We start from the raw sequence: 144,179 nt of genomic DNA on the forward strand, positions 1-144,179 counted from the left end.
AATACTTGCAGTATAAGAAATAATTTGTCCTCTAATATATGCCTTAAAGGCATCCCATCTAATAAGACCAGAAGTCTCCTCTAATGTATTCTCTTCAAAAAAAGGTAATTTGTCTCTCCATAAACTTTAAAAAAATCTTTACCAGATAACAAAGTTAGATTAAATCGCCAAAATCTATTTGTTTGAAGAAGACCAGGAAGATTTAAAGATAGAATCACAGGTGTGTGATCCGAAACAGCAATCTCTTAATATTCACAGGATCGAACTAATGGAATTAGTTGTCTATCAATAAAAAAAAATCAATCCTGGAATATATATGATGCACATGAGAAAAAAACGAATATTCCTTATCTACTGGATGAAAAATCACCAGGCATCAACAATGCCACATTTCATTAAAAAAGATTTAATAAAATTGGTTTAAAAGATGAATGATCTAAAACTGGATCTAAGCAACAATTAAAGTCTCCACCCATCACCAATGAGTAGAGACTTAGATCTGGCAAAAATGGAAAAAAAACACTGAAAGAAATCTGGGTCATCTATATTCGGAGCATATACATTGGCAAATACCATTAATTTGTTATTTAGTTTCCCTGATACTATAACAAAACGCCCATTAGTATCAGAAATTACCTTATGTTGAATAAAGGGAACTTTATTATCTATAAGGATCGAAACACCTCTTGCTTTGGCCTGAAATGAAGAATGAAAATGAGATCCCCCTCCATCGATTTTTTAAAAAAGCATGAATTATTGCACTTACGTACATGTGTTTCTTGAAAAAAAAATGGGTACCTTAAGATTTTTTAATATAGGCAAAAATCTTATTTCTTTTCACAGGGTGATTTAGTCCTTTTACATTAAAAGTAAGTGAATTAATACTTTGATCCATTTTAAGGCTCTATATAAGAAAGATTAAAATGGCAATCAGAAAAATGTATATCAAACCCAAATAATAAACCTTGAAATATATTAACTAAGCAACAGAATTGACTAAATTCCCGAATCAGCTTCAAGAAAAAAAGACTCACCCTCCCAAAGAAAGAAACTTGGTCATAGAGCAACCGTTATCTACTTCCCCTAAACACATTGCCTTAGAAAGCCCATTGGAACTGCTCCAAGAATTCAAGGTTATTTACTTTCCAACCTAGACTAAGTAATACCCTGAGAAACAAGCTTAGACAGGTTTATCAAACAGAAATAACCATTATTCATACTAAAAAATATTAAACAGTCATTTTTCAATATGTAGTATTTCTGTTTTGCAAGATTTTTAGTCTATTCTATATATATATATATATATATATATGCAGTCATTCACTTTTTTTTAAAGTCTAAACATTCTTACGCCAGTTCCTTTGTATAAAAACCTTTTAAATGATTCGCCTTCAATTTAATCCTCAGTCGAGCCGGAAAATGAAGAGAGTGTTTAAAATTTTGACTGTATAACTCCATCATAACTTTTTGGAACTTAGCACGTTCTGCCATAACTTCTGATAAATAATCTTGAACAATAGGTATCTTTTGATCTTTATAGTCAATCATGCCTTTTCCACGGGCAGCATGAATCAGACAAACCTTTATTTGAAATTCATGGAAACATGTAATGACTGATCTTGGTTTAGATTTTGATGCCGATTGGTAGATAGGTGAGCACTATCAATCAAAGGCAGAGACTTTATAATATCAGGGAAAAATTCCATCAAAAGATTTGCAAAGAATTCTTTAGGATTATCTCCTTCCATTTGTTCTTTAAGTCCCAGGATTTGTAAGTTGTTCCTCCTATTTCTGTTTTTCAAATCAATAACCTTCTGTCTTATCATTTCGTTGGTCTTAAATTGTTTTTCATGTAGCTTTTGCATCTCACCCATTCTCCCGTCCAGTAAAGTAATAACTATTGTAATGTGAACATTATTAAAAGTAAGTTAATACTAATTAGGATAATGGGGGGTTTTACTTCCATTTTTTTTTACTTCCGGTGGGCTTTGTATGTAGTGTGCCTGCCATGCTGTACGGGTTGTGAAACCCTCTGTATATACCTATTGGCTTTGAAGTTCGAGATAAAGTTGCTTCTTGGGCATGAAGTTGTCGAGTGTGCCTTTTTCAAAGTAGAAGTTACTACTTATTTTTGGCGATAAGGTGAACTGGTTTTGTGAACATATTGGCACGATTTTTGAATGGGAGCTTCGCGTTTCAGATGGCTACGTTTGGAACTATTGGTGAATTTCTGGAAGGAAACGAGGACTGGCCGGAGTATGAGGAAAGGTTGGGACACTTTTTCTGGAATTACTGAGGAGCCTAAGAAGCGCTCTATTCTCCTGAGTGTGTGTGGGGCGAAGACTTACATGCTAATAAGGAGTTTAGCCACACCACAAAAACTGGGGGACATTCCACATAACGAACTGGTCAAGCTCGTGGGGAACCACTACAATCCGAAACCTTCTGTGATAGTCCAACGGTGTAAGTTTCACAGCCGTTTCAGGAAGCCAGGTCAGTCTGTGGCCAATTTTGTTGCCGAGCTTTGGCAGCTGTCGGAGCATTGTGATTTTGGAGCAGTGTTGGAAGACATGCTCTGTGATCGATTGGTATGCGGCATTAATAATGACGGCATACAACACCACCTGTCAGGGGAAACTCCACTGCTGACCTTCAGGGAAGCCTTAGAGATTGCCCAAGGCATGGAGATGGCTGCTAATAATGTCAAGGATATCCAGAAAGGACATGGGGGGTCGCAGTCGGCGGCAGTGCACCAAGTCAGGAGGGAGACTGGTAAATAGGCAAAGCGGGTGGAATGTTTCCGGTGTGGAGGGACGCACTATGCAAATGATTGCAAATTCAAAGACACTGTCTGCCATGCTTGTAGCAAAAAGGGACATTTAGCTAACAAGTGCAGAAGTTCAAAGGGTAAGATTAATCCTGGGCAGGGAAAAGCTCAACAGGCTCAGGCAGCCACACACCATCTAGAAGAAGCAGATGAAGAGGCAGCTTGTGCCTACAACATGTTTGCAGTGGAAACAGATGAGGAACCACCTGAACCATATTATGTCATAGTCACTGTCAGGGGAAAGGACATTAAGTTTGAGATTGATTCAGGGGCTACTGCATCAGTCATTAGTGAGGAGACCTACAGGAGAACATGGAGGCCCAACCTGTCTCCCATTAGACCGTCAAAGCTCAAACTTAGGGCTTATACGGGGCAGCCCATACCTCATTTAGGGGTGTTATATATGGACATTTCAGCTGGGGGTCAGAAGGCAGAAGCCAGGCTAGTGACAGCTTAGAGCAGGGGGCCCAGTCTTTTGGGTTGCGATTGGCTTCGCAAAATCTGGCTAAACTGGCATGAAATTAAGTATGCACACACGACGGAGAACATTCTGCAGCGGTACAGTGACGTTTTCAGGGACGAGCTGGGAACACTGAAGGGCGTGACAGTGAAACTCCATGTTGACCCTGAGGCTACACCATGTTTTTCTAAACCCAGGTCGGTGCCCTATGCCATGAAAGGCAAAGTTGAGGAGGAGCTGGAACGTTTACAGAGGCTGGGCATTATTGAGCCTGTCCAGTTTTCAAGGTGGGCGGCTCCCATTGTTCCAGTTTTGAAGGCAGACAAAATGGTGAGGATATGGCAAGTTTCTTCCTGACCTCTCAAGGGCTTTGACCCCACTGTATAAGCTGCTTCACAATGTTACTAAGTGGCAGTGGGGTGAAGAGCAGGAGAAAGCTTTCAAGGAAGTGAAAGAACTCCTCCACTCAGCGAACCTGCTTGTTCACTATGACCCAGACAAGGATGCCTCGCCCTATGGAATCAGGGCAGTTCTCTCACATGTAATGGAGGACCGTTCAGAGAAGCCTACTGAGTTATTGGCGCTGCTTACTGCACGCATGCTGAGCTCGTTAACGTTATTAACTTTGCCTCCAACTTTCACCCTGCCCTCAAGTTTACCTGGTCCATTTCCGACACCTCCCTCCCCTTTCTAGAACTTTCTGTCTCTATCTCTGGAGACAACTTGTCCACTGATGTCTACTATAAGCCTACTGACTCTCACAGCTATCTGGACTATTCCTCTTCTCAGCCTGTCTCTTGCAAAAATGCCATCCCCTTCTTGCAATTCCTCCGTCTTCACCGCATCTGCTCTCAGGATGAGGCTTTTCATTCCGGGACGAGGGAGATGTCCTCCTTTTTTAAAGAAAGGGGCTTCCCTTCCTCCACCATCAACTCTGCTCTCAAATGCATCTCCCCCATTTCACGCACATCTGCTCTCACTCCAACCTCCCGCCACCCCACTAGGAATAGGGTTCCCCTGGTCCTCACCTACCACCCCACCAGCCTCCGGGTCCAACATATTATTCTCCGTAACTTCTGCCACCTCCAACAGGATCCCACCACTAAGCACATCTTTCCTTCCCCCCCCCCACTTTCCACAGGGATCACTCCCTACGCGACTCCCTTGTCCATTCGTCCCCCCCCCATCCCACCCCACTGATCTCCCTCCTGGCACTTATCTTTGTAAGCGGAACAAGTGCTACACATGCCCTTACACTTCCTCCCTTACCACCATTCAGGGCCCTGGACAGTCCTTCCAGGTGAGGCGACACTTGACCTGTGAGTCGGCTGGGGTGATATACTGCATCCGGTGCTCCTGATGTGGCCTTCTATATATTGGCGAGACCCGACGCAGACTGGGAGACTGTTTTGCTGAATACCTACGCTCTGTCCGCCAGAGAAAGCAGGATCTCCCAGTGGCCACACATTTTAATTCCACATCCCATTTCCATTCTGACACGTCTATCCACAGCCTCCTCTACTGTAAAGATGAAGCCACACTGAGGTTGGAGGAACAACACCTTATATTCCGTCTGGGTAGCCTCCAACCTGATGGCATGAACATTGACTTCTCTAACTTCCTTTAATACCCCACCTCCCCCTCGTACCCCATCCGTTATTTATTTTTATACACATATTCTTTCTCTCACTCTCCTTTTTCTCCCTCTGTCCCTCTGACTATACCCCTTGCCCATCCTCTGGGTTCCCTCCCCCTTCCTTCTCCCTGGGCCTCCTGTCCCATGATCCTCTCATATCCCCTTTGCCACTCACCTGTCCAGCTCTTGGCTCCATCCCTCCCCCTCCTGTCTTCTCCTATCATTTTGGATCTCCCCCTCCCCCTCCCACTTTCAAATCTCTTACTAACTCTTCCTTCAGTTAGTCCTGATGAAGGGTCCCGGACTGAAACGTCGACTGTACCTCTTCCTACAGATGCTGCCTGGCCTGCTGCGTTCACCAGCAACTTTGATGTGTGTTGTCAGAGAAGCCTATTGGTTTTGCTTCACGTACCCTGACAGCTGCTGAGAAGGGATATTCACAGCTAGACAAGGAAGGTCTGGCCATTGTTTTTATGGCCAAATGCTTTCATCAGTACCTTTATGGATGCGTATTTACAATTTATATGGACCATAAACCACTGATGAGCCTGTTCAGAGAGACTAGATGCATCCCACCACTAGCCTCAACCAGGATACAGTGTTATGCTCTTACATTGTCAGCCTACCAGTATACTATAGTGTACAGAGCGGGTGGGGATAATGAGTCGACTACATTTATGAGCAACATCACAGCCCCCTCAACCATAGACAAACTCAGGCAAGTGTTTGTAGGCCACGGGTTGCCTGACCCTCTGGCCACTGATAATGGCCCGACGTTCACCAGTGAACTGTTCAGTGAGTTCATGCAGCAGAATGGCATTCATCACATTCGGACGGCCCCTTTCCACCCAGCCTCCAATGGTTTGGCTGAGCAGGCTGTTCAGACAGTGAAGCGGATGACAGGGGACTCTCTTAGCATGCGGCTTTCGCGTTTCCTGTTTAAATACCGCCTCATGTCACAAACTACAACTGCCCGCACTCCAGCAGAGATGCTGATGGGGCGTAGGCCCAAGTCAAGATTGGACCTGCTGTGCCCGGACATGAAGGTAAAAGCGGAGAGAAAGCAGGAAAAGCAAAAGGAGGGACGCTGGCAGAGGGGTCGGGGTCCCCTGAGGAGGATGGACATTCTCACGCAGACACACAGACCCCTCTCATGCCCCCAACACCAGATATAATATATCAATTTAATCCAAGATATAAATATTGGGCTAAAATTAAATTTCTCAAGCACATTAAATAAATATGGCCATTCAACTCTGTCAAAAGCTTTCTCAGCATCTAGTGAAATGACACATTCTGGAGTAGTAAGTGATGGAGTACAAATAATATTCATTAATCTCCTAATATTAAAAGATGAATCACGGTTTTTAATAAATCCAGTCTGGTCCACAGAGATAATTTGAGGTAATACCTTCTCTAACCTAGTTGCTAATATTTTAGAAAAAATCTTAGAATCTACATTCAATAGAGATATCGGACAATATGAAGCACAATCAGTAGGGTCTTTATTCTTCTTAAGAATTAAAGAAATAGAAGCTCCATAAAATGATTGTGGTAATTTACCTAATCTGATTGCTTCTTTAAAAACTCTGGACAACCAAGGTGAAAGAATAGAAGAAAAAAACTTAAAGAATTCCACTGTAAAATCATCTGGACCTGGTGCTTTACCAGAATTCATAGAGGAAATAACACCTTTTATTTCTTCATCCGTGATAGGAGTTTCTAATGTTAAAGATTCTTCTGGTAAAATTCAGTTTCCTTAAAAAGTCCTGCATAATGTTAGCATCATGAGGAAATTCAGAATGGTATAAGAGGTGTAAAATTCTTGAAAGGATTTATTTATCTCATCATGATTGACTGTTAAAGTGTCATCATGTTTACGAATCTTAATAATTTGACATTTAACCAAATCAGTTTTCAATTGATTAGCTAGTAGTTTACTCGACTTATCACTATGTATATAAAACTCACTTCTGGTTTTCATTAATTGATTTTCAATTAAGGATGTTAATAATAAGCTATGTTCCATTTGAAGTTCAACTCTTTGTTTATAGAGCTCCTTACTAAGAGTAATAGAATATTTCTTATCAATTTCTTTAATTTCCTCAACCAGCCAAAGTGTTTCATTCTTAGTATGTTTTTTCAAACCAGCAGAATATGAAATAATCTGACCACGTATATATGCCTTAAAAATGTCCCATACTGTCCCAATGGAAATTTCTTCCGTATTATTTGTTGAAAAAAGGAGATCAATCTGTTCCTTCATAAGCTTAGCAAAATCCGGGTCTTGAAGCAAATTAGAATTAAACCACAATTGTCTGATAGTAGGAGGTGTATCCATTAACTTGATAGAAAGTTTCAATGGAGCATGATCAGAAATAACAATAATGTCATAAATACAGTCAATTACAGATGGAATTAAACAAGAATCTATAAAAAAGTAATCAATTCTAGAGTATGAATGATAAACATGTGAGAAGAATGAGTACCCTTTCTCATTAGCATGTAAAAATCTCCAAATTTCTGAAATTCCAGAGTCAATCATAAAAGAGTTGATAATAGTGGCCGACTTATTCGGTAAAGTTTGACTGTTTATAGATCTATCCATCCAAGAATTTAAATAGCAATTAAAATCACCACCCATTATCAACATATATTCATTTAAATTAGGGAATAAAGTAAATAAATGCTTTAAAAATTCAGGATAGTCCATGTTCGGAGCATAAACATTAACAATAGCAACTTTTAAATTAAAGAGTAACCCAGTAATTAATAGTAATCTACAATTTGGATCTGAAATGATGTCATGATGGACAAATGTAATTGAGGAATCTATAAAAATTGAAACTCCTTCCACTTTGGCCTGAGAGCTCGAGTGATATTGTTATTCCTTCCAAAACCTGAAAAAATGTTGATTATCCTCTTTCCTCACATGAGTTTCTTGTACAAAAATAATATGAGCCTTCAGTCTTTGGAATACTTTAAAAATCTTGTTCCGTTTAATTGGATGGTTTAAGCCATTTGTATTCCAAGAGACAAAATTAATAGCCTGAGCCATATTTTAAAATTAACCCTTTGGTATATAAAGAGTTAGCCAGAATGCAAACTCATGAAATCAGAAGAGGAACAAATATTCAGAGAGGAACTGAAAGTCACGACATCTTTGTAGTTTGGAATCAGCCCAATAGAAAAAGAAAATAAAAGTAAAATTCACCCCACTCTCCACCTGTAAAGTCCCAGAATTAAGCCAAAAGGAGGCCAAAGAGAAAAGTAACGCTAAATCTACCCCCATTTCTTCAGAAGGCAACTCCAAAGATATATATTATAAAAAGAGCCACCCGAAAACCAAAAAAAAACCTTATATAGTAATAATCTTCATATTATGGTATCAAAAATAAACAAAAGAGGAAAGGCCCAAACCATATTATCAATCAATTACAGATATAAATCTAAATAATTGAAAATGGCACTTCAAAAAAAAGCAAGTTATTATAGGAAGAAGAAATATGAATAGATGGCGTAGTAAAAAAAACCGCCATCTTAATTATGCCAGACTAAAAAACAAAATATTCCTCCATACAGTAAAAATTTACTATCACATCATTAGTAATAGTGTCAAAAATCAAATAAGAATACCGACACTATTAACCAAAATTAAAGATCTTGAATGATAAAAGTCCATCTTCATGCGATAATTATTGGCTTTAAAGAAAAAGCACATAAGAACAGAGCTGATACTGCAAGAGCCAGACATTAATTAGCACGAAGTGTCTGTAGCAGTTGGATAATGTTCATCCAGAAAACTTTGAACTGCCCTTAAGGAATAGAAGATACGAGGTGAACTGTCCGGGCCAGAAATTCTTAATCGTGCGGGTACAAAAATGCTGGTCGCAGACCTTTATGGAAAGATACCGTCATCACGGCGGTATGAAAGCCTTCAGGCCTGTGGTCTTCCACTAAACGACACTGATATTGTTGAAGTTTAATCATACCTTACCGACGGGTAACTCGGATAAGATGCTGTTTATCGTGAACATAATGGAAATGGAGAATAACTGGCCTCAGTTTAAATCCGAGGCCTGGTTTTGAACGTAATGAATGGTGCGCATGATCAAGCAATGGAGGATCATCCGGAAATACAGAGTTAAACACATCCTTTAAAAGGACACTGGTCCATCAGGAGCTGGGAAACCACTCGCAACATAGGCCATTGGACTGCAGGTGATACGCCATGCTTTGATGGCCCAGAACCTTAGCCTAATGCCACCGCAGCCCAGAGGTCTGAAGTGAATTGGGAACCATGATCAGAGGAATTATCAGATGGGATGCCAAACTGAGCAAACCAGGTGCTGATGAATGATCGAGTCACATCTTCGGCCAAGACGCTGTTAGGTAGATGTCTTCTGGCCACCTGGTGGTACGGTCTACCATGGTAAGAAGGTGCATGAAACCACGGGAGAGGGGAAGAGGACTGACAAGGTCCACATTAACATGGTCAAACCATCACTCAGGGACCTCAAAAGGTGTCAATGGTTAATTTTTTCCTGCTGGTACTCTGCACAGGCTGCAGTCCAATCACGCACATCCTTTCTGAGGCCATACAATACAAACATTGGTGCAACCAGTGTCTGTGAGGCCTTCTGGCCCGGATGCGCGAGGCCATGTATTGAGTTGAAAACAGTCCGACTTCAGTTGTCTTCCTTGAACTTAATGTCAGCCAACCGTGGGCCTGTGACTGCTGTTTGATCAGCCTGGACCTCTAGGTCAGTAACTTGGTCAGCTGCCATGCCGGCAGAGTTAACCCTTGTGTGTATGGCCTCAAAGGCTGGCCATGAGAGGCAATCAGCCACGGCAATATTCTCTCCTTGATAAGGTGTATATCCGTTGTGAAGTCCAATACGTAGGCCAGGCGGTATTGCTGCCGTGCAGACCAAGAGCCTGATAATTTTGGTCATCGCCTGCACGAGGGGTTTGTGGGCAATGAACGCTGTGAAATAGTGACCCTCGAGACAAAAAAGAAAATGGCGGACAGCCAGATAGAAACCAAGAAGCTCATAGTCAAACGTGCTGTACTTCCTTTCAGGGGGACAGAGAAGCCAACTGAAGAGGGCGAATGGCTGCCGCACACTTCCGACTAGCTGTTCGTGCACAGAACCCACAGCATAGTTTGAGGCATCAGTTGTAATGGCTATGGGGGCATTGGGGAGTGGGCTAGTGAAGCACTTGATTAGGGTATTGCCTTTAAGTGCACTATATGGGGGTAGTATAAGCTCAGAGCTTGCGGAATGAAGTGGTGATAGAAATTCACTATGCCTAAAATCTCCTGTAGATTTTTTGTAGTGCGGGGCAGGGAGAAGTGCACAATAGTGGCTACCTTTGACGGGAGGGGTTTTGCACCTTCTGCAGAGATGTGATGGCCATGAAAGGCAATGGTTGACAACCTAAACTGGCATGTAGTAAGTTTAGTAATCAATCTGTATTGGCTTAAGTGCTTGAAAAGTGTGGGGAGATTAGGTACGTGTTCAGATTTGGATGCACTGACTACAAGAATGTCATCCAGGTACACAAAAAGAAAATCTAAGTCTTTTAATAGTGTCCATCAGTGATTGGAAAGTCTTTGCTGCATTTTTCAGTCTAAACGGCATGCACAGAAACCCAATAGGACCAAAAAGGGTTATTGCGGCTGTTTTGGGAATGTCCTCCGAGCACGCAGGAACCTGATGGTAGCCCCTGACTAAAATTAACTAAATGTGTCGAGAAGTCTTGAATGTGTAGGACTGGGTAATGATCGGAGGTGGAGACTTTGTTAAGGTGTCGGTAATCGCCACGTGGGTGTCAACCACCATCGGACTTAGGGACCATATGAAGGGGTGAAACCAGCATACAATTCCAAAGCTTTCCATGCTGGCAAACTCAGCCCTCAGATTTGCCAGCTTTTCTTGGTCCAAGTAGGTGTGCAGGCGCAGACTGGCAGGCCAGTTGTGGGAATGTGGTGCTTTGTGACTGTAGTGCAGAATGTGGGATTGGTGAGGTCTGGAAATTGACCAAGCAGTCGAGTAAACTCACATGCAGTGGTGCATAGGCTTGACAGAGTCGTTGTGGGGAACTTACTGGGGGAGAAGGGTAACGACCCAAAGTCCCTGACATTCACAAGCCAGCAGTTCTTAAGATCAGCTATCAGTCCTCAGGCACACAGGAAATCTGCACTGAGCAGAATGCTTGCCACTTTAGCCAAGATGAAGTCCCATGCGTAACGCCACCCACTGTGTCCTGTAAGTCTGGATCTTGTTGCTGTTGGCTCCCTCCAGCAAGGTTTCATTACTCTTTCCCTATTGATCAAAAGGCATTGCCAGCAGCACACTCACTTGAGCACCGTGTCACACAGGAAACGTTGCCCCAAAAAGGTGTCTTTGATGAACAGTAGACGATCCTGGCAGCTGAAACCCATGCTGTTCACAGACCTCCGACACCCTGATGTGCTGGTGCTGTTGAGGCTGCCAGGTGATTGGCACTTCCTAGCATTCCTATCAAAGCAAGCACGGTAAATGCACAGGCCCGGCATAGTCTGTTTCGCAGCCATGGGCATCCTTAAGCTGGCCGGGCCTGTTGAGGGCAAGGAAAGGAGGAGGAATAATGCACTGCTGTCTAGCTGAGTGTAGACTATCAGCCATTTTAGCAAGCTCCCAATAGTCCATCGTGAGTGCAGCAGCAAGGGCTGTGTGAACTGCATCCGGCGTTTGCTACGTGAAGAGTTCTTTAAAAATAATACAAGAATGGTGATTTCCCAGGAGAGGTGGCATGTGAAAAGTGGTCATTTTTCATATACTTTCTGTATCTAAATTGTAGTTATTCCCTGTATATTATTATAACTATACAATTTAAAAGTGGTATCTTCTTTCTTCAAACTCACAAGGTCCTAGAAAATGTCACTGTCCTGCAGTCCCTTATATTACCAACAGAGGGTGCAAGGTCACCAACTACAGTATCTTACTTTCTCAAATGACACAAATGGGGTGGTTCAATGATTCAAGATTCAAAATTGTTATTTCTAGTACGCAAGGGTAAAAGAGGCAAAATATTTGTTACTCTGGATCTGATGCAACACAAAAGCAATCACAGTAAGATAAAGAACACAATAATTAAAAAAAAACAAAATAAATATAAATACATAAGATAGCTTATATATATTGATTAATTGTATGTCCACAAAATGAAGCAGGATTGTCTGTACGTAAGGTGATTGACAGGAAATAATGAAGCAGTGGTTCGGGGTGTGGAGGGGTGGGTTAGTGGTGGTGGTACTGATCAGCCTTACTGCTGGGAGAATGTAACCGATTTTGAGTCTGGTGGTCCTGCCATGGATGGTGTGTAGCCTCCTCCCTGATGGGAGTGGGGCAAACAGTTCACGAGCAGCATGGGTGGGCTCCATTGTGATGTTACTGGTCCTTTTCTGGCACCTTACTGTACATACGTCCTTGAGGACAGGTAAACTGGTGCTGGTGTGGCGCTGGGCAGTTTTGACTACCACTTGTAGAGCCTCCCTGTCCACTTCACTGCAGTTTCTGTGCTACGTAGTGAAGCAGCTTGTGAGGATGCTCTCTACTGCATACCTGTAGAATGACCTGAGTACAGATGTGCACAGTCCAGCTCTCTTCAGCCTCCTCAGAAAGTAGAGGCGTTGGTGAGCTTTCCTGATTGTCTATAATGAGATCTGGGACCATGAAAGATTGTGTGAGGTATGCACTCACAGGAGTCTGAAACTGGCAGCAGTGGAAACTACGAGCGTGCTCCCAAACCTCAGCCGTTAACTTTAACCGAACTACACTTTTGGGAATGTGGTTTCAATTGTAATCCTGGAGCAACACACAAAAAGCTGTAAGAATTCAGCAGGTCAGGCAGCATCTATGGAGGGAAATGGACAGCCATCCAACATTTTGGATTGGGACACTGGGGCTGTTTGCGGAGCTCCCAAGAAGATGTGCACCATCAAATGTGGCAACACTGAAATGAGTAGGTGAAGTCTGATGTCAGACATTGCTCATGTAAATGGAGTCCCATGAGATTATTGCAAGTGACCACATCACAGCTGAATGACAGTTGAGGAGCTCTATCTCCTTTTTCAATTGTGATGTGACAGTGGGGAAATAGGATAAAACTAGAGATATACCCTAGGATGGTTTGGCTATGACAGACATTGCACATTGTAGTGCAGGAGTTGGGAATAAAATTGGAGGTATACAGTATTGTGCAAAAGCCTTGGGCACATATATATAGCTAGGGTGCCTACAACTTTTACACAGTTCTGTAACAATTTTCTACATTGCACTGTACTGCTGTTTCAAAAAAAACTAATTTCATGACACATGTGAGTGATGAAAAACCTGATTCTGATACAGATCTCTATTCTGGACTATGGGAGGGAGCAGGAAGCACCAGAGAGTTATTCAGTGATGACAAATAAACCAATTGTTTGGAATCAAATGATCCTGCCTGGTGGCTCAGGGCCGGGCCTGTCTGCACCTACACCTACACCTACACCACACCCTCCCATGCTGCTTCACCCTCACCATTCCCAACATCCTTTGCTCCTGCCAGATTTTCAAACTTGCTCTCTGCTCAGTGTTGACAAATAGTGTGCAGAAGTCTTAGGCATTGTAGATATATATGCCCAAGACCTTTACACAGTACTGTACACTAGAATAGTTCGGCTCTGTCAAACTGCACATTGATATCCTGTTGTGACTGCGATTGAAGTCACTGGAGAGACACTGAAATTGGTGATATAGAAATCTTTATTTATCATGACAAACAGGCATTTTTCTGGAGAACTCACAGTAGAGTTGCTCAAATGCAAGAGTACATCGCATTTTTATACCCTCAAGATCAAAGGGAACAGTAGACTCGATGGGCTGAATGGCCTGCTTCTGCTCCTGTACCTTATGGTCTATGGTCCAGATGATCCAATAACGTTTCAATAGTTAGAATATCAATACCTTGGGTTAGCAGTGCTTCCTTTGAATTGCACATCTACAGTAGGAGACATGTCTGAACGCTCGGATACCTTGGCTGGGACAAACTAATTGCAAGTTTCTTGACGGCCCAATCAGCGGCAGGAGTGGGCCACAGCAACAAAGCTTTTCGCAGGTCGGCAATGCTTGTTTAAAAGGAAAGCTTCATGGGTGTCAGGCTCATTCCGATGGCCCAATCACAAGCAGGAGCAGGCCATAGTGATGAGGTTTTCGAGCAGGTCGGCAATGCTTGTTTAAAAGGAAAGCTTCATGGGTGTCAGGCTCATTCCGATGGCCCAATCACAAGCAGGAGCAGGCCATAGTGATAAGGCTTTCGAGCAGGTTGGCAATGTTTGTTTGAAAGTGCAGAAGCAACAAGTGGGGAGTAGGCCAATGGTGAAAGTAGCAGTGTCAGGCTTTTCCTCAAAGGAGGCCTCAGATCAAATGAGGTGTCAGCTCTGGGCAAGCTTCTTTAAAGATTCCCTTTTTTTCCCTCTTACTATACTATTTAAATGGCTGTTGTGTGTTGTGTGAGGCCAGTTCATTGGCTATATTTAAGAGGGAGTTAGATATGGCCCTTGTGGCTAAAGGGATCAGAGGGTATGGAGGGAAGGCTGGTACAGGATTCTGAGTTGGATGATCAGCCATGATCATACTGAATGGTGGTGCAGGCTCGAAGGGCCGAATGGCCTACTCCTGCACCTATTTTCTATATTTCTATGTTCTTCATGCTGGATGTTGGAGTCCTGGGAGACTCAGAGTCTGCTAGGGAACTACATCTCCGTGAAGTGCATCCGGCTGCAACTCCTTGAAGACCATGTTAGGGATCTGGAGCAGCAGCTGGATGACCCTTGGCTTGTACGGGAGAATGAGGAGATAATCAATCAGAGTTACAGGGAAGTAGTCACCCCAAACTGGCAGGAGGTGAGAAGCTGGGTCAGGAGAAATGGAAATGTGAATAGGCAGTTAGCACAGAGCACCCCTGGAGCCATTCCCCTCAATAATAAGTATGGCATTTTGGATACTGTTGTGGGGGATAACCTCCTGGGGGAAATACCACGGAGACCGGGTTAGAGGCACTGGGCATGGGTCCATGGTGCAGAAGGGAAGAGAGAGAAGAGGGGAGCGGTAGTGATAGGGGACTCAATAGTCAGGGGAACAGACAGGAAATTCTGTCGATGTGATTGGGCCAAGTAGATGGTATGTTGCCTCCCATGGACATCTCAGATCACATTCACAATATTTTGGAGGGGGAGGCAGAGCAGCCCAATGTCTCGGTACATATTGGTACCAATAACATAGGAAGGAAAAGCAAAGGCCTCCTGAAAAGGGAATTTAGAGAGCTAGGTAGAAAGCTGAGAAGCAGGACCTCCTGGGTAGTAATTTCTGGATTGCTGCCTGTGCCACGTGTCATTGAGGGTAGAAACAGGATGATTTAGCAGATTAATGCGTGGCTGAGAAGCTGGTGCAGGGGGCAGTGCCTTAGGTGCTTGGATCACTTGGATTTCTTCTGGGGAAGGTATGGCCCATTCAAAAGTGATGGCTTGCACCTGAACCAGAGGGGAACCAATATTCTTTGAGGCTGGTTTGTTAGACCTGTTTGGGAGGGTTTAAACTAATTTGGCGGGGGGGGGTGGGGATCAGAGTGAAGGGACTCAGGATGAGACGGATGGTAAAAAAGCAAAAATAGTGTGCAGTCAGACTGTCAGGAAGGGCAGGTAGATGATAAGAGATACAGTTGAAGTTAGAAGTTTTACATGCACCTTAGCAAATACATTTAAACTCAGTTTTTCACAATTCCTGACATTTAATCCCAGAAAACATTCCGTGTCTTAGATCAGTTAGGATCACTACTTTATTTTAAGAATGTGAAATGTCAGAATAATAGTAGAGAGAATGACTTATTTCGGTTTTTATTTCTTTCATCACTTTCCCAGTGGGTCAGAAGTTTACATACACTTTGTTAGTATTTGGTAGCATTAAAATTGTTTAACTTGGGTCAAACGTTTTGAGTAGCCTTCCACAAGCTTCTCTCAATAAGTTGCTGGAATTTTGTTCCATTCCTCCAGACAGAACTAGTGTAACTGAGTCAGGTTTATAGGCCTCCTTGCTCACACATGCTTTTTCAGTTGTGCCCACAAATTTTCTATCGGATTGAGGTCAGGGCTTTGTGACGGCCACTCCAATACTTTGACTTCATTATCCTTAAGCAATTTTGCCACAACTTTGGAGGTATGCTTGGGGTCATTGTCCATTTGGAAGACCCATTTGCGACCGAGCTTTAACTTCCTGGCTGATGTCTTGAGATGTTGCTTCAATATATCCATATAATTTTCCTTCCTCATGATGCCATCTATTTTGTGAAGTGCACCAGTCCCTCCTGCAGCAAAGCACCCCCACGACATGATGCTACCACTCCCATGCTTCAGGGTTGGGATGGTGTTCTTCGGCTTGCAAGCCTCACCCTTTTTCCTCCAAACATAACGATGGTCATTATGGTCAAACAGTTCAATTTTTGTTTCATCAGACCAGAGGACATTTTTCCAAAAAGTAAGATCTTTGTCCCCATGTGCACTTGCAAACTGTAGTGTGGCTTTTTTATGACGGTTCTGGAGCAGTGGCTTCTTCCTTGCTGAACAGCCTTTCAGGTTATGTCGATATAGGACTCGTTCTACTGTGGATACAGATACTTGTCTACGTGTTTCCTCCAGCATCTTCACAAGGTCCTTTGCTGTTATTCTGGGATTGATTTGCACTTTTCGCGCCAAAGTACATTCATCTCTTGGAGACAATGCGTCTCCTTCTTGAGCGGGATGATGCCTGCGTGGTCCCATGGTGTTTATACTTGCGTACTATTGTTTGTACAGATGAACATGGTGCCTTCAGGTGTTTGGAAATTACTCCCAAGGATGAACCAGACTTGACATCATTTTCTGACCACAGTCCGATAGAAAATCATGATATCAATGATTTAGATGATCGAAAAGATAGCTTTGTTGCCAAGTTTTTAGGTGATACGAAGATTGGTGGAGTGGCAGGTAGTGTTGAGGTTGCAGAAGAACTTGGACTAGGGGATTGTGCAAGAGAGTGGCAAATGAAACACAATATTGGAAAGCAGTCATGCACCTTGGTAGAAGAAATAAATGTGCAAACTATTTTCTAAATGGGGAGAAAATCCAAAAATCTGAGATGCAAAGGGACTTGTGAGTTCTTGTGCAGAACACCCTGAAGGTTAACTTGCAGGTAGACTCTGTGGTGGGCAAGGGAAATGCAGTGTTAGCACTAATTTCAAGAGGTCCTGAAGACAAGAGCAGGGATGTGATGCTGAGGCTTTATAAGGCACTGATGGGGCCTCATCTTGAGCATTGTGAACAGTTTTGGATTCCTCATCCAAGAAAAGATGTGCTGGCATTGGAAAGGGTTCCGAGGAGGTTCACAAAGATGATTTTGGTAATGACAGGGTTATCATATGAGAAATGTTTGATAGCTTTGGGTCTGTACTAACTGGAATTTAGAAGGATGGCGGGGGGAGATTCTCAAATGATGAAAGGCCTAGACAGAGTTGATGTTAAAAGGGTGTTTCCCATTGTGGGAGAGTCTAGGACAAGAGGACACAGCCTCAGGATAGAGGAGTGTCCATTTAAAACAGAGATGCGGAGAAATTTCTTCAGTCAGAGGGTGGTAAATTTGTGGAATTTACTAGAATAGGCAGCTGTGAAGGCCAGGTTGTTGGTAGTATTTAAGGTAGAGCTTGATATGTTTTTGATTAGACACGGCCTCTAAGGTTACAGGGAGAAGGCTGGGGAGTGGGGCTGAAGAGGGGACAACAGGATCAGCTATGATTGAATGGCGGAGCAGACTCGATGGGCCAAATGGCATAATTTTGCTTCTATGTCTTATGGTCTTCTCTGAATTTATTTACAATGGTGCAAATTACTTAAACCCATAGTTTACCTGGATTGATGCAGGTCAATTAACATAAACCTATTAAATTAACATTTGGCTGATGTATATGCAAATACATCATGGTTACCATTTTGCAAACCGTATCTCTCAGTCCGTGTGCCAGCCTACGCTTTCAACTTGAATTTACTGCTGGCCATTTACAGTAAGAACTGAAGACTAGTTCTTATTTGAGTTAATATCTGCTACATTCAGAGCTCCAGAATAATCCCCAACAGTTCAGTGCACCAAGAAAAAAAGCTAAATGAAACAAAAGCTACTTGTTGAAAAGAATCAGAATGATATATAAGTAGTGCAAAAAAGTGAGGGGAAAGAGACAGCGGATGCTGGAATCTGGAGCACAAAACAAACTGCTGAATGAACTGATCAGGTCAGGTAGCATCTGTGGAAGCAAAGGTATAGATGATGTTTTAGGTTGTGACCCTATCCTGATGCTGAGTTCCTTCAGCAGAACGTTTTGTTTTGCTCCCTGATTTGTCTTTGTTTTGTATTAAAACCAATATAAGTGTCTTTTCCTTTTTATCAAACAGTGATAAAGGAGTGCTGGTAAGCAGATATGAGATGTCAGTCAGTCAAACAACAGACAAATTAGAGGAATTATAACAGGGATTATACATGCATGTAATTGCAGTTAGGGGAGTTGGTTGTACATAGATCAAGATACTGGGATAATGTTTCCCTACATTAGACATGAAGGCCTCACTTTACAACAGTGCTTTACAAGTTGAAGAACGCATTAAGCTTCTGGGAAAGAAGTGATTGTTACCATGTCTGGCCTGCATAGTAGATTAAATTTACTTCCAATCATCGTTCCTGTATTTACCTTGTCACACGAATCATTTCACAAAAATCATTATTAATTTTACATACAGAAATAATATAGAAAAGAGTTGACAGAAATGATACTTCAAGGATTGAAAGTTGAAAGGAGTTCTTTCCAAAGTTATCTCAACTGAATGCAAGTTTTCAAATAAACAGACCATATTTGAAACAAATCTAGCAGAAACTATGCACATTAGCTGCATTGTAATAAAAATTTTGCCTGCTTTTTAAGTTGAGACCAGGAAGTTGTACTTGGGAAAAAAAACTACTTAGATCATCCCATTTTATGTCCAATTATATTTTTGTTCTTGGGGCATTTATTACAAACGTTTATTTCTTCAGTACTTAAAATTCATTTGTATCCTTGTTACAACACAGAACACCTCTCGCTCCAAGTACAGCAGTGCCATCAGTTGCACTCTGCTTCCTTATTTGATCTTTAACCATGCAGCTTGGGTGCCCTCAAGTGCCCATCAACTTCCCTCGAGTCTTTTGCCACTTACCTGTACTATGGATTAATTTACAATGGCCAGCAGATTTTTGAGAGGAAGGAGGAAACTAAACCAACAGACAGAAGCCTGCACAGTGACAGGGAGAGCATACAGACTCCACAGTGGCAGTACCCGAGTTTCAGAATGAACCCGAATCACTGGAGCCATGAGGCAGAAGCAGCACCCAGGACACACCACTGTGTGCAAGTATCTTATTCACTGGCCGGATAAAATGCACAAGGGTCTTCAACCTGAAACATGAATGGTTTCTCTTTCTACCAAAGGTGTCCTAGCTGCTGTATGTTTCCAGCAAGTTGTGCTTTAAGTAACCCTCAGGTTCAGCTAGTGGCTTAATCTGGGGGAAGGCAGCCTTCGTCCTTGCCGAACTTGAGAAATCTTGTTTGGGTGGATGCTGCGTGATGTGTTCCCGTTACAAATCAGTACCACGAAATAACAAACAGTACACAATATGCAATTAAACAATTGAGCTTTATAATTCTTAATTTGATTTTAGGGTTAGTAAAGAAACAAAAAAAGAAAAAGGGCCCATTCTCGTGAAGCAGTCCAATGCGCAACGTTGGAGCTCACAGTTTTCCCGTCTGTTTGTTCTCCATCGATTTTCTCCCTGGGCGTCAACTCCCGACCCCCATTCCAAGTCCACTCCATCCTGCAGTCTACGACTTCCCTGTTCTAGCATCTTCTCTCTCCATCTTCTGTTGAACGAAAGACTACGAAACCTTTGCTCGGGCACACAAGAAAGAAAACACCTCCTCTCATTGGCCAGCGCATGTTCCAAAGCCTCCATTATCTCGAGTCATAACCCAAACACTGTGCCACAGAGAAACCATTACATTAGCAGGGAAACCTTTCCCATGTCGTTCCATTTAACTTTACAACAGTATCACAGGATGGGTGAACAGCACCAGTAAAGACAGCCAGCAATGTTTAAAGTTACAACAAAACTGGGGCAGGTGCTGACACACATTCTGTAATTGAAACTTCCTAGGTGAACACAGAATGGTATTATGGGCTGCATTATTTTTGGACAGGACAGTTAAGGAAGTGACTGGGTCCTAAGAGAGCCGCAAGGTCCTCCAGGTACAAGCACAGAAGACAACATATCGAGACAAGGTGAAATATAAAGATAAGCTAGCCAATAATATAAAAGAGGATACCAAAAGTGTTTTTTCCCCAGATATATTAAGAGTAAGAAAGAGATGAGAGAATATCAGACAGCTAGAAAATGATGCTAGAGAGGTAGTAATGGGGGCAAACTTAAAATAAGTATTTTGCATCAGTCATCACTGTGGAAGACACTAGCAGAATGCTCGAAATGCAAGAGCACCAGAGGGCAGAAATGAGTGTAGTTACTATTAATAAGGAAAAGGTGCTTGGGAAGCTGAAAGTCCTAAAGGTAGTTAAGTCAAGTGGACCATATGGACTACACCCCAAGGGAAGCTGAAGAGATTCAATAGGCTCAATAGGTACATTTAATGTCAGAGAAATGTATACAATGTACATCCTGAAATTCTTTTTCCTTGCAAACATCCATGAAAACAGGAGTGCCCCAAAGAATGAATTACAGTTAAACATTAGAACCCCCTCAGCTCCCCCCCACACACAAGCAGCAGCAAAGCAACAACCCCCCCCACCCCCACCAGCAAAAAAGCATTAGCGCCCTCCACCGAGCACTCAAGCATGCAGCAAAGCATCAATAAAGGCACAGACTTGCAGTACCCCAAAGACTACTTGTTCACCCGGTAATTCGACATACCACATCTCTCTGTCTCCCTAGTATGGGAAAAAGAGGTGTCTGTTTCACAGCGCCAACTTGCTGATTTACGACGTTAAAAGTCTGTTGCGTCACTTTTTCCAAGTTCTGCGCCCAGAAAGGCTCAGGTCTCGGCACACTCAGACAGCAGCTAGCCCACTGCTCCTGATGTTCTGTGTTCTCCCGTGACACCTCAGTCAGGGGCACCGGCCTTGGATCAGCCCATCTTTCCAGCCACGAAAATCCAGCAATGAAGGAGTTGCACTAATGGTGAAATTTGTAATATTTTTCCAGAATCATTAGATGTTGGAATGGTTCCAAAGGGCTGGAAAATTGGAAATGTCACCCTGCACTTTGTAAAGTGAGGGAGATGGAAGAAAGGAAATTATACGCCAATCAGCCTGACTTCAATGGTTGTTTTATTAAGGATGAGCTTTCATGGCACTTAATGATAAAATAGGCTGCAAGTCACACCTTAGGGGGAAATCTTACCTGACAGATTTGTTAGAGTTCTTCGAGGAAATAGCAGGCAGGATAGAAAAAGGAGAGTCAATGGATGTTGTTTATTTGTACTTTCAGAAGCCCTTTAACAAGGTGTCGTACATGAGGCTGCTTGACAAGATAAGGGTTACAGGAAAGATACAGGCATGGATGGAAGATGGCTGACTGGCAGAAGTCAAGGAGTGGGAATAAAGGGGGCCTTTTCTGGTTGCCTGCTGGTGAGTAGCACCGTTCTGCCAGGGTTGGCCTCGGGACTGCTTCTTTTCACATTATACGTCAATGATTTGGATGAAGGAATTGATGGCTTTGTGGCCAAGTATGTGGACAATACGAAGTTAGGTGGAGAGGTGGGTAGTGTTAAGGAAATAGGGTGCCTGCAGAAGGGCTGAGATAGATTGAGGGAATGGGCAAAGTGGTAGATGGAACATAGTGTAGGAGGGTGCATGGTCATGCACCTCGCTAGAAGGAATGAATGCATGGACTTTTCTAAACCGGGAGAGAATTGAAAAATCTGAGCTGCAAAGGGACTGAGCAGTGTTCATTACTGCAATTTCTGGCACCATGGGCAGAGTAGTTGTCATACTAAGTTGTGATGCATCTTGATAGGATTTTTTTTGTGGTGCACCTATAAAACTTGCTAAGAGCTAGCAAGGGCATACCAAATTCTCCAGCCTTCTGAGGAAGCAGAGGCATAGCACCTACATGGCTTGTCCAGGACAAATTATTGGTGTTAAAAATTCCAGGAACCTGAATCTCTCAACCACTGTCACCTCAGCACCACTGATACAAAGATGGTTGTGTACTCTACCCCACTTTCTGAAGTCAATGGCCAGGTTCCATTTCTCCCAGTCAGGAACGGTACTTATCATTCCTATTTTCCGCAGGACATTCTCACTCTTAATGTAAAAACTTCAGCAGACCCACATCTTGAAACTCTATACACACAGTATACAATCATGGCAGCCACATCACCTATGCATATTCAACTTACCGCCCTCTTGCTTGCAACTGAAGTCAGAGACACTTGCTAAGGAGGGATGGTTACATTGGCTATCCCCTGGGAGGAGACAATGCTGGCATTCACTAGGACAACCACTAATGGACACATCATGACTGAAGACAGTAAAACATGGCCTATACTCATAATTCATTTATTTAGACAAATCTCTCTTCACCTTCAATGCACATTCTCTTCTGCTTTAAAAGTTGTCAGTAGTATGCATCTTCTCTTCAGTGACCCCTAAACTGCTCTTTCCTGCTCCTGGCTTCATTTCTCTTGTCCAGCAACCATCCAGGCAGACCACCTAATGCCTACCTCAAAAATTAAACAGAGTCCCACTCCCTATTCCTTCAACACCTCACCCTCTGTCTTTGCACACAAAGCACTGGCAATGAGCTGAGCTGTTACCATGGGAAGGTTCCAAATACTTATTCATGATGCAAGAGGAACACATTGTATAAGCAGTGACAAATTTTGTACGTCACGCTTACAACCATGGTATCAGTGAAACAACCTGCACCATAAAAGAGGCTGCTATTGTTTATAATCACGGAGGCATTCTCATTGAAAGCAGAAAGACTAAAGCTGAAAGTACTCAACAGATACCTGAGTAAGTGAAATACTGTGGATATTTTTTTAAAAAGTGAAACATTTAAATTGAAGAAAATTTTGGGCTTTGCTTCTGTGGATTTTTGTTGTCAACATTTTTTTTTACTAATTATTCTTCAGTACTAACGGCTGGTGGATATTTACTCTAAGTATTTTCTGTATGTTTTGGAGAGAATGAGTTCATGACGAGTTCTGTGGCCAAAGAGCAGCCCTTCAGTTCTGGTTGCCCCACTATAGGAAGGATGTTGAGACTTTGGAGAGGGTGCAGAAGAGGTTTACCAGGATGCTGCCTGGTTTAGAGGGCATGTGCTATTACGAGAGGCTGGATAAACTGAGGTTGTTTTCTCTGGAGTGCAGGAGGCTGAGGGGAGATCTGATAGAGGTTTAGAAGATTATGAGAGGCATAGATAAGAGCGGACAGAGAGTATCTGCTTCCCAGGGTAGAAATTTCTAATACCAGAGGGCATGCATTGAAGGTGGGGGCGGGGGGGGGGGTTGGTTCAAGAGGGATGTGAGGAGTAATTTTGTACTCAGAAAATCAGGATGCCTGGGATGTGCTGCCTGGTATAATAGTAGAGACAAATACATTACAGACTTTTAAGAGATGTTTCGATAGGGACATGGATGTAGAGAAGATGAAGGGATATGGACATGGTATGGGTAGTAGAGATTAGTGTTTGGGTGTTTTTGATTTGCCTTTTAGCCAGCATGGCACAACATTATGGGCCAAATGGCCTGTTCTTGTACTGTACTGGTCTTTGTTCTATATTCACTCAAGCAGTTCCTTTTCACATTAAATGCTGGTCACTTGGGGAAGCTCTTTCACTGTCACACATCACACCAGAATCAGAGTGTTGCTGTGGGATGGGCGGTACTGCCTTTCAGATTTATATCACTGCACCCAATGAGTGTTAAGCTAACATGCAACTTCTGCAACATATAACAAGTCCATTCCGCCTTCAGAAGTGACGTTCTTCTCTTGTTTAACATACAATCTCTTCGTGCAAGGTGCTTGACTGAATTTGATAAAGCCAGCTTAATCTGACTAGTCACATAAAGTCAGTGCAATACACTACAGAGAATTTTGATTCTTTGTAATGGTTTATATTTAAATTAACAGGACAATTCATTTGTTGAAATGAATGCTTTTCAAAAATTAAAGATCAAATACCTTCTTCTGACAAAATATCCTGGTTGCCCTCCAATTTCTGCTGTTCCCATTGTGTCAGCTTTGCCTCTTAAAAGGACCAATCCCTCTAGCCTTGAGGATAACACCCACATCTAACAGCAATTCCTGTTTTATGACAATTACCAAATTTACTCATCTGAAAATTTCTAGAAAAGCCTCCCTACCTCTCTCTTGTATATCATCACTAATTTAGTTAGGTTTCCCTTTTCCTTAATTACATTAATGAATTTTACACAGAATCTAATTGTTTGAGAGACACGGGGTGGGACAGGGTGGTGCCAAGTACTGCTGTGGGCTCTAAATACAGAAATTGTCACCAAAGATCTAACCAGCAGACTTCCTTGTCTGATATCATATGTATCCAGTGAGAAAGTGCTACTCCAAGCAAGTCTTTTCTCCCCCCCCCCCGCCACATGGAGATGGCTTGTTTTTATGTGCCCAGCAAAACCACCATTCAAAGTTGTTCTGATGTGTCCAGGTATATCTTGAACCATAAGACACAAGGCACAGGAGCAAAATTAGGCCAGTTGGTCTGTCAAGTTTTCTCTGATAAACATTGCTATGTCCTGGTAGAAAACGCATTAGGGCTATAAATTGTCTGACACCTCCCCCACCCCCACCCACTTGCTTCACAAACCCTTATTTATTAGTTACAAGAATACACTTCCTAAACAAAAAAGTTGCTTGGTTTACAACTAAGAGTGAAACAACTGAATAATCTGAAACATCTGATCCGGGCAGATGGGGGGGGGGACAGGATTTCAAGTGCTGGAATTAGGGTTGTGCTCAATCAGGTTGGGTGACCCTTTCTTGGAGGATAAATTACCTTTAAATACAGTAAGCATTCTTGAAGCTGAACGCACATCTTTGGTTGCTGGGCAGCAAAAAGCCTTAATCTATCAAAACAGACAAGGGAACGAGTCTTGATTTAATCTGGCAGGTGTACATTAGAAAACAGCTGCTACAAACAGGGTGGCTCCTGGTATAATCATTACTTTCGGGTTGATTCACAGATCAATATAATAAAATGATTCATTGGCATCATCACACCATTGCACTAGAGTATTGCTCAATAAACCGTAAAAAAAATTAATCATTAGATTTCTGGAGGAACTCAGCAGGACAGGCAGCATCGATGGTAAAAAGTACAGTCGAAGTTTCGGGCTGAAACCCTTCGGCAGGACTGGAGGGGAAAAAAACCTGAGGAGTAGATTTAAAAGGAGAAGGGAGGGGAGAGAGAAACACAAGGTGATAGGTGAAACCGGGAGGGAGATGGATCTGGGGAAAGAGATTCGGGGCTGATGGAAGAGGAGTCCGATAGGAGAGAACAGAAGGCCATGGAAGAAAGAAAAGGGAGGAGCACCAGAGGGAGGCGATGTTCAGGCAAGGAGATAAGGTGAAAGAGGGGAAAGGGGATGAGGAATGGTGAAGAGGGGGAACCTTACCGGAAATTCGAGAAATCAATGTTCATGCCATCAGGTTGGAGGCGACACAGATGGAATACAAGGTGTTTTTCCTCCAAACTGAATGTGGCCTCATCGCGACTGTAGAGGCGGCCGTGGATTGACATATTGGAATGGGAATGGGAGGTGCAATTAAAATGGGTGGCCACTGGGAGATCCCACGGCTCTGGCGAACGGAGAGTGGGTGCTCAGTAAGATGGCCTCCCAATCTACATCATGTCTCATTGATATACAGAAGGCCACACTGAGAGCACTGGACACAGTACATGACCACAACTGACTCACAGGTGAAGTGTCGCCTCAACTGATGGGAGTGTTTGGGGCCCTGAATGGTAGTGAGGGAGGAAGTGTAGGGGGCAGGTGTAGCACTTGTTCTGCTTGCAAGGACAAGTGTCAGGAGGGAGATCGGCAGGGAGGTGACGAATGGATTGCAGAAATAAATGCCTGGCTTGCTGAGATCCTCCAGCATTTTGTGTATGTCATTTGGATTTCCAGCATCTGCAGATTTTCTCTTGTTTGTAAATTAATCACCAGATTCTCTTCTATACTGGCATGAATCGTGGGTCTCAGCAAATATGCGTGACATGTGCATGTTGTTTCCTTGATGTTCAATAGCTTCTCCCAACTGATTCATCTTTTGCATCCCTTGCTCTTCATCTGGCTGGTATCGCCAAAGCCAAAGTGTAAACGTGCATTCAAGTGGATTTAAACGTTGTTCTACATTAACTCCATACATCCCATGCGTGTCGTGACTGCCACAAATGAAGCATGGGCCACTAATTGCTTCAAGTGGCTATGCTTGATGGCCCCGGCAGCTACAGTAGCAGGTGCCTTAGCTCCACACGAGCTAAAACAAGAGGAGCAGAAAGGCAAAACCATGTTTCCAAAATAAAATGCATCATACTTTAATATTTCAATAAAATTCTTAATGTTATATAGTAGTACCCCCATGTGGGAAAAAAATAGGAAATGCAGAACTCTGAGGGCCTCCGTCAATCAGTGTTGACCATGGACGTTGTGTTCTAGCTGTCTAGGTATACAAGCCTGGGCAGTACGATATGGACACACAAGGAATTCTATAGATGCTGGAAATTCAAGCAACACAGATCAAAGTTGCTGGTGAACGCAGCAGGCCAGGCAGCATCTCTAGGAAGAGGTACAGTCGACGAGCAAGCTGTTGCCCATGGAGCAAGCTCCCCTCTCCACACAACTGATGAACCCAAAGGAACGCAGAGACTGATTTTGGTACCAGAAGCATGAGTTGCCAGTCAGCATTGAATTCAACGTAGGACTGCCTTAGGGATTCTGGATATTTCCCCCTTGGGACTTACTCCTGAAGCCTTCCCCATGAGTGGGTATAGCCACAAGGCAGCAGAGGTTTGAAATCAGGGTTTTCCTTCTCCTAGATGAGCTGCCAACCACAGCTGATGAGCCCCATCTGCCTAAAGTGACTGGTTTTAAGGCACCAGGAACCTGCCTTCACCCCTTCTTCTGTCAGTAGAAACAGTTCTGCTGGGCTTAGTAGCTAAGCCCCACGTGAAGGTCAGGAGTTGGACTTGGTTGTCAGAGGACTTTTGAGACGCACACACCATTGGGAGCGTTTAATAGGGTGGGAGCTTGTCCCCATTACCACCCCCCCCCCCCACCGGCTATAACAACCTTAAGGAACCAATGCAGAATTTGTAATAATGGATTGAGGAATAAAACTGCCGGTGCTGGAAATCTGATAAACAAGGAGCCTGAAATATTTATGAAGACAGGCAGCAAATGTAAAGAGAGCAAGAGAGTCAACGTTACACACCGCTGATCTTTCTTCGTACTTTTGTGACTCTGGTGACCCTGCTTTTGATGATAGTATGACCATCTCGAATTGGGCTCCACCAATTTGAGTGTAATTATCTGCATTTCATCAGGGTGAAAGGGTGGCATGATAGCCTGGTGGTTAGCACAATGCTTTAAATTATAGGCCACCCGGCTGGACTTCCCGCCACGTTCTGTAAGAAGTTTGTACATTCTTCGCGTGACTGCGTGGGTTTCCCCTAGGTGCTCTGGTTTTCTCCCACTATCCAAAGACATACCGCTTGGTAAGCTAAGTGGTCATTGTAATTTGCCCCGTGATTAGGATAGGATTAGATTGGGGGGATAGCTGGGTGGCACGGCTTGAAAGGCCAGAAGGCCAATAAATAAACAAACAAACAAACAAGATTTTTGTGTTTCCTTTTGACAAAAGCCTATACAGATGAAACTGGGAAATATGTAGAGAATCATAGAATGTAGAAAACTTAGAGCACAATACAGGACCTTCAGCCCACAATGCTGTGCTGAACATGTACTTACCTTAGAAATTACCTAAGGTTACCGATAGCCCTCTATTTTTCTGAGCTCCACGTACCTATCCAGGAGTCTCTTAAAAGAGCCTATCATATCTGCCTCCACCACTGTTGGTGGCAGCCCATTCCACACACTCACGCCCCCTGAGTGAAAAAAATTTGCCCCTGACATCTCCTTTGTACGTACTTCCAAGCACCTCAAAACCGTGCCCTCTCTTGTTAGCTATTTCAGCCCTGGGAAAAAGCCTCTGACTATCCACACAATCAATGCCTCTCATCATCTTGTACACCTCTATCAGGTCACCTCTCATCCTCTGCCACTCCAAGGAGAAAAGGCCAAGTTCACTCAACCTGTTCTAATAAGGCACGCTCCCTAATCCAGACAACATCCCTGTAAATCTCCTCTGCACCCCTTCTACAGTTTCCACATCCTTCCTGTAGTGAGGTGACCAGAATTGAGCACAGTACTCCAAGTGGGGTCTGACCAGGGTCCTATTTAGCTGTAGCATTACCTCTCGGCTCTTAAACTCAATCCCATGATTGATGAAGGCCAATGCACTGTATTCCTTCTTAACCACAGAGTCGACCTGCACAGCAGCTTCGAGTGCCCTATGGACTCGGACCCCAAGATCCCTCTGATCCTCCACACTGCCAAGAGTCTTACCATTAATACTATATTCTGTCATCATATTTGACCTACCAAAGTGAACCACCTCACACATATCTGGGTTGAACTCCATCTGCTACTTTTCAGCCCAGTTTTGCATCCTATCAATATCCCACTGTAACCTCTGACAGCCTTTCAGACTATCCACAACACCCTTAACCTTTGTATTATCAGCGTATTACTAACCCATCCCTCCACTTCCTAATCCAGGTAATCAAACTAAAAAAAATGTTATGAGTCATCCAGCAAGCAAGTAGCTGCTGGTATAGTCAGCATTCTGCTCACACATGAGTCATAACATTGGACTTCCTCTGAAACTGAAGGTTTATTCAAATTTCAACTGAAGGATATTCAAACAGCTATGATTTTTGCATGTGGTGGCACTTCTTTCAGTCCACAAGGATGACCCGGAGCTTCCAGTTGCCTGTTGTGTTATTTCCCCATCTCACTCACACTGTCTTTTTCTCCTACTGTCCTCTAACAAAGGAAGATAAATATTAAGCAACAACATCACATCTTGGGTCTAGGTGATGTCTAGTTTCAACCATTAAATAATTTCAGGTAACCAGCTATTTCAGTTTGCCCAGTTCTTTTACAAGGTTATTTGTCTGTACCATAATTGATCTTCTTTCCTTTCATTAATGCTGTCATGGATTTCTGTTCTTCTTTATATCAGATTTCAAGCAGCTGCTGTGTTCTGCATCTCAGTTTCAATGCTGATTCTTTTCTTTACTGCCCTCATTCATCTGCTTCTATTACACCTCTACACAATCAACTATAATTAGCACTCCTTCTCATGAATAACATGGAAGTCATTGTTGTCATATGGATAACTTTGATCTCAGTCTCTGAGAATCAATCACTGTGCAACCTCCAACATTTTCCCAGTGTTAAATATTAACTACTTTTCTCTCTCCAGATGAGCAGCCTGACCTTCCGAGTATCCTCGACATTCTCTTTTTTTTCTTAGCATTATTTGGTTGAATATGGTCATTCTGTGAATAAAGAGGAATACTCATATGTGAGCACGGCAAGGTTGAGACCTGTTGCACTGTTGACATCTTTAGGGATTTTAACACCTGGTAAGAGGTACAAGGGAAACAAAAATATTTCATTTACATCAGGAATTTAATTTCCCAAAATTTAGGAATATGAGCAACATTTCTCAACTTCTATTTAAACTGATTTTCTAATATTGTACATGACACCTTTGTTGAGAAAGAACTGTGCAAATGAATATCTGGGCCAGTCTTTGACCTTTGCACTTGCCCTTCTACACACAACCACCAACCACAAATCCCATAACCCAGCCACTGATCCAAGCTATTTGCAGTGTCAGAACTCCGGTTAGTCTCAAACTGAATTTCTAATTCCACACTCACTTCGCCACAAATACTACTTCCTTCAATCTCTGCATGAACTGAACACATCTACCATTTGAAACACTCATCTACACTCCAGGGCATCACCTTTACAATACCTTCCTACTCGGGTCCTAACATCAAATCATCATAAATTTATCTCAATACCTGCAGTTTGAGCTATTTTCCAAATCAAGAGTTAAATAGACTGCAATAAAACAAGTTGACATTATAAAATTCAAAGTTCAAAGTAAATTTATTATCAAAATACATATATGTTGCCATTTACTACCCAGAGATTATCCTGTAAACTGTGAATTCCCAAGTTTGTTGATTAATTCATCATTGCTCTGTTACTTGCTTTGTGCAATTGGCACCTCATCTTCAGTCTTACTGTTATAGTTAACAATTTGCTGAATTTGCTATTAATTGGCTATCACTTTGGTCTGAAAAGAAACACTTTATCGGTTTCATTCCTGAATTTAAATACATTTTTTGAAGTTAGGCATGGGAAATTCTTATCCTCCTGCTGTAATCAATCATCATTCTCTATCATTCTTATTTTTCTATCTCAAACTTTAATTCTCATTAGCTAAAGGGATACTTTATTGGTTCTGAAATATACTTAGTTACCCTGTGGACTACACCAAACATCACCAACTCATTTCCTCCAAGTAATGGGTTAAATATTCTGAAGACAAATTGAGAAGCTAGGTTCTTAAAAAGTTGTTTATTCAGATTAGTGAGCTTGAGGCATAGCCTCATGTTATGAGATTGACTTTTCAGGATTGGTTTATGAAATTAAATATAATTAGAGATGGCTAATGAAGAACCTGATTTTGAGTTAAGATAGAAAAGGAAATAACAAGCATAAAGTTCTGGAAATATTCAGCATGTGGGTCAACACCTGTGGAGAAAGGTTAATGTTTCAGTTACCTAAATTCATTTTGTTTAAATCATAAACAAATAGACCCAATGAGCGCTTCTCAAATTTTCTGTCATTTCATATTTTCAGTATCTTCCACATTTTCCTTTTGATGTTTAAAAACAAACTGGTAAACAACAAGGTCTTCACCCATATTCACTCCATCAATGTGAAGCAATTTCTTAGATAGTTGTAAGTATTCAGACTTGAGTATATTTGTGACTGAGATCAATTTATCTTTGGAAATCTATTCATTCAGGGGAAATAGGAATTTGGCAGAAAAGAAGTCTAGGATCAGTAATGATCTGATTAAATGGTGAACTAGGCTTGAGGAACTATATGGTTTAATCCTGCTTTTATGATATGATGCTCTGACAAAATATTTGAAGTAAAGAGTGCTCAATGAACTTGGCCGAACTGCTTGGCCTGCTACAACAAACTTCCGTTCAATAGTCATGTACTGTAGCTGAAACACTGTCAATGAGCTGTTGTCTGACAATGTGAACTATAAAATTGCATGAATATTGATAGATGACATACATGTTTCAGTGCCAAGACAGAAGAAGTTCGTTCTAACATATCCTCATGAAAATATTAGAGACAAACACAATGACAAACATTAGATTGGCTTTCAGCCAGGATAACTGGTATTTCCGTCAGTCAGCAGAATACTGATATGTCACTTTCTATGTAGCTGAAATGCTTCCTCACATCAGAAGTTGTACTTGAGAATTTATTGTCAAGACACATAGAATACAAGAACTTTTATATTTACAGGAAATCAGCAGGGTTACAAAAGGCTCCTGACAATTCATAACCTGAACTATTCTAATTTGGAAATGAACAAGAGCGTGTGGGATAGGATCACTGAAACAATGATGGGAGAGCAGGCAGGCACAGGGAGAGTGGCCAGCAGCCAGCCTTACTGTCTCAGTGAGTGATTCTGCCCTGTGCTCCCAGCCCCGCTTCTCTACACCCAGCCCCTCAAGGTGGCAGCTGCGATGAGGAGAGGGAGAGATAGAAGGCACACGGAATTGCCCTGTTCTCAGCTGGCAGAAGATGCCTGCAGCCCCCAGATGGTAGCAAATCCATCGCGATCCATCCAATCAGCCTCCCAAGTGCTCCTTTGTGTGTGCAGACTGTACACGAGTAAGATGTTTATAACCCAAGGAGGACCTGTACAAGAAGGATAGCAGAGTCAATAACGTGTTTAACTCTTTCGCTGAGTTATAGAGTACTTCCCCATAGAATATGTTCACAACTTAAGATGCAATCAATGAAGATTATGATGCGCAGCCAGAGATAGTTCCACGGATTCGATATGGCAAGAGATGTTGGCCTGGGGAAGCTATCAGTAAGCCACGGAGGTGCAGGGAGTTGCCCTGGTTCCAGCAGTCCCAAGAACTGTTTATAACCTGAGCTATTTGTAATTCTGAAATGACTACGACAGTAAGTGGGTTGAGGATCACAAAAATAGCTATGACTGGGCAAGCATGGGGAGAGCAGTGCTCACTGTCTCAGTGAGTGGGTCTTTTCAGCACTTCCAGCCCTACTCACTGCACCCCACCCCTCATTGTGGCAGCTGTGGTGAGGGGTGAAGGTGTGAAGAGAGAAGGTATGCAAAAAATACCCCATTTAAGACTTGCAGTAGATGCCTGCAGCCCCTTGGCACCTAGCATTCATCCTGCTTGTCTCCCAAATGCTCATCATTTGTAAAATGGAAAATTCCAGCAAGAGTAAATTATAGACAGAGACAGGTATAATGAAATGAGAGGAGCCCCAACCTGATTCCATCTGCACCCTTTTTCGGTTTCGACATCTCACCTACCAGCCACTGTCTTCCAACTGCACATCACCCTTTTACCCCACCCTCCACCCTCCAAGTTCCATCTGCCCTTCAGCCCTTGCTCACCTGGTTTCATAGAAATTTATAAAATCATAAGGGGTATGGCGAAGGTGGACAGTCATAATCTTTTCTCCAAGGCCGCGAGAACAAAACAAAGCGGCACAGACGCAAGAGGGGAGAGGCTTAAAAAGAGATCTTAGAGGTATCTTCTTTACACAGAGGAAAATGAGTACAGTACCTGGAATGAGCTGCCAGATTGAGTGATCAAGGTTGGTACAACTGCAGCATCTCAGGCATCTGTATAGGTATGTGGTGAGGAAGAGCTTCGACCTGAAGACATAGGAGCAAAATTAGACCATTCGGCCCATCACGTGTACTTTGCTTGAACGGTTATGGACCAAAGGTGGGCAATTGGGACTAACAGGGACGATGCTGAGATTGGCATGGACTAATTGGGCTTAATAGCCTGTTTCTTGCAGTATTACACTATCACTGTGCTTTTCCAAAGTCTACCTAGAGCTTGGTAATTTCACAGTGCACACACAGCAATGTAGCCAGCAGCAAGTTGAAAACTTCTGGGTTGTTCTGGCTCAGTGTCAAGACACTTTCATCAGAACTGTAGCATGTAAACTATTAACATGTCCTAAGCAAGTACGAAGGGAAAGTTTGGGAGGAGGCAAAAGAACGAATGGGAATGTTTGTGATTAAGTCAAAATCTTGAACTGACAAAATGGACAGTAGTACAATGAGAATGGTAAAGGAGCAGAGGTTGAACCTGTTGATGTAAAATCAGCACAAACAGCTGCAGGCCAAGAAGGTGGTACCAATGATTCTGAATAGAAATTGTTAACATCAACTCCAACGTGGATGCCCCCCCCACCAGTTTCTTTCCAAAAATCCAGAAAGAAAAGGCTGCCTTGATCATACACTCCTTCTATAAAGTAAGGAAGTTGCCCACAGAGGACTTTTTAACTAACTGAAATAAAATTGCAAGCTAATCCATCTTTGTCATTTAGATTCCCTCCAGCAGCTGTTAAGCTAGCTGTAAGAGAATAAGGGAACCTATAACAAAGAATCTATTACACCCTGAGACCACTTCTAGTGTGTTCACAGGCTAGTTCAGGATTGTCTATATTTCAAATTAAGTTTTTACAATGTGTGATTTATTATAAACAAAACTACACTTTAACATTGAGCTATCAACTGTCACAGCAGTGGTTTTTATTTTAATTTTCTGCCCTTATAAAATCTGTTAGATGATCTGCTTCCTTCAAGAAGTTCTTGGTTTAGTTATTAATTTTTTCTGGTTCCACAAGGGATGGCATTCAGATGACTTCCTTTCACATTACACATCAATGATCTGGATGCTGGAATTGATGAATCTGTGGCCAAGTTTGAAGACAATACAAAGATAGGTGGAGGGATAGGTAGCAGAGAGGCTGCAGAAAGACATAGATGTGTTGGGAAAATGAGCAAAAAAGTGGCAGGTGGAATATAGTGCAAGGAAGTGTATAGTCATGCACTTTGGTAGAAGGAATAAAGGCATAGACTATTTTCTAAATGGGGAGCAAATTCAGAAAGCAGAGGTGCAAAGAGACTTGGGAGTCCTCATACCAGATTCGCTAAAGGTTAACTTATAGTTTGTTTGCCTTCCATACCACTGACTCAATGTTAACATTCTTTTCAAGAGGACTACAATAAAAAAATAAGGATGTAATGCTGAAGTTTTAAAAGGCATTGGTCAGTGTGCATTTAGAGTATTTGAGCAGTTTGGGCCCCTTAGCTAAGAAAGGATGTGCTGGCATTGGAAATGTTCCAGAGTAAATACACATGAATGATCAGAGAAAAGAAAGGTCTAAGGTATGAGGAGCATTTCATGACTCGAGCCTGCCTCTACATGGTGGGAGTTTAGAATGGTGGGTAGGGGGGAATCTCTTTGAAACCTATCAAATATTGAAAGACTTAGATACAGTGGATGTGAAAGAATACTTCCTTCAGTAGGGGAGTCTCGGATCAGAGGGCACAGCCTCAGAATACAAGGATGTCCTTTAGAATATTAAGAGTATTAAAAGGAAGAATCTCTCTAGCCAAAAGGTGGTGAATTTGTAGAATTTATTTTTACACAAATGGCTGTGGAGGCCAAGTCATCGAGTGTATTTAAAGCAGAGGTTGAATGGTTTTTGATCAGTGATGGTGCCAAAGGTTGCAGGGAGAAGGTGGGTGGATGGGGTTGAGATCAGACATAATGGAATGGTGGAGCAGACTCAATAGGCTAAATGGACTAATTCTGCTCCTATCTCTTATGGTCTTATTCTCTGGTCTCAGCAACAACCAACCTTCCTTCCCAAAGTGTTGCTAGTCTCTGTAGAGATTCAACCCTGTTTTCCCAATGCTCAATAATTGCAATAATAGTTCACATTTCCACAAGACAGTTCTTCTCAAGATGTGGACACAGCATATTTTGATAGCCACCTGACATCCGTGCTTGTTTCGAGCATCCATATCTTTGCATTGTCCTACTTTACCTCTTCAGCATATAATATGCCAGCTCCCGATATTCATCAGAATTCATTTCAATCTCATTGTCCCCCAATAGGCTTGATATATCTGTTAGCTTAGACTGACCAGAACAGATCCTTCCATCTGAGCCCTCCTTCTATATTAGTCTTTTTTTCCCCGATTCATAAGCACAAACCCTTTTTCTTATCCCAAACACGAAGAAAAACTGCAGATGCTGGAGATCCAGAACAACACACACAAAACGCTGGAGGAACTGAGCAGGCCAGGCAGCATCTATGGAAAAGAATAAACAGCAGACTCTCACCTGAAAAGTCGACTGTTTGTTCATTGCCGCAGATATGGTCCCGCCCGCTGCGTTCCTCCAGCATTTTGTGTGTTTTGCTTTTTCGTACCTCATGGTTTTGTCCTCATTTTATAGGTTCTGCAAGAATTTTTTAATGGCTAAATTTTCACCGCTTAAAAAGGAAACAAAGACTTTCCGCTACATTTTTATAATGATTACAGCTCTCAGGTATTTGGAATTAACCCATCACCTTAATTGTTTAAGGGTTGTTTAAGGAAAAGCGACGTACTGTGCAATTCCTTGAATAACATCACTACAGATAAAGAAAATCTTAAGTAAAACATAACGCGTTGGAAATACTCGGCAGGTCTGTTCGGACTCGAAGCGCCAACCAAATCATTTTCGATTTCCAACTGTTCGAAGAGTCTCACAGACGAAACGCCGATACTGCTTCACCCTCCGCACAAACATTCAGCTGTCCGACACAATGAATATTTTCAACAATTCTTATTTTCATTTATATTTTGTTTAACCAAAGGAGAAAAGGATACTGAAGGCAATCACCAAACACGCATACTAAACACGACTATTAAAAAAAAATTGAGAGACGAGGTCAAAGCATCAAAATATAAATGCCTCTTATTTTTGACCACGCTTTTTTCCCCACAGAAAGATTTAAAACGAAGCATCAAACTATAATTTTTTAAAAAAAGTAAATCACACTTCAAAAATAGACACCCCACAGTCGGACTGAAGTCCACCCGGAATCGCTGAGACGCGAGAGAACTTTCGCCTTGCAAGGCTATGCATGGAGAGCTTGTGGATCGATGCCAGACAGCTTATTCATTGCAGGTCTGACTCACCTGGAAGGGTGGGGCGCTATATCAGGACAGGACTCATAAAGGGCTTAGCAATAGTCTCCACCCTCCGGCAGCGGCCGCGCCTCAGCCTGTACTTGGAAGGCGACAGAAAGCTCCGCGAGGCGAGCAGCTAACTTGTGGTCCTGGAGGTGCGGGGACCGGCAGTTATCGCGAACAGAATTCCCGGGGGGAGAACTTGGCTAGTCGGCGAGCGGGGACTGCGAAGAGAAACGCAATGCAAGAGGCATACTTTCTGAAGTCCGCCTTACCGACGGACGCCCCTGTTTCCACGTTGGCCGTGCCGCCAGAAAGCCAGCTGGACCAGCGGAATAAGTACCGGCATGGGATTCAGCAGAAGAGCATAAGGGTGCAGGAGCAGGTCATGACAATGCTGAAGACCAGCGGCCGGGCCGCCGGTTCGTCTTACGCGGGATCGCTCCTTGAAGGTAAGTGGGTGGGGTGGGGCAAGTGTTGACTCCCTTGAACACCCTGTCACTCCCATAATGTTCACATTTTCCCTCCTATCTCTCCCCAACTCTAATTATTTCCCCCCAAATTAATTTTCAATTGAGCTTTTCAGTGTATTTCGAGATAGCTCCCCTGTAGATTAAGAGTGAGAGGCCTGAGATATTCCTTTTTATGACTTGATCACCAAGTTTCACGACACATGCTGGTGATATCAAAAAGGACTCCTATCTTTGAGGCTAAAACGGTGAATCTGTTTGTGAACATATTGGGAACGGACGTGGTTTGTGCTGAATCGCCGGTGGGCAATTGGGCGTAGTCCTTCATACAAAGTTCAGGATTGTAGTGTTCTTTGTGTAAGTAGCTCTGCTTTCATTTGCATAGGTGTCAATTTAAAGTTGCCGGACTAGTTCTTAACCCTTTGTGGGACTGATGTAGATTGTTCCTGCCATTTATCCAGTTTAGACGCTGATTAATCAATCTCGCACACCTGACTAAAAGTGGATCTCCCGGTGCCCACCCACTTCAATTCTACTTCCCATTCTCATTCCGATATGGCTCGTTTCGCTACCGCGATGAGCCCACACTCAGATTGGAGAAGAAACACCTTCTATTCCGGCTGGGGAGCCTCCAACCTGAATGCACGAACATCGATTTTTCGAACATCCGGTAACTACCCCGGCCCCTTCACCATTCCCACTCTGGTTCTCTTTCTCCCCCCCCCCCCCCACCTCTTCTCCTTATTTGCCCATCACCTTCCCAGCCCTTTCACCTATCAGCTTCCCAGCTCTTTACTTCAATCCTCCCCCGCTCTTTACTTCAATCCTCCCCCTCTCTTTACTTCAATCCTCCCCCTCTCTTTACTTCAATCCTCCCCCTCTCTTTACTTCAATCCTCCCCCTCTCTTTACTTCAATCCTCCCCCTCTCTTTACTTCAATCCTCCCCCTCTCTTTACTTCAATCCTCCCCCTCTCTTTACTTCAATCCTCCCCCTCCCTTCAATCCTCCCCCTCTCTTTACTTCAATCCTCCCCCCCTCTCTTTACTTCAATCCTCCCCCTCCCCAATCCTCTCTCTTTACTTCAATCCTCCCCCTCTCTTTACTTCAATCCTCCCCCTCTCTTTACTTCCTCTCTTACTTCCCCCTCTCTTTACTTCAATCCTCCCCCTCTCTTTACTTCAATCCTCCCCCCTCTCTTTACTTCAATCCTCCCCCTCTCTTTACTTCAATCCTCCCCCTCTCTTTACTTCAATCCTCCCCCTCTCTCTTTTCAATCCTCCCCCTCTCTTTACTTCAATCCTCCCCCTCTCTTTACTTCAATCCTCCCCCTCTCTTTACTTCAATCCTCCCCCTCTCTTTACTTCAATCCTCCCCCTCTCTTTACTTCAATCCTCCCCCTCTCTTTACTTCAATCCTCCCCCTCTCTTTACTTCAATCCTCCCCCTCTCTTTACTTCAATCCTCCCCCTCTCTTTACTTCAATCCTCCCCCTCTCTTTACTTCAATCCTCCCCCTCTCTTTACTTCAATCCTCCCCCTCTCTTGGTTTCATCTATCACCTACCACTTTGTACTTTTCCCTCCCCCCGCCCCCACCTTCTTGCTCGGACTTCTCATCCTTTTTCCCCAGTCTTGGTGAAGGGTCTCGGCCCGAAATGTTAACTTTACTCTTTTCTATAGATGCTGTCTGGCCTGCTGAGCTCCTCCAGCATTTCGTGTGTGTTGTCCGTTCCATTAATGTTGTCTTGACCTGCTCGTACTTCCTATTTAAATTGCTGACCCGCTGAATTTCAGTTCTGATCTAGTTGCACTTCTGTTGGATTAAGGATGGCCTGCTTCTCGAATTTTGTGGGTTGTGAGATGGTTAAGGAGGCCAGTGTGACAACCACAGACCTGCACATGTGGTGTGTGATGGTCTGGGTAGGTGAATATCAGAAGTAAAAACTACTTGTGTTGAAAATCTAATGATCAGAAAATGCTTGAAGTACTCAGTACGTCAGAAAAAACAGAGTAAACACTTAAGATCTTTGGTTGGGTAACTTATTAGCTGTACACACTGTTTACGTATAACTTCTATATGCTCCTAATGGAATGTTTCAATGTTCTTAATGTCACTATGACTTGAGGCTCTCCGGCGTAGGAGGGAATGTTGCATTCTCTTTAACTTTGAACTTTGAGCATATTTACTATCACCGTCTTCATTGTGATGATGTAACATACATTGATGTTGAAAAGCAATAAATCCCTTGACCATTTCCTTTTCACAACCAACATTACAAAATTAGAAGCAGAAAATGCTGAGAAGGGTTGGCAAGTCCAAAACTATTTAGAGAGGTAAGCTGAGGTAATTGTTCATCAATAACCTTTCACTGGAGAAGTTCCGCTTCAATCACTATGGTCTGAAACATACATAAATATCACAACAATTCAGAGAACAAGAAAGATGACAGTCAGGCCAGTTTCATGTAGATAGGGAGCAAAGACTGTATCCACAGAAGGCTTACCGACACCAACATTTATAGATCACAACTGACCTAAGTGTTCAGAGGGTGGTCAAACTGTTGCTGCAATGCAATCTCTACTACTACTGAGTGAAATAACTTTCTATTCCAGTTAGGTATTACAAATATTAACCAGGTTGTTTCCTGTAACCACTTGCAACCCCTCTTTACATCAGCAGCGGTGGAAACTGCAAGCAGTTTCAAACTACTGGGAGTGCACCTTTCGCATAAATTCTCATGGTCCAGGATACATTCTACAGAATCTGGAAAGCTCACCAATGCCTGCACTTCGAGGAGGCAGAAGAGAGCTGGGCTATGCACATCTATGCTCGAGTCATTCTACAGATGCATGGTAGAGCATCCTAACATGCTGCATCACTGCACGATATGGAAACCATGCAACAGACAGAAAGGCTCCACAATGGGTTATTTACTTATTGAGATACAGTGCAGAGTAGACCCTTCAAGTCCGAGCTGCACAGCCCAGCAGTCCCCGTTGATTCAACCCTAATGTAATCATGGGACAATTTACAGTGGCAATTAACCTACTAACCTGTGTGAGGAGACTGAGCACCCAGAGCAAACCTTGTCATGGGGAGTACGTACAAACTCCTAACAGACAGTGGCAGAAGTTGAATCCAGTTTGCTGGTACTGTAAAGCGCTGTGCTAACCACCATGCTACCATTGGGTATGTCACTGCACTAGCCTGCCTGCCAGCAAGGACATGTATGCAGAAGGGTGCTGTGAAAGGGCCAGTAACATCATGAAGATTCCCACCCACGCTGCTCGTGGACTGTTTGTCCACTCACATCCATGCCAGAAGCACTAAATTCAAAAATGGCTACTTTTCCCAAGCACTAAGGCTGAGCAACACCTTCGCCCACTAATCCATTCATCCACAACCCAACCTACCACGACTGTATCATTTCCTGTCCGTCGCCTCATGTTCAGAAACTTTTGTGCCTAGTGGCACTTTTTGGACATACAGTCAATGTATATACACTATCTCATGTATTTATACTTATAGTGGTTTTATTATTATATATTTCTATTTTATTGGCTTTTTTTTTGCTGTATTGAATCTGGAGCAATAATTATTTTGCTTCCCTTTACACTCGTGTTCTGGGCATGACATCAACCAGTCTTAAATCTTGAAGGACCTCAAATAAACAAGCCATTGTAGACTTGTTGAAAGTTATATCTGTGGGTTCAGGATGCATCTTAAAGTTAGCCTGACTTCAGTGGTTGGGAAGATGTTGAAGGCCATTATTAAGGATGAGTTTTTGGGTTACTTAAACGTGCATGATAAATTAGTATGGTCTTAAGAGGAAATTTTTCCTGACGGATTGTTGGAATTCATTTGAGAATATAACTAACAGGATAGATAGACAAAAGAGTGTCAGTGGATGTTGTTTACTTGGATGTTCAGAATGTCTTTGACAAGGTGCTGCATATGATGCTGCTTAACAAGTTAAGAGCCCATGTTATTGCAAGAAAGATACTAGCATGGATAGAAGATTGGCTGACTGACGAGGCAGAGAGTGGGAATGAAGGAGGCCTTTTCTCATTGGCTGCTGGTGACTAGTGATGTTCCGCGCAGGTTAGTACTGGGACTGCTTCTTTGCATATCAACAATTTAGATAACAGAATTGATGGCCAAGTTGCAGATGATACAAAGATAGGTGAAGGGACAGGTAGCATTGAAGAAGCAGGGAGGCTGCAGAAGAACCTATGCATTTTGGGAGAATGGGCAAAGAAGTGGCAGATGGAATATAGTGCAGGGAAATGTATGGTCATGCACTTTGGTAGAAGGAATAAAGGCATAGACTATTTTCTAAATGGGGAGAAAATTCAATATTGTAAAACAATAGAACATGAAAACTTCCAAGGGGTGAATAATTTTTATAGGTGCTATATGCTTATCTCAACTCTATTAATATAACAGATTAACTTGGAAGTGAGGTCAATTGTTGCATGCGTTTTTCCTTCCCAAGTTTTAAAATGAAAATATACTTTATAAATTGATTAAAGTTCATTTGTAGCTTTGAAACTGCATATTCATTTTATGTAGCTGATACTGGAATGTGAGAATTACAGTTCCTTACGCGATCTTCGTGAATTTAAATTCCAATTTGATTATTAACCACTTGAGGACTGAATATAATTTTAACTCAGAAAATATACCAACCATAGAATTTTACTTGGAGTGTGGTGTCAAGTTGAAATGTTATTATTTCATTTACTTGGGAATTTTTCACTTCTTCATAAAATGTAATTGCAAGCTTAATAATTTTTCAAAGTTTGATAACGTTTATTTCTTTTAAGAGAATTAGACTGTGCTGTATGTGCTTGTTGCTCTGGAATGTAAAATTTGTCTCCTTAGCACCTCCAAATAAGCTTTATTCATATTATAATGTATATAGAAAAGGAATATATAATATATGTGCGTATTGATTGTGTCTCTCTCTGTCTCTCAAACCCACCGGTTAAAGCCGTCTCCTGTGTGTGTGCTTTTATTTGATTGATATGTAGTTGTACAATCACAACATTTTTGATTCCCTCCTATGTTGAGGTGCAAAAATAAGACAGTATAAATTTAAAGTGAGGAGAAGGAGAAGCTTTTGAAAAAGATCTGAGGGGCAATTGTTTTTTTTAATATAGAAGTGTTGATAAAGGGAACGTGCTGTCTGTAGTTTGTGGAATTGGATATAATTACTGTGTTTAGGAGGCATTTAGACAGACACTTAAATAGACTCAGTATAGAAGGCAAATGGAATTGATTTTTTTTAAACAAGAAAGATAGTAGGTCCTACCCTACCTTCCCTGAACACCACAACCCTCTCCTCCTCTGCCTTCCCCACTCTTTCTGCCCCCCCCACCCCACTGATCCTATCTCTAATCCCTGCCATGTCTTCACCATTCCCTTTGACCTTCTCTCTGAGGCAGAATATTCTGTCCTCAACAAGAACCTTGCCATTTTCCCTCCTCACCTGTACCTCAGTGTTTTCCACGCTCACCACGTTGCTGAGCTCTCCTTCCATCGCCCCTGTTTTCGATCCAACTTCTTTAGCAAGGATTCCCCACCCACACTGATGACCCATTCTCCTGTCTCCTCCCCTCCTCCTCTTGGACACTCTGCTCTGGAATTTCTGCTTGCTCTGGATCTTCTCATCTGTAATTGCCAACAAGACATCAACTATCTCTACTTCAGCACTTCTCTCTCCACTTTGAACCTTACCCCCTCTTAACATACTGCCCTCTACTCTCTCCTCACAAATCCCAACCTCACCATTAAACGTGCAGAAAAAGGTGTGCTAATGTAGTCTGGCAGACTGACTTCTACTTTGCTGAGACCAGATGGCAGCTCTCAGCCACCACCTCTTACTTGCCCCTTGTTTAAAAAAAATCCCACAACTGGGAATTTACGGCTCTTTGTTCTAAATCAGTTACTAAATGAATAACCAGCTCAAATCACTCAGAGCAGATACAGACCCCACTACTCTCGAACCTGCATGTTATTTCATAGCAAAAAAGACCTCACAAATAACTTACTTGGAAATAATCCAGCAGATTACCTGTCTCGACTTTTAAACCACTGATTCAGCCCAGCAAAACTAGTTCACAAAATGGAGGATACAGAGCATCTGCACAAAATGGCAGCCTCCAATCCTTTGACCTCATGGCAGGAACAATGACAATTGGTCTGTCGACATCCACTGTCTTTGATTCATTCAAATTCACTGATCTGTAGACTGTAATGATTTCTGGCCAACACCTCTCATACTCTTAGGCCAGAAATTCTTATACATTGAAGTTCAAAATAACCTCCACCAAATAAAATTTAGCCTTCTGACCTACATGCTTAGTTCAACAAAACTCGTGTAATAATTCTGTCATTTTGTTTTACACTTTCACACTTTAACTTGTCCTGTTACAAATCCTTTTGGGCATTAGCTGTTGCCTTCCTTTGCATTCCACCCTTTCACATTCATATTCATTTGCTTCTTTGTCATCCAAACAAAATAAACTATTTAACTAAGTTAATTTTTTTTCTACTTCTGGCAAGTGATTGTTAATCTGAAGCGTTAAATATTTTTCTCTTTCTCTAACCGGCTGAGTGTTTAACACCAGTAGTTTCCATTGTTACATTTCTATCATCTGGAATATTTTGCACTTTTTAAAAACCCAACTTAGACCCGACCTTGCCTAGTAACTACAGACCTTCTTCTAAATTTCCATTCCTGTCAAAGGTTCTCGAAAAGGTTATTCTCAGTCAATTGCTGCCCTCCTTACACCAAAACAACATCTTGGAAAGATTTCAGTCAGGTTTTAAGGCTTCTCATAGCACAGAGTCTGCCCTGCTGAGAGTGTATAATGACCTGCTCCCCTCTATCGACTCGGATGACTCTGCCATTCTAATTCTTCTTGACCTCAGTGCAGCGTTCAGTACTGTGGATCATTCCATTTTAATAGACTGTCTCCAATACGAGGTTGGTGTTGATGGCACTGCCTTGAATTGGTTTATATCCTACCTCGAAAATAGAAGCTTCCCTGTCAACATAGGCTAATTTTCTTCTCCCCCAGCTAGTCTCTCCTGCGGGGTCCCACAACGTTTCATCCTAGGTCCCATTGAGGACATAAAGTGTTGGATGGCACAAAACTTCCTACAGCTGAATGAAGGCAAGTCTGAAGTTGTCCTATTTGGCCCCCCAACTCCATCAAAGTGATTACCAATAGTCTTGGTAACCTGTCCACCCTTGTCAAACACCATGTTAAATCCCTTGGTGTGATATTTGATTCCACCTTTAAGTTTGACAAGCAGGTTAATACAGTAGTAAAAGCCAGTTTTTTCCAGCTTCATACTATTGCCAAAATCAAGCAGTTTCTCTCTTCCAAAGATTTTGAGAAAGTCATCCACGCCCTTATATCCTCCCACTTGGACTACTCCAACTCCCTGTATACTGGGATTAGTCAGTCGTCCCTGTCCTGTCTGCAACTGGTCCAGAACGCCGCAGCCAGGCTCCTGACAGGTGCCCAGAAGAGGGACCACATTGCTCCTAACCTGGCTTCCCTCCATGGGCTGCCAGTACGGTTCAGAATTGAATTTAAGATTCTCCTGTTTGTTTATAAAGCCCTAAATGGGCTGGCTCCCCCTTATATCACAGACCTTCTAACCCCTTATTCTACTTCCAGATCCCTCAGGTCGGCTGACTTAAGGATCCTGGCTGTCCCGCGATATAAACTGAAGCTCGGGTGACCGCGCTTTTGCTACTGTAGCCCCTAGACTGTGGAACAGCATTCCCCTCCCTATCAGATCTGCCTCCTCCATCAACTCTTTTAAATCCAGGCTCAAATCTTACTTTTATTCACTAGCGTTTGAATCCTCCTGATGTGGCTGAGTTTTGGCTTGTGCCTCGGCCCTTGTGTTTATTTTGTGCCTTAAGCTGTTTGCCTTGTTGGTTATGTTGGTGTTTCTTGTATTTATAATTTTAGATGTTCTGCTCTGATCTGTACAGCACTTTGGTCAACGTGGGTTGTTTTTAAATGTGCTATATAAATAAACTTGATTTGACTTGTATTTTGAAATACTAATGTTGCATGGCATTTAAAGATTTGGGGTGGTGAGAAAATTTATGGGATAGGAAAATTCTTGGTGGTACTGGTCCAGGTTTAGTGGAAGCAATTGTTGCTGGAATAATACGGTTCTGCCCATGTAACACAGACTAAGATGCCTGTTTATCCATCAGTGGCTGCTGTAGTACCTACTCCTCCCAATCTCCAGTCTGATCCCATAATTTCTAACCCCACCCCTTCGTTCAGCCCCAGAAACCTTTAAGCTGGAAGGCTCTTAATGCCAGCTGCCCCTTCCTGGAGCAGCTTTTACCTCTTAAGAACAGCAGAAACTTAACTGCTTCAACTACTTCTACTTCCATCAGATTCTGCCCTCCGGTAGCTGGTGATGGCAGTTTTTTATGCTCTTTAAATTGGGTCATGCCACATTGCAAAAGAAGCTTTTGATGGAAGTCCAGTGACTGAAATAGAACCATAGAACATTACCACTGGTATCCACCCAACTCAACCATTAAAATTTGGCACAATTTACATATTTGCTAATGAAGTCTTGAAAGCTTATGATTTAAGGGTAAGCTACTTCATTAGCATTATGTGGTTGAGCAATGAATGCTATAAATCCGAGGTTGTTTGTAAATGATGACCGTCTTTGAACTTTGAACTGATTGCTTAAAAATTAATTTTGCCAGAACAAAATATTGAAGAGTACTGTTCTCGAATGCTGAGCTGTTACTCCTGCTGGGAAGCCATCTGCTGTGGAAGGAGGTTGCTATCAGATCGGATACTACTCTGATGATCGTCACTATATAATGACTAGATAACATTTGCGTGTAGAATTTCAGTGGGATATTAATGCTAAAATCCTGGACCTTTGCCAAATGAAAATCCTCAGATGATTAGATCAAAAAGCTAACAGCTGTAAGCACCATTTCTTAAATTAATATTTTACTTTTTCTCTTTTCAACATCATTGTAGGCTCTGGAGGAATGACGAAGTATCAGACAGCAACTTTGCCAGACTTCAGCTCAAAATCACAAGCTTACTTAACAGAGAGAAAATATTCTGTGAGGATGGATTTGATTTTATCTCGAGAATGGCACTGTATAATTAAGATTTTAAAAATTTCATATGCTGAAATAGTTTATAAAGAGATTGGCAGTTTAATCTTGACCAGGGAGAGGAAAAACGCAAAAGAAAAATTTTCTGCTTCTTGTTAGTTAGGCAGTAGTTGGATTAATAAACTAATTCCCTGATCAAATTAAATATTTAATTATGGGGAAGGGTGTGAACTAAAGGCAGGAAATTTTGGTCAGACTAAACAAGGTTCTAATTCTATTCCACTGTGGCTTGTCTCGTATGTAGAGTGAACTAGCAGAGCGAAATCGTGTGCCTGAATTGCCCAAGTCTTGTGTAAGCTTTCTAGAAATGCTATTCCACAGCAGGAACTTCTGTGTTGGGAGTAAGTCTGATGTGCCACTTGCAGGAAAGATGAAAAAGATGCAGCACAGATTCAAGCTTCCATCAGAAATGAGAGATTGCATTTATGGGAAGAAATTTGAATAATAGATTTTTTTGGTGGGAATATTGTAGGGTGGCCTAGTAACTGTCTTCATGTAAGTGGTTGATGCCGAGTGTAGGATGCAGGTGAGGTTTAAGGTGATTGCTTGCAAAAAAAAAAGAAAAAAAGAGAGTGGGGTTTCATTAAGTTTTCTGGAGAGCAGCTCAGCACAGACATGATGGTGTTGGATCAGGGTATCTGGTTCTGTACTGTAAAGTACAATGCCGATTACTGCGAATTTGATGGACTTGGGAGAATAGGACTGTGTGGACAAAAATAACCTGCCAACACTCACTAGTATTGCTGAGCTACGATGAGTGAATTCTGTGCAAGGTGTCAGAGGGTTATTTACAAATGTAAAATGGAATCCAGGTATGAGTCAATTCTTTGAAGAGGGGAAGTAGACTAATTATCCAGTGGTACTAGGTTTCTGAATTTTTTTTTTCTCTGCTTGTTATTGTAACTTTGTAAATGATTGCATGGTTATTTTTTTCCCCAGACTGTCAAACCATCTGTGTACCAACAAGGAGGCAATCGGAACTGGTCATCTTGCTCGGCTGTAGGAGATTTTGCCTTTAAAGGGCCAAGCAGAGCAAGTCAGTATAGCAGACAGGGGGAGAAACTAACCTCTCAGACCAGATCCATTTCCACTCATCAATCCAAACCCAGACCAATGTCCTTTCACCGCTCTTCGCATTATGCATACGGCACGATATCACAGATGGGGCAGCAGGACATTGATAACATGTCTCTGCGCTCATTGCAGTTGCCAGGCAAATATGCTCAGAAAAATTCTTGGTCCGGATCTCAGGGGAATGTTATGCATCAGAGACCAGATGATGAAGAAATTAGCATGATTTCAGATCAGGTTGATAACGGCTATATGTCTGGTGGTAATGAATACCTCAACAGTGTAAGCTACACAACGTCTTGTCCTGTGAGCCATCAAATGAGTGGAGCAGGGTCTGTGAAAAGCTCAGCAAGGCTATCAATTGGGTCAATGGGTACGGCTGGTTATACAGCAGAAGAGAGAGGGGAGGCATCCATCCGTCGGCAGATTAGGCCCCCAGCTCAGCGCACACTGCAGAGGGTCCAACAAAACTGCAAATCCGTTCGTGGAAGAACAAGTATAAGTTCACAACATTCAATGCAAATACCACGCACTCCATCCCTGCATAGCTTGACTGGCCGAGAACTGGGAGATCAGCAGTTACAAAGCGATATGAGCAGATTTCAAATGTCACAGTAAGTTCCACATTCGTATTGTTATTGTCGGTTCAGCAGCAAACCAGCTTTGTCGCCGAGTGAAAGAAATAACCTTTCACCCGATTAGATCACAGTTTTAAAATAAAATTAGCAGATGCTGGGAATAAGCAAGTCAAACAGCATCTTGAAGAGAAATGGCATTGCTACTTTCAGGTGAAAGCATTGTAACCTAATTCTACTTGACTCAGGATTCAGCGATTTGAAAATTTTAGGGTGGGGAAACTCTGGTTTGAAATCGTCCTTAATTACACTTTTAATCTATAATAAGATTCCTTGCATATTTAATATGGTTAAACCATCTCTCCTTTCTACAACATTGTTTATATTTTAATTTTATAAATCTTGTATAACTAATTTTTAAAAAAAATGTTAAAACTTGTTTTTCCAAAAGCACTCGTGTCCCTCTTCCATTCTATAAAGCTAGCTAATGACATGAGTAGGAAAACAAAGCAGTTTTCTTTTCTGTAGTTAACAAAGAAATCTGAAACAAATGCCTATTTTCTACACAGCTAAATTAGTGACTGAACAATTGACAAAAGGATTGGTGGGCTGCGGATATTCAATGTAACACCTAGTATTTAATTTAATGGATTACTCAGACCAAAAAACCATAAAATATAGGAGCAGACTTAGGCCATTCAGCCTATTGAGTCTGCTTTGCCATTCCATCATGTCTGATTTATTATTCTTCTCGACCCCATTCTCCTGCCTTCTTCCTGTAACCTATCATGCCCTGACGAATCAAGAAACTCTCAACCTCTGCTTTAAATATGCACAATGACTTGTACTCAATAGTTGTCTATGGCAATGAATTCCAGATTCGCTACCCTCTGGCTAAAAAAAATTCCTCCTCATCTCCGTACTAAATGGTTGTTCCTCTGTTCTGGGGCTGTGCTCTCTGGTCGTAGACATTCTCACTATAGGAAATACCCTTACCAAATCCACTCTATATAGACCTTTCAATGTTCAATAGGTTTCAATGAGATCCCCACCATTCTTCTAAACTTCAGTGAGTATGGGCCCAGAGCCATCAAATGCTTCTCATTTATTAACCCTTTCATTCCCAGGACCATTCTTATAAGCCTTCTCTGAGCCCTCTCTAATGCCAGCACATCCTTGCGCTTATATTTTAGTCCTCTTGAAATGAGTGCTAACATTACATTTGTCTTCATTACCACTGACATAACTTATAAGTTAACCTTCAGGAAATCCTGCACAGAAGCTCCCAAGTTCCTTTGCACCTTTGAATTTTGTAATGTTCACCCCATTTAGAAGATAGTCTACACCTTTATTCCTTTTACCAAAGTGCATGTCCATGCACTTCCCTGCACTATATTCCATCTGGCACTTCTTTGCCCATTCTTACAATCTGTCTAAATCCTTCTGCAGACTCCATACTTCCTCCACCTATCTTCATATTGTCAGCAAATTGGCCACAAAGCCATCAGTTCCATCATCCAAATTATTGATGTATGACGTGAGAAGGAGCGATCACAACAGACTCCTGTGGAAAATTACTACTCAACTGGCAATTAACCAGAAAAGGCCCCCCTTATTCCCACTCTTTGACTCCTGCCAGTCAGTCAATCTTCTATCCATGCTAATATCTTTCTTGCAATACCATGGGCTCTTATGTTAAGAAGCCTCGTGTGCAGCACCTTGTCAAAAGCCTTATGAAAATCAAGTACACAACATCCACTGACTCTCCTTTGTCTATCCTTCTTGTTATTGCCAAAAGATTAGTCAGGTAAGATTTTCTCCTTGAAGAAATCACGCTGACTTTGGTCTAGTTTATCATTGTATCCAAGAACCCCAAAACAGTTTCCTTGAAAATGGACTCCAACAACTTGCCAAACACTTAAGTCTGGCTAACTGGCCTATAAATTCCTTTCTTCAGCCTCTTTCCTTTCTTGAAGAGTGGAGTGACATTTGTAATTTTCCCGTCCTCTGAAATCATGCCAGAATCTACTGATTCTTAAAAGATCATTAATAATACTTCCACAATCTCGTCAGGTACCCCCTTTAGAAATCTGATGTGTGATCCATCTGGTCGAGGTGACTTACCTACCCTTCAGATCTTTCAGCTTCTCAAGCACCTTCTCCTTAGTAATAGCAAGTCTGTTCGCTTTTGCCCCGACACTCGAATTTCTGGCATACTGCTAGTATCTTCCACAGTGAAGACTGACACAAAATTCTTAAGTTCATCTGCCAATTTTCTGTCCCCCATTACTATCTCTCAACTGTTATTTTCCAGTGGTCCAGTGGGCTGATATCTGCTGGCTTTTTTTGTGTGTGTGTATATATATATATAATATATATTCATCTGATTTTAAAACTTTTTGTATCTTATATGATTGTCTACCGTACCTTTCGTATTTCACCTTTTCTCTCCTTATGGCTTTTTTTTTTGCCTTCTGTTGTTTTTTAAAAATTTCCCAATCCTCTACCTTCCCACTAACGTTTGCTGTATGATATGCCCTCTCCTTTGCTTTGATGCTGTCATTCCTGCACCTTCCAAATTGCTCCCAGAAATTCCAGCCATTGCTGTTCTGCCGTCATCCCTGCCATCTCCCTCTCAACTAGCTTTGGCCCACTCCTGTCTCGTGCCTCTGTTATTCCCTTTATTCCACTGTAATGCTGATGTATCTGACTTCATCTTCTCCCTCTTAAACTGCAGGGTGAATTCTATCATTGAATGATCACAGCCTTCAAAAGGTTTCCTTACCTTTAGCTCTGCAATCAAATCTGGTTCATTACACAACACCCAATCCAGAATTGCCTTTGCCTAGTGGGCTCAATCACAAGCTACTATAAAAAGCCATCTCTCTGGCATTCTACAACTTGCCTTTCTTGTAATCTAGCACCAACCTGATCTTCCCAATTTACCTACATATTGAAATCCACCATGACTACCATAATATTTCCTTTTTTACACTCCTTTTCCATCTCCCATTGTAAATTGTACTTTGCATCCTGGTTATAATTTGAAGGCCTGTATATAACTGTCATCAGGGTCTTTTTACCCTTGCAGTTTCTTAACCTTGCCTACAAGGATTCTTCTACTTCTGTTCCTATGTCACCTTTTTCTAAGGATTTGATTTTATTCTTTACAACAGAGCCACCCAACCCCTTCAGCCTACCTGCCTACTCTTTCAATACAATGTGCATCCCTGATCTATGATCTTCCTTCAGGCACAGCTGAATGCCCACAATGTCATACCTGCCAATCCCCAACTGTGCTACAAGATCATCTCCCTTGTACCATATAATATGTGCTTTCAAATATAGCACCTTCAGTTCATCACCCTTTTCAATTTTGCAACCATGTTACACTTAACACATCCCTCTTACTGCAACTTTGCCCTGTCATCTACCTGTTCCTTTCTCAGTCTCACTAGACACTATATCTGTTTGTACACTCACCTCCCCATGCCCAGTCCTATCACTTCAGATCCCACCCCATGCCAAATTAGTTTAAACTCTCCCCAGCAGCTCTAGCAAGCCAGCCGACAAGGATGTGGTCCCCCTCGGGTTCAGGTGTAACCTGTCCTTTTTGCACAGATCATACCTTCCCCAGAAGAGATCCCAATGATCCAGACATTTGGAAAACTGCCCCTTGCACCAGTTCCTTAGCCACACATTCATCTGCTAAATCATCCTATTCTTGTCCTCACTGGAATGTGGCATAGGCAGCAATCTGGTGATTACTATCTTTAGAGGTGCTGCCTTTCATCTTTCTACCTAACTCCCTATTTTCTCTCTTCAGGATCTCCTCCCTTTTACTACCTATGTTGTTGGTACCAATATATACCACAACTTCTGGCTGCCTACTCTCCCACTGTGGACACGATCCAAGACATCTCTGACCCTGGCGCCTGGGAGGCAACATATCATCTGGGTGTCTCTTTTCTATCCACAGAATCTCCTGTCTACTCCTCTAATTATGGATTCCACTATCACTACTGCATTACTCTTCCATCCATTCTTCCCCCCCCCCTTCTGAGCCACAGAGCCAGTCATGGTGCCAGAGACCTGACTACTGTAGATTTCCTTTGCTAGGTCATTTTCTCCCCCCACATCCCTCCACGTCCAGCAGTATCCAAGACAGTGTGCATATTGTTGAGGGGAACAGCCATAGGGGTACTCTGTACTGGCTGCCTATCTCCTTTATTTCCCCCCCACCCATCCCCCCACCACCCCCTCCCCAGACAGTCACCTGTGTCCTGCACCTTGGGTGTAATTGCCTCCCTCTGTCTGTGTCATATCAATCAACCCCACAGGCTCTGTAATGATCCAGAGTTCATCCAGTTCTAGCTCCGATTCCTTAACGCGGTCTGAAAGAAGTTCCAACCAGATGCACTTTCTGCAGTACTAGAGGTCTCCCGGCCCTCCTACATCCCGCAAGAGGAGCATTCCACTATCTTCCCTGATATCCCCAGTGCTCTAGCTGTGCAAAAAGAAAGAAAGAAAAAAATAAATGGAAAAAAAATCTACCTTTTGATGGAGGGGAAGATCCTTTCTCCCTCCCCTTTTTTTTGGTATTATATGACAGTGTTAATGATCATTGTGTAAATAATTTTCAGTTGCAGTAATGATTATTGTATCCCGTGTATACTGGCTTTCTAAAGAGGAGTTACTGGGTAGGTTTACTATTAACGCCACAACTTGTTTACCTGTCCTGAATCATGGGAGTTTGTAGAGTTCCAAGTCCAATGAATGCTGTAAGTCATGTTAGCTGTACTTTTCAGAGCCTCCAAGCATCTGGAGTTAACATCTGCCCTTGAAGCAAGAAGTTCTGCTTCTGATCAGTAACTCTTGTGCAATGTACACATGTATAGGTAATGTAAAAGGATCACAGTCTTGTTACCCTACAACTTTGCTGGCAGTATGCATCACTGACCAGTTTCTTGGGAAAGAGTCAATATTTGAGGGTGTAATTGTGGCATTTAAAGTCTTTTAGGGCAGAGTTTGAATATATGCACTTTGGGTGAAGATTTTCTTTGACTTTGTAAACATTTTTGATTAATTGGGATGTTGATTTATCTCCCCAAATTTCTACAAGACAATTTAAAAGTCCTATTAAACAGAAGTTCCCACAGCTCTAATGTGCACGCTGAAATAGAATTTTTTTTTCTTGAAAATCGGGTCACTGCTTACAAAAATTTAAATTAAAATATTGCTGCTAAACAGATACCACATCACTGGCTGAATTCTGCATTTCATTCTGATTTATAAGCATGTAGAAAATTGGTTGTGCATGGGTCACTAATGTAGTGTAGGGTAATCAGGTTACTGGATTTCTCTAGCATCATTCTGTACATTTGACTGGACACCTTCGCATGAGAGTTCGTCCTTGCACCCTGAAACAACTTGGGCATCAGTGTGAAGATGACGTAACTTCCTTTTGGAAGACTGCAGCAGAACTTTCTCCACATTGTCCTGGGTATTACAGTTGTTGGACTATTTAAGAGTAACATGCTTTTACTAGTATCGTGCTGGATGAAAGCGTTTGCCAAGTTATGTGACTTACTGACCTTAATAATATTTTGGAGGGCAGGAGGGGTCCTGCCACTTGCTCAATCATAACGCATCCATGTCTCTTTCTTCCCCCTACCTTCCCTCCCCCTGTACTCCTGCCCAGATCAACAGCTGACTAACCTGAAGGTCTCTGTGTGAACTCCGGTAGCCCCACCTTTGCCACCTGTACCACTAATTTCTGCCTCTGGCTGGAAAGTCAATAGTGGAAATGGTCTCTGATATCACACTGTTGCACTAGTCCATTTGATTCCTGATGGTGCACTAGAATTTCCAGACAACATAATTCCATTCAGGGCAATGGAATTAATGTGAGAAAGCAGTACATTTGATACATTAGTACCATGATTGGAGACTAATTTCTACTCCAGTACTTCTATTTTGGTGGGTTTTTATAGCTTTGACTTTGTTCTCTCTAGAAATGATGCAATGAACTTGCCTACAGCTGTGCAATTTCTGAACAGCCACGATGTAAATAACCAAGTGATTGGAGCTGGATACATTCAGCACACGTGCTACCATGATGCAAATGCTAAAACACAGGTAAGACTGGCTGGTGGGCTGGGCACATGTGTAGCCTGGGGAAAGTTACACACACAGGACCGCAAATACTTTTTCAGGTCTTTAATTCCTTTATCTGTTTTAGATGTTTTAATGCAGAAAAAGGATATCAAAATAAAAAAACAACAAAATGAATTTAAAAAAACAGTTCCCATTGTTACGATCTCAGTTTAGTTTCGGTGCACACCCTTGTTACATATGCAGTATGAAAATAAATAAAACAAGATGTACACAACCAATATGGTAGTGGCAATTCTTAAAAAAAAACAAGACAAAACAACATCAGAATCCCACCAACCCTGTACCTTGTACACAACATCAAAAATACGAATAAATCCATCTCAGTTTAACTAAGAGAGATACTCACTTTGGCACACGTGCTTAACTTCCAAACACCTGTAGGCTAGGCCCTGAAACAAGTTCTCCTCCCTCACGCTATGTAAACAGAGATTAACACATTCACATTACTCTATGACATTCACATTCGGTCATGAAACGATAAACTTAAATATATTGCCTTGGAGTTTAAATTACTTCGAAGACTAACCTACTAGGCCAATAAGGAACTAAACACAACCACGCTATCCAGCGCTGACATCTTACTGGAGAAAATCAGAAGCATCCACATGTAAAACATGTCAAATTACCGATATTCTAGATTTACAAATAAACGCAAATGAATTTACGTGGATATTGTCGAATATAATTCACCTTTCCTCACCATACAACTAGCATAGAAACTTGCAACTCCTTTCTACTCCACACGTGCATAGTGACATCTTAGAGGCACGGGCAGCTATTTTAGCATTACCAGGGTGAATACATAAGTGAACTTTAACAATAAAAAATAATAGTCAATGATCACCTGGTTACACATGTGTAGAACACGGGTCACGATCTTAACTGAAATCCTTGCGGCTGAGTGTTGAAATTGTCTGAGAGATCAAAGGAAAGCAGATTGGTTTGGCTTTATACTGATGGAAGTGATTTTTAAGATATAAAAGTGCGTCTTTGTCAAGGAGGAAGTTTTTTTTTTAAAACATCTATATTTTTCAGTGCCAGTGACTACTCATTATTCTAGGCAAAGGCGTACTCTGCAAAGTGACACAGATTATGGGTTTCTACTTGACTGTGTTTTGTGAAATTGAGCCACGGTCATCATGACTGTGTTGTTGAATTGGGTGTGTCTCTTTAAACAGGCCTATAACTTGAACGCAATCGCGCGGCTAGTGAATCTTTTCAACCATGAAGCATTGGAGGTGCAGAGAAGTGCTACAGCAGCAGTGCGGAACCTGATATACAACAACAATGTAAACAAGCTGGAGCTGGTCAAGCAGAATGGAATCCCTAACATGATGCAGGCAATCAGAGTTCCGGATGAAGAACTGAAGGCCAACATTACAGGTATGTTTCAGATTGGCCCTTGATACAGTTACCATGCCTCAAAACCATCAAATGGGGTAACACAAATTACTGGACCCAATAAATAGATAACAATTGCACTGCCATGGTGACTGATGGAAGTGTGTCTCAGACAATTAAGCTTGTGAAAGATAGGCCTGACCCAGAAGAGAATCATGCTAAAGCAATGTTTAGCTAAAGAACCCACATTAGTGGAACTTCCATTAGCATCAGGATCAACAATTTATACGCTTTTCTGAAGTGCTACACCACAATTTAGTGCCAATTGGCCATCTGTCTTGTCGATTTATGCAGCACGTGTCCAAGGGGAACAATAATAGAATGCAGATAGGTGTGCTCCTGTGTGGTTGTTCAGGACCTGGCCCTACCAGGATAACTTTCAAAATTATTGCACAGCTGTTCTCTGGAGTCCATCATTATCAAAGCCCACTCTTCTTTTTGTTCCCCAGCTTATTACTGTATCCCACCAGTACTCTGATCTATAGCTACACTCACCAAATACTCCAAACTTCAAGCCTTTAGCTATAAATAATAATGTGTCCTCTCCTGCCTAACTGCATCCAGTCAAAGTGAGCTATCACCGTCATTTATACAGGTTTCCCCCGCTATCCGAAGGTAGAGCATTCCTATGAAACATTTCCTAAGCCGGAATGTCGTAAAGTGAATAAGCAATTACCATTTATTAATATGGGAAAAATGTTTGCGCGTTCCCAGACCCAAAAAAATAACCTACAAAATCATGCCAGATAACACACAAAACCTAAAGTAACACTAACATATAGTAAAAGCAGGAATGATATAATAAATACACAGACTATATAAAGTAGAAGTACTTTTCTGCAGCACTGTTTAGCGCAGTGAAAATCTTGCGGAAGCGCTCTCGGCAGAAACACTCTCTCCAGTAACCTTTAAGCTATGAAGCTGCCAAATCATACCAAATAACACACAAAAATACAAGCCTATATAAAGTAGGAATAATGTATGTACAGTGTAGTTTCACTTACCGGAATTGGGAAGACTCCAATAAATTGCAGTTTCGTCACAGTTAAACACTTGTACGAAAAACCGCCTGATGCAATCAGCAATCACCTCTGATCTGGGCCAACATTTACGTGCCGGGTGGCACCTAATTAATTAGCTTGTTTATTTCGGCTTTTTTCTTAAAGATGTGCTGGGTGCGTTCTGACTACCGCTGCATTCTTCGCGGCAATGTATTGGTCCGCGGCCCGGAGGTTGAGGACCACTGCTTAAGCTATGAAGCTGCCCTCGCCTCAGAAACCGATCAAACCACCCATGACTACCTTTAAATTCCACTTTCATCACCATCGTCCAGTGCTTTCTGTTTCAGCTTATTAAAAAGACTGACTGATTTCTCCTTAAATATAAGAAAGCTTTACGGAACACCACGTTTTGTACACCCATCAATCCACTCAAGCAATAGACTTTCCATTTTGTCCATTATTGGATGCCGATTAAGAGAGACCACTTTGCTACGAGCAGAACCAACACTAACATCGGCAGCTTTCAAAATTCTTTCCTTGCGTATAAATATTGCGAATGGTGGACGCAGGCAAGTTCAACACGCGGACAGTGTCCTTACTTTGTTCACCAAGATAAAGCATATGTTTAAGCAATAGCAGCCAGAATGCAGTTCCAGGGGAGGAGCTTGGCTGTTCGGGGGTGCGCGCTGCCTTGTTTCATAACAGTGAAAACACCTTCTGTTAGCGAAAACAGATAACTGATGTAGGTCTTTCGTAACAGCAAGGTGTCATAAAGTGTACATCTGGAAAACGGGGGCCACCTGTATCTGCACCAACTCCGCTTCTACAGTGTGTTAGTAAAATACTGTACTAATCTTCTTTTAATGAGGATGTAATAACTCCACCTCCAACCTCTTTCTTAATGTGACCTGAATCACCTTGGCTGCTAATTGCAGTAATAGCAATTGCAATGCTCAGTATCATCTTACTGTTAGCACCGAGAACCTGCAATATTTCCAGCAGTAGATCACTTTCCTCCAAAGATAACATGACACCATTCCCTACGTGCCTGTCAGCTATCGTGTGATGAGCAACGATGGTGTCAGTGAACAACAGCAATTGCCTGATTGGGTGTGAATGCACTCTGTTTTAGCTTCAGAATCAATTTTGTCAAGTACTTTAATGTTCCTGGTCATCTCATGGTTTACTTTCCAATTGTGACACCTTAAAACAAAAAGTTTAGCAGGCCTGTTGTAATCCTCGGTGAGGGGGAAATGTGAAGGAACTTGATTGCTCTGAGTTTTACAATGAATGGGTAGGGTATTTTGAAAAGAAAGGGTGCTCTTAGCCTATATTTATAACAAATTGCAACACCTGTTTTCTGAAAATTCCAAGAATAGATCAATGGTGCATAATTGTTGGAGTGGAAGGGCCAGAATGATGAACAGGATCATTTTGAGTTGCTTCCAAAATATGGAAACTGCTTGTTTTGCCAACCGAAGTAACTGTAGCAATTCTCCAAAATACAAGCTGGAAGAATTGCACCAAGGCATGTTTCAACCAGCTTGGAGGTCAGTGGCAAGTTGCCAATGCCCTTGTGTACCAGATTAGGACCAATAGTGCTATTTCTGATGAGTTCAGCTCATAGTTCACTGAGTATTCAATCATTTATAGGCTGTGAAAATTAGTTAGCAAAATAAGTGTCCTCTAATATCATGGGTGCAGCCTATTTCTCATTCATTTTGAACTATTGACAAACCTACTCCTCTCTTTAATAAACGCAAGAGATTCTGCAGATGCTGGGAATACAAAGCAACATACAAAATGCTGGAGGAACTCTGCAGGTCAGGCAGAATTGTCATGGAAATGAATAACCAGTCAACATTTTGCACTGGAGAGGAAAGGGGAAGATGACAGAGTGAAAATGGTGGGGGGGGGGCGCGCAGGGGAAGGAGGATAGGTGAAGCCAGGTGGTCAGTAACGATAAAGCGCTGGAGAGGATCGGATCTGATGGAGAAGAGTGGACCACAGGGAAAAGGAAAGGAGGAGAGGACTTCAGAGGAGGTGATAGGTAGGTGAGAAGAGATGAGGAGCCAGGGTGGGGAATAGGAAGCGGGGGGGTACATGCAGCATGTAAGCTTTGCTTCCTGCATGTAATCAGCATGGCCATGTTTACAGTAAAAGGGCCAGTAGGACCACTACTTTAAATTCAATGCACTTAACTTTACAGATTAGATGGACAAACTGAGAGAGTGGATTGCCTCTAGGGACAAGGATATTGTGGCCATAGCAGAAATATAGCTGAGAGAAGGGCAATACTTGACAGTTCAATGTTCCAGGATACTGATGTTTTAAGTACGACAGAGGCACAGGTGAGAGTGGAGATGGTGTGGCCTTTTTGATAAGGGATGGAATTAAGAGCAGTGCTTGGGTGATGTTCTTGAGGGATACTCTAATGAGTACCTTTGCATAGAAGTTAGAAATAAGAAGGGGATGGTCACTTCGGTAGAGCTATATTACGGAACTCCACCCCCACCAAGAAAAGTCAGTGGGACTTGAGGAGCAGATGTGTGGGGAAATTGCATGTGGTTGTGAGAATAGTTGGGTAGTGGGGAAATTTAAGTTTTCCTGATATTGACTGGGCCACCCAGAGTGTAAAGGACCTGAATGGGAAGGAATTTGTGTGATGTCCAAGGCAGTTTCCTCATACAATATGTAGAGGAACTTGCTCAATTAGGAGCAATACAGGGTGTTTTGGGGAATGAGGCAGACCACGTCACTGAATTGGCTCTTGGGAGAGCTCTCTGGGTCCAGTGACCACAATTCTATTAGTTTTAAAGTAGTTATGGAAGAAGGTAGAACAGGTCATCCGGTTGAAATGTTGAACTGGAGCAGGGCCAACTTTGAGCACTGTAGGCAGTATCTAGCTGGGGTAGATTGGGTGACTTAAAGGCAATGGAATAATTGGTATTGACACGTACCCCGTGACGGGGATAAAGAAATCAGCAGAAATAGAAACCACTTTGGAGTCTCGTATTGCTATAAACTACTAATATTTATTAGTAACTACGCAATACAGTAATATAAATGTAGATAAATCAAACAGGTTAGCAATGATTATATATAAAGATAAGTGTGGAATATATATGTATGAAAACCAAGCTTCTTTAAGACTAGGGGTAATAAGATACAGTCTTACGATGTTGAGTAAAGTTCGGTTCAGTTCGTGGTATTTAGTTGAGTAGCAATTGGGGGGGGGGAGAGAGAGAGAGTGAGTTGAGTCTTCAGGTGAGCTGATGCGGTCGATCTTCTCATCGTCTTCCGAAATCCTTTACAAGTCACCGACTGTGACTTTAACTAGGGGGACCGGTCTTCTGTGGTGGAGCTATCACCCAGGCGAGGGTGGACACATAGACAACTCCCCACCAGTCAACCCCTTCACGGCTGGAATAGCAATTTGGATCGATCTACCTGATCGATCCTCCAAAACCCACTTTCTCTGCGGGCACAACAATGCTCATTCAGTGTCCGGATCATGTGTCTGAGGTCTGTATCATCTGACCACCTATTTATTTCTCTGCTGAGCATCACCTGTCATTCAAAGAGTCCTTCCTTCCTTTGTCTGTAAAGAAATGCACAAGCAGGCAACAAGTCCTTGAAGAAATATCTACAACCTGCTGAAAATCATAACATTGGGTGTCCATTAAATAACATCGCCTTCGGTCACTATAGCAACTTACGAGCTGCTCGGTGCTGTCTCCAACTCCAAACTCAGTAAAAATCCAAAGTTACTTCCAATGCCTTAAAGTGACAGTCCAACCGTTATTCTTCGTCTCTCTCTCTCTCTCCTTTCTAAACAAACCATCAATGATGAATGTCTCTCTCTGTCTCTCTTCAAACAGTTAATAGGGGCACTCCTGGATCCCCTCACAGTATGTAGCAGGCTTTTTTAAAAAAGGACATATCAAGAGTACAGGGGCAGTATATTCCTGTTAAGATGGAGGGTAGACATACCAAGTTCAGGGAACCCTGGCTGACAAGAGGTATCAAAAGTGAAATAAAAGCAACATTAGATATTGGACTGCTAGAAAATGATGTTAGAGAGGTAGTAATGGGGGAACAGGAAAGTGGCAGAATAATTAATTATTTTACATTCGTCTTCAATGAAAGACACCAGCACTATGCCAGAAATTTGAATGTCAGGCAGTGTTAATAGCAACTACACAGTGTAGTCACTATTACTAAGGAGAAGGTGCTTGGAAAGCTGGAAGGTCTGAAGGTAGTTAAATCACCTGGACCAGATGGCCTATCCCCAGAGTTCTGAAAGATGTGGCTGAAGAGATTGTGGAAGCATTAGTAGTGATCTCCCAAGAATCGCTAGATTCTGGAATAGTTCCAGAGGACTGTAAAATTGCAAATGTTAATCCACTTTCAGAAGGGAGGGAGGAAAAAGACAGGAAATGATAAGCCAGTTAGCTTGACTTCAGTGGTTGACAAGATGTTAGTCCATTTTTTAATTGAGGTTTCAGGATACTTGGAAAAACATTGTAAAATAGCACAAAGTCAGCCTGGTATCCTTGAGGAAAAATCTTGTCTGACAAATCACTGAGGAGCTGACAAAGGAGAGAAGGTGGATCTTGTTTATTTGGATTTTTCAGAAGGTCTTTAACAAGGTGCCATACACAAGTCCACTAAACAATTTAAGAACCAGTGGTATTATAGTTAAGATACTAGCATGGACTGAAGATTGGCTGACTGGCAGGAGGCAAAGAGTGGGAATAAAGGGGTCCTTTTCTGGTTGGTTGCAGGTAATTAATGATGCTCTACTGAGGTTGTTGTTGATTCTGCTCTTTTCAAATTGTGTGTTAGTGATTTGGATGAAAGAATTGGTAGCCTTGTGGCCATGATTGTGGATGATACAAAAAAAAGGTGGAGGCAGGTAGTGTTGAGAAGGCGGGGAGTCTGCAGAAGGACTCAGACGAGAAAAATAGGTAAGAAGTGGCAGATGGAATACAGTGTCGGGAAGTGTGTGGTTTTACACTGTGTTAGAGGAATAAAGGCATAGACTATTTTCTAAGCGTGGAGAAAAATGTAGAAATTGGAGGTGCAGGATCCCCTAAAGATTAACTTGTATGTTGAGCCAGTAGTAAGGAAGGCAAAAGCAATATTCGCATTCATTTCAAGAGCACTAGAATATTTGTTGTTTCGTATGGCTGGTGTTTTTCTCTTCACACTTCTAATTGGTTTTTGTCAAGCCACTCCTCCAGCTCATGGCCACATCAATGGACCGCGGCGAAGCCATCTCAGATCTTGGTGAGAGGACATGTTTGGACCAGGTGGAGGATGTACTGGGTTGGGACAGCAGTGCGTGGGCAAGCTGTGGTTTGTCTGACGACCCATCAGTGTCGTGCTTGTGCTCTTTTGGTCTGTTGATTTCTGAGTCTGTTTGTGGTTGTCCAGTTTTTTTTTCTGCTAGCTGTAGTAAAGCCTGGGAGGAGTGAGGTGGGGTCATGGATCAGATTTCTGCTGGGGGGGGGCGCTTGTTGGTGTGCCAGTATTGGCGCCATTCAGTGTGTTCGTCATAGGAGTCAAGATTTTTCGAGTTTGTATAGGTTCTCGGGATTTGAATCATGAAGTCGGAGGAGCATTTTCAATGAGTTTACGAACTGGAATGTTGGGCATATTTTGGATATGCTTGCAGAAGTTTGCTGAAGCTGCTCTTCTACGGATCTCCTGGGGTGCTATTCCGCTCATTGTTGGGAACCATTCAACAGGTGTGGATTTTAGAGCTCCTGAAATTATCCTCATAGAAGTGTGGAGCTATGTATCGATAATGTTTGTGTGAACACTTCTCTCCTAGGTGTGTACACAGTATTTGGTGACCAAGAAACATAGTGCTAGGCTAGATGTTCGTAGGAATGACTGGTTAGTACCCCACTTAATTCCTGCTATCTTCCTGATCGTAGCCATTCTGGATTTTAGTTTCTTTGCAACATTTTGAAGGCGGATCTTCTATGAGAGGGCTTGATCTGGTGTGACTCCTAAGTACTTTGGGTGTGGGTTGTTGAGGAGCTGTTTGTTATTTAGTTTGATTTTAAGTTTGATTAGTTGGTTGGCCAGATGAAATAAGAAGTTACTGTTTTGTTCACATTCGTATTAGGGTACCACTTTGAGAAGTAGGTGGATAAGGAGTTGATATTTTGGGTAAGGTTTTTCAGTGGATTTGACATCATTCGATTGGAAGGCTATGGCCCCAGTCATCAGCTTATCCAAGTTTCACAGATTTGGTTTCAGGGAGGTCACTGAGGTACAGATTGAACAAGGTTGGCCAGAACTGACCCTTGGGGGATGCCATTGTGGAATTTTATAATGCGACTGGTGTCACTTCCTAGGGAGTTGAAGAAAGAACGATGCCTGTCACTCTGGAGGAGACACAGGATCATTTTACATGGGATGATTCGGGCTAGTTTTAACATTAAACCTTGGTTCCAAACAGTGTTGTATGCCTCAGGTAACTAGACTTTATATACTTTTATATGTGTATGTGTGTATGTATATATACACACACACACCTATATATATATATATATACACACACACACACCTATATATATATATATATACACACACACACACCTATATATATATATATATATACACACACACACCTATATATATATATATATATACACACACACACACCTATATATATATATACATACACACACACACACACACACACACACACACACACACACACACACACACACACACACACACACACACACACACAGTGTTGTCTGAAGCCAACTTGTTCGATCGATATGTAAAGATGTATTAGAGGTAATATTCTGGATAGATAATACACTCTAGAAGCTTGCAGGTACAGCAGAGGAGAGAAATTGGGCAGTAACTTGCTGAATTGTTTGCAGGCTTTCCTGATTTAGGTATCCCAATAACTATGGCATGCTTCCAAGTATCGGCGTATTTTCCTTTTATTATGACAGAAACCTCAGCATTACATCCTTGACTACAATATAAAAGGTTTTATAAGGCATTGGTCACAATGTAATTGGAGTATTGTAAGCAGATTTGTGCTCCTTGTGTAAGAAATGGTGCTGGCATTGGAGAGGGTCCAGAGGAGGTTCATAAGAATGATCTTGGGAATGAAAGGTTAATGTATGAGGAGCTAGAGTTTAGAAGAATGGAGGGGGGATCTCACTGAAACCTATCAAATACTAAAAGTCCTAGATTGGGTGGACATAGCGAGGATCTTTCCAATAGTGAGGCATCTGCGACTAGTGGCACAGCCTCAGAAAGCAAGGACTTCCCTTTGAAACAAAGATGAGGAGGAATTTCTTTAACCAGAAGGTGGTTAATCTATACTCACCACACGCTGGAGGAACTCAGCAGGTCGGGCAGCATCCGTGGAAAAGAGCAGTCAACGTTTCGGGCCGGAACCCTTCGTCAGGACTTGATTGGGTTCCGGCCCGGAATATTGGCTGATCTTTTTTGATTTTTTCCAAGGATGCTGCCTGATCTTTTCCGGCAGGGGACTCATGGGGTGAGCTGCTTTTGGGCGTTGCTCCGTACCCTTTTTTACATGTAACCACTTTTTACCTTACCTATACCTACACTAAATGATCTATATTATTGAACTATGACTTTTACTTATTGAAAATGAATACCAGAGCATGAGAAGCCAAAGAAGGGAAAGGTTCTACCGGGAACGGAAAAAAAATGGTGATCCTGGAACTTCGAAGGAAACTCCAGTAACTATGGAACCAATGAAGAAACTTTTAGAAGATACAGTTAATCGAAGACTCACCGCAATTGAGGAAGCGTTGAATTTGAGGAAAGAAGAATCAAGAACATTCAGACGTGAAATCGACCAATATCAAGTCAGGATTTTGGAGTTAGGCGAAGATGGCCGTAAAAGAGAAAAAAGAATTGAAGCGCTTGAAAAAAGTTTAACTTCAGTAACTCAGCAATTGGAACGCTATCAAGCTAAGACTATTGATCTTGAAAATCATTCCCGACGACAGAATTTGCACTTAATTGGTTTCCCTGAGGATGTGGAGAAGGGAGATCCTACTAAATATTTTTCTAAATTGCTAATGGATGTGTTTGGCTCTGATATATTAGATTGTGCTCATCACTCATTCCGTTTTAATCCAGAAAAATCGGCTAAACTGAGACCGATCATTATTCGGTTTCATTATGTCAACGAGAAGGAACGAGTTATCTGAGCGGCTCGGAAGAAAGGTATGATCGAATTTCAAGATTTCAAGTTCAGAATTGTTGAAGACTACAGCCAAGACGTACTGAAAAAACGGATGGCTTTTAGACCTCAGATGGCAGAACTTTATCGTCGGAGCTATAAAATAGCGCTACTGTTTCCAGCCCGTCTGAGAGTGGTTATGCCGGATAATTCACGCAGTCCGATTAAAAATCCGATGGAAGTCCAAAGTTTTCTCGATGCTCTGCCTCCCTTTACGGAGGATTAATCAGAGTATCATTTGGTTTTTTCTTTCGTCTCTGATTGTTTAGTTCGAGGTTTTGTTTTCTCGATCTGGCAGTGTAGGTTCGTTTTATATAGTTAAACGATATTAGGCTTTTCTGTTAGTGATCCTGTATATCTTACTCTTAATACCTTTAGGTAGTTATTTAGTTATAAATTTAATTGTTTTCTTTTTGAAATGTTACTAAAGTATTATTTTAAAATGGGGGATTGTTTTTTTCTTCTCCCCAGAATCCTTGCTGTTTCTTACATCATTTCTGATATTTATATTTGAGAAATTAGTATAGTAATATGATTTAATGTTTGATGTTCTTTGAAATATGAGTAGCAAGGAACTATTCAATGCTTTTAATCGCTTTAGATTTTTTTTCTTCTTGTTATAGTTAGTTTTTACTTTTTTCCATAAGGGTGGTGTTTTTCTTGATTAAACATATTTCTGTTGGGTCACCTTCCGGAAAGATGGGGGTAGGTTTAGTCTTAGATTTAGCATTGGCCACTGTCTGGCTTTTTTCTGGGGTTTTGTGGGAGGTGAGTGGTATTTTTCCTTTTATTCCTTTTTCATTTTTTCTTTTTAAACGGGCTGACCAGAAACTACTTAAAATGTCTGAAATGTCGTAACTTCCGGTTCCTCTTTGGACCTTTTTTCCTCTTCCGGGGTCATGAGTCTCTACTCTGGTTAACCCTTTACATACTTTATACTCGAGCTCATTATGATGGATAAGACTATTAATTTAGTTTCTTGGAATACAAATGGTTTAAACCACCCAGTTAAATGGAAGAAAATTTTTAAAGTATTCCACAGGATGAATGCTCATATTATTTTTGTACAAAAAACTCATGTCCGGAAAGAGGATAATCAACGTTTCTTTAGATTCTGGAAGGGAGAACAGTATCATGCGAATTCACAAGCTAAAGTAAAAGGCGTTTCTATATTTATGGATTCGTCAATTTCATTTACGCACTATGAGATGATTTCAGATTCTAATGGCAGATTTTTATTGATTACTGGCTTGCTATTTAACAAAAAAAGTTGCCATGCTCAATGTTTATGCCCCAAATGTTGACTGTCCTGATTTTTTTCAAGTATCTCCTCACATCTCTTCCCAACTTAAATGACTATATGCTGATTATGGGTGGTGATTTTAATTGTTGTTTAAACCCTTTGATAGATAGATCCAAGTTTAATCAAACACTTCTGAATAAATCGGCTACCCTTATTAACTCTTTTATGATCGACTCTGGAATCTCAGAAATTTGGAGATTCTTGCATCCGAATGACAAAGAGTTCTCTTTTTTTTTCACATGTACATCAGCATTATTCAAGAATTGACTACTTTCTTATTGACTCTCGTTTAATTCCTTTTGTTATGAGTTGTGAATATGATTCAATTGCTGTTTCTGACCATGCACCGTTGAAATTATTTATTAACTTAAGGGATATATCTACTAATTCTAGACAATAGAGATTTAATATCTCTTTGCTTTAAGATTCAGATTTTGTTAGGTTTATTGATGAACAGATTAAGTTTTTCTTTACAACGAATTCCATGGATGATATTTCCAGTGGGATCCTCTGGGATACTTTTAAAGCATATATTCGTGGACAAATTATTTCATACACTGCTGGACTAAAAAGGCAAACTAATAAGGAAATACTTAAACTGGTTGACAAGATTAAAGAAGTTGATTTAAAAAAAAAATTCTATAGCTCCTAAATCAAGAACTTTATAAACAGAGAGTTGAACTTCAAATGAACATAACCTTTTATTATTATCTTCAATTGAAAGTCAATTAATCAAAACTAAGAGTCAATTTTATATACATGGTGATAAAACTGGGAAACTTTTAGCTAATCAATTGAAATCGGCCTCAGTTAAACGACAGATTCTTAAAATTCGTAAACAAGGTGGCACTTTGACAGTTGACCATGACGAGATTAATAAATCCTTTCAAGAATTTTGTACCGCTCTTTATCAATCAGAATTTCCTGATGACTCCACTATAATGCATGAATTTAAGAAATTGAATATTCTGAAATTATCATCTAATGAATGTTCAAAACTAGATGTACCTATTACTGTAGAGGAAATAAAGAATGCTATTTTTTCAATGAATTCAGGTAAAGCACCTGGTCCAGATGGATTTACAGTAGAATTTTTAAAATCTTTCTCAACTACACTAACTCCTTGGCTATGTAGCATTTTTAGGGATGCAGTTTCAATAGGTAAATTACCACAATCTTTCTATCGAGCTTCTATTTCTCTACTTCTTAAAAAAAGATAAGGATCCTACTGAATGTGCATCTTATAGGCCTATATCTCTGCTGAATGTCGATTCTAAGATTTTTTTTCTAAAATATTGGCAACAAGGTTGGAGAATGTATTACCCCAAATTATTTCTGCTGATCAAACTGGATTTATTAAAAATTGTTACTTTTTTTAATATTAGGAGATTAATGAATATCATTTATAGGCCTTCACCCAAAATTCCAGAATGTGTCACTTCTTTGGATGCTGAAAAAGCTTTTGATAGAGTTGAATGGGTATATTTATTCAATACCCTTGAGAAATTTAATTTTAGTCCGATATTCATTTCCTGGATTAAACTGATATATTTTACCCCTTTGGCCTCGGTATTTACTAACAACCAAAGATCCCCTTTCTTTTATTTATTCCGTGGTACTAGGCAGGGTTGCCGTCTTAGTCCACTACTATTTGATATTGCTTTGGAACCGCTAGCTATTGCCATTCGTGACCCCCCTAATATATTTGGTATTACCCGTGGAAATAAGACTCATAAATTATCACTATATGCAGTTGATCTACTATTATATATTTCTAACCCAGGAAAATCTATTCCGACAGTATTAACTTTGCTTGCTCAGTTTAGTAGCTTTTCTGGTTATAAACTGAACCTAAGTAAGAGTGAGCTCTTTCCATTAAATATGCAGGTTCCTCTTTGTAGAAATTCTCCATTTAGATTGATTACTGATTATTTTACTTATTTGGGAGTTAAAATTAGTAAGAGACATAAGGATCTATTCAATTTCAACCTTTTACCATTAATTAATCAGGTTAAACAACTGATTACTAAATGGTCCCCTTTGTCTCTATCATTGATTGGCCATATTAATGCTTTTAAAATGATTATTTTATCCAAATTTTTATATTTATTTCAAGTGATACCGATTTCTATTCCTAAATCTTTTTTTGATATTATTCTCTTTTTAAATCTTTTTATTGAGTAAGTATACAAAAAAGGTAAGCCATATAAACATTAATACAATGTTAAAATATAATAAAATTCCAAAAGATAACAATACCAAAAAGAAAATACTACAAACAATGTAATTTAAGCATAAGAAACCAAGATAACATAATAGTATACTAGATTTTATATATATCAATGGAAAAAAAAAAGAAAAAAAAACCCCAAAAAAAACCCACCGTGCAACTAACTAAAAGCAAAGCAAAGCAATGGGCTAACTTGAAACCAAACAGAGTTAAACTTAAAATCACGTCCTCAATCCCGACCTCCATTAAAACAGTGAAAAAAAAACAAGAAGGGTAAATATTACATTAAATGAAAATATCGAATAAAAGGTCCCCAAATCTGTTCAAATTTAAATGAAGAATCATAAAGGTTACTTCTAATTTTCTCCAGATTCAAACATAAAATCGTCTGAGAAAACCAAAAAAAGGTAGTTGGAGCATTAAGCTCTTTCCAATGTTGTAAAATACATCTTTTCGCCATTAAAGTAAGAAATGCAATCATTCTATGGGCTGAAGGGGAAAGATTACTAGAAATTTTAGGTAGTCCAAAGATAGCAGTAATAGGGTGAGGAGAGATATCTATATTTAATACCTTAGAAATAATATTGAAAATATCTCTCCAAAAAGTTTCCAAAGTAGGGCAAGACCAAAACATATGAGTTAAAGAGGCTATCTGCCCCGAACATCTATCACAGAAAGGATTAATATGCGAGTAAAAACGCGCTAACTTATCTTTGGACATATGTGCTCTATGAACCACTTTAAATTGAATTAGGGAATGTTTAGCACAAATAGAGGAAGTATTAACTAATTGTAAAATCTGCCCCCAATCATCCACAGAAATGGTAAGCCCCAATTCCTGTTCCCAATCTACCCTAATCTTATCAAATGGAGCTTTCCTAAGTTTCATAATAATATTATAAATCATAGCCGATGCACCTTTCTGACATGGATTAAGGTTAATTATCGAATCTAAAATATATATAGGAGGAAGCATTGGAAAGGAAGAAAGTATAGTACTTAGGAAATTTCTAACTTGTAAATATCTAAAAAAATGTATTCTTGATAAGTTATATTTATTAGATAATTGTTCAAAAGACATAAGGGAACCATCTAAAAATAAATCCAAAAACCGTAAAATACCCTTAGTCTTCCAAGTTTGAAAAGCGCGATCCGTAAAAGAGGGAGGAAAAAATATGTTACCTAAAATAGGAATCGCTAACCCGAATTGATTAAGATCAAAAAATTTTCTGAATTGAAACCAAATGCGCAAAGCATATTTAACTATCGGGTTAGAGACCTGCTTAAGGCGTTTCGAATCAAAAGGAAGAGAGGAACCTAAAATAGAACCAAGTGTATAACCCTGAACAGATTGTAATTCCAATGCTACCCATTTAGGAATAGATAGTATGTCCCGGTCAAGTAACCAAAATTTCATATGTCGAATATTAATAGCCCAATAATAAAATCTAAAGTTAGGTAATGCTAAACCTCCATCTCTCTTAGCTTTCTGTAAATGTATTTTACCCAGTCTCGGATTCTTATTCTGCCAAATAAATGAAGAAATTTTAGAGTCAACTTTATCAAAAAAAGATTTAGGAACGAAAATTGGTAATGCCTGAAACACATATAAAAATTTTGGCAAAAAAAACATCTTAACTGCATTAATACGACCAATCAAAGTTAAATATAAGGGAAACCATTTAGATGAAAGTTGAGTAATATGGTCTATTAATGGTAAAAAGTTAGTCTTAAATAAATCTTTATGTTTACAAGTAATTTTAATCCCAAGATATGAAAAGTAATTATTAATCAATTTAAATGGAAATTTATAATATAAGGGAAGATGTTTATTAATCGGAAAAAGTTCACTCTTACTAAGATTTAATTTATAACCTGAGAAAAGACCAAATTGTGCTAATAACTCTAAAACAGCAGGAATGGATCTCTCAGGATTAGAAATATATAAAAGTAAATCATCAGCATAGAGTGATAATTTATGGGACTTTAATCCCCGAGTTATCCCAGTAATATTTGAAGATTCTCGAATAGCAATTGCAAGAGGTTCTAATGCAATATCAAATAATAGGGGACTAAGAGGACAGCCTTGTCGAGTACCACGAAAGAGAGGAAAAAAAGGTGAGTTTAAGGAGTTAGTACGAACCGAGGCTACAGGGGAGTGATATAACAGTTTAATCCAGGATATAAATTTCAAGCTAAAATTAAACATTTCAAGCACCTTAAATAAATAAGGCCATTCTACTCTATCAAAAGCTTTCTCGGCATCTAAAGAAATAACACACTCAGGAACATTTTGTGAGGGAGTATAAACGATATTTAACAATGTACGAATATTATAAAAAGAGTAACGACCTTTAATAAAACCCGTTTGGTCTTCCGAAATAATAGAAGGAAGTACTTTTTCTAGTCTATTTGCTAATAACTTAGAAAAAACTTTAGAATCAACATTTAATAAAGATATTGGTCTATAAGATGCACATTGAGCAGGGTCTTTATCCTTCTTTAGTATTAAAGAAATTGATGCTCTATTAAAAGATTCCGGAAGTTTACCAAGTTTCAAAGAAGCCTCAAAAACCTTATAGAGCCAAGGAATCAATAAAGAAGCAAAACATTTATAAAATTCAACGGTAAACCCATCAGGGCCAGGAGCTTTCCCCAGATTCATAGAAAAAATAATATTCTTAATCTCATCCATTGTAATGGAAGTATCTAATAAAGAAGACATATCCTGTGAAATCTGAGGGAAGTCTAACTTATCTAAAAAATCATTCATATATTTAGAATCTCGAGGAGACTCTGATTGATATAAAGAAGAATAAAAATCACAAAAGGTTTGATTAATCCCCACATGATCCAATATCAATCGATCATTTTGGTTATAAATCTGATTGATTTGAGATTTAACATAATTAGATTTCAATTGATTAGCCAGCAGCTTGCCAATTTTATCACTGTGAGCATAAAAATCACTTCTTGTTTTCTTTAATTGGTTTACAATCGAGGACGAAAGTAGTAAACTGTGTTCCATTTGAAGTTCAGTTCTTTGTTTGTATAGCTCCTCAGAAGGAGCCATAACATATTTCTTATCAATTTCTTTAATCTTGTCCACAATTGCCATCTCCTCCTGCTTCTGTTTCTTCCTCAAAGCAACGGAATACGAAATAATCTGACCCCGAATATAGGCTTTAAAAGTGTCCCAAAGAGTGTTAACCGAAATATCTTCTGTATGGTTAATTGTAAAAAAAAAGCTCAATCTGTTCATTCATAAAATTAACAAAGTCCGAGTCCTGAAGCAACAGCGAATTAAAACGCCATTGTCTATTGTTTGGTATATTGGCCATAATTTTAATAGAAAGCTTAAGTGGAGCATGATCCGAAATGGTTATAGAATCATAATCACATTTAATCACTGAAGGAATGAGACGAGAATCAATGAAAAAATAATCAATTCTTGAATAGGAATGATGAACATGTGAAAAGAAGGAGAAATCTTTTTCCTGAGGATGCAGAAAACGCCAAATGTCCGTCGACCCAGAATCAGAAAGGAAAAAATTAATCAAATTTGCAGATTTATTAGGTAAAGTCCGTAAAGGAGCCGAACGGTCCAAAGCTGGAGATAAACAGGTATTAAGATCTCCGCCCCAAATCAATGAAAACTCGTTCAAATTCGGAAACTGATCAAACAATGATTTATAAAATTCCGGACAATCCATATTAGGAGCATAAACATTAACCAAAACTACTTTTTTATTAAATAGTAAACCACTAACCAATAAAAATCTACCATTCGGATCAGAGATAATATCCTGTTGTATAAAAGTAACTGAGGAGTCTATAAAAATAGAGACGCCTCGAATCTTAGCATTGGAGTTCGAATGAAATTGTTGTCCCTTCCAGAATTTGAAAAAACGTAGTCTGTCCCCCCTCCGTACATGGGTCTCTTGTAAAAATAAAATTTGTGCTTTAAGTCTCCGGAACACTTTAAAAACTTTTTTCCTTTTAATAGGATGATTAAGACCATTAGTATTCCAGGAGACAAAATTAATAATAGACTCCATAAATCCTAAAGTCAACCCATAACAAGGAGGATTGACAATAGGCGCGACCCACAAACCCGGAGAGGAAACAGAACATACAAAAGATACCGGGGAAAAGGACGCAACCAATACTTCAATAATGTATATAGCCCAAAGAGAAACAAACTAAAACGTGAAGCCCCTCCCACCACCCCCCACCCCAAGACCCCAAGGCGAAATCTAAAGCAGACCCGCCAGAAAGAAGCAAGCGCTAAAACTACCCCCATGACTTCCGGTATACGCTCCCTAAAAAAAAGGTATAAATATGAAAAGGATCAGCTAATTGTAAAACAGTAAAAAAATAAGTAAAAAAAAGTTAGCTCAATTAAAATACACACAGAACAGAACAAAAGCCGGAAAGTATATATTAAAAAAAAACCACAATAAACCTCAAACTCATGAATAGACACAGCAACAAAAAAAATAGGATTATTAACATAAAATGATTATAAAAAGCAAAACAGAATAAAATTTTTAAAAAAACTACAAAATTTAAGGCCGCACAGGAAATACGTAAGATGACAAAAGGGAAGTAACCACCCAGAATCCCCTGGGAAAAGAAAGAAATGACGCAGTTAAAAAGAAAGTTTAACAGCCATATTAAGAAATCGAAAGTAAACTTTTCTGCCCAAATAGGGCACAGAAAAGTTAAAACCAACCAATTCACAGCCTCCGATCGACGGAGAAAATTAAAAAAAAAAGGCAATTAAGATGTTGAAGATGAAAGTTGATCCAGATAACTCTGGGCATCCGATGGAGAATCAAAAAAACGAAGGGCTCCATCTAACATGCGAATCCTTAGACGTGCAGGGTACAGCAGCGCTGGTCTTAAATCCATCTTATAGAATTCCGACATCACGGATCTGTAACGGACCCGTTGGTCCCAGATTGGTTTACTGAAATCTTCCACGAATCGGAACTTAAGATCCGAAAAATCAATGAAACCTTTAGATCGAGCGAATCGAAACAGTCTCTCCTTGTCTTGAAAGTAATGAAAACGTAAGATAACATGCCTAGGTCTATCTGACCTAGACGAGTATGATGGGATTCTGTGAACACGATCCAGTAGCGGTGGTTGGTCAGGAAATACAGTAGGGAATGCATCTTTTAAAAGTTGGGAGAAATATTTCATAGGGTTGTTAGCTTCCACGGCTTCCCTGACGCCAATCATTCGTAAATTCTGCCGTCGCATTCTAGATTCCAAGTCAGAGTTTTTAAAAGTCAAAAAGTCAAGTTTCTTCTTCATTACATTAATTGTTTCTTCGACTTTCCCCATCTTAAGCTCACTTTGTTGCGCGGATTTTTGAAGATCAGATATAGCCGACTGATGTTCCGCAATACATGTTTGCATCTTATCAATTAAATCGGCAATTTTCTGGAACTTAGTTGAGATTTCCGTATGAATCAGGTCTTTAACAAAGCCCATAATTTCTGTACGAATCATCTCCCTAACAGAGGTTGAAATTTCCCTCTGAATTAACTCCGATATCGCTTTCAAAGTCACCGGTGATTCAGTCGGAGGGAGATCCGTAGCTTTCGGTTTAACCGGAGGTTTACCATCCTTGCCGTCTTTCCCGTTCTTAGACATAGCCGATCTCAATATCATCCAATTGTCAGAGAATTCAGTTTAATTCAAAGTATTGTAAAAATTGATGCCTTAATAGTTAATTAAAGTATAGCTGACCATAGAGAGAAAAAACTCAGAGGTAATGGAGCGAGTCAAGAACGCGACTTCACTCCATGAGCGCTACCGGAAGTCCCTTGATATTATTGACTCTAAAATTTCTTCTTGTATATGACAAAATAGAAATCCCAGATTAAGTAAAAAAAAAATACTTACAGAATCTAAGAAAGAAGGTGCTTTGGCATTGCCTGTCCTAAGATTTTACTACTGGGCAATTAATATCCGATACTTAATATTTTGGACACAAGATTGGAATATAACTCCAAGCCCACATTGGGTAAACCTTGAAGGCCATTCTGTGCAAGGGTTTTCTTTAGCCTCCATTTTAGGAACTTCATTGCCTTTTGCACTATTTAAATTGAATAAACAAATTTTCAACCCTATAGTTAAACATACATTGCGAATATGGTTTCAATTTCGTAAATTTTTTGGCCTGAATGAATTTATGTTATCAAGTCCTATTATATCTAATTTTTTTTTTCCAACCTTTGGTAATGGACCAAGCCTTTTTGATATGGAAAATGAAAGGCATAATATGTTTTCGTGATTTATTTTTGGATAACTGCTTTATGTCTTTTGAGCAGTTATCTGAGAAATTTGATTTGCCTAAATCCCGTTTTTTTTTTAGATACTTACAAATAAATTTTTTAAGTACTACGTTGCCTACCTTTCCGACTTCCAATCCTTGTGGCACTCTTGATAAAATTTTAGGTTTTAATCCTTTGCAGAAGGGATTAATAGCAATAATTTTTGATATAATTATGAAATTACAGCCAGATATATCTGATAAAATTAAAAATGAATGGGAAAGGGAACTTCAACTTTCCCTACCTACAGAGAAATGGGATAAAATTTTTCAATTAGTTAGTACCTCTTCTATATGTGCTAAACATACTTTAGTACAATTTAAAGTAGTACACAGAGCTCATATGTCCAAAGATAAACTAGCTCATTTTTATTCCCATATAAACCCTACTTGTGATAGATGTCACTCTGAAGTGGCTTCTTTAATTCATATGTTTTGGTCCTATCCTCTTTTGGAAAAATATTGGAAAGACATTTTTGATAGTATTTCAACAGTTCTATGCTTCGATTTAAAACCCCATCCTATTACGGCAATCTTTGGATTGCCAATGGTAGAACATAGATCTTTGTCTTCTTCAGCCTGTCAAATAATAGCTTTTGTTACTTTAATGGCGAGAAGATCTATTTTGTTGAACTGGAAGGAAACTAATCCTCCAACTACATACCAATGGTTTTCTCAAACCATATTAAGTTTAAATTTAGAAAAAATTAGAAGTGATATTTTTGACCCTTCGGTTAAATTTGAAGAAACTTGGAAACTTTTTATGCAACATTTTCATATGATGTAATCTGACCTTTCTGAATCTTTTTTTCTAAACTTAAATTACATGATGAGAGGAGCGGAGTTAACGACATTATTGAACGTGTCCGATACAAGCTGTTGGTCTAGCCCTGTTTTGTTTTTTTTTCCTTGGGGTTTTTTTTTGTTTATTTTTTTTCTTTTTATTTTTTTAATGTTTAATCTCATGAGTTTGGAAGTCTTTTATATCAGTGTTACTTAAAATTCATTTTATATATGCTGATGAACATCTTTCCGATCTGTTTGTACCAACTTTGTTATTGAGTTTATAATTTTGAAAAATTAATAAAAAGATTTAAAAAGAAAGATGCTGCCTGACCTGCTGAGTTCCTCCAGCATGTTGTGAGTGTTGCTTTGACCCCAGCATCTGCAGAGTATTTTGTGTTTGTGGTTAATCTATGAAATTCGTTGCCAGAGATGACTGTGGAGACCAAGTTTTTGGATATACTTTATAGTGGATTCTGGTTGATTGGGTTAGCTGCTTATTTGGGACAATGTTTAAGGAACAAAAACAAATCGAGAAGATTGCTGGGATTCCCCTCATTTATTTTTGGACACTATGCCACTTAATTGAGGCAGGAGACTGTTACTGAACAGTTTCTAACTAGTGTCAGTTATGTACACTTGTGTGGCTGCTAGATATTACACTGTACTTACAGTGAACAGCTTTTAATGGCATCAGTTGCATGTTTTTGTGTCAAAAAATCAGTGATTTCATTATTTCAAGTTTGGAGCTATAAAGAATTTGAAGATATAATCATCTTGAATGTATAATCATCTTAAATGTTACAATGAAAATGAAGATTTTCAATTGTCAAAAGTATTGTATGAAGGGAGTCCATTATCTGCACTAGGTGCACTGATTTTATTCATTTACAGTCAATCAAAAAAACACGGCAGCAGACCCTGAGTGAATTCCTCTGTCTTGACTATTAGGAATTAATGCACAGTTTCATAGTACTGCAGTAGTATTAGTGTTATAATTTCCTTTACTGCATTTAAGTACATTATTTGTCATTCAGTTAAATGACAAATTCAGTCTTTTTTTTAACCGTTTTTAATTGATTTCATAAAACTTTGGCTAATTGGGACAACCACTTAATTGGGCCAAAACATACTAGTCCCAATCTGTCCCAATTAACTGGAATCCACTGCCTTTAAAGCGATGCTTGATTGGCACCATTACTAATCAAGAACCAAAGGTTTTTGAGAGAAGGCAGGAGAATGGGGTTGAAGGGGATAATATATCAGCCATGATTGAATGGCCGAGAAGACTTGATGGGCTGAATGGCCTAATTCTGCTCCTATGTTTTGTAGTATTGAGGCTGTAGTGAGGAAAAAGAAGGAAGTTTACATCAAGTTTAGTATGAATGAATATAACATTTAAGACTGTTTGAGAGAAATGAGGAGTGCTAAAGGAAAGTATGAGCTGAATTAGGCAAGCCTGTTTAAGGATGATCCAAAGAGATTAAGTTAACAGTGGAAGGGTTACGAGAAAGAGACTAGGTCCTCTTAAAGGCCTATGTGTTGAGCAGCATGAGCTGGCAAAGATTTTTGAAGTCTGTTTCTCTTCAGTGTTTACTTATGGATGTCAAATAAATGAGGAAAATAATTAGTGTGGTCTTGGATCCATTGCATGTTACAAGGTAAGAAGAGTTTGCAACCTTGTAAAGCATTAAGATGTTATGTTCCGGAAGATTGGTGGGTGGTTAATGTTCCATTGTTCAAGAAGTGTAGGAAAGATGTCCAGGGAACTACATAGCAGTAAGCCTAACTGCAGTTGTAGGGGAGTTACTGGAGTGAATTCAGAGGGACAAGATCTACCATAACTTGGATAGTCAAAGGTCTGATCAGGAATAGTCTGTATCGTTTTGAGTGTAGAGGTCACTATTGGTGTTTAATGAAGAGGTAACTAAGGTGGTGGGTGTAGATGGATCAGTGAACATTTTCTGTGGACTTTAGTAAGGCTAGTGGTGTCCTGTATGGCAGGCTGATCTGATATTTAGGGCGAGCTACCGAGGTGGATTCAGAATTGACTCAGTAGTTGAGGTTGATTCTCTGATGGGACGCCTGTGACTAATAAAGTGCTCCAGGGGTCAGTGTTGGGACCTCTGTTATTATTTATGTTAATGATTTGGATATGAATGTACATGGTGTGATTATCAAGTTTGCTAATAATAAATTTTGGAGATATTGTGACAGTGAAGCACAATATTGTGATGGTGAATTGCAAAGAGATCTTTATCAGTTAGGGAGATGGGCTGAAGAATGGCAAATGGATTTCAACTTGGATTAGTGTGAGGTGATGCATTTTTGACAATAAAGCTAGGGAGCACCTATGGAGTGAATGGCAGGGCACTGCTGAGTGTTATGGAACTCAGGAACCAGGGAATGAATGTGCAGCAAAGCAAGTAATCCACGTGGTGAAAGAGGTTTAGCATGTTGGTCATAATCAGGACATCACGTTTAGGAGTAGGGATATTATACTGCAGTTATGCAAGTCATTAGTGAGGCTACGCTTTTGTGTATCTTTTGGTCATCCTGTCATAACACTGTTTCACTTAGCTGTATATGTGTGTGGTTAAATGACAAACTTGAACTTGAAAGACATTGTCAAACTGGAGAGGGTGCAGAAGCGATTTCCAAGGATACACCTGGACTTAGAGGACCATAGTAATTGGATTACCACTGTTAATCGTGTTGACCTGATCCAAGTTAATTCATGAATTTGGAGATTTTGAAGCAGATTGTACTTACCTTAATGTATTTGACTCCATCTGTGCGTGAAGTTTTAGGTGTAACTGGCAGCTAACGATTTTAAGTATTGTGGCGCTCCAGCAAGGGGCGTGATTGACAGGATTCTGAATGATCAGTGCTATTTATTGTTCTTCTGTTAAAATGCTTTCACAGGATTATGGTGAGATGTTCAAGTTCATTTATTATTACATTTTATTTTGGGTTATACTCCTATTTGCTTGTGTGTGTTGTGGGTCACCCTGACTGTTACCAGGGTGTGTAGTAATCACCTTTTCCATCTGTATGTGACTGAGTGGGTTTTCTCCCTGGTGCCCGGTCTGTTTCTGTTTATCACAATGAAAGCAGTTGTTGAGTTAAATGAGCTTCCTCATCTGTTATTATGGACCAAATGCTCGCCACAGTATGTTAGGCACGAGCCACTAGAGAATATTGTAATTCTCCCTTTTTTTTAAAAGTCTGCATGTAATTTAGTCATCCCATAGGTAAAATATTGGCAAAAAGGCCAAGCTATGAGTGTTGACCTGTTGCAGTACATCTTGATGTTTTTGCTCCTGTGCTTAATGCTGGGCCCAAGACGTGAATGCAGTCATGAAGAAGGCACACTAGCTGCCAAAAGAATCTTTGTAAAGAAATCATTTTCATGAGCACACTTGCATTAGTGATTGGCTGTGCTTTTCGGGATGAAAATAAAATAGATGGGCATAATATGGGAATAATATAATTTCATGCTTTATTTAGTACAAGTTCAGCAGGTCATGCTTGAGGTTTATATGAACACACATTCCAAAGAATGTTTTCTTTGTTAGTGATGGGATGGATTATCAGTAACTGCTACTGAAATATAGAAGTTCTAATCTGTCCTGGCAATTGTTTTGGAAGGCTCCTGTGTTAATGAATTCCTTGGGGGTAAATTTAATATTTGCTGTTTAAGTGCTACATCTTAAACTTGTTATTTCTGGTATGTCTGTAAATTCCTTTTGGAATTGGTTACAATGGTCCATTGAAGATGAAATGCTGCATCAGGATACCAATATCTCACTGGGATAAATGAGCTGAGTTTGTGCTCAAACTGCCATTAAAGAATGGATCTCCCACAGTACTGTATCTAAATGGTGCTAATTTCATAAGATGGCAGAAAGTTGCTCCATTATAAAAACTGATTTACATACAACATTTAAGAATGCCATTCAGTGTATTGGTGACTCATTATCTAGATTTCAGCTGCCACTGGATTTGGGGAAATTGGAGTGTCATACTGCACAAATTTACTCTTTCATTGATTTGTCTCCTTAGGAATTTTGTGGAATCTGTCTTCCAATGAGGATCTGAAGAACACTCTTGCTGATGGGGCATTAGATGATGTCACTGAAGAAATAATTTCTCCTTACTCGGGCTGGAGTAAGAATATGACTGTTAACCAGCTTCCTTCAGAGGATAATGTCTTCTATAATGCAACTGGCTATATTAGGTAATGTTTCAGCATAAGGCATAAATATCACCACTTTACTAGTATTATACAAATTCATTTTGCATCTAAAATAATCACTTAAATTGGAGAAGTATTCAAATTCAAAAACTATTGTTCTCAGCCCCTGGCTACTATGGCCTAAGAGGTTGTCAATACCATGGTTTTCACATTCTATCGAAATGAATCTTTCCTCCATGCAGTCTTTTTTTTCAGCATTGTGATTAAGAGATTGTCAAAGGAGGTTATGGACATGAATCTAGAATATACTTGGCCTGTATTTGACAATCCACTGTACAAAATTTTGTAACAATTTCTGTGAAATAATTGCAAGAGTTTTTCCTCATCCTTATTTGAACAGTTTGGGTGTCAACTATTTAAATGAAAATCGATGAAGAAAGCTGGCTTGCATTGCAAGGGTGAAATAGTTAAATAGATGGAGAAGCAAATCAGAGGAATCTGACACAGACACATCTATGTCTTTGATGAGAGTGCCATTAATTACTACTAAATTATGCAAGTTCAAATATCCATTTATATTGTGTGATTTTGAATTATGACAAGGGAGGTTAATCATTAATTCATGCAATTCAAAATTGTTGCTCTGTTTTCAGAAATGACTTTTCTCCCACTGTTTTTAGTATGGAGAATAAAGCTTTTAATCATCTCAATTTATACAGAAATCTAAGCTCCGGAAAAGTGGAAACACGTCAGAAAATGCGACAATGCAAAGGTTTAGTGGACTCGCTAGTCTATTATATCCAGCACTGTCTTGATGTCGGCCAAACATCAGATAAGGTAGGGTAGAGAGTCTTTCACCAACATTTACATACAAATGCTTCAGCTGGGCAGGGTGTCACAGAAGCGAATCTATTCCAGGTCAGAACTTAGAACTATCTCTTGTAATCATTAGCTCAGAATCTTTTATCAGTATCAGGACTTTTTTAAAAAAACATTTATGTATTAGATAAAATAACTTTAAGTCTGGGAAAAGGAGTTTTGTAATGAAGTAAGCTGTAAAGTTTTCCTGTTACTGTTCTTTTTGCACTGCCCACTTCTGCTCATACCCAAGGCCCTTGGTCAGAATCGGGTTTAATATCACTCGCAGATGATGTCAAGTTTGTTGTTAGGTGGCACTTGTTGTGATGCTGAAGATGACCATTGAACAGTTGTGGCCCCAGTGTAGATCCTGGCAGGACACAAGTCACTTTGTGCTAGTTGGATTGTTGTCCATTAGATCCCTAGTCTGGCATGATAATTGCCATTTGTTCCATAATGTTCTTATGAGGCCTGAGGTAAATGACTTCTGAAGTACAAGCATTCCTTCTCAATTTGCATGTTAAAATGTTCATTTGGGCTTACTAAACTTTGCAAGGAATTGGGCTTCAGTTTGCAGGTTTTTAAAAAAACTGGCAACCTTGATAATTGAAAATTTCAGCTGTTTAGAACAGAATTCTTGGTTATAGACCAGTATTTTTCTGATAATAAGTGCTAAAACTAATTGGCTTGCAGTTCCCTGGTTTCTCAATTTCATCTTTAATTTTGTAATTATTCTTGTATCTAACACATTGGGATATTTGTGTGATGATTTGCTTTTTTAAGCCCATTGGAAGCTGGCAGAGAGTAAGAGTCACAGTACTGCAGCACAGAAATGGGCCATTCAGCCCATCTAGTCCGTGCCAAACATTAATCTGCCTAGTCCCATCTGCCTGCACATGGACATAGCCCTCTTATCATGTTCCTATCCAAATTTCTCTGGAATGTTGAATTAAACCCACATCCACCACTTGTGCTGACAGCTCATTCAACACTCACCACTGAGTGAAGAAGTTTCCCCTCATGTTCCCCGTAAACATTTCACCTTGCATCCTTAACCCATAACCTCTACTTGTAGTCTCACCCAACATCTGGAAAAAGCCTGCTTGCATTTACCTTATCTATACCCCTCAATTGTGTATACCTCTAACAAAATCTCCCCTCAATCTTCTATGTTCTAGAGAACAAAGCCCTAAACTTTTTCAAGCTTTCCCTATAAAACAGATCTTCCAAGTCCCAGCAATATCCTTGAAGATTTTCTGTCTCTTACTGACACCTTTCCTACAGGTATGTGATCGAAACTGAACACAATACTCCAAATTGGGCTTCACAATTTCAGCAAATTCTTATACAATTTCAGCAGAACATCCAACTCCTGCCATCCAGATCATTGGTATTGATGACAAGCAATGGTCCCAGCACTGATCCCTACAGCACTCCATTAGTCACGGTCTTTCAGTCAGAAGAGGCAACCATCTACAACCACTCACTGGCTTCTTCCACAAAGCCAATGTCTAATCCAATGTACTACCTCATCTTAAATGCCAAGCGACTGAACCTTCTGAACAAGCCTCCTATGCAAGACCTTTGACAAAGGCTTTGCTAAAATCCATGTGGACAACATCCACTGCCTTGTCTTTTTCAATATTCCTGGGAACTTCCTTGAAAGACATTATAAGATTGGTTAGATACTACACACAAAGCCACGTTGACTATTCCTAATCAGTCTTTGTCTATCCAAGTACTTGTAGGTCTGGTCCCTTCAAATATCTTCCAGTGACTTTCCGACTACTCATGTCAGGCCCATTGGCCTATAATTTCCTGCCTTATTTTTAGAGCTCATCTTAAATAACTGAACAACATCAGCTATCCTCCAGTTCTCTGGCACCTCACCCACATGTAAGGATACTTCAAATATCTGTGCTAGCGCTCCTGCAATTTCTGCACTAGCCTCACACAGGTTCCGGGAGAACACTTTGTCAGGCCCTGGGGAGCTACTCACCTTAATTTGCCTCAAGACAGCAAACACCTCCTCTAATCTGTATAGGGTTCACGACCTTGCTACTGGATTTCCTCGTATCTGTAGTCTCCTGAGTAAATACAAATGCATAAAATCAATTTAAGATTTCCCCTTTCTCTATCAGCTCTACACGATTACTACTCTGATCTTCCAGAGGAAGGATTTTGTCTTTTGCTATCCTTTTTCTCTTAATACATCTCTGTGGAAACCTTAGGATTTTCCTGCACCTTGTCTGCTAGAGCAACCTGGTGTCTTCATTTAGCCCTCCTGATTTCCTCAAGTGTTCTCCTGCATCTTTTGTACTCATTTGTCTATACCAGCTATACACATCCTTTTTCTTAATCAGAGCCTCAACATCGCTCAAACAACGGTTCCCTAAACCTGTTATTCTTGCCGTTTTTTCTGACAGGAACATACAAACTCTGTACTCTTAAAATTACACTTCAGAAGGCTTCCCACTTAACAAGGGCACCTATACCAAAAAGCAGCCTGTCCGAATCCACACTTGCTCAATCCTTTCTGATACCATCAAAATTGGCCTTTCTCGAATTTAGAATCTCAACCTGAGGACCAGACATATAATTTTTCATAATTACCTGGAAACTAATGGTATTATTCACTAGATGCAAAGTGTTCACCTACACAAACATCTGTCACCTGTCTCATCTCACTCCCTAATGGGAAACAAAGTATCAGCCTCTCTAGTTGAGACTTCTATGTACTGATGAAGGAAACTCATCTTAACACATTTGACAAGCTCTTTCTCATCTTGCCCTTTTACAGTACGGGAGTTCCACTCAATATATGGAAAGTTAAAATCCCCTACTATCACAAACTTGTGCTTCTTGCAGCAGTCTGCGATCTCTCTACAAATTTGTTTCTCTGAAGCCTGTGGGCTGTTGAGTGGTCTATAACACAATTCCATTAAAATGGTCATACCTTTTTTATCCTCAGTTCTACTTTAACACCTCATCAGATCAGAATCAGGTTTAATATCACCAGCATATCTCGTGAAATTTTTTAACTTGGCGGCAAAAGTACAATGCAATATACGATAAATATAGAAAAAAAAAGAATTGCAGTAGGTATATGTATATTAAAGTTAAATTAAAAATAGTGTAAAAACAGAGATAATAAAACAAGGTAGTGTCCAATGTCCATTTAGGAATTGGATGGCAGAGGGGAAGAAGCTGTTTCTGAATCACTGAGTGTGTGCCTCCTTCCTGATGGGAACAATGTGAAGAGGGCACGCCCTGGATGATGGGGGTCTTTAATAATGGACGCCACCTTTCTGAGGCACCGTTTCTTGAGGATGGCTTGGATACACAGAGACTAGTACCCATGATGGAGCAAACTAATTTTTACAACTTTCTGTAGCTTCTTTTGATCCTGTGCAGTAGCCCTCCTACCAGATGGTGATGCAGCTCGACAGAATGCTCTCCAGCTCTCTCTGTAGGAGTTTAGGTGACAAACCAAATCTCCTCAAACTCCTAATGAAATACGCCCGCCTGCTGCCTTGCCGCCTTTATAGCTGCATTGATATACTGGGGCTAGGTTGGATTCTCAGAAATATCAACACCCAGGACGGTGAAATTGCTCACTCTCCACTTGTGCTCCCTCTGAGGATTGGTTTGTGTTTCCTCACCTTGCACTTTCTGAAGTCCACAACGATCTCTCCAGTCTGTCTTGACTGAGCACTGCTGTGATATTTTCCTTGATTAGTAATACTACCCCTTCCCCTTTAATTCCTTCTGTGTGCTCCATCACATGCAAAACAATGGAACCCAAGAATACTGAGCCGCCAGCAACCATGCCTCACTGAAGACTATAATGTCACATGTTGATCCATGCCCAAAGCACATCCACCTTTTGTACATTACTCCTGATATTGAAATATACACAGCTCGTAACATTAGTCCCACCATACTCAAATCTTATGATTCCTGACTTTGTATGTGTGCTTAACATCATCCTTCTCTGCAACCACTCCACAATCTGTCCTGGCACTTTGGTTTCCATCCCACTGCTGTTCTACTTTAAATGCCCCAGATGCAGCACTAGCAAACCTTTGTACTAGGACAGTGGTCCCCAGCCTCCCGGCCGTGGACCGATACATTGCCGCGAAGAATGCAGTGTTGCAGCGGTAGTCGGAATGCATGCAGCACATCTTTAAGAAAAAAATCTGAAATAAACAAGCTAATTAATTAGGTGCCGCCCGGCTCATAAATGTCAGCCCAGATCAGGCGACGCAATTTACTGCTGGGTGGGACCTAATTAATTTGCTTGTTTATTTCGGCTTTTTTCTTAAAGATGTGCTGCGTGCATTCCGACTACTGCTGCAACACTGCATTCTTCGCAGCAGTGTATCGGTCCACGGCCCAGAGATTGGGAACCACTGTACTAGGATATTAGTGCCCCTCCAGTTCAGGTACAAACCATCCCTTCTGTACACGTCCCAATCATGTGGCAGCAACTCAATGCATTAAAAACATGCAGACATTGTCAAGAGCTTTAGTTGTTCAGAACAATGGGGAAGAAATGTAATCTAAGTAACTTTGACTGTGGAATGATTGTTGGTGCAAGTATTTCAGATACTGATGCTCTCCTGAGATCTTCACATACAATAGTGTTGACCAATCATCAACTGGTCTAGGTTAGGCAATTCACTATGCAACTCTAAACTAAAATTTGCATTTTATTGTCTCTGCACAAACATAAATCTAACTGTGTTGACCCCAGGCCAAAATCTTAAAATATGAATTCTGTTTCCTCTGTAGCAAATACTAGCTCAGATAACTCCAATTTCAACACCAAAATAGAGATCTCCTGTCGGCCAAACAGTTGATTCTACTCTCAGTCCCTGGTATGGAGTCTTCCTTGCAATAGATAGCCTCCAGAGTTCTCCCCACTTTAGAGTTGAAGCCCTTCATTTTTATACTCTTTCAAATCAGTTCAAATGTTGTTTTGATCTCGTTGGCTCTAACCTATCTGGCTAAAGTGAGTCAGATTCCCATTGGCTCTAGTCTAAACCACCACCAATTTATTGTGCTTCTACAAGTGACAATTTGTAATTAATGTTTTTGTCCTGAATCAGCCAGCTACTAGGGTTTCATTTACTCAGGTCTGCCGAAGACTCTCCTATTCATAAACTTGCATGTTCTATCATACCAAAGAACACCTCACACTTTCTTATTTGGAAATAATCTCCATTTCAGCAGATTATCAGAATATCACCATGTCCACTTTAAAGCAGTTTGATAGAACTATTCCTGAGCAAAAGCAGTTCACAAGCCAGCTCACAAAATGGAGGTTACTGAACAGCTTTAAAAAATGGCAGCCTCCATTCCTTCAACGACATGGCAAGAAGAAAGAATTGGTTTTGCCTACTTCTACTGTTCTTGATCCATTAAAGTTTGATATTTTAACCTACCTTCATTGTCAATATCTTCCCCAGAATTTTCTGGAGATCACACAACTATTTATATGTGTGAGTGAATACAATATAAAAGGGACATCAGCATTCATGACTGCATCAAAAAATACTGATAAAGATACCAGCAAAATAGACTAAAACATAGATTAAAATAAGTAATATCAAAACACCAGTGTATTTAAAATCATAAAAGAAACAAGAATATACCTAATTTCATAACATACATCAAGACATTTAACAGCAATTAATAAAATTATAATGAGGTAGCGGTACATAATACTGAAAGACAACATCATGGTATAACGTCAAACAAAATCAACAAAAAGGCTTGGAATGGTATTTAGCACACAAACACTTAAGTTGTTTATGTTGCATTTGAAAAACACATGAAAATACATCGGATAATCCAAACATGGAGGAGAACAATAACAACATGTGCAATAACATGAATCCAAGGATATACGTTATCATTCAGACACCAGTTTCAAACTTTGCTCCAGAAGAGTGGATTCTGCAAACCTTCATTAGCTAAATCCACATGATCTTTAATAGTCTTGGATAATTCATCCCATTATCTAATAATAGCTTCATTATGGTTAATAACTCTATTCTACTCTGCAGTAAAATATCATTGGGTGGAAAAGCAGTTGGTACATATTTAAGTAAGCCCTCAGCAGTATCTTTGATCTATACATTCAGTTGAAAAGATGGTTTTACAACTGGTTTAGGTAATAATGTCCAGCTAAAACCAAGTCCCTCAAAACGTTGAAAACCAGAACAAAGAGTTAATCAAACTGCAAAGTAAAATCCCTTTTTGTAATGTGTGTAACGGTGTAATGGCATCATTCGCCAAAGTAAACTTCCAGAATGTCCTGTTATTGATGGGCAAAATAGTTGGAGAGCAATTATCATATGAAAGAAACTTGCAATCTGTTAACCCATTCTTAATTAAATCCTCCAGACAAACACAATATTCTTCTTTTTGACAACAGGAAGCTAAGTTCATTGCCTCTGTCGATCCTTACTATTTAATAGCACAAGTAAGTGGATTAGTAAGTAAAATCCAAACTCTTGATATTTCCCAACATTATGAACCTTGTTTAATAGGCATATCTGGTAGTCACTATGGTAGGGAATATGAAGAACAGCTCCAAAATAGTGGTCCAGACCCATTCCTACAATTTCCAAGGGGGCGATTTGTCAAGGTGTATTCACCAACGTGACACTCTGGGGTGTTAGTACCAACCCATTCCTTTACCTGTTCATCTGAAATCCAATTGGGAACACTATGGTTCTCTAATTGTAACGTGTTAACTGCAATTATAGAAAGTAACCAAGGAGGTTATAGGTCATATCGCATCCTTAGCATATTGAGTAGTTCCATTAGTAACTCTGTCAATAATTTGATTTATCATATCATAAGCTTTTGTCCTATTTCCAACTCCCTAGGTGTTGTTTGCATGTCGAAATAAGCTTTACTCTGCTGTTTCCTCCACCCCATATTATGGGCTGTGACATAATGGGCATCCTTATTAGTGTCAATTAATTGCTGAATCCATTTGTCCTTTAGAATACCATCATACTCAGACTCTGGTAAATCTAGCCCAAGCAGGAATTCTAACCCTCTCATTTCTCTCCTGGTTATCAATTTAAAAGATGGAAGTCCAATAAAAGAAGCTTTGGTGGTAAGAATTTTCATAAAGCCATTGGGTTAAGACAGAGACCTGTGCTGTTCAGCCATTTTACTTAATATTGTCTTTAAAGTCCTGTTCTTCTGCTCAATTTTTTCACTGGATTGCAGTTATTATGGGATAGGGAACCTCAGACTTGCCCCAAACAGTCTCAAACAAAATCCTGGCTGTAACCTTAGTGTTGTTTATAGTTGGGAAAGCTTTCCAATTGGTGAAAGTATCTGCTATCATTCAGATATATTTCAGTCATCCCAGAGATGGAAGTAAAGATTCTACAAAAACAATCTGCTAGATAACCCATGGTTCTTTTATTGGGCATGTGTGTCTTAAAACTGCTTTTCTAGCTGATGTTATTTGGGTTATACTGGGCACAAATCAAGTAATTTTGACAATAATGTTCTATATCTCCTCACATATTTGTCCACCAACACGGATTCTTTGTTTCCATTGCTCTAACTGTTCCTTGATGCCCAAAAATGCCATGGTACCAATAGGTCATCTGGTTTCTTTCACTTTCTTGCACCACAAATCTACCATTGGCAAGTACAATTCCATTCTGTGCCTATATTCCTGGATATTTTCCATACTCTTCAGAATTCTCTCCTCTCTGTACCTTTGCTAACTCCTGATCCTGTTGCTGTGCCTAAACTAAGTCTATAGGTATACTCTTCCAGTTGCTGTGTCATCACCCCCTCTATATCTGGATTCCATTTTACCCTGCATCTTGATTCTAGTTTGGTTAACTCATTGGCCTTCCTGGTCCCTTCTGGAGATGTCTTTAAGTAGCCTGCACATTAATTTTTTTACTCCGACTGTTTCCTCTTACCTTCTCAAATATATCCTTCAACAAGGGTACTGATGGTAAAGGTTTACCATTTGCTGAGACTTGACCTCTAGCTTCCCATAACTGTAAGTATTCAGTCAAACTATTACAAACCTGCATTCTATCTGAGTATGTGATTGCTCCTGAAGCATGTCTGTCTGGAAGGCTGACACCAAAATCTGTAACAGCAAGCTCTGCTGCCTGTGCACTCATTATTTTAGGTAACTTGATTGCAACACTTTTGATCTCTACTCCTTCATCATCCTCTACATATATACCACATACTGTAGGTGTCTCTCCATCCTGAACTGATGACAATCCATAAACAATGATCCTTAAAGAGGAACTTTATGGTCGCATGACTTTATTTTCCTCTCCTGATTTTTAAGATGGGAATGAATTGTCCATTCCGTACTTGTAAGTGTCAGGTGACAGTAGTACGAGGTTCACCCCGATAAGGTAAATTGTCAATGAGCATGGTTGTACCATTAACTCTTTTAACTGTGACATTATGATCCTGTTATTGCAATGTCCATTGGTCTAGTTGAGTTTGATTGACTGTTCCATTCTTGATATGACCATCCAGCAAAAGCTAAGTTAGAGTATGCTCTGTTAAAATGGTGAGTAGATTAAGACCCGTAATATAAGTGAAATGTTTAACAGCGCAAAACACTGCTAATAGATGACACTCACATGTTATTCATCCTTGTTCTACTGGATTAAGCATTCAATATACAGATATTGTTAGCTCCAGTAGGGTTTGTGTCTCCTGGAGTAACACAGCTGATACTGTGTTCCTGGTGGCAGCAACCTCCAAAGATAATGGCTCAGAAGGGTTAAGAGCAGCTGCTTTGAAAGGCTAGTTTTAAGATCTGAAACTGCCTTAGTGTGTTCTGGTTTCCATTCCCATGGAACATCTTTCTGCAAGAGCTCCATAAATGGGTAAGCTTTTGCGACAAAGCCATTATGTGGCCCCTACAATACCCCACCAAACCGAGAAACGACCTCAATCCCCTCATCAGTGGGGAGAGGTAATCTTGCCACTACATCCACCTGCTGTTTACCCATCTTTTGTCTCCCAGGGGGTTATGACCACTCCCAAGTAACTAACATGCTGCCTCATGATTTGAGGGTTTTTAGGGTTAACCTTCAAACCCATCTCCTGTAACAGTTGCAGTAGTTCCTTAAGTAATCCATAATGCTACCTTTTGGTCTTTGCCTGTAACAGTAGATCATCTACACATTGAATCAAACACTGGGGAGCTGAAAAAGCTTTCAGCCCATTTGCCAGCCATTGATGGAAAATGGAGGGTGAATTATGAAATTCTTGCGGCAAAACCATCCATGTATACTATTGTCCTTTCCAAGTGAAAGCAAATGTATATTAACATACTCTTCTCAATGGAATAGATCAAAATCCATTACTTATATCCACTACTATAAATCACATTGCTGTAGTGTTCTACTTAATCATGGTTTGGGACTTGAAACAACAGTAGAGGCAGTTAAAGGAATAACTATTCAATTCCTGGTAATCTATGGTGAATCCAACTTCTATTGGATGTTTGAATTGGCTATATGGGTGAATTATTTGAATAATTCTTTCTACACCTGCCTCTGCTTGTTTCAGAAATCCATTTACTTCTGAGGTTTTGGATCAGAGCCCAGTATACATACCTCTCCTTGTATCCTGCCACTGTCCTGTTTGTTTTGCAAACTTTTACCTGGCAATCTAGAACAAATTGTCTGGCTTGCAAGTCCTCCTTCATATATTCTGCCATAACTCACAACCCCCAACAGTATGCATTCTGTTCTCTTATCATCCTACTGGAATGTCAATAGGGACCTTCTCTCTGTCAATGTTTAAACTGCAAAATCATACAATTAATTAGATCAAAGCTCAGACCTGCTTTCCTAACAAAATTATTTTCCAGAATATGATTTTGAGCAGTTAGCAAGTTTGTATTATAGAATCTTGTATTTCCCAGCTTGGTGCATTGAATATGGATGGGATTAGTACTGTTCAAGAGCCTCCTGTATCCCTAAGAAATTTTATAGGGCAGCCTCCTACGCTAGCTTCTACAGAGTCTAGCCACACCACGCTACTTTGCAGTGCACTCCCACTTATGTGAGGCCTGACACTGTCATTGTGTACTTGGAGTCCCCGTAGGTAACTCTGATGCAGTTGTGGCTTTTCATCTGCCACATTACAATGGAGGTTACATTGTGGGTAATATGGTTGACATGCCAGTGGCAATGGAGCTTGCCCAGTCCCAGTCTGTCTGGGTTGTGGGCAGTCCCTGGCAAAATGGCCTTCATGTCTGCAATTTGGAACATTTCCCTGGGGATCTGGTATTCACAACGGGGTGAACATGGGCATTCCAATTACGTCCCCCTCTAATAGGTGGTGCTATTGAGTGTGATGGCGGCATACCCCAATAGTAACCCTGTCTCCCTTATTTTTCCCCCGCACATCTTGTTTCTTTTCAGTGGCCATTATAGGACCCTGTTTCCCCTTATCCTTGGTATTTTTCTCCGCATACTCGTATCATCCTTCTAAGGACTTGTGTGGGATCAAACATTTCACCCACTCTTCTGTTCTCCTTAGTACCGAGTGATATCAAGGTCCTCAACCAGTTACTACTCTGTCGTTAAGTCAAGTTCCACTGGCTAAAGTGAGAGCATAAACGCTTGGGGGGGGGGGGTGGCAGCGGGAATGGTCAACAATTTCATCGCAAATGCAGAGGGGTCCTCCCCTTCTGCTATCTGCACGTGTCTCCACCAGGTCATCTCTAAGTCCCTTCTGCTTCTAATCTCGCTTTCTGTAAATCGGGCTTTATGCCTGTTCCTCCAGCAGGGCTGTGAGGGTAACACTGAAGTTAGTCACAGAAGGGTTAACTTCTCTACTTTATCTGAACTGGATTATCCTGTGCTGCTGCATGCACTGGAAAGGATCGAGGATCGGCTCCCAGCCCACACTTGGGTATATTTGTAGCTATAGCACTTAATTGGGCTACATCAAAAGGGGTAGAATAGTGACACAATCAGTACCCCTGTTTCCGGTGTCCCCTGAGCACTCTGTTATCGTGGGCACCACTGAGGCAGTGGGTGTTGAAGGCTTCACTCCTCTTGGAAAAAATCCATAAGGAGGTAAGCCACCCCCCCCCCCCAATCATCCTCACTATTATAGTGCGTCACCTCGTACGCCAATCGACATCTCCATCATCGTCATCCTCGCACCAAAAGCTGCAAAGTTAACACTCTGAGCTGAGAGTTGACTGGGTAGTTTTTTGATCTGTTTTAAACACTTGGTGTGATCAGCACTGTCTTTATTTTCCTCAGCTGCTGATTTTTATACAATGTTCATTGCAGACTGTAAACCCTGACACTACTTTTCCATTTTTCTACTTCAATATTCACCCTTTTACACTGTTCTTTACTTTTCTCTTGTCAGCCATTCACACTAAGCCTGAAATTGACCAGTGGATCAAATTCAACTGACCCTGCTCCATCAATTTTCCTTTCTGCCTCTCTCCAACTCTTCCCTGCACTTACACAATTCCTCTGCCAGTTTCTGTTTCTCTTTCTCCATATCAATTTGATCTTCCAGCATACATCCCATTATAACAGTTTTTTCTTTCTTTCTTTTTAAATCTTTTTATTGAGTAAGTATACAAAAAAGGTAAGCCATATAAACATTAATACAATGTTAAAGTATAATAAAATTCCAAAAGATAACAATACCAAAAAGAAAATACTACAAACAATGTAATTTAAGCATAAGAAACCAAGATAACATAATAGTATACTAGATTTTATATATATCAATGGAAAAAAAGAAAAAAAAAACCCCAAAAAAAAACCCACCGTGCAACTAACTAAAAGCAAAGCAAAGCAATGGGCTAACTTGAAACCAAACAGAGTTAAACTTAAAATCACGTCCTCAATCCCGACCTCCATTAAAACAGTGAAAAAAAACAAGAAGGGTAAATATTACATTAAATGAAAATATCGAATAAAAGGTCCCCAAATCTGTTCAAATTTAAATGAAGAATCATAAAGGTTACTTCTAATTTTCTCCAGATTCAAACATAAAATCGTCTGAGAAAACCAAAAAAAGGTAGTTGGAGCATTAAGCTCTTTCCAATGTTGTAAAATACATCTTTTCGCCATTAAAGTAAGAAATGCAATCATTCTACGGGCTGAAGGGGAAAGATTACTAGAAATTTTAGGTAGTCCAAAGATAGCAGTAATAGGGTGAGGAGAGATATCTATATTTAATACCTTAGAAATAATATTGAAAATATCTCTCCAAAAAGTTTCCAAAGTAGGGCAAGACCAAAACATATGAGTTAAAGAGGCTATCTGCCCCGAACATCTATCACAGAAAGGATTAATATGCGAGTAAAAACGCGCTAACTTATCTTTGGACATATGTGCTCTATGCACCACTTTAAATTGAATTAGGGAATGTTTAGCACAAATAGAGGAAGTATTAACTAATTGTAAAATCTGCCCCCAATCATCCACAGAAATGGTAAGCCCCAATTCCTGTTCCCAATCTACCCTAATCTTATCAAATGGAGCTTTCCTAAGTTTCATAATAATATTATAAATCATAGTCGATGCACCTTTCTGACATGGATTAAGGTTAATTATCGAATCTAAAATATATATAGGAGGAAGCATTGGAAAGGAAGAAAGTATAGTACTTAGGAAATTTCTAACTTGTAAATATCTAAAAAAATGTATTCTTGATAAGTTATATTTATTAGATAATTGTTCAAAAGACATAAGGGAACCATCTAAAAATAAATCCAAAAACCGTAAAATACCCTTAGTCTTCCAGGTTTGAAAAGCGCGATCCGTAAAAGAGGGAGGAAAAAATATGTTACCTAAAATAGGAATCGCTAACCCGAATTGATTAAGATCAAAAAATTTTCTGAATTGAAACCAAATACACAAAGCATATTTAACGATCGGGTTAGAGACCTGCTTAAAGCGTTTCGAATCAAAAGGAAGAGATGAACCTAAAATAGAACCAAGTGTATAACCCTGAACAGATTGTAATTCCAATGCTACCCATTTAGGAATAGATAGTATATCCCGGTCAAGTAACCAAAATTTCATATGTCGAATATTAATAGCCCAATAATAAAATCTAAAGTTAGGTAATGCTAAACCTCCATCTCTCTTAGCTTTCTGTAAATGTATTTTACCCAGTCTCGGATTCTTATTCTGCCAAATAAATGAAGAAATTTTAGAGTCGACTTTATCAAAAAAAGATTTAGGAACGAAAATTGGTAATGCCTGAAACACATATAAAAATTTTGGCAAAAAAAACATCTTAACTGCATTAATACGACCAATCAAAGTTAAATATAAGGGAAACCATTTAGATGAAAGTTGAGTAATATGGTCTATTAATGGTAAAAAGTTAGTCTTAAATAAATCTTTATGTTTACAAGTAATTTTAATCCCAAGATATGAAAGGTAATTATTAATCAATTTAAATGGAAATTTATAATATAAGGAAAGATGTTTATTAATCGGAAAAAGTTCACTCTTACTAAGATTTAATTTATAACCTGAGAAAAGACCAAATTGTGCTAATAACTCTAAAACAACAGGAATAGATCTCTCAGGATTAGAAATATATAAAAGTAAATCATCAGCATAGAGTGATAATTTATGGGACTTTAATCCCCGAGTTATCCCAGTAATATTTGAAGATTCTCGAATAGCAATTGCAAGAGGTTCTAATGCAATATCAAATAATAGGGGACTAAGAGGACAGCCTTGTCGAGTACCACGAAAGAGAGGAAAAAAAGGTGAGTTTAAAGAGTTAGTACGAACCGAGGCTACAGGGGAGTGATATAACAGTTTAATCCAGGATATAAATTTCAAGCTAAAATTAAACATTTCAAGCACCTTAAATAAATAAGGCCATTCTACTCTATCAAAAGCTTTCTCGGCATCTAAAGAAATAACACACTCAGGAACATTTTGTGAGGGAGTATAAACGATATTTAACAATGTACGAATATTATAAAAAGAGTAACGACCTTTAATAAAACCCGTTTGGTCTTCCGAAATAATAGAAGGAAGTACTTTTTCTAGTCTATTTGCTAATAACTTAGAAAAAACTTTAGAATCAACATTTAATAAAGATATTGGTCTATAAGATGCACATTGAGCAGGGTCTTTATCCTTCTTTAGTATTAAAGAAATTGATGCTCTATTAAAAGATTCCGGAAGTTTACCAAGTTTCAAAGAAGCCTCGAAAACCTTATAGAGCCATAACAGTTTTTTAAAATCCCTTGTAATTTGTTTGATTTCTTTTCACTAACTGCTCTCTGCAATGCATCCCCCAGGACCCTGACCCTCCTCTCTCAACCTTTCCTATCCACTGTTCATAGTCAGGTCATTTCCTTAGTAATAACAATGAAAATGAACCCTCCAGTCCTCCAAATCTCCTGGGTTCTTCTTGGCTTTTCCTTTTCCCATTTTAATATCCTAACCTAGTAGGCAGTTCAACTCAAAACTAAGTCCCAGGCCTCTTCTTTCTTTTCAAGCACACCCCAGGACACCAAAATCTATTGACCGATCATCAACTGGTCTAGGCTAGGCAATTCACGACATAACTCTTAATTAATCCAAGTGAGCACATTATCATTTCTGCCCAAACATCAACATAACTGTGTTGACCCCAGGCTAACAACTTAAAACATGAATTCTGCTGTTTACCCCTGAACCAATATTCACTCAGACCACTCCTCCAATTTATAAAACCAAAATGTTGTTGTTTGTCCTTCGTAGTCGAAGACGACCATGGCTTCAAAGTCAAATGGAAGATTGGTGGCTGTGGGTCCGGAGGTGACTGATGAGGCCAATCCGGGCCCTGAAGGCTCGCCCACATGTGGGACACAAGTGGGTGGGTGCTGTCGTGGCAGTGGATGCTGCTCGGGCCTTGCGCACAGCACGCTTTCGTTGCGCCTCGATGATGCGCCTGACTTCAGCTGCACGGGCTCCTGTGGTGATCTTGCTGCGCCAAGCTGGACGGTCGAGGGCAAGCGTCTCCCACGTGTTGATATCGACACCCAGGCCTTTGAGGGATGCTTTGAGGCAGTCTTTGTAACGTTTCTTCTGCCCCCTGACTGAGCGCTTGCCCTGACACAGTTCTCCGTACAGCAGCTGCTTAGGCAATCGGCTGTCTGGCATTCTGACCACATGTCCAGCCCACCTGGCTTGGGCTTTCAGCAGGAGGGTGTAGACGCTGCAGAGACCAGCTCGTTCCAGGATTTCCGTGTCGGGGACTTTGTCCTGCCACCTGATGTGGAGGAGTCTGCGGAGACAGCTCAGGTGAAAGTGGTTGAGCTGTTTGGCGTGTCTGCTGTAGACAATCCAGATCTTGCTGGCGTAAAGGAGGGTGGTAAGGACCACTGCACAGTAGACCTTCAGCTTGGTGGTAAGGCTGAGTCCTCTCCGCTCCCAGACGTTCTCACGGAGTCTCCCAAAGGCGGCGCTGGCTTTGGCAATCCTGTTGTTGACCTCAGCGTCTATGTTCACTGTGCGAGAGAGTATGCTGCCCAGGTAGGTGAAGTTGTCGACTGCCTGGAGGTTCTGGCCCTTCACCGTGATGCACGGCTCCTGGTATGGCTTTCCTGGGGCAGGCTAGTACATAACTTTGGTCTTTTTGGTGTTGATAGTGAGACGGAAGTTGTCGCAGTCTTGTGAGAAGTAGTCCATTTCACGCTGCATCTCTTGCTCTGTGCTGGCGTTGAGTGTGCAGTCATCAGCAAACAAGAAGTCTCTGATGACAGTCTCTTGCACCTTTGTAACTGCCTGCAGGTGCCTAAGGTTGAACAACCTGCCGTCAGTCCTGTACCTGACCAAAATAAGAGATCACCCATTGGCCATACAATTGATCCATCTACTCTCAGCCCCTGGCATCAGGGGTCTTCTTTGCAATAGTTACCCTTCAGAGTTTTCATCACTTTACATTTGAAACCCTTCATTCTTATACTCTTTCTTTATCAGTTCAAATGTTGTGTTTCGATTTCTAACCTATCTGGTTTATGTGTATCAGATTCCCATTGGCTCTAGTCCAAGCAGCATCGATTTATTACTCTTTTGCAAGTGACAACTTGTAATTAATGACTTTGTTTTGTATCAGCAGGCTACTACTTGGGTCAAGTTTCTCAGGCCAGACACTCTATTCATAAACCTGCAAGTTCTATTGTACAATTAACTTCATTTTTTGGAACTAATCTCTAGTTTAGCAGATTACCAGGAGCATTGCTGTGTCCATTTTTAAAATAGTTTGACAAAGCTTTTGCTGAGAACAACAGTTCACAAGACAGCTCACAAAATGGAGATTACAGAGCAGCTTCACAAAATGGCAGCCTCCATTTCTTCAACCACATGGCAAGAACAAAAAGAGGAGCAACACACAAAATTCTGGAGGAGCTCAGCAGGTCAGGTAACGTCTATGGAAAAGAGTACAGTTGATGTTTCGGGCTGAGACCCTTTATCAGGACTGGAGAAGGTTCTCGGCCCAAAACATCGATTGTACTCTTTTCTATAGGTGCTGCCTGGCCTGCTGAGTTCCTCCAGCATTTTATGTGTGTTTCCAGCATCTGCAGATTTTCTGTTGTTTATGATCAGGCTACTACACTGCCAAGCCTCTTCCACAGTTGCCTACCCTGAAGAAGTTTAAATTTTCTCTTTGGCAGTTCAGTGAAACCTCTCACAGCCTCCTCTCATGTGATCTCTGTTGTCCTCCAACTCTTCGACTGGGTACTCACCCAGGCACATAACCATTTTTTTTCCCATCCAGACCTGATGAATGGTCTCAGCCTGAAACGTCAACTGTTTACTCTTTTTCATAGATGCTGCCTGGCCTGCTGAGTTCCTTCAGCATTTTGTGTGTGTTGCTTGGATTTCCAGCATTTGCAGATTTTCTATTGTTTGTGGAAGAACAAAAAGACATCTGGTTTGTCTAATTCCACTGTCCTTGACCTATTTAAGTCCAATGTTTTCTTCCATATTTAATTCCTTCTAGAGTTTACAGAGAATGGTGCAAAAGTTTAAAAAAAAATCCAGTGAGTGGCAGTTCTGTGGATGAAAAAGTTTTGTTAATGGAAAAGGTCAGGAGTATGGCCAGACTGTTTCAAGTTGACAGAGACAGTAACTCAAATAACCATGCTTTACAACAGTGGTGTCCAGAAGAGCATCTCTGAATGCACATGTCACACCTTGAAGTGGATGGGCAATAGTAGCAGAAGACTACAAACATGCACTCAGTGACCACTTTCTTGGGTACAAGAGGTTCATAAAAAAAAAAGTCACTGTATATTTTTGAAATCTAAAAGTCACTGTATATTTTTGAAATCTAGGAGCTGATTTTAGGATTGTATTTGGACTGCTGTATATTTCTTTTGGATAGGGAATTACAAGATTGTGATCTTGTAAACATTCAACAAAATTTCTTAGGTCAGTGTGGTGTGTGACTTTCAGAGATTATGCAGATATTGCTTTTTCCATTCGCCTGCTGCTTGACCTAAATGCTTAAGTACTAGAACCTAAGCATTTCTGAAATGCTTTTGAAATGCCTTGTCCATTTGCCTTCGTACATCTTAGAAGTGGCACAATAAGTCTAAGAGGATAATGAAGGGAAACTTCTTCATGCAGAGGGTCATGAGAGTGTGGAATGAGCTGCCAGAGCAGGTGGTGCATGTAAGCTCGATTTCAGTGTTTGAGATGTTTGGGTAGGGTCTTGGATTGTAGGGGTATGGTTACCTATGGTCAAGGTGCAGGTTGATGGGGCTAGGCAGTTTAAACAATTCAGCATGTTCTCTGTGGGCTCAAGGGCCTATTTCTATGCTGTAATTTTCTATGATTCTGTCTGTTGATGGAGTGATTGACTATCCCAGTCAGCGCTTATCTTGCCCTGGATAGGAGAGAGAAGGTGGATTGTGGAATTAATTAAGGGTGGTAGGGTGAGTACCAATAGGAGAGGAAGGTTTCCATCATCTTCAGTCCTTTGTCAACTCCCAGCCTCTGTTAAAATTTACACTCTCACCTGCTCGTTACTCCTCCTCATAGGAATCAATCCAAGAGCTTGATAGCTCTTGCCCCACCCCTTCCACTCTGCGCAGGTGAAGGGTCTTGACCCAAGTCGTTAACTGTCCATTTCCCTCCATAGATGCTGGCTGATCCTTTGAACTTATTTTATTAATAAATAAAGGACAGGCCTTTCCTGCTCATTGAGCCATGGCATCCAGCAACCCACCAATTCAATCCTAGCCTAATCACGGGTCAGTTTACAATGACCAATGCCTGTCTTTCACCTGTTACGTCCTTGGACCATGGGAGGAAACTGGAGTACCCAGAGGAAACCCACAATCTTCACAGGAAGAACTTGCAAACCTTCTTACGGAGGACGCCGGAATTGAACTTCGAACTCCGACGCCCGGAGTTCGCACTAATCCACCATGGTGCCGAGCAACTTGCTTAATTTTTCTCCTATATAGTATTGAACTACTGGAGGATGGTTGAGTGGCATTTGTTTCAGTATGGACAATATTTTAGAACTCGCCTAACGTGCTTTGTCGGAAGAGGAGAGGCTTGGTGAATCAGGAAGCAGGTTGCTGAGTGGAAAATATTCGGTCTTTGTGTTCTTGTATTTGAGTGGCTGATTCAGTTAAAGTTATTGGTTAGTTATGACTCGCAGAATGTTCATGATTGAATTATTGAGTTTGAGCATCCTAGGGAGGCGGTTAAATTCTTAGTGCTGGTCTCAGTCATGTGATGTGCTCTTTTCAACCATTAATCAGCCCAAATGTCAGGTTGTTCTGCGTGAGTGCATGGATTGTTTCACTATTTAAAGAGCAGCAATGGAATTTCACAGGCATTCCTACTTCTGACCTTGTGATCAAGGAGGTCATTGATAAGCCAGTTAATCTGGGAACAGAGCTCTGTGGAGCTCAGGCAGTGTTGTTCTTCAATAACCACAGCCATCATCCTTTGTTAAATACATTCCTAGCTTGTGGAACGATTTCAGTCATAATTTTTCAGTCACCTTTATGAGAGGACTTTTTTGCCTCTATTGCCCTGTGCATTCTTGTGGTTATGACAAAATTATATTTGCCATGTTTATGGTTTGTGCAAATACTTAATTTGTCTTTAGTGGTTATTGTGGTGTGTGAAAAGTTAAGGAAAACCAAATTTCCCCGCACATGACTTCTCAACTTTGCATCATTTATTATTCACTCTGGAGTTTGCATGTGTGCTCTTGGAGTACCTCATGGAGACATACCCTTAACTTCATTCCAATTTGCCTGTTAATCATTTGCATCCAGGCTAGAAACTTAGCCAAATGGTACAGTTGTTGTAATCTCCTGGGCAGAATTTGCTTGGCTAGACAGTGAGAACTATAACACTGAGCAGGGGTTTTCTTCACTGTGGGGGGAGGTGGGTGAGCAGAGGCTCCCAGTAGCATCATTAACCCGAACTGTTTCACTTCACTCCAGAAGGCAGCGATTACCTTCTGATAAGTGATTAATAATGTTGTGGAAGACCTTTCTCTTCATATGTAAACATAGATAACTAGTGGGGGTGCTGAGAAAAAACAGATGTTAACAAGCTAAAACCCTGTTTCCAGCTACATTTGGCATTGTAGATTTTGTTATGCTATATCACAATAAGCCTTAGTGTAATATTATTTTATATTGTCTTTTCTCTTTGTTAGAGCTTGGAGAATTCAACCTGTGTTCTGCGTAACTTGTCTTATCGCCTATATGAAGAAATCCCAGCGTATTACCAGAACCGATTGGAGGGTCCTGGCAGGAATGACAGAAATGAAAAGAATGGCGATATTGTGGGATGTTTCACACCTCAGAGTCGGAAAGCTAAAGAGGTGAGAGAGTTGTATTTCTCTTCTGAAGGTCATGCAACTATTTGGCCTACTTACTGGCCTACCACTGCCGTATGGGGCAACAATGTAGGTCCTCCATCTCTGGAGAGAAGGATTCTTCATTGCTGTTTCCATAACAATTATTTTTTGACCACTTAGGGTTGTAGGCCCTGATCTGAACCCTGAATCTGGAGGAACAGTGGACCATTCTTAGTCTGGCCTCTACCCTTTGACCTGTTCGGCATGGATGACCCTACCAAGAGCCAAAGCACAAGGCCCTGGCTCCAGCCAACGTAGCTCTAAGCAATAAAGTCAATTCGATTCAGTTTTCTGAGTCATTGAGGCATGCAAGCCTGCAAACCTTATGGCATGGTTGCAGTCTTCTTGGAGGAACTACTTGACATGCACTAGCCTTTTCCATCTTTCAATAATTCTCTGCTCTTTCTGCCCGTGATGAGATGGGGGTGCAAAAAAAAACTTTGCTAGTTCTAACTAACAACAAAATTTCTGGCTAAATGTTGCATTAAGTTAGAACCAAAACATATACGTATGTGCACATCTATATGTAACTTTATTTTCTTAGATCAATACGGACATGGCAATATTTTCTGAAGTATCAAAAAATCCAAAAGGAATTGAGTGGCTGTGGAACCCGGCCATAGTGAAAATGTACAGCAAACTCTTGGAGAATAGTCAGCACAGCCAGCAGACAACTGAAGCTGCCTTGGGAGCTCTGCAGAATATTACAGCAGGAGACGGTCGGGTAAGGGAACATCCTTGTAGCTTATACATTTAAAAGTTGGCTAAGCTGAAACATACTGTATATAAGACAAGTGTTCCCATTTAGCTCATCATAATTTATTACTGGGTTTGGCCACACCATGTGTGGGAGGCATGTGTTGTGGGCATGGTTTCTCTTCCGTTTCACTATTCTGTACTACTTAATGAAACCTGGCTGTGTATGGCATGTCCTGGTACTGGACAGCAGAGGCATGTGCCCATCTGAATCACTATTGGAGCAGTGATGTGGGTGATAACTCTGCAACGGGGAGAATTTAATCCTCACCACAGTGGGCTCAACAGCAGTTCTTGAATTTCCTGTAAGACTTCTTGTAAGCCATCTTTCTGTTGATTTTGTGGTTTGGCCCACTGATTGCAGGATTTGGGATATTGAGTGCTGTCTCTTTATGTAACAGCGTAGCAAGGTCTGGAAAATAAGGGAGTTAAATGGTTCCTTGTCAGTTTTACAAAGGACAGTGTACTTTATCGGACAAGGTGCCTATTACAATAAGAGAATATTGGCAACTTCAATTTCCAGAGGGTCCTGGATTTCTGGTTCAGAATTGTGCCTAACTTTATACCTCTGAATTTTTAGTGGGCTTCTGTGATAAGTCGGATAACAATGGATCAAGAGCGAACATGGTTCACGCTTATTGACCTTTTGAAGAACAGTAACAATAACATATTAAAATCCTTGACTGGCCTACTTCGAAATCTTACCATACATGCAAAGAACAAGGAAGATGTCTGTGAGTAACTGCAGCCTTGGATTGAAACTTGTTTATTCTATTTGTGTAAATAAGAGTGATAACTGGTCGTCATATTCTTCTGAGGCAAAACAAGGGAAAAAAAAAATCTGCCTACATCTGTATTTCAGCTCTTTTCACGGAAGTTTCCTTGTACAGTGCAAACGGTCCTGCTTGTCTGTGCTTTCCAAACATGTCTGCCAATTCTTTCTTATCATGTACTGTACCTGTCCATTGCCCCTTTTAATTGCAGGCAAGAAGCAGTTACTTTATTTGGTTGGGTTTTGGGGGGGGGAACTTGAATCATTGTTTTTTAAATTCATTTATTCCACTAGTTCACAACCCTTCTGGCAATGGAAGTGACCACTCCCCTCTGCTTTCCTTTTCCACCTCCCCTCCGTCCCCTGTTATTGGTGACCCAGTCTTTTACAAAGGGTCATTTTGATTTTCTTACCCTTGTACTCAGTGCTTCCCTACTGCTTAGATCTTGTATGATTTTTTTAAACCATGTTATTAACAAAGAATGAACAGGTAATCTTTGTTCTTATAGCCCGTTTAAATTGTCCCCACATATTTGTATAACATGAATGCACTTTGCCATTAGTTCTTGCCATTAAATTCCATGCACTCCTTCCACCTGCCCTCGTTTCCTTAATATCCTCCTCACCGTTCATGACATTTGGACATTTTGTGCCAAGTTTGGAAATTGTGGTACTGTACACCCAAGTATACAATAAATGCTTCGGAAGCTGTAGTGCTAGTTATAATTCCTGTGGAGCCTCCCTGCACATGTCCATCTAGTCTGAAAAACAACCTTGAAACTGATTGCTGAAGAACCACTGCAAAATATTCACGAACAGAATGCTGATAACATCAGAAGGCAGAGAAACAGAATTGGGTCAGGGATACTTCCCTGGAACTGAAAAAGACATTGTTTAAATTTGTGAAAGTGGGGGATTGGCTGTGATAAGTACAGAATTATCAACATATATAATTTCATCATTCTGTTCCAACTTTTTTTAAATACAAACAATTTGAAACACAGTAAATTGAAAGCAAAGTCCTTGCACATCTGGAAAAGAAAGTTTACAGTGAAGGAGTAGTTACCTGAAAGTATTATCAAAGCAGTAAGCCCAGAGGTTTACAATGGGCTGTTGGTCCTTTAAGAGAACTGAGAAAATAGACTGTTCCGTCCATCCAATGAAGGGACAGTGCCAGGATAATCCCCAGGACTATGACCTTTCCATTGAATGGAAACCTAAGCAGTACACTTTTAACACAGCCACTTGCCTTTAGCTGGCTGAACTCATTCTTGCATTGAAAACTTCTTCAACTCCACTCACTTTCAAGGCTTTAGCTATGGGAGCTTGGTCATTAGTCATGATCTTTCAAGAATCACTTGATTCTGACATGGTCCTGGAGGACTAGAAGATTGCAAATGTAACTCCACTCTTTAAGAAGGGAGTAAGGCAAAAGAAAGGAGATTATAGGGTAGTTAGCCTAACCTCAGTGGTTTGGAAAGTGTTGGAGTCTATTATAAGAATGAGGTTTCAAGGTACTTGGAGACTAATGATAAAATAAATTAAAGTCAGCATGGTTTCTGTAAAGGGAAATCTTGCCTGACAAATTTGTTGGAGTTCTTCAGGAAAGTAACAAGCAGGGTGGACAAAGGAGAGATAGTGGATGTCACTTACTTGGATTTTCAGAAGGTGTTTGATAAGGTGCCATACATGAGGCTGCTTGACAAGATAAAATCTTATTGCATTACAGGAAAGATACTGGCAAAGATAGCAGATTGGCTGACAGGCAAGATGCAGCGAGTGTGAATAAAAGGTACCTTTTCAGGTTGGCTGCTGGTGACTAGTGGTGTTCCTCGGGACAGTATTGGGACCACTGCTTTTCAAGTTGTTTGCCAATTATTTAGAAAATGGAATTAATGGCTTTGCGGCAAAATTTGCAGATGATGCGAAGGTGGAGGGGTAGGTAGTGCTGAGGAAGCAATGCGATTGCAGCAGGACTTAAACACATTGGAAGAATGGGCAAAATGTTGGCAGATGGAATATAGTGTTGGGAAATGTATGATAATGCATTTTGGTAAAAGGAACAATAGTGCAGACCATTATCGAAATGGGGAGAAAGCTGAAACATTAGAAGTGCAGAGGGACTTGGGAGTCCTTGTGCAAGACTCCCAGAAGGTTAATTTACAGGTTGAGTCTGTGGTAAAGAAGACAGATGCAATGTTGTCATTTATTTCAAGAGGAATAGAATATAAAAGCAAGAAGATAATGCTGAGCCTTTATAAGACACTAGTCAGTTGGAGTATTGTGAACAGTTTTGGGTCCCATATCTCACAAAAGATGTGCTGTCATTGGAGAGTCCAGAGGAAGTTCACAAGGATGGTTTAGGGAATGACAGGGTTAACATATGAGGAGTGTTTGGTGGCTTTGGGCCTGTACTCACTGGAATTTAGAAGAATGCACGGGGATCTCATTGAAACCTACTGAATGTTGAAAGGACTAGATAGGGTGGATATGGAGAGGATGTTTCCTATGGTAGGGGTATCCAAAGCTAGTGGGCACAGCCTCAAAACTGAAGGGCGATCCTTTAGAACAGAGGTAACGAGGAATCTTTTAACCGCAGAGTAGTAAATCTGTGGAATGGTCTGCCACAGACTGCCATGTGTATATTTAAGGCGCAAGTTGATTGTATACTGATCGATCAGGGGATCAAAGCATATGGTGAGAAGGCAGGTGTATGAGGTTGAGTGGAATCTGGGATCAGCCATGATGGAATGGTGCAGCAGACTTGATAGGCTGAATGGCCTATTTCTGGCCTATGGTTTTATGGTCTAACTTGCATGTGCCCTAGCTATTCCTGCCTTTTAGTAGATATGTGGAACAGTTTTTAGTTCTGTCCTATTCATGTCTCCTTTGTATATTACGTTGATAACAGGAGCAGAATTAGGCCATTCGGCCCATTAAGTCTGCTCCACCATTTACTTTCCCTCTTAAACCCCAATTTCTTGATTTCTCCCTGTAACCTTTGACACCCTTACTAATCAACAATCTATCAACTTCTGTTTTAAATATACCCAGTAGTTTGTCCTTCACAGCCATCTGTGGCAATGAATTCCACAGATTCACCACCCTCTGGCTAAAGAAATCCCTCTTCATCTCTGTTCTAAAGGGACCTTTTTTGGAAGTGCTTCCTGCACTTCTATGTAAATTACAGTACAGTTGCTGCTAATTTCCACTCTGCTGTCATATGTAATAGTTCATATCTGTCCTCCGTTTCTTGATACCTCTTTGACAGGGAATGTCATCCACTTTTAGCATTCTGAAAGGACCATTGCCCCTACTTAACTCTTCCATCTCCACAATCCATATCCTTTGGCGTGGCACATTTCTACGCAAGGATGAAGAGATGCATCTCCATTATCTCTCTTCTTTCCACCATCTGGGACCCAAACAGCCCTTCAGGGTAAAGCAGTGGTTCACTTCCACTTCCAATTTAGGTCACCAATGTGGTTTCGTCCACACTGGAGAAAGCAAATGCGAGATTGGGTGACTGCTTTGCAGAACCTTTCCTGCATTCAGTCTACAAGGGTTGACTTTGACCTCTGAGCTTCTATTTGCATGTGAATTAATTCTCTGTTCCTCATCCACTCTGACTTCTGTTTTGAGCCTCCTCTATTCTTATCCAATGATGCCCAGCATACATGTGAGTAACTACCTCATCTTCCCATTAGGCATGTTTCAGTCCTTGGGACTTGATGTTGAAGTTTATAATTTCAGGTTGTCCTTCCCACACTTTTTTATACACAGATGTGGTCCTACTTTTGATTCAATTTATTATGTTGACAACATTGGTCTGTACCTCATGACAAACATCCCCTCATTTCTATCCGCCTTTGCTCTGCAGCTTTAAGACAAGTTTATCTCTCTCTCAGTTTTGATGAATGCATCTTTCACTCTCTTCTATTAATTAACCAATTTGCTGCCCATTCTGTCCCTTTATTCCATGGCTTTGATAATGATGACGTCTATGATGAGGCACCTATCAAATGCCCTTCAGAAATCACTGTATGCTACATCAAGTATATTTCCATCACCAAACCTACTTTTATCAAATAAAAAAGCAAGTTTAACAAATTCGTGGCTTTGTTTTTAATATATGTCCAAGTAAATTCTAATTGCATCCCTGATTATAGTTTCTAGGACTTTTTGCTGTACATTAACTTGTCTAGACCACAGTTAATAGATTTTTCCCTCAACCCTATTTTTTGAGTAAATGTGTAATATTTCCAGTTTACCAATCTTGGTCTCCACCCCTGACTCTCTTGGTTCAAAATTGTGCCTTGTACATCTGAGTACAAGTGATTATTAAGCTGGAAGAAAGTACAGTTCTTTAATATATCAACTGTATTTTGTATAGCTATCAAAGTCATTGGACCTCTCCTGAGTAAATTACCAGAGGATATTAACTACTCTTCACCGTCGGATGAAGTGGCTGCTAATATTTGCACGATACTCAACGGTCTAGTAGTAGAGACTGCTGAAGCACCCAGACAAATTGTGAACCATAATGGATTAAGAAAGATCGTGAACATTAAAGAGAGAAGAGATTGGTAAGTAAATAAACATCATATGTGAAAATTATATTTTAATTTTCTCCTCTTGGCGGTAAATTTAAATCAAAATATCAATTTTGATGGGGAGTTAGGTTGAGAAAATTGCCAACCTTGTGTGTCTTGTTCAGGGGGACACATTTATCATACTTCTGAATTTCAATGTACAGCGTTCAAGTGCAATTTGCACTTGTGATGAACTAAAATAAAGCGAGATGTGTAATTTTCAGTCTTGATGTCAAAGAGGATCATCTATACCTTTTTTAATAAAAAAGCAATTATTGTATTGGCTTATTGATCGGCAACTGAATTGCTTGTCAGGGAGTTTAGCTAGAGTTGTGATGAATTTAGATCATTAATACATTAGAGCAGCAACAGGAAGTACAATACATACCTTTCTTTACAGTCATGCCATCAAACAAATGCATTCTGTTTACCACTGAGAGTGGTTCTCAGTGCACCTATTGAGTGGCTGAGAGCCCCTTGTTGTCAGTGGCAGCAGGACCTTGAATGCGGTCCTTCTCTAGAAAACACTTGCATCAGCCTTTGTACATCCCTTAGTTAGCCTTTCTGCAGCCTAAATGTACCAGTTGGAAGCTCTTCCTTCCAGTCATCTTGTAATACTGGAAGATTAACAGGACATACTAAACATAATAAATTTTCCTGCAACAGTTCTTATTTATTAATTGATTGATAAATACATCGCAGTAACATGCCCTCCTGGCCCACCAAGACTATGCTGCCCAATTACGCCCATCTGACCAGTTAACCTACTAAGTCGTATGTTTTTGGACTGTTGGAAGAAATCCATGCGGTCACAGGGTGAATGTACAATCCTGGCTCTCTGGCACTGTAATAATATTTAGATACTACCATACCATTCTTCTTTTCTTTGTATGTATCCTGGAAACAGCCCATACATCAGATTGCTCTGTTAAGTGACAACGACCTGTGGCGTCTTTTCCAGACTTTAGCAAATGCACACTGAACAGTGAAGCAGATGATCACCTCATCTGCACTGCAGCCATCTCAATAGCAGCACAGGAAGGTTCGGACAGGGTTCCTCTCGCTATCAGTCAAGCCAGGTCTTGGTGCTTGTTGAGTTCTAGCGATAAGTAAATGCTGCCAGTTTGACACTCGACTTGAGAAACCATCACGCACGATTCATTGACTTCCTTCTGCGGGTTGGTTATATGTTCTAGTGTCTAAATGATTATAAATGTAGGGTCACTATTAATTTGATACAAGTAAATCATTGTAAACTTTGTCAAAAATTTGAGACTAAGGAATGGTAGAAGCCAATAAATGTTGGCTTTCAGAACTTGGCTGACAGTTTGATTTCCTTTTCAGTGAATCTGAGAAGGCTCCAAAAGCTGCTTCTAGCCTTCTGGGAAATATGTGGTATTACAAGTCCATGCGTCGCGAATATAGATCGGTAAGTAGCAAAGCAATTAGACATACCCAAACCAGTAGTACCAGTTTGGTCACTCAGCCTTTCAATCAAGTTGTGTAGGGATAATCTATAACTATACACTAGCATAGCAATCAGCAAAGTTGAAAGAAAACCACATTCCTCCTCCATGATGGTGTATTTTCCTTTCCCAATGACTCTCTACTAATTATCCTCATCTCTGGCGCATTTTGTGGCTACACTTTTTTTTAACTCTTTAGTTATCTAATTCCCTGCTGAAGGCCACAGTGGAGCCTGTCTACATTGCATCTTCTAGCAGGGTAACCATATACCACACACAAAAAACAAAATCTTATCAAGATATGAAATCTCTTTAGTGATGCATCAAAGGACTTGAACCCGGAAAATTTTCAGTGGCAGGAGTTGCATTTGTAAGTGATGAAGCACAACGGATCAATTAATTCCCACTTAACTGATTTTATTGGTTCATGTTCAATAGAATCAACAACTTGCCTCTTTATATGCTTCTTTCTTCTGGGAAAAACAGGCAGTTCATTGTAGGGTCATGAAGGTGGGGGAGAGAGATGAAGTGGTGGAATTCACAACACTATTCTGATCTTGATATACAAATTATGCATGGGCTGTGTTGTGGATGGCACTACTCTAAGTCCCAGTGTATTATAAGATGCAGAAACAGCATTGGTCCGTTAATCCTTTTTTTTTATTTCAGTTACCCCAGATATTGTATGGAATAACATGAAGTGGAAGAGTTAAAAGTACATTATCTGTTCAAAATAAAATGAGTTTCCTTAAAAGGACTGCATTCCTGAATGTGTCAAAGCAAAATTTAAATATTCTAAACCATTTTAGGGTGAAAACGATGAAGAAAGCTCAGTTTCTTTTTGAAAACAAGTATTTCCTAATTGCCTAAATAATGAAAGCTGGATACCTCCTCCTTGTCAGCCCTCAAGGGCAGGTCTCCTTAGCAGCATCAAGTTCACATGGGAATTTGAAAATTACCTAACGGTACTAAAATCTGAGAAGGAGGCTGGAAAGGGAATAAGAGTCTCAGACACTCTTATTCAGGGGTCCCCAACCTTTTTGCACTGCAGACCGGTTTCATATTGACAATATTCTTGCGGACGAGCTGACTGGGTGGGGGGGGGGTGGGGAGGTGGAAGGTAGGGTTGCCAAAGGACAAGAGTAGCAGTCAAATACGTTGGGTTTACCCAGAGAAAGACTACAATGACCATGAAGCTGTGCGCATGCGTGACTTGCGCATTCATGTACGTGCGGATTTTTTTTCTACAAATCGCTTTTGCCGATTCTGTTCGGGGTGGGGGAGGTGTTAATCACAACCGGAATATAGGTGATAAGTGGCTAATACACTCAGTTTTGTTTCTAAAAGGGTTTATCTAACGAATTTAATATTAAACACACAGCGCATATTTTCCTCGCATGAATATAGCGATAAGTCAATTATCAGGGGAGGACAGGGGAGCTTGAAGAAAGTGTTGAAAAAAACTTCCAGTCGAAGTGGTAGAGGCAGGTTTGATATTTTATTATTTAAAGTAAAATTGGATAGGTATATGGACAGGAAAGGAATGGAGGGTTATGGGCTGAGGGCCGATCGGTGGGATTAGGTGAGAGTAGCGTTCGGCACGGACTAGAAGGGCAGAGATCGCCTGTTTCCGTGCTGTAATTGTTATATGGTGATATGATTATGTAAATCAATAGCATCATAACATTTTAAGTAACATTTGGATATTAAACACACAGCACGTATTTTCCCCGTATGAACATATAAAATCATTGCGACACACCAGTATCGCTGAATCAGTGGGAGCCCTGGGCTTGTTTTTCTGCAACAAGACGGCCCTATCGACGGTTGATGGGAGACAGCGATACACGAAGGGGGTTCCTTATGTCCAGTCTATTCCGCAATTTAGTTTTCGTTGCGTTCATTGCGGAGATATGTTGGAAATGGAAGCAACGTTTTTAGTGCTTTCATGACTATCTCAGGATATTTAGCCTTGACTTTAATCCAGAATGTGGGCACAGGTGTTATGTCAAACATACTTTTCAGCTCGCCGTCATTTGCAAGCTCGAGGAGTTGATCTTCTTCCCGCGCTGAAGTGGATGATGCGTGGGTAATGACCTCGCGAGCGTACAAGCTCAACAGTGGGCGTGACGGAATGAGGAAAGGTGCAGCTGACTCATATTGCCAAATCATATCGTTTCCTCGCGGCCCGGTAACGCATGCTTTGCGGCCTGGCACCGGTCCGCAGCCCGGTGGTTGGGGACCGCTGCACTTAATTACCCATAGCACAGGATCTTGTGAAGGAGCACTATGTCATTGTCTCCCATACTATCGCCAACCTCATTGACTCTGGTATTGCCAGTCCATTGTCACCAACCTCGTAGTTTCTGTACCCCACACTGTTCATTTCTACCTTCCACCCAAGATCCACAAGCTGAACTGTCCTGGTAAGCGCATTGTTTCTGCCTATACCTTCCCCATTAAACTTGAGTCTGCATACCTTGACTCCATTTTGTCCCCCTTAATTCAGTTCCTACCAGCCTACATCCATTGCACTTCAGCTGCTCGCCATCTCTTCAATAACTTTCAGTTCCCTTGTTGGATCATCTTATTTTCACAATCAATGCCCAGTCCCTCAAAACTTCCGTTCACCGTCAGGAAGGCCTTCAACCTCTCTGCTTCTTTCTTGACAAAAGACCTAACCAGGATCAGAAATGGGTTTGATATCACTGGCATATGTTGTAAAATTTGTTGTTTTGCAGCAACAGCCTATTGCAATACATAATTAAAAAAATCTATAAATTGCAATAAGAACTATATATAAATGAAGTAAGTAGTGCAAAAAGGAGCAAGAAAAGAAAAATAGATGTAGTGAGATAGTGTACTTGGGTCCATTGTCCATTCAGAAAAGTGAAGGCATGTATTTAATTTGGAAAAACTGTAACCAATTAGACACTTGTGATGCCTGTATTTAGTTGCATGGGGATAAACCAAATTTTGCTTATTTTGATCCTGTGGGAAAGAGCTATGGGTGACAAAGGGTATTAAGGGCCCAGTTGGGAAAATGTATTAGGAAAACATTAGCTATAGCAAGCAGGGATCTGGGGAGTCCTTTGAGCAGTACAAGAAATGTAGGAGTACACTGAAGAAAGAAAGTAGAAAGATGAAAATGGGCCATGAGATTTTCCTGGCAGACAAGGTAAAGGAAATTCTGTCAGTATCCATAAGTGTATTAAAAGCAAAAGGATGGTTTGGGGGAAAAAGGTAGGACACCTTAAGAATCAATGTGTTAATTTACATATGGAACACAGGAAATAGGTCTTCAATGAATACTTTCCATCTGTATATACCCTGGAGAGGGACATGGAAACTGCTGTGCTCAGGAGAAGGAACAGAGAAGCAAGTGTTGAGGATCTTGACATGCATAAAGGTGGATAAATCCCCACAGTCTAACCAGGTGTATACTGGGATGTTATGGGAAGTAAGGGAGGAGATTGCTGGGGCCTGTCAGAGAATTTTGTGGTGGCTTTATTTCAGAAAGGCTGCAGAAGTAAGCCAAGGAACTACAGATCAGTCAGCCTCACATCAGTGGTAGGCAAGTTACTGGAGGGGATTCTGAGGGACTGGACTAATTTGCATTTGGAAACACAAGGGGACCAATTGGGGCATTTGGCATGTGTAGGAAATTTGTCTTTCAAATATAATTTGAGATTTTTAAAGAAATGACAGAGGATTGTCGAGGGCAGGGCAGTAGGTGTCACCTACATGGACATCAACAAGGCCTTTGATAAGGTCCTACATGATGGGCGAGAAAACCTGAGGATAAAATACCAAATTAGTTACAAAATTGGCTGGGTGATGGGGAGCAGAGGGTGGTACAGGAGTGCTGTTTTTCAGATTGGAAGAGTCTGACCAGCGGTGTGCTTCAGGGTTTGAGACTGTGTTTTCTGTTTCAGTGGTAATGTAGCTGGCATCATTAGTAAGTTTGCAGATAATAACAAAAATATTACTAGATATTGAAGAATGTTGCCTAAGGTTATAGCAATATACAGACTAAATGGAAAAAGTAGGCCAGACAATGGCTGATGGAATTTAAGTTGGCAAAATGATACATTTTGAGAAGTTAACGCAGGGCAGGACTTGCACAGTGAATGGCAAGACTCTGGGGAATGTTGTTAAACAGACACACACCTTGGAATGCAAACACATATTTCCCTGAAAACTGGAACATCATTAGTACCGGAGGGGATAACTTCATTCAAATTTAGTTGTCCCATCATTGAACTGTGCCTACAACCTGTGGATTTACTTATAAGGACTCTTCATCTCATGTTCTTGATATTTATTGCTTATTTATTATTATTATTTCTTTTTGTATCTGAACAGTTTGTTGTCTCTTGCACACTGGTTGTCCACTCTGTTGGGTGCGGTCTTTCATTGATTTTGTGATGGTTATTGGATTTACTGAGTATGCCCGCAAGAAAACTAATCTCAGGGTTGTAAGTGTCGGCCATTTTACCTACTTCGGGAGATTTCAGCGATCATTTTGGTAGCAGTGTACATTCCACCTCAGGCCAATGTCAGACCGACTCTAGATGGTCTGAGTAACGGGATCAACATGCAAGAAACAGCAGACCTTCACCATCTTTTTGGGGGATTTTAACCAGGTCAGCCTGAAAAAGTCACTAAATTATTACCATCAGCAAAACACCTGTAGTACCAGAGGAAACAACACACTAGACCACTGTTACACCACCATCAAGAGTGCTTGCCACGCTATTCCACATCCACACTTTGGCAAGTTTGATCACTTGGCTGCAGCACCAGTAGTGAGGACCAGGGAAGCAAAGGAGCACTTACAGGACTGCTTTGAATCGGTGAACTGGACTGTATTCAGGGAATCATATTTGAATCCGGATGAGTATGTCGCAGTTGCTACTGACTGCATTAAAACCTGTGTGGGTGGGTGTGGGCCAACAAAAATTTACTGTATATTCCCAAACCAAGAGCTCTGGATAAACCAGGAGTCCGTAGTCTGCTGAGGGCTGGATCTGTGGCATTTAAGTCTGGTGACCCAGGTCGTACATGAAAACCAGGTTTGACATGTGGAGGGCTATTTCAAGAGTGAAGAAACAATTCCAAGGGAGGTTGGAGGCAACATCGGATGCACATCAACGCTGGCAAGGTTTGCAGGACATTACTTCCTACACAGCAAAACCTAACAGCATGAATGGCAGCGATGCATCACTACCAGACGAGCTTAATGCCTTCTATGCCCACTTTGAAAGTGAGAATATAACTACAGCTGTGAAGATCCCTGCCACACCTGGTGTCCCTGTCTCAGAGGCCCATGTCAGGCTGCCCTTCAGGAGGGTGAACCCTCGCAAGCCCCAGTGAAGTACCTGGTAAGGTTCTGAAAATTTGTGCCAACCAACTGGTGGGAGTATTCAAGGACATTTTAAACCTCTCACTGCTATGGTCAGAAGTCCCCACCTGGTTCAGATGGGAAGCAGTTATAAGAGTGCCCTAGAAGAGTGGTGTGAGCTGCCTTATTGACTATCCCCCAGTAGCACTCACATCTACAGTGATGAAATGCTTTGAGAGGTTGCTCATGGCTATTATCAACTCCTACCTCAGCAAGGATCTGGACCCATTGCAACTTGCTCATCACCACAATAGGTCTACGGCAGATGCAATCTGAATGGCTCTTCAATTGGCCTTAGATCACCAGGACAATACAAACGTTCATGTCAGGCTGCTGTTTATTGACTTTAGCTCATAATTTAATGCCATCATTCCCACGATTCTGATCGATAAGCTACAGAACCTGGGCCTCTGTACCCCTCTCTGCAACTAGATCCTTGACTTCCTAACAAGAAGACCACAACCTGTGCAGATTGATGATACTATCTTCTCCTCATTGACAATCAACACTGGCACATCTGAGGCATTTGTGCGTAGCACACTGCTCTACTCTCTCTATACCCATGACTGTGTGGCTAGGTTTAGCTCAAATGCCATCTATAAGTTTGCTGATGATACAACCATTGTTGATAGAATCTCAGGGCATACAGGAGCAGGATATGCCAACTAATGGAGTGGTGTCACAGTAACAACCTTGCACTCAGTGTCAGTAAGATGGAAGAGCTGATGGTGGACTTCAGGAAGGATAAGAAGAGGCAACATGAACCAAATCTGATTCAAACCAAAGGAATCTGAAGTGGAGAGTCCCTATGTGTCAAGTCCTTGTGAGTCAAGAACTCTGAGGATATAAGCTTGTTCCAACATATTGATTCGGGTATCGATATGTAGAAGGCAAGACGGCAGCTATATTTCATTAGGAGCTTGAGGTTTTAGGTTTGTCACCTAAAACACTCAAAAACTTCTACAGATGTACCATGGAGAGCATTCTGACTGGCTGCATCACTGTCTGGTAAGGGGACGTGTGGCTAATGCACAGGATCAAAAGAAGCTATTGGAAGTCGTAAAGTTCGTCAGCTCCATCTTGGGTATTAGCCTCTATAGTATCCAAGACATTTTCAAGGAGCAGTGCCTCAGAAAGGCGGCATCCAATATTAAGGACCCCCATCACCCAGGAAATTCCCACTTCTCATTGTTACCATCAGGACGGAGGTACAGAAGCCTGAAGGCACACACTCAGCAATTCAGGAACAGCTTCTTCAATTCAGTCATCCGATTCCTATGAACCCATGAATATTACCTCATTTTTTATTATTATTTCTGTTTTTGCACTTTTTATATTAACTATTTAATTTACATATACAGTATACTTGCTGTAATTTTCACAAGACAAAGGAGCAGAAGTAGGCCATTCGGCCCATCGAGTCTGCTCCTCCACTCCACCATGAGCTAAACTATTCTCCCATCTAGTTCCAATTTCCGGCTTTTTCCCCATATCCCTTGATACCCTGACTAATTAGATACCTATCAATCTCCTCCTTAAACACCATCAATGATCGGGCCTCCGCAGCTGTATGTGACAACGAATTCCATAAATCCACGACCCTCTGGCTAAAAACATTTCTCCTCATCTCTGTTTTAAATGGGTACCTCTAATTCTAAGACTGTGGCCTCTTGTCCTGGACTCACCCACCAAGGGAAACAGCCTTTCCATATCTACTCTGTCCAACGCTTTCAACATTCAAAATGTTTCTATGAGATCCCCTCTCATTTTTCTATACTCTAATGAATACAGTCCAAGAGCCGACAAATGATCCTCATATGTTAGCCCCTGCATTCCAGGAATCATCCTCTTAAATTTTCTCTGAACTCTCGCCAACATCAGTACATCCCTTCTAAGATAGGGGGCCCAAAACTGCACACAGTATTCCAAATGAGGTCTCACCAGTGCCCCCTAGAGCCTCATCATCACCTCCTTACTCTTATACACTATTCCTCTTGAAATGAATGCCAACATAGCAATCACTTTCCTTACTGCTGATCCAACCTAGTGGTTAACCTTTAGTTAACCTGCACGAGGACCCCCAAATCCCTTTGCACTTACGATTTTTGAATTACCTCCCCATCTAAATAATAATCTGCCTGATTATTTCTTCTAAAATGTACAACTGTACATTTCTCGACATTGTATCTCATCTGCCATTTCTTTGCCTACTCTCCTAAACTGACCAAGTCTCTCTGCAACCTTTCCATTTCTTCAACACTTCCTACTCCTCCACCTATCTTGGTGTCATCCGCAAACTTAGCCACAAAACCATTTAATCCATAATCTAAATCATCGATGTACACTGTAAAAAGAAACACTGACCCCTGCGGAACACCACATTTTCTATATTATCATGTATTGCATTGTACCGCTGCCACTAAGTTAACAAATTTCACGACGTATGTCAATGATATTAAACCTGATTCTGATTCTAAAAGAAGGAAGCCATTAAGCTGGAAAGTGTGCAGTAAAGATGCACAAGGATGTTAGTAGAACTGAAGGGCTTAAGTTAGATGGAAAGACTGGATAGGCTGGAGCTTTCCTCTCTGGAGTGCAGAAGGCTAAGGGATGACCTTGTAGAGATTGATATTGTGAAGGGCATGAATAAAGTGAATGGTCAGTCTTTTTCTCCCAAGTGTCTACTATAGCAGGTGTTCCCAACCTGGGGTCCAAGGTATAAGAAAGGTTGGGAACCCCTACACTATAGATTTGAGGTGAGAGGTGTACTATTTGACGGCGATCTGAGGGACAGAGTTTTCCACACATGCTTGTGTGTATGTGGAAAGAGCTGCCAGAGGATGTGGCAGATGCAGATATGCCAAGCTGCTGGAAATGCGGACTGCTTCCCATCTTTGAAAGGCAGGCACCATTTCAAATGCTCCATTTTAGCCTTCAATTCCTAGTGAACAGGAGAATTTGAAGACCTCAACCTATGGTATCAGAGCAGAAGGGATCCTTGCCCTCCTATATGCTTTTGAAAAATGGACTAACAACGGTAGACAGCTCAAGTTACTGTAAAGGATCCATCAGCATTGTTTCTACAAAATCTTTCAAGTTGAAAATTAATGGATTCAGTGTTCTCAAGTCATTATGTTCAACATTGAAGCCACTGACTATTGGTCAGCTCATGTCATTTGCATGTCTCATGGACAGAGGGAAAGATCCAGGGATGTTTACTTTTTTTGCTGGAATAGTGCAACATCACTGCTGGTTTATTACAGTTATAAGCTGAGAAGGGTCACTTAGGGTACTATTGAAAAACCATGCACACAGCTCTGCATAAACAATAAATTACAATCTGTCTGTCCAGGTACCATATCCAATGCGGACTTTGGTGACCATGGTTTTCCATATAGATCTATCCTTCTATTACAGTATTACCTCAAACTACCCATCCAATCACCTTATCAGCCACAGGCTGCCCTATCTGTGGTTAAACCTACCCTTCACACATAGACAGGCTAATCACAATTCCGAGGGACTGGCTGATAAGAAGGGAACGTAGGCAAGATGGAGTTTATTTCCAGACTCTTAGAAGACTTTGAAGGAGGATTGTTGGCTGTTGGAATGTATGAGTTCTGATTCCTTTCTAGCCTCCCTTCCAGATTTTAATCTAATTAGACAAGGACAAATGGATAGAAATGGGAGCCTTCAGATAAAGCTGCTGTTGCAAAGTCCAGTGGTTACTGAGGACTGAATAATTCCTCAGTAACAAACAACTTGGGAACTGTTTGTTTGCTGAGAGAAAGATGTGTACAGCTAGGTTTGCTTAAAATAAACAGCTGTTTTTCTTTTATCCTCTTTGAATGGCTGGTGTGTTGAAACTAGTTAATAACTGTTAAAGTGGAGCATTTTCAGGATTGCCATATCGCTAGAGTGGATAACTGCAGATCTTTCCTCTTCATTTATTTAATATGTCATAAAGTGTCTAGGAGATGGCTGAGTCTTTTGACCCTGTGCTGTTGTTGGTATCATCTGTTAGACAGCTGGGCCTATGGTCTTACTCACAACCTGCCCATTATTGTTGGCATAAAAGATTGACAGCCTTGTACTATCCTTGGGTCTCCCTCTACTCATTAGCAACACTGATCTGCCAGATGTCTGTATCAACCATCACCTCCACCCACTCCTCCCAAGCAAAAGCATAATGCCCACAGCAAGAGTTAACTGTAGGGCAATTAAAAGGCAGTGAATATAAATATGTTGTCTTCTTTGATATTGCTATAATGTGTTATGTTTTTTAGATGATTTGAAACAACTGACTCGTGATTATTTTTCTTTTCTTGCAGAAGGGCTTCCTAAAGAACAATTTTGTGTCTTACTGAAGTATAATCGGCCACCATGGCTTCATTCAAAGCGGGAGACTAACTTAAATGTGCTGCTTCAAAAGTAGAGATAATAAACATGAACTTTTAAAATTTGTTTTCACGTGCTTAACACTTGCGTAGTGGTGTCTGAATCTAATCAAAGAGCACTGTGACTGAGCATCGCCATTGGCAACATTGAGATCTGATGCAGCCATGTGGAAGATGTCCATTAAAATGTTATATTAAAATTTGGTAATGGTCAATTATGTGTATCTGTCTGGAGTTCTAAATGGGGCTTATCAAGTTTACTCTTCAAACTTAATGAGCCTATTCAGGAGTTAATTTTTATTTGATTACTTCCAAAGTAGTTTTGAATTTATAATTCTTTAAATACTTTAATTGAACTGTTAGTCCTGCTTCAACTTGTGGCCAGATAATTCAAAATGTAGAGTGAGTTTGCAGAAAATTTAATTATTAATAGGTTGGTTTGTTTTATAATTCTGTTAAATTGCCATTTTCTGAGGGGTGTAAGCTTTTTCAAGGTGATGTTTACAGATGTCATTCAGTTATATTATTTAGTTTGGGCAAAGGGGATTTGACTTTGTATAACATTTAAAATATTTAGGTAATATGAACCATCTGCCATATAGTTAGCAAAATAGAATTAACAAGAAATGGTGTTAGGTCTTGGAAGGTTAATTCTGGCATGTTTCAATTGGCAGAGTTTTATTTTATGAAACCATACTAACACATTCTTAAAGCTAAGCAAATTTAATTGCATGTTGGCAACAATTTTCTAACATCGATTTCCAATAAATGGTTTAGTTAAAAGTGAACAAAAAGCTTTTCCAACTCTTATGAGCAGAACTTGAATTACTGGATTAGGCAATTGGTTTGGAATGGCACAACTATGTACAGTCATTTTGGTGAGGTAGTGGGTAGGCAGCAAAGGAATTTAATGAGGAACCCAAAGGAGTGCAAAAGCTTTGGTTGTGTAATTTGATCTGCACAGATCGCAATCACATCCTGTAACACTCTTGGAAATGGAGTTTAAAATGTAGATGTATAATTGGGGCTTTTGACTTTTCTAATTAGCAATAATTAGAATGAGACTGTAACTGTAGATAATGTATATTTGTATTATAGTGTATCCTTCCCACTACCACCTCAACCAATAGAAATTCTGGCTAAATTTCTTGATACTTTTATTGTAGTAGTAAATTGCAATACATAATTCCAAAGAAGCACTTTTAGTGTTTGAAATGGTCTTCATTACCTCAGCAAGCCAACTGAATGGACAGCCAGATGCTTTACTGGATCTTGGTTGTTGTAGCGCAAATTTGGGTCTCTTGATAGTGGCAGACATTCTTAATGTCCAAGTGAATCTCTCGTGTTCCCCCAGTACAGGCAGGAAAAGTGGGAGGTGGGTGCAAAGTATTTAGAAAAGTAAGTGTGCAGTCTGATATGGAAGTTGGAGAATAAAATTTTGACTAGTATCGCGTGTAAGCTGGGAGAACTGCGGGGGAGGGAGGGGTAAAAACAAGGTTTGTTCTTTAACATGTCATGTAATATTTTCAGAACAACCAAATTCTTGATATAAAAATGATATAGTCATGATCCCTGTGGGCCAGTCACAGATAACCAAGTGACATGAAAAAAAAATTACTGTAGATAAATGGATGGACGATTAGGTATTTTGTAAATGGCCTTTTTCTTTAATTATTACGGTGACAGTTTTAACTGTAAAATGCCAGCTCTTTGCTTTTGTAAAACTTTGTTTAAAAAAATAAAAATGCTTTAATTTTTCATCTGATCTCAAACTATTCATTTTTATTGTACTTCATGTAGTATATCACAATCTGAAATTGCCAGATAGTTATCCCCCTGAGACTTTTGCCAATAATGTGCTAGTTTTACAAAATAAACCCTTCAGATTCACTGGAAGGACATGCGAACTAATATTAATGTCCTTTCTAAGGTGAACATTCCCAATACTCTGGTCATAAGTACACCCTGTCAGTGATATTGGGCAAGTCATTCACGGGTCTGATGCTAGACGCCACCAAAACAGGCTTGTCACAGAAAGAGAAAACTAAGTGAAGATTTTTGGAAGGCTTCAAAAATACCCGCATTAAGGTAAATATACCCCACCTTACAAACTGTCTACCTGATGATTGCCCCATAGGCAACTTTGGCCTCTCTTTGGGAAGAGTCTGTAGTTCCCACATTGGTCTCCTTAGACCTAGAATATTCTTTTGCAGTCAAAAATCTCAACTTCTGAGCGTAGGAACAAAATACTAAATGTTTGGTGTATGTACTTGAGCCCTGAGAATGGAACTCAGAGCAGCATATTTAACAGCATTCCAGAGCACCGGAAGGCTGTTCAATGTGTTCATCACCTTATGAAGCAAAAAGTGAAAAGTTTTTCTTGAAATATGTAAATTCAACTGTATCAGCCTTTAATAACCAATGGAGTTGTCCTTTTAAAGAGGGTGGCATATTCTAAAAATCCATAGTACACAAGACATTTTCAGGGAGTGGTGCCTCAGAAAGATGATATCCATTATTAAAGACTCCCATCACCCAGGACATGCCCTCTTCTCATTGTTACCGTCAGAAGGAAGTACAGAAGCCTGAAGGCATACACTGAGCGATTCAGGAACAACTTCCTCCCCTGATTTCTGAATGCACATTGAACCCATGAGCACTACCTCACTTTTTTAATATATATCATTTCTGTTTTTGCACTATTTAAAATCTATTCAATATACATGTCAGTCAGTGGATGCCTTCCCAAATCTGGGGTTGGCAGCTATGCACCTCCATCTTCTTCGATCTTGCAATAGCACCGAGTACAATCTCTCCTCCAGATTGTTCTTGCTGGCTGCCTTGGCACGGCCGCCCCTGCCAAACTCGAGGCCGTGTTGGCCTCCAGCCGTGGCCACTTCTTCAAGCTCGGCCCTTCCTTAGGCGGAGGCCTTGGGCAGGTCCAGGTACACGGTGCAGCACCCAAGTTCATCATATCTCTTCTAACTAGGTGTTTAGCATACGATTCGTAGATATATGGTGAGGCTTTAATCTCTTCCACAGAAGATGGCTATTGGCTCACAAGGAGCTCATCCGCCCTTTGTCAGGTCTTGTTTTTTTCAGCCCTGCTGGGTGTCTTCACACCCTCCTCACCAGACTAAGTTCATTGGAGAAGCCGGCCCAAGTCGCCAACCATGGCTCCTGGCTGAGCGCTGGGCGCCCGCCCTCCCCCGCCAAATCTCTCCGAGCGTCCGGCACTCGACTGAAAACCATGGTCGAGCGGCCGGCAACCAAACCGTAAGTCCCTGGCTGTATATACTTACTGTAATTGATTTATTTTTTCTATATCATCATGTATTGCATTGTACTGATGCTGCTAAGTTAACAAATTTCACAACATATGACTGTGATAATAAACCCAATTCTGAGTCTGAAATAATAAAAGACAAATTAATAAAACAGTGGTATCCAAATAAGGAATAATCCTTTGGTTTTATTTTAGGGCTAGAACATCCCAAGTCTATTTCCAATGGACTATCTTGCATCAATGTAATAGGAAAATGTAACTCTGCCAAGTACTGAATTTGCTAACTTGGAGTGGAGAGTGAGTTTGTAAATCTGGCAGGAGCAAAGGATGTTGGGAATGGCGAGGGTAGAGCGCTGCGGGAGGGGTGTTCGATTGGTGACAGAGAAGAAGTGACGGGGCAGGTTTCTGGTGCAGGTGCAGTCACACCCAGCACTGAGACACCAGGCAAGATTATTTGATTCCAAACAATTATTGATTGTTACAGAATGTCTCTGGTGCTTTCTGCTCCCTCCCCTCTCCCTTCACTTTTTCTCAACTATGATTCCCTTATTCCTGCCCCCTTCCCACTCTCAGTCCACAAAAAGGCCCATATCAGAATTAGGTTTATCATCGCTCACATAGGTCATGAAATGCGCTTATTTTTATGGCAACGGTACAACGTAATATACAAAAATACTACAGGACTGTGCAAAGGTCTCGGGCACTCTGGCTATATATGTGTGCCTAAGACTTGCACAGTACCGTAGTTGACGTGAAGAGGATGTTTTCATTAGTAAAAGAGAGCACAGCCTCAAAATAAAGGGACATCACTTTAAAACTGAGATGAAACTCTATGGAATTCATTGCCACAGATGGCTGTGGAGGCCTAGTCATTGGGCATATTTAAGGTAGGGATTGATAGGGTCTTGATTAGTAAGGGGAGTTAAGGTTTATGGGTAGAAGGCAAGAGAATAGGGTTTTTAAAAACTCAACCATGATTGAATGGTGAGCAGAGTTACTGTACTGAATGACCTAATTCAGCTCTTGTATCTTATGGTCATATGCATTTACTTTATTTTATGCCCAAGTTGCAATTTGTAGCATACCCTCATGAGAACACAGTGCGAGCTCAGTTCAGAGAGGGTGCAATAATATCAGCCTATAGGACTGGACCCAGAACCCTACAGACATGAATTCATACTTCAGGTATCTCTCAAATGAAGGATTTCTTTTGTTAAATCCACCCTTTTACTTATCTGCACATGGAACAGATAATACTCCAAGTTTTTTAAATTCCCATGACCTACTTATATGACTTTTATCCTTTGCAATCTACTTAGAGTATTGTTTAGTTCATTTAACTATGAAAGGCTGTTTGCATATCTCTTGAAAGCCTAGACTCAGTCACCAGGATGGATTTGTTTTCATAGACCTTAACTTGTTTATCCTCATCATTTCCCATTATCTTTACAGCTATGCTATGGTTTGCAATCTTTCTCCACGGTGCATTTTCTGTCAAGTTATCCTCCTCTGGTCTAAACTATCATACGTCAAGTGAGAGAAGCAATTTCCAAACTTGTTTTACCTCGACAGTCTCTCCTACTTAAATCATAATATTTTTCATTTTGCCTCTCACTTGCTCCCAGCTCTTTTCATCATCACTTCCTTGCACAGATGTTAGGATAAAGGTATCTCTAGCCTATTGATTCTGCAATACAATGTTTCCCTACTTTAACAATCCATAATTAAATACATCAAATAAATACAATTGTTATTGATTCATTAGTTAAGTCATGAAAGTCATGGGGTTTGCTCTTGAACAGGTATTTTAAAATGCCTTATTATCTGACAATGATCAGATTCACTGTGTACAAAATGTTGATGCAATTTCTTTTAGCTGAGCAGAAATTCTGGCAAAAATTTCCCAGGGCTGCAACAAAGATCACAAGGTACTTCCCTCATGCTCTCATTTTTCATTTAGTGATCTTTGAATTCAAAACATTTTCATTTGTGAAAGAAATGCTGGTGGAAAACTACAACATGTGCTATGCCTTTTAACATACCATTAGTTGTACTTGTGTAGGATAACCTATGACTTCCCAATAGATTACAGGGGAAATTAGGATCAGAATCACGTTTCGTATCACTGGCATTTGTCGTGAAATTTGTTGTCTTTGCAGCAGCAGTATAATGCAGTATATAATAATAGAAAAAAAAATGAATTACAGTAAATAGTTAAAGTGCAAAAATAGAAATTTTTATAAGTGGCGAAGCAGTGTTCATGGGTTCACTGTCCATTTAGGAATCGAAGGCAGAGGGGAAGCTGCTGTTCCTGAACTATACGCCTTCAGGCTTCTGTACCTCCTACCTGATGGTAACGATGAGAACAAGATATGACCTGGGTGCTGGGGGTCCTTAATAATAGACGCTGCCTTTTTAGGCTTCGCTCCTTAAAGATGTCATGGATACTATGGAGGCTAGTGCCCATGATGAAGCTAACTAAGTTAACAACTCTTTGCAGCTTCTTTCAATCCTGTGCAGTGTCCCACCCCCATACCAGATGGTGATGCAGCCGGTTAGAATGCTCTCCACGGTACATCTATGGAAAGTTGCGAGTGTTAGTGGAAAATCAGTGGGGACTTCAGATTTTTCTGTAAGCCTGCAATAGACCAAAAGCCCTTCTCTGATATAAGGAAATGTGATAATATAACAAGTACCTCAGCAATTCAAGTCTGCAACCAGGTACTAGACTTTATTATCAACAGGGATGGTAGCTCAGTGACCTTGTTATACTTTTTTTAAAAAATAAGTTGTTCAGGACACTTATTTAATTGAGGATGACTCCTTTTTCAGAGTTCTTGGCAACATATTCTTGTAATCCAGGGTTCTCCCTCTCTACACCCATTTTCCTTTCTGCTACAGTTTTCATACAGATCTCGTAGAAGGGTCTATGCCATATTTTCTGCTGCATATTAAGTGATTCTCAGGTGGTTTAAACTCCAAATTTGTACAACAAGCATGAGTGAGATTAAAAGATTTCTCATGGAGTTTTGAATATGCGATGTGTTGGGCAAGAAAGAGCTGATTGGGTAGTAAGCTCATATGCATTAAAGTGCATTGTAAGTGGGAAAATACATGTCTGTCTACATACTGTATCTGCGTTTGTCTGTGCATCTGCTTGCAATGGGCCCAACCCTCACTCTATCAAGATCATGTTGTACCCAATGTGCACCCAACATTATGTTCAAAGATACCATGTAAATTAGAACAGGTGTAGAAACAAACCGTCCTCAGTTCCACAGGGCTGGCTAAGATGTGTCCCCAAACTGCAATTAGATAAAATCATGTGTTTCTATTATGTCGATGCTCTAAATGTCTCTTTCCAAAATATTTTATTTACCCTGTTGCTCCTTCACCCTACTATCAGCTTTGTCAATTTATCAGTGCTAAGTCCATAAGACATAGGAACACGAATTAGGCTACTTGGGCAATTGAGTCTACTTTGCCATGCCTTCATGGCTAACATATTATCCCTCTCAACCTCATTCTCCTGACTTCCCCTATAACCTTTGGTGCCCTGATTAATCACAAACCTATCAACCTTGCTTTAAAAAATACTCAATGGCTCAGACTCCACAGACATCTGCAGATTCACCACTCTCTGGCTGAAGAAATTACTCCTCATCTCTGTTCTAAATGGACCCTTCTATTCTGAGGCTGTGCCTTCTGGACCTAGATTCACCCACTAGAAAATATCCTCTCTTCACCCACTATAGGAAATATCCCCACCTCACCCACTCAATCTAGGCCTTTCAATATTCGGTAGTTTCAATGTGATTCTCCCCTGATTCTTCTAAACTCCAAAGAGTACATGGCCTAAGCCATCAAATGCTCCTCATTTGTTAAACATTTCATTTCCAGAATAATTCTCATGAACCTTCTCCAATGCCAGCACATCATTTCTTAGATGAGATCCCCAAAACTGCTTACAATGCTCCAAGTGTGGTCTGACCAATGACTTAGAAACATAGAAAATAGATGCAGGAGTAGGCCATTCGGCCCTTTGAGCCTGCGCTGCCATTCAGTATGATCATGGCTGATCATCCAACTCAGAACCCCTGTACCTGCCTTCCCTCCATACCCCCTGATCCCTTTAGCCACAAGGGCCATATCTAACTCCCTTTTAAATACAGCCAATGAACTGGCCTCAACTGTTTCCCGTGGCAGAGAATTCCACAAATTCACCACTCTCTGTGTGAAGAAGTTTTTCCTAATCTCGGTCCTAAAAGGCTTCCCCTTTATCCTCAAACTGTGACCCCTCGTTCTGGACTCAGCCACTAGATTCTTATAGATGGCTTATAAAGTCTCACCGTCACATCCTTGCTCTTATATTCTAGTTCTCTTAAAATGAATGCTAATATTCTATTTTACTTCCTTACCACCAACTCAACTTGCAAACTAACCTTTAGGAAATCCTGCACAAAGACTCCTATGCCCCTTTGCGTCTCTGATTTTGAATTTTCTCCCCATTTAGAAAATAGCCCATGCCTTTATTCCTTTTACCAAAGTGCATGACCATACATTTCCCGATACTATATTGCATCTGTCACTTCTTTGCCCATTCTCCCAATCTGAAGGAAACCATACTGGCTTTTTCCTATTTATTATATGCCTCCAAATACCCTGCAACTTCATCCTTAATAACGGACTCCAATATTTTTCCAACCACTGAAGTCAAGTTAACTGGCCTACAAATTTCCTTTCTTTTGCCTCCTTCCCTTCTTAAAGAGTGCAGTGACTTTTGCAATTTTCCAATCCTCTGGAACCATTCCAGAATTTAATGATTCTTGAAAGATCATTACTAATACTGCTACAATCTCTTCAACTACCTCTTTCAGAACCCTGGGATGTTGTCCATCTGGTCTTATATACCTTCAGACATTTCAGCTTTCCAAGCACCTTCTTAGTAATAACAATTATATTCATTTTTGCCCCCTGACATTCTTGAATTTCTGGCACACCGCTGGTGTCTTCCACAGTGAAGACTGGCACAAAATATTTATTATGTTCATCTGCCATTTCTTTGTCCACAATTTCTACCTCACCAGCGTAATTTTCCAGTTGTCCAATATCCACTCTTGCCTCTGTTTTACTCTCTATATATCTGAAAAAACTTTTGATATCCTCTTTTATACTATTGGTTAGCTTGCCTTCATATTTAATCTATTCTCTCCTTATTGCTCATTGCTTTTTTAGCTGCCTTCTTTTGAAAAGCTTCCCAATCCTCCGTTTCTACTAATTTTTGCTATACTATATGCTGTCTCTTTTGCTTTTATGCTGTTTTTGACTTCCTTTGTCAGCCACAGTTGCCTCATCTTTCCTTTAGAATTCTTACTCACCTTTGGGATGTATATATCCTGTGTCTTCTGAATTGTTCCCAGAAACTCCAGCCATTGCTGTTCTGTCATCATCCCTGTTATGGCCCCTTTTAAATTTGGCCATTTCCCCTCTCATGCTTGGTATTTCTCTTTTCTCCACTGTAATACTGATACATCTGACTTTATCTTCTGTCTTTCAAACTGCAGCATAAATTCTTCCATGTTAAGGTCACTGACTCCTAAGGGTTCCTTTACCTTAAGCTCCCTAATAAAATTTGCTTCATAACACAACACCCAATCCAGAATTACCTTTTGTCTAGTAGGCTCAACCACAAGCTGCTCTAAACAACCATCTTGTAGGCATTCTACAAATTCCCTCTTTTGGGATCTAGCACCAACCTAATTTTCCCAATCTATTTACATAGTGAAATTCCTCAGGAGTATCATAACATTGACCCTTTTAGATGCCTTTTCTATCTTCCATTATAATTTGTATTCTACTTCCTGGTTACTGTTCAGGGGCCTATACATAACTCTCAGGGTCTTTTTACCCTTGCAGTTTCTTAACTCTACCCACAAGGATTCTACATCTTCCAATCCCATGTCACCTCTTTCTAGGAATTTGATTTCATTTTTCAAGTCTTCTTTTATATCACTGGCTTTAGCTATTCTTTCCTTGGGCAATTTTATCATTTTATATTTTCTGGTCTTTTTCTGTCATTTCTCATGCATTGCTCTTGACTATTAAAGTGTTCTAGTCCTCATTCAAGTTTAATTCAGTCCTGAAATTTTGTTAGCCCTTTCAGTCTAGGACTGAAGCATAATCACTACCAGCAAGCCCTCTCTTTGAAATTCTTGGTAACTAGGATTTAAAAACCCAACCAACCTTCTCTGTTAATACAACAAATGGACTTCACAATCCCACTTGTGTTTATATTTCCCAGCTTCACTATCAAGATGTACTTAATGTTTAGTACTGCCTTTATCACTTTTACTGTTTTACTCACATTTCTCCTGGCAATTTTTAGCTCTCTTAAAATTTACTGTTGCTTGTTATTTAATTTACTTCTGCAATTTTCTGTAATTTTGTGGTCCCACTTCACAAGTGAGGTTTAATCCATCACAATTAATATTTGTTGACCTTGCAGAGAGAGAACAATTCTAAATTTGTTCATTATATACAGATACACTTTATCCCAGTGACAATAAAACCCATCATCATTCTGCCCTTCAACTACGCATTTACTTGCATCACTTTCACTATCTTTCACTACTGTGGTATTCGGAGTGACCCTGAGAAGACTACCTTTCCTCATTTCCTGAAATTCTATTCAAGGGTCACAACTTATATTCTTTATCTGCAACATTAACCTGAATCTATGGCTGTTCCTTTTCTCTTGCAAGGTTTCTGGTCCTAGCTTGCTGGTGAAATAAATCTTGGCAACCATAGAGCAAAATAACTTTGGGAAACATATTTGCAGGTTGGCACAGAGTGGCAGCAAGGAGAATCGCTGGCTCCGACCTACAGGAATGTATTTGGACCCCAGCCTCATCTGCTGTCTGTTTGGTATTTACACATTCTGTGACTGGCTAGATTTTCCTCAGCGTCTCCGGTTTCTGCCTGCATTCCATAAAATGTGCTGGTTGGTAGCTTTATTGGTAAATTACCCCTGATATAAATGGATAGCAGGAGTTGATGAGTATGAGAGAGAATAGGTCACAAAGAAGTAAGTGGAGGACTTGAACTGATAAAGTTAGAATCAGAATCACTGACATATGTCATAGAGTCATAGAAAACTACTGCACAGGAACAGGCCCTTTGGTTCATCTAGTCCATGACAAAACCTTCTAAACTGCCTACTCCCATCGACCTGCTTCCAGACTATAGCCTTCCATACCCCTACCAATCATGTACCTATCCAAACTTGAAACTGAGCTCGCAGGCAACACTTGCACTGGCAGCTTTGTCCATATTCTCACGACCCTCTGAGTGAAGACATTTCCCCTCATGTTCCCCTTCAACTTTTCACCTTTCACCTTTAACCCATGACTTCCAGTTGTAGTCCCACCAACCTCAGTGAAAGAAGCCTACCTGGATTTACCCTATCTATACCTCTCATAATTTGTATATCTCTGTCAAATCTCCCCTCAACCTTCTTTGTTCCAAGGAATAAAGTGCTAGCCCATTCAGTTTTTCTTTATAACACAGGTCCTCCAGTTCCTGAAACACCCTTGTAAATTTTCTCTGTACTCTTTCAACCTTATTTACTTCTTTCCTGTACGTAGCTGATCAAACCTGCACAATGTCTTATGCAACTTCAACATAACATCCCATCTCCTGTACTCAATACTTTGATTTATGAAGGCCAATATGCCAAAGCTTCCTTTATGACCCTATCTACCTGTGCCACCACTTTCAATGAATTATGGACCTGTATTCCCAGATCCCTTTGTTCTACTGCACTCCTCAGTGCTCTGCCTTTCACTATGTAAGACCTATACTGGTTGGTCCACTCAAAGTGCATCACCTCGCACTTACCTGCATTAAATTCCATCTACCATTGTTTAGCCAATTTTTCCAGCAGATGCAGATCCCACTGCAAGCTCCGATAGCCTTCCTCACTGTCCACTACACCCCAATCTTGGTGTCATCTGCAAATTTGCTGATCCAGTTAACCACATTATCATCTAGGTCATTGATACAGATGACAAACAAGAATGGACCCAGCAACGATCCCTGCAGTACTCCACTAGTCACAGGTCTCTGGATGCAACCATCTACTACCACTCTCTGGCTTCTCCCACAAAGCCAATGTCTAATCCAATTTACTACCTCGTCTTGAATGCCAAGCCACTGAAATTTCTTGAGCAACCTCCCTTGTGGGAATTGTCAAATGCCTTGCTAAAATCCATGTAGACAACATCAACTGTCTCATCTTCATCAACTTTCCTGGTAACTTCCTGGAAAAACATTTGCTAGACATGACCTACCACATAGAAAACCATGCTGATATCCTTAATCAGTCCCTGTCTATCCAAATACTTACATATAAAGTCCCTTAGAATACCTTTCAATAACTTTCCCACAACTGATGTCAGGCTTATCAGCCTATAATTTCCTGGTTTATATTTAGAACCTTTCTTCAACAGTGGAATAATATTACCTATCTTCCAGTACCTCACCTGTTACTAAGGATGATTTAAATATCTCTGCTGTGGCCCTTACAACTTCTGCACTCGCCTCCCATAGGGTCGGAGGGGACATCTTGTCAGGCTCTTGGGATTTATTCACCCTAATTTGCATCAAGACTACAAACACCTCCTCCTCTGTAGTCAGTATAGGGTCTTTGACCTCTCTGCTGCCTTGCCTGACTTCTATAGACTCTGTGTCTGTCTCCTGAGTAAATACAGATGCAAAAAAAGAATTAAGATCTCCTCCATCTCTTTTGGCTCCAGCCATAGATTCCCACTCTGATCTTCAAGAGGACAAATTTTGTCCCTTGCAATCCCTTTGCTCTTGACATATCTGTCGAATCTCTTAAGATTCTCCTTCACCTTGTCTGCTAGGGCAACTTCATGCCTTCTTTTAAGCCTTCCTGATTTCTTTCTTAAGTGTTCTCTTGCATTTCTTATATTCCTTAAGTACCTCATTTGCCTATATCTGCGAAGCACCCCCTTTTTTTTCCTTAACCAGGGCCTTAATATCTCTTGAAAACCAAGGATCCCTAAACTTGTTGATTCACCTTTTAGTCTGACAGGCTCATACAAGCTTTGTACTCCCAAGAATTCACTTTTGAAGGCCTCCCAGTTAGCAAGTACACCTTTGCCACAAAACAGCCTGTCCCAATGCACACTTGCCAGATCCTTTCTGATATCATCAAAATTGGCCTTTCTCCACTTAGAATCTCAAGCCATGGACCAGAACTACTTTTTTCCATATTTACTTTGAAACTAATGGCATTATGATCACTAGATGCAAGGTGTTCCCCTACACAAGCTTTTGTCACCTGCCCTGCCTCGTTCCCAAATAGCAGATCAAGTATTGCAGGCTCGCTCATTGGGACTTCAATGTACTGATTAAGAAAACTTTCCTGAATACATTTAACAAACTCTATCCTATCCAGCTGTTTTACAGTATGGGAATTCCAGTCAATATGTGGAAAGTTAAAATCACCTACCATAACAACCTCAATCACGAGGAAATCTGCAGACGCTGGAAATTCAAGCAACACACACAAAAAATGCAGCAGGCCAGGCAGCATCTATAAGAAGAGGTACAGTCGATGTTTCGGGCCAAGACCCTTCGTCAGGATGCTGCCTGGCCTGCTGCGTTCCACCAGCATTTTTTGTGTGTGTTACTATAACAACCTTATGTTTCTTGCAACAGTCTGTGATCTCTCTACAAATTTGTTCCTCTAAATCACATGGACTGTTGGGTGATCCCATTAGCCCCATTAACATGGTCATACCTTTCTTATTCCTCAGGTCCACCCATAAAGCCTAACTAGACTTGTTCTCCAGTCTGTCCTGACTGACATTTTCCCTGACGTAACTAGCAAATTACTGTAAGTTACAAAAATTTATCTGATAATATATAATTGATAGATACATAAATCATGTAAAAGAAGAATAGTGTTCATGGATTTACAGACCATTCAGAAATCTAACAGCAAAGAAGCTGTAGCTGAAATGTTGACTGTGGGTCTTCAGGTTTCTGTACCTTCTCCCTTAAGCAATGAATGAGGAGAAAGCCCGTCCTGGATGTTGAGGGTCCTTTTATGATGGGTGTTGCCTCCTTGAGGCACTGCCATATAACGTGTAACAATTACAGCACGGAAACAGGCCATCTAGGCCCTTCTAGTCCGTGTCAAACTCTTACTCTCACCTAGTCCCACTGACCTGCACTCAGCCCATAACCCTCCATTCCTTTCTTGTCCATATAGCTACCCAATTTAACTTTAAACGACAACATCGAACCTGCCTCAACCACTTCTGCTGGAAGCTCGTTCCACACAGCTACCACTCTCTGAGTAAAGAAGATCCCCCTCATGTTACCCCTAAACATTTACCCACTAACTCTCAACTCATGTCCTCTTGTTTGAATCTCCCCCCCCATGGAAAAAAGCCTATCCACGTCAACTCTATCTATCCCCCTCATAATTTTAAATACCCCTATCAAGTCCCCCCTCAACCTTCTACGCTCCAGAGAATAAAGACCCAATTTGTTCAACTTTTCTCTGTAACTTAGAAGATGAAACCCAGGCAACATTCTAGTAAATCTCCTCTGTACTCCCTCAATTTTGTTGACATCATTCCTATAATTCGGTGACCAGAACTGTACACAATACTCCAAATTTGGCCTTACCAATGCCTTGTACTATTTCAGCATTACATCCCAACTCCTATACTCAATGTTCTGATTTATAAAGGACAGCATACCAAAAGCTTTCTTCACCACCCTATCCACATGAGATTCCACCTTCAGGGAACTTGCGCCATTATTCCTAGATCCCTCTGTTCTATCCATTCTTCAATGCCCTACCATTTACCATGTATGTCCTATTTTGATTAGTCCTACCAAATTGTAGCACCTCACATCTGCCATCTTTCAGCCCACTCTTCTAACTGGCCTAAATCTCTTTGCAAGCTTCGAAAACCTAATTCATTATCCACAACTCCACCTATCTTAGTATCATCTGCATACTTACTAATTCAATTTACCAACCCATCATCTAGATCATTAATGTATATGACAAACAACATTGGACCCAGTACAGATCCCTGAGGCACACCGCTAGACACCGGCCTCCAATCTGACAAACATTTATCCACTACTTCTCTCTGGCGTCTCCCATCCAGCCACTGCTGAATCGATTTTACTACTTCAATATTAATACCTAACGATTGAACTTTCCTAACTAACCTTCCGTGTGGAACCTTGTCAAAGGCCTTACTGAAGTCAATATAGACAACATCCACCACTTTACTCTTGTCAACTTTCCTAGTAACCTCTTCAAAAAATTCAATAACGTTTGTCAAACATGACCTTCCACGCACAAATCCATGTTGATTGTTCCTAATCAGACCCTGTCTATCCAGATAATTATATAAACCATCTCTAAGAATACTTTCCATCAATTTACCCACCACTGATGTCAAACCCACAGGCCAATAATTACAAGGTTTACTCTTAGAACCCTTTTTAAACAATGGAACAACATAAGCAATACACCAGTCCTCCAGCACCATTCCTGGTTCTAATGACATTTGAAATATTTCTGTCAGAGCCCCTGCTATTTCCACACTAAATTCTCACAAGGCCCTAGGGAATATCCTGTCAGGACCCAGAGACTTATCCACTTTTATATTCCTTAGAAGTGCCAGTACTTCCTCTTCTTTAATCATTATACTTTCCATAACTACCCTTCTTGTTTCCCTTACCTTACATAATTCAATATCCTTCTCCTTAGTGTATACCGAAGAAAATAAATTGTTCAAAACCTCCCCCATCTCTTTTGGCTCTGCACATAGCCATCCGCTCTGATTCTCTAAGGGACCAATTTTATCCCTCAGTATCCTTTTGCTATTAATATAACTGTCGAAACCCTTTGGATTTATTTTCACCTTACTTGCCAAAGCAGCCTCATATCTTCTTCTGGCTTTTCTAATTTCTTTCTTAAGATTCTTTTTACATTCTTTATATTCCTCGAGTACCTCATTTACTCCAAGCTGCCTATATTTATTGTAGGTCCCTCTCTTTTTCTGAACCAAGTTTATAATATCCCTTGAAAATCATGGCTCTCTCAAACTTTTAACCTTTCCTTTCAACCTAACAGGAACATAAAGATCCTGTACCCTCAAAATTTTACTTTTAAATGACCTCCATTCTCTATTACATCCTTGCCATAAAATAAATTGTCCCAATCCACTCTTTCTAAACTCTTTCGCATCTCCTCAAAGTTAGCCTTTCTCCAATCAAAAATCTTAACCCTGTGTCCAGTCCTATCCTTCTCCATAATTACATTGAAACTAATGGCATTGTGATCACTGGACCTGAAGTGCTCCCCACCACATACCTCCGTCACCTGCCCTATCTCATTCCCTAACAGGAGATCCAATACTGGCACTTCTCTAGTTGGTACCTCTGTGTATTGCTGCAATAAACTATCTTGCACACATTTTACAAACTCCAAACCATCCAGCCCTTTTACAGAATGGGCTTCTCAGTCTATGTGTGGAAAATTAAAATCTCCCAAAATCACAACCTTGTGCTTACTACAAATATCTGCCACCTCCTTACAAATTTGCTCCTCCAATTCTCGCTCCCCATTAGGTGGTCTATAATACACTCCTATAAGCATTACTGCACCTTTCCCATTCCTCAATTCCACCCAAATATCCTCCCTAGACGAGTCCTCTAATCTATCCTGCCAAAGCACCGCTGTTATATTTTCTCTGACAAGCAATGCAACACCGCCCCCCTTGCCCCTCTAATTCTATCACACCTGAAGCAATGAAATCCTGGACTATTTAGTTGCCAATGTTACGAGAATACACATAAAATTAAGATGTTTGCTGGCCTGGGCTAGCATCAGTGGCATCAGCAGTTGGTCTGCCACCTGCCCTCAGGGGAAGGAGAGATAAGGAACAATGGAGCAGCGTCTGGAGATGTGTAATGAAGGGATGTGGGAGAGAGAGCTGTCTGGAGCGGCTCCCCCCTTTGAACCCTGAACTGTTTGAAGTGATGGACAGGCGATACCCCAGCAGGGGGATAAAAAGGGACAGGTTCGCTAAGACAGACACACACGCCACCCAAGGTAACGAGACCCTGGAAGCGGTGTGCCTCTCACGAGTGGGTGAGAAGCATCAGACAACGACAAGGGTGGAAAGGTACGATCAGCGGGAACCCGGTGTGTGTCCGCCCTTGCCTGGGTGCCGGGTTCACTGCAGAGGATCGACCGCATCTGGAGGAGGGGTCACAGTCGGTGACCTCAGGACATCACCAAGGACCCGCCCAAAAGTTGCTTGTGAGCCATCCCGCTGGTCTGTGAGTGAAGCCGTTCTGAATGATCAGTTGTTCCTGTTCTCTCTGTCTCTCTTCCCCCACCTTGTCCATCGCCATGGCAACGATTACTGCGAACTGAACTACTAACTGGACTGAACTTTGAGTCATTTTGAAATTGGTCATTTACCCCTAGACAACGATAGAGCTTGATTGATGCTGTTATCTTAATTCTGTGCACATGTGTGGTTATCATTGTTGAATTGTTGCATTTATTATCCTTTCGATTACTGTGTTGCTTGTTTCTTTAATAAAACTTTCTTAGTTCTAGTACTCCAGACTCCAACTGAGTGATCCATTTCTGCTGGTTTGGCAACCCAGTTACGGGGTACGTAAGACCAATCACACCCCTCCTGCATCCATGTTTCACTTATAGCTACAATATCATATTTCCAGGTATCAATCCACGCTCTAAGCTCATCCACCTTTCTTACAATGCTCCTAGCATTAAAATAGATGCATTTAAGAAACTCTCCACCTTCTTACTCTCTGCTTATCCTTAATGGTGGCAACAACTTTGTTACCTTTTTCTTCCTTCTCCCTACATCTTCGGTCTGAGTGCTCCTGTTCTCTGTCCCCTGCCTATCCTCCCTCACACACTGTCTACTAGCTTTCTCTATTTGTGAACTAACCTCCTCTCTCCTAGTCTCTTCAATTTGATTCCCACCCCCCAACCATTCTACAAATGTAGTTTAAAGTCTCCTCAGTAGCCTTCGCAAATCTCCCCACCAGGATATTGGTCCCCCTAGGGTTCAAGTGCAACCCTTCCTTTTTGTACAGGTCACACCCGCGCCAAAAGAGGTCCCAATGATCCAAAAACTTGAATCCCTGCCCCCTGCTCCAATCCCCCAGCCATGCATTTATCCTCCACCTCATTCCATTCCTACTCTCACTTTCGCGTGGCACAGGCAGTAATCCCGAGATTACTACCTTTGCGGTCCTTCTTCTCAACTCCCTTCCTAACTACCTATATTCTCCTTTCAGGACCTCTTCCCTTTTCCTACCAATGTCATTGATACTTATATGTACCATGACCTCTGGCTCCTCACCCTCCCACTTCAGGATATCTTGGACGCGATCAGAAACATCCTGGACCCTGGCACCAGGGAGACAAACTACCATCTGGATCTCCTGACTGCGTCCACAGAATCGCCTATCTGCCTTTTGAAGATGTGTTTGATGGTGGGGAGGATTGTGCTTGTGATAGAGCTGCCTAAGTCTGTAGACCTCTACAGCCCCTTCCAAACCAGTGCATTGAAATCTCCATTCCAGGCAGTGATGCAACCAGTCAGAATGCTCTCCACAACATAGCTGTAGAAATTTGTTTCTCTTTGTTGATAAACCAATTGTCCTCAAACTCCTAATGAAGCATAGTCAGCATTGTCAATAGTCTCAATCTATGTTTGTATGTTGTAAGAAAGAATAACATAAAAAATCTCTCTCTCTCCCTCTTTGATATATTTTAATTTTCTCTTGTGAGCCTTCAGTTCTCCTGTGGTGGGAAGGACTCCAGCGCTTACTGCATTCTTTCAAGGAGCTGATAATCTTCCTTCAAAAATGGGTATGGTTGAAAGTGCCATTAGCATGGAATATTTTTGAAGTACCTTTGTATCTTCTTACCTTGTCTGCTGGTCACCTATTCCCTTACTTTTTGCATCGTCTGTGGAAATTGGATGGCCACTTCCTTGTATTTACTTTGAGGAAAGTATTTTGAAGGTCAGAATTTGAGCTTGAGCTGCTAATCATACTTCTTTCACACTTGGCATGCAGAATACGGGAAATGTGGAAGGGATAGAGTGCAGTATCTTCTCAATGATGAGTATCTAAATCACTGAGTGTTTGAACAATAAAACACTTGACATTGCACACTAAATACCTAAGATCTTTGAAAAACCAAATGGCAAAAAATACTTAAAACACTGGAGATAAGAATGACATACCCATCGCATATGCAAAAACACAAGAAATCCTTCAGATGCTGGAAATCCAGAGCAAAACACACAAAATGTTGGAGGAACTCAGCAGGTCAGGCAGTATCTATGGAAGTGAATAAGCAGTTGATGGTTCAGTCTGAAACCCTTCCTCAGGACTGGAAAGGAGGGGTAGATACCAGAATAAGCAGTGGGGGGGGGGGGTGAAAGGACAAGCTAGAAGGAAATGGACGAAGTCAAGTGAGTGAGGGACGGAGGATGAAGTAAGAGGCTGGGACGTGATAGGTAGAAAAGGCAAAGGGATGGAGAAGAAACAATCTGATAGATGAGGAGTGTGGATCATGGGAGAAAGGGAAGGAGGAGAGGCACCATGAGGAGGTGATAGACAGGTGAGGAGAAGAAGAAAGAGGCCAGAGCGAGGAAATGAAGGGGGAAGCAGAAAATACTGGAATTGAAGAAATCAATGTTCATGCCATCACCTTGGAGGGTACCTGGACAGAATATGAGGTGTTGTTCCTCCAACCTGAGAGCGGCCTCAATGTGGCAGAATAGTCACACGTCTGATGGTCTGACATGTCTGAGTGAAAATAGGGTAAGGAATTGAAATAGTTGGCCACCAGGAAATTATTGCTGTTTGTGGATGGAGCTGAAGTCCATCAGTTTCAGAGATAAATTTCCAGTTTAATACTTTCCTTTGGTCACCAGACAGGTCTAAACAGTGTTGGAAATCAAAAATCTCCCATTTTCCAACTAACAAATTTTGCTGTGACAGAAAATAAGCTTAGAAAGGCATCGAATGAGTATTAAAGCAGATTTAAATGCAATGCAACCTCAGATTTGTCAAATATATCAAATGTAAAAATTCAAAGCTAAATTCAAATGTAAACACAGGCAATTTGAGTTGCATGCACTCCTGAGTATTCTGGCCAGGAATCTGAGAGGAATTCTGATTACTGCTTAATCAAACATTCTCCTAATGGCTGAGGCACTGTTACAAGATCCTTGTCAGCCTCATTACAAAATGCTCTTTCTTGTGTCCAGCATGTTATGGTTTTCACGACAGATGAATAATGTTCACTTTAATGTGAGTGAAATGCCTTTCTGCAACCAGCCAATGCTGAACTCTTATTCATGGCTGTGAGCAGCAGTTTTATCTAAACTATGTCAAGGTCATAACAATTTTCATAGAATATTAACTCATTGTTAAATTCATTATATTTTTCTAGGTTATTCCAGATTTTTAATTTGTTATGGTGTCTCTTTTGCTTTGTTTCCAAAATATTTATATTAACTTTTCATCTTATTTAATGGTTTCTGATGTTCTTGTACTAAATTAAAACACACCAACTATCAGATTTAGGATGTGGAAAATCTGGAGGGGATGCAGAGGAGATTTACCAGGATGCTGCCTGGATTGCAGAGCATGCCTTATGAGGATAGGTTGAGTGAGCTTTTCTCTCTGGTGTGAAAGAGGATGAGAGATTGATTGTTAGCGGTGTAATATTGATGAGACTTGGACACAGCTGTAGATAGAACAACCTCGTTTATTCACCAGGCTACCATTTTTTACTTCTCTATGTCCTGACGTCATACGCACTCTGACGCTACGAATACTCACACGTTACGTTACATCCCCCTTCTCAAGAATTTTTTTCTTTTTACGACACTGTGAATTACCAAAACAATGCCTCTAGGTATGCCCTTCTTACAGTGCAACAACCATGACATAAACTAAAAAAAAATCTTAACTTCTTGTACTGTATTCTGCATTGTATCTTACAATACTAACAGCAGTGTATTTTCTTTTACTAACATAGACTAATAAACCTTTTATTTAACACCTTGAAACTTATAACATATGTGACTTTGCCTCAAACTGTGTGAGACTGTAAGTATGTCTAGTCTCTGTATCTAGCTGGAAGTTTGACTTGTCTCCCGACCGTGTGTGATACAACTGTGACTGTACTTGTCCTTCATCAGTGTCAGTCTCTCGAGTGAACTCTGTGTCTTTGCGGTCTGCATTACTCTTGGTGTTGTTTGTTTCCATGTCTGTATCTGTGGAAATGTCCTGTGCATCTGTACGTGGAAACTCCCTCTCACCTGTCTTCAGCAAATGCTTCCTATTCCTCCTGTAGACTCTTCCATCCGGCGTGCGAACTATGCAGGATCTTGGTTGCTGATGTCTGTTCACAACCACAGCTGGTTGCCAAATGTCTCCTCTCTGTATTCTGACATTTTCACCTGTATGCAGATCTGGCAACTGTCCTGTATGTCTGCCATAGTAGCTCTTTTGCTTTGTTTGCTTGTACTTTTGCTTGTCATGTACTTGAGGATTACCTTCAGGAGTCAGTAGAGTTGTGGCTGTTGGCAGTTTGGACTTCAGATGACGTCCCATCAACAGCTGCGCAGGAGAGAACCTCACACCTTCAATCGGTGTGTTGCGGTATTCAAGCAGAGCAATGTAAGGGTCACCGTTGCTGCTTTGTGCCTTCTTGAGCATGTTCTTGACAGTTTGTACAGTTCTCTCTGCTTGTCCATTAGACTGAGCGTGCCCTGGACTGGAAGTAACATGTTGAAATTCCCAGCTTTCTGAGAACCCTCTGAACTCACCACTGGCATATTGTGGACCATTGTCACTAATGACAATATCTGGAATACCATGTCTTACAAACGTTGACTTCATTGCGGTAATGACACCTCGACTGGACGTGTCACTTAACTTGGTAATCTCCAGATATTTTGAATAGTAGTCTACACAAAGCAAATATTTTGCACCATTGTAGTGAAAGAGATCTGTGCCAATCTTCTCCCATGGTCTTCCTGGTAGTGGGCGGGGAAGCAGAGACTCTCTTGGATTGCTGTTTTTGTTTTCATTACAGACAGCACACTGAGACACAATGTCCTCTATCTGAGTTGACATGCCTGGCCAATAGAGAATTTCCCTCGCTCTTTCTTTACATTTCACTATCCCCAGGTGTGACTCGTGAATTCTGTTGAGCATTTCCTGTCTCATTTGGTTTGGTACAATGAGTTTTGCCATTTTGAACATCAGTCCTGATGCATAGCTGATTTCCTCTTTAAATGTCCAGTATTTCTGCATTTCCTTTGGAACATCTTTTCTTTCTGTTGGCCATCCATTCATTGTAATGTCTCTTAGTATTTGCATTTCAGGATCATCCGCAGTCGCTTTTCTGAACATGTTCAATTTCTCCTCAGAGATGGGTAGCTGAGGTGTAACCCAGCTGACCTCCAGCTCTCTTCCTAGCAACTCTTCCTTTTGCTCTTTGAGGTAAGCACAGCTCAAAGCATCAGCGATGTACAGTTCTTTTCCTGGCTCATAGGTGACTGTGAGAGTGTACCTCTGTGGCCTGAGAAGCATCATTTGCAGCCTCATAGGAGCTTGGTGGAGTGGCTTTTTGAAGGTGCTCTCAAGTGGTTTATGATCACTCTCAACCTGGATTTCTTTGCCATATACGTATTGGTGGAACTTGTCACACCCATACACTATGGCGAGTAATTCCTTCTCGATTTGAGCATATCGGCGTTGACAGTCCGTAAGTGCTCGTGATCCATATGCCACAGGCCTCCCATCCTGCAGTATAACATCTCCTATTCCCTCCGAACTGGCGTCCACAGACATCGTCACCGGTTTATTGACATCATAGAACTTGAGTGCTGGTGCATTGGTAACCAACTGCTTCAATGTGTCAAACCTTTTCTTTTGTTCGTCTTCCCAATGCCATTCAGTGTTGCTCTCTAGTAGCTTTTGGAGTGGAGCGCTGACCTCTGATAAGTTAGGAATGAATTTGGCAAGATACTGTATCATGCCCATGAACCTCAATAGTTCTTGCTCGTCTTCGGGTGGTGGTAGCTGTACCACAACTCTGACCTTTCAATCACCTGGTTTTAGCCCATCAACGCTGAGTACGTGACCTATATATCTGATCTCTGTAGTTCTGATCTTATATTTACTTTTGTTCAGTTTTAGATTGTACTCACGTGCTCTCTCCAGGAGCTTCCTCAGTCTCTGATCATGTTTCTCAATTGTGTCACCCCATATCAGCAAATCATCAATGACGTTGACCACCCCATCCAGGTCTTCAATCATTTCTTCCACGGATCTCTGGAATACCTCTGATGCAGAAGAAATCCCAAAGGGTAGATGCAGGAAATGATATCTCCCTATGGGCGTGTTGAAAGTGCACAGTTTGGAACTTTCTTCATCCAATTTGATCTGCCAGAAACCTTTACTTGCGTCTAATACTGAAAAGTATTTTGCATTAGGCATGCAGGAGACAACCTGTTCAACCGTGAGCAGTGGATAGTGCTCTCTTTTGATGGCTTGGTTGAGATCTTTTGGATCCATGCAAATCCTCGTCTATTTTTCTGTGAGCACTGTCACCATACTATTCACCCAGTTGGTCGGTTCTATTTGTCTTGTTATGACTCCCATCTGTTCCATTCTGTGTAGCTCCTCCACTACTTGATCCCTGAGAGCTACTGGAATCTTTCTCAGGGCATGCACAACTGGTGCAATAGTTGGATCAATCTGGATATGGTGTTTCCCTGGTAAACATCCTAATCCAGAAAACAAGTCATCAAAGTCTTTGAGAATGTCATTTTCTTTTTCAACACCATAGATTCGTTTCACCAGGCCTAGCTTTGTGCATGTTGCTTTGCCCAGTATTGCTGGAAAATGTTGCTGCACTATTTCAAACTCGACCTTGTATTTTTGACCTTTGTACACACAGGTGAGTGCTTTTTTTGCCCAGTGGCACCATCTTCTGTCCGAAATATGCAACAAGCTTTCAGGTGGATTTTCCCAGTCTTCCTCTGATGTCCAGTGAATTGAATGTTTCTGCTGACATTACATTGCACTTTGCCCCAGTGTCAAGCTGAAATGTCACATTCCTCCTGTTCATTATCAGATCTTGAGTCCAATCATCTTCATCCTCCATCTCTGCATTGTCAATATTCCTGATGCATACCTCCTGTTCCACTTCTACTGTGCAAATGAACATGTCACTGTTGCCCTCACTCTGTTCCAGAGCCTGCATTTTCCTTGCGTGCTCCTTCGATTTGCGCATCTTTGCAAAGTGATTTCTTTTCTACCATAACTTGCATGTCTGACCAAAGGTTGGACATTTTCTGTATCCATGTTTATAGCCACATCTGTTGCAGTTGTTACGTACCCCGTAACTGGGTTGCCAAACCAGCAGAAATGGATCATTCAGTTGGAGTCTGGATTACTAGAACTAAGAAAGTTTTATTAAAGAAACAAGCAACACAGTAATCGAAAGGATAATAAATGCAACAGTTCAGCAATGATAAACACACATGTGCACAGAATTAAGATAACAGGATCAACCAAGCTCTATCGTTGTCTAGGGGTAAATGACCAATTTCAAAGTGACACAAAGTCCAGTTCAATTTAGTTCAGTTCGCAGTAATCGTTGCCATGGCGATGGACAATGTGGGGGGAAGGAGAGAGAGAACGAGAACGAATGATCATTCAAAACGGCTTCCACTCACAGACCTGCGATATTGCTCACAAGCAGCTTTCGGGCGAGTCCTTTGTGATGTCACCTGAGGTCACCGACTGTGACCCCTCCTCCAGATGCGGTCGATCCTCTGCAGTGAACCTGGCACCCAAGCAAGGGCGGACACACACCGGGTTCCTGCTGATCTTACCTTTCCACCCTGTGCGTCTAAGGCTTGGTTCCGCCACCAGCCTTCCAAATGACTCCCGCCGACTTGTGGGGGGGCACCACTTCCAGGGTCGCGTTACCTCGTGGTGTCGTGTGTGTCCTGTCTTAGCGAACCTGTCCCTTTTTATCCCCCTTCTGGGGTATCGCCTGTCCATCACTTCAAACAGTTCAGGGTTCAAAGGGGGAGCCACTCTAGACAGCTCTCTCTCCCGTCCCTTCATTACACATCTCCAAATCGCCTGTCCATCACTTCAAACAGTTCAGGGTTCAAAGGGGGAGCCGATCTTGACAATACCCAGACTGATGGCTCCTTCATTAACATCTCCAAATGCTGCTTCATTGTGTTCCTTATCTCTCCCTCCCCTGAGGACAGGTGGCAGACCAACTGCTGATGGCACTGGTGCTAGCCCAGGCCAGCAAACATCTTAATTTATGTGTATTCTCGTCACACTTCCCCCCTTTAAGGATTTTTACCAGGGTAAAAATTACAAACATGAGTACATTATTTGATACACACAAGTATACATCTTTATCAGCTATTTGGCTAATACAGAGAATTTGAAGTTGTCAGCACCTTGACAGACAGTCAGCAATCACATTTTCTGTTTCTTTTATATGTGTTATTTATAATCCCTTAGACCAGGCTCCAACTTAGCAAACTTCATAGTGACCAAAAACACTGATGAATTGCGATCAATGTAACCTCTCATTTGGTTTTGTCCCGGACCACAAGAACAAGGGTCGTCCCATTCCGACTCAGTTTTCTCTCGCAAGGGCTTAGTAGGAGGGGGAGGGGTAGTGACCGCAGAGTTATTGCAAAACTTCCTACAGTACCCCACCATCTCCAAGAGCCTTCTGAGGGCCCCCTTGTCTGTTGGGGTTGGGAGGTCAGCGATAGTCTGCACTGTAGCTTGCAACGCTGCCAGCTGCCCCTGTGTCACCACGATTCCCAGGTAAGTGACCTTCATGTGGCCGAATTCATTTTTTTTCAAGGTTCACTATCAAGCTGGCTTCAGACAGCCGTATTAAATTGCCAATACACACCTCTGTGTTCGTCAACCCTTTAGTCACTGAATTATTCATTCTATATGAGTGTTGTTTACTAGGCTGGCCTATTGTAACAGACACCACCCAACGTTCCAGTTCTTTGCATTGCCTCAGGACAATCAAACACACGGGTGCGAGTCGTTTAATTACTTCTCCTAAAGAGTCGCTTTGTTCGGGGATTAAGGGAGAGACCTTATCAGTAGACCTGGCCAAAACAATAGCCTTCTCCCATCTGATCGATCCCATACTAATCTTTTCAGAATGGTTTTTTTCTCTTATCAGGGGGCCCCTAGCTTCATTGATTTCCACGCTAACACCGACTAGGTTTGTTAGCATGTCAAAAGCCTGTGACCGTCTCAGTTCACGTCGGTCATGATCAATAACATCCTTCCCCCTGGGCAGCCGGTAAACCTCTTTCATGATTCCACCAACTGTTTCCTCCAGCACCGCAAAATGTCCACCGGGGGGTACCTCGTGGGACATGTTAAAAACCTCATCCCCATAACTCTTTTGCACCACCCCCCATTCCTCATCTGCGGGCACGGTACTTGGTCTCCCTTTCTTCCTTTGCACTTCCTCCTCCGCACAATAGCCAACTAGTTCCCTTGTCAAGTCTGTGTCAGAGAGAGCTGTCTCTGCCAAAACCATCAGCCCCTCGTCTCGCTCCTGCGTCTGCACAAATTCTTTTCTGGCTACTGCTATGTCTGTCCCAGCTCCCTCACTACCTCTTGTCTCACTACACTCCTTCTTTTCATTTTCTACCCACGTCTCGTACAAGACTGGCAGAAACGTTTCAGCTAAATTTACCACCGCAGCCCCGTGATGAACCTGTGAGTCCATGGGCGGGGCCTCAATGCTGGCAGGCTGACCTGTCAATCTCACGACTGGGAACACGATTCCCCCGGCGACGTCATTACCGAGCAAGACTTCCACGCCTTTTATCGGTAATTCGGACCTCACCCCGATCGTAACTAGTCCAGAGACCAGGTTGCTTTGTAAGTGTACCTGGTGCAGAGGGACTGTCTCTGTCCCTTCCCCAATACCTTTGACCTTGACCTCCCCAGTCTGGGTCTCTGAGCTAAACTCTAATATA

At 40.9% G+C, this 144,179-nt stretch overlaps 1 protein-coding gene and 1 long non-coding RNA gene across 6 annotated transcripts; one reads left to right on the plus strand and one right to left on the minus strand.

Moving 5' to 3' along the window:
* Positions 1-30,362: 30,362 nt before the first annotated feature.
* On the minus strand, positions 30,363-36,940 carry LOC134353794 (uncharacterized). Of its 4 annotated transcripts, XR_010019685.1 has the most exons (4): positions 36,536-36,675; positions 35,694-35,810; positions 33,108-33,199; positions 30,363-32,199 (listed from the first exon to the last, which is right to left on the minus strand). It is a non-coding gene; the product is annotated as an uncharacterized LOC134353794 (long non-coding RNA). The 4 variants fall into 4 exon arrangements; XR_010019684.1 differs by lacking the exons at positions 35,694-35,810; positions 36,536-36,675 and adding an exon at positions 36,802-36,940; XR_010019682.1 differs by lacking the exon at positions 35,694-35,810 and having other exon boundaries at positions 36,536-36,674.
* Positions 36,753-119,448, plus strand: LOC134353793 (plakophilin-3-like). 2 transcript variants are annotated; one of them, XM_063062180.1, is made up of 13 exons: positions 36,753-36,978; positions 46,043-46,131; positions 47,125-47,870; positions 53,846-53,969; positions 55,187-55,391; positions 79,398-79,572; positions 80,250-80,367; positions 100,105-100,272; positions 100,853-101,032; positions 101,645-101,798; positions 106,230-106,422; positions 107,773-107,857; positions 117,630-119,448. In XM_063062180.1, exons 1-13 carry the CDS (start codon positions 36,768-36,770, stop codon positions 117,663-117,665), a joined length of 2,484 nt encoding a protein of 827 aa, XP_062918250.1. In that variant the 5' UTR covers positions 36,753-36,767; the 3' UTR covers positions 117,666-119,448. The 2 variants fall into 2 exon arrangements, with proteins under 2 accessions (XP_062918250.1, XP_062918251.1); XM_063062181.1 differs by lacking the exon at positions 36,753-36,978 and adding an exon at positions 37,013-37,666.
* Positions 119,449-144,179: the final 24,731 nt, after the last annotated feature.

Source organism: Mobula hypostoma, chromosome 11 (assembly GCF_963921235.1).
Source record: "Mobula hypostoma chromosome 11, sMobHyp1.1, whole genome shotgun sequence".
In the NCBI taxonomy this organism is placed as follows: Eukaryota; Metazoa; Chordata; class Chondrichthyes; order Myliobatiformes; family Myliobatidae; genus Mobula; species Mobula hypostoma.

Coding starts and splice junctions, on each gene's coding strand:
- LOC134353793 (XM_063062180.1), top strand. CDS start 36,768: ATGCAAGAGGCATACTTTCTGAAGTCCGCCTTACCGACGGACGCCCCT. Junction 79,573..80,249: donor AATGCAACTGGCTATATTAG/GTAATGTTTCAG, acceptor CAATTTATACAG/AAATCTAAGCTCCGGAAAAG. Junction 101,033..101,644: donor TTACAGCAGGAGACGGTCGG/GTAAGGGAACAT, acceptor CTGAATTTTTAG/TGGGCTTCTGTGATAAGTCG.